The sequence below is a fragment of the Pelodiscus sinensis genome, chromosome 2, assembly GCF_052426305.1.
Source record: "Pelodiscus sinensis isolate ZL-2025 chromosome 2, ASM5242630v1, whole genome shotgun sequence".
NCBI classification, from domain to species: Eukaryota; Metazoa; Chordata; order Testudines; family Trionychidae; genus Pelodiscus; species Pelodiscus sinensis.
In genome coordinates, this window is record NC_143053.1 from 63653845 (window position 1) to 63798023 (window position 144179).

Sequence of the window (144179 nt, forward strand, 5' to 3'; positions counted from 1 at the left end):
CCACCATGCAGGCAGTATGCCATCTGGATCTGGTGATTTGTTGTTTTTCAGGGACCTGACTGCAACTTCAATTTCTAATATGTGCGCTGCTGTTCTTTGCAGCAGCCTTAACAGTTGGACTCAAGGACATACAAATTAAATAGCATCAAAAGGGAACAAAATGACACACATGGGCACGGAATAGGGTATTTCTTATAACTGATCTGAAATGGATTGAAGTGTTATGCATAAGATTCTAAGTAGGACTTACTTCACAAAAAATGCCGTCTCCTAATTACATCAATGTATCCTTAACACAAAGTTCAGAGACAAAGGAACCATTCTGTTGTAGAGAGATGGGGATTGGAATTTCGGTGTTGGGAGTGTGAAGTTTTTAAAAATATATCTGCTCTTAAAGTGAGTCAAGAGCCGGTCCTGTTAGTTTGTCTCAGGTAAAAGCGAGTTAGCAAGCACAAATTAGAACAACTCAAGACAGAAACACAGGAGCTGCTCTGAGTGCAGTGAGTTCTGATTGCCAGTGATCCAAAGAAACCAGAGCTAGTGACCATGCTGCACTTGTATTCCATGAGGCACAGTGGGACATGTGCTCCAGATTTGGGGCCAAAAGGGTCCCTTTTTCTCCTGTAGGGCTTTACCTCAAAGATGAAGCAGATGTAATAGTGATAGCAAGAGGTGCAAAATAATAGAAGCTGGAGTAGAAGGGGCTGCTTGAAGAGAAAAGATGGATAGAGCTAGGAGCCAGATATCACAACGAGCAGAGCTTGGTTAACAAAAGTTAACCAAGAAAAATAGGATGCTCAAACCATCAAGTCATGCCCAGGGTACCCAGACAATAAGGGTGTGCTTGATCAGGGGCTAGCAGGCAAATAGATATGGGTATAATACCTACAGCCTTAGCCAACATGGACACCAGAGAAGGAATCTGGGGAAGCTGTTTTTCTTGATGTGTAATTTTCTATAATTATGTAATGGTGAAATCCTAAGGGCTTGATTACAAACCTGGCATAGCCAGACTTGGTGGCTGAGGAGTCAAGCTTGATGTCTGCACTCGACAGGGAAATGGAGTCAGTGCTGAATGTTTGTGGCCAAGAATTCTGATGGAGCGGAGAGGCAGTGATTCTGCTAAGAAATGTTCTGGACCATGTCACAGTTCAGGTCAACTGCACTTGAATCCCATTTCTGTGGTCCACCAAGGACACCCATTCAAGGCTCTCCATTTCTCACTGATCACTTTTAGTGGGCAGGGATCCATATCTGTCTCCCTCCTACCTGGGTTTTTTCCAGTTGCACAGTTTGTTTGTTGGTCTCTGCAGAATCCATTTTAAACTGGTATATGCAAACCTCTCCAGGTGGTGCTACTTCTCTGGAAGTGTCACAACCTGAGACATGCCTCGAGTGGCACGTGACCAGCATTCATCACCCAATTTGGTCCACTGGTTGAAAATCATTAGCTTCTCTATCTTGGGCTGGGTCCAGATGAGGAGTGTGACATAACTGCTGATTCATGCCCCCCCACTATCTGAGTCAGCATGTGTAATCAGCTGCAGTGTTCTGAGTTCTTGAAAGAGCTGTGGTGATCCTCCCCCATGGAATACAATCTTTCATCCACAATTATCAATTAACACAATACAGTAAAATCTCTCAAAGATAATGCAGGAAATTGCCATATTATTGACAGGCCAGAACCCTGCTAAGGTAGGGTCGACTGTAGCACAACCAGAAGGTATGGTGGCCAACCATCCTGCTGGAAATCAAGAGCCACTGATAGAGTTAGAGGGTGGCAGAACTTCCCTGGGACCTGAGAAAGCAGGCACAGCTAAAAGGTGTGGGAATTCAAAATTTCCCCAGGAAAAGGTACCATGGGGCCAGGTTGAAAGGTGATATATACCAGTGCTCAAGGTCCCCGGGAATGATAGAGACTTTCAGTATAAAAGATGATAAATTCATGCCACCACCAAAGTGCAGAGAAACTCCAGAAGGATATGAGGCAACTGCTAGAGTGGGATATAGATAAGAAAGAGAGAAAGATGCCTTATATTTTGTAGTTTCAGTGTAGTCATTTTACATGTCATTAAACCTGAGGGGATAGGAGTAGGCACTTACCTCTCCCCACAGGGGTGTGAACACAGAAACTGACCTATATTGACATGAAACTACATATTGGCATGAGCATGGGAATTGTTTAATGATTGAATTTATGAATTAATAAGTATAACAGGAGGTGCTCTGTCTAAAAGGAGGTGCCTGTTAATCAGCGGGGCATGTGTCTCATCCCTTCTATTCTTGTTTGAAAGGGGGGGGGAGGACAAGTTAGGGGTTCTCTTGGCCATTTCTGGAATACCAAATGATTTTATGAAAGTATACCATGAAATTACTGTCATGAAAGCAGAGGGGTCAGGGGCCCGTCATTCCTTTTTAAAATGGTAGAGCCATGCCTACACACTTTTGAATAAAACCATAATTTGAGAGAATGGGCTGACACTGCATCCCCAAACTACAAACTTCAGGCAGGTACAGCTTCCCTGGCAGCCCTTGCTTACAGGGCCAACCCCTTTTGGAGTGTGTGCGCCTAGATGGGCCTCAGCCATTCTTCATGCCCCTGCTCCTCCTCTTCTACCCAAGGCCATAGTTCTTGGCCAGGCCAGAAGCTGGAGCTGGGCAGTGGTAAGAGCTGTCCAGGGAGCCCAGAGGATGGGGGGGGCGGGGGGGGGGGGGGGGGGAGGGGAGCCTGCGGGTGCACCTCAGAGGGCAGGGATATGACCCATGCTCTTGCTCCCCCCTCCCATTCTACCTAGGGCAGGTGGCAGATCCAGGGCTCCCCATTGGCAGCTCTGGCTTGGCCAGGGCCTGGGGAAGGGACAGGGGCAGAAGGAAGCAGAGCCTCACCTCTCCCACATCAAGGCTCCAGCACTCCTGCTAGAAAGCCTGTATGTACATAGATCAATTTTGAGTTAGCAGGATTGTGTCACAGCTTGGCCAGGCCAGAGCCAGTGCTGAATGGTCAGCATTCAACAATGATCAATTCAAAGTAACCCAATTTGGCACAGTGGGGTTGCTGCAGTTGAGAGGGGACACTACGTCCTCCTAGCTGAAAGAAGGGTTAGAATGTAATGAAAAGTTAACAGGTGACCATAACGGGAGTCTACAAAAGGTCTCTTAGATTTGAATAAGGGCAAGGAGGAAGAGCCATTATGTACCAGATTAATATGCAAGAGGCTGCTGCAGGGGCAGCATAGGTAAGGGTGCTGACAACTAATGTTCCCTCTAATTTTGTCCACCCATGTGCAGAATACATTTTTTATGCACAGAATCATGTGAATGTGCACCACCAATAGAAACACAAAACCTAGCTGTAGACACTCTCCTAATCAACTGGGCAGTATTTGAATTTCTCCTGAGGAGCTACACAAGAGCACAGCTTACAGGGAGCACTACTGACCACCCTGCCACCCATAAGACAGATGAATGCCCCAAGTAGAGGGTTGCTCTGAAGGGGCATTGCTGTTCAGAAAGTTTGTTTTCTACGAGCTGCACTTTCTAGAATTAAATACAACAGAGCATGACGACGGGGTGATGACCACACCAGTGTTTGTTTCACAACTATTGCTAATTTCTACTGTAAAGTAGAAGCTTTGCACCACTGAATGGAGTTCTGGGAGGTACGTGTGAATAATCAAGGGCTACGTCTAGACTGGCATGATTTTCTGCAAATGCTTTTAACGGAAAAGTTTTCCGTTAAAAGCATTTGCGGAAAAGAGCGTCTAGATTGTCACGGACGCTTTTCCGCAAAAGCACTTTTTGCAGAAAAGTGTCCGCGCCGAACCTAGAGGTGCTTTTGCGCAAAAAAGTCCCGATCGCCATTTTAGCCATCAGGGCTTTTTTGCACAAAGCAGTACTGTGCTGTCTACACTGGCCTTCTTGCACAAACGATTTGCGCAAGAGGGCTTTTGCCCAAATGGGAGCAGCATAGTATTTCTGCAAGAAGCATGGATTTCTTACAGTAAGAAGTCAGTGTTTTTGCAGAAATTCAAGCGGCCAGTGTAGACAGCTGGCAAGTTTTTCCGCAAAAGCAGCTGATTTTGCGGAAAAACTTGCCAGTCTAGACACAGTCAGGGAGTCTGAAGGGTCAACGCTGTTACCTGAAGGGTGTATGGAGCTGGACAGTGGGTTCCAACAATTTGAAGAGGATGCCATTTAGTTCCTTGCCCTGAGACTGCACCTTGGGACCTAGAGATTAGGGCAGTGGCTGGACTCTTACCAGGTTTGAGAATCTTGACACATCCCTGGGACTCCAGAGCACACCAGCTTGATTCCCCTAAAAGCAGACCCAGTGGGTGGCTAAGAAGCAATTGTGACAGAATGGTGATGAGGAACATTTAGAAAATGTAAGCCTGCCCTTAAAAAACAAAACAAACCAAGCCTGTCATGGGCAAGGTATGGCCAGCCACAGGGTGTCATCAAAAACAAGTGAGCACGATTATAAAGTAAGATAGTATGGTCTAGTGACCTGAGTCCCTTGGACTGCCCCTCACTCCGATGGTCCAAGTCAACAGCCATCCCTTCCTTACAGGGCTGAGCAGCTCAATGGTCAGAATAAATACTGCGGACCTTTTTTTACAGGGTCACATTGGCCCATTGACCAGTGATTAAAGTCCCCCCTCATGGGGTGTGGCCCATCAAGAAAGCGAGATGCTACCTGTGGGTGTGTGGCATCTGGGAAAGGGGAGCTGGGCCCTCCCTGCTTCTCCAAGGTCCAGTACAGGAGTCTGGTAGTAGTGAGAGTGCTCACTATTAAACTACACTGAGTTGTTCCTTAGTTCTATAACCAGAGCAATCTCTTAGGACCCCTAGGCTGCTTCCTACCCTGTCTTCTGCTGCAGTGGTCTATGGTTCTCCTAGTCTCTGGGGTCCTGAGCCAGTGATGGAGAGATGGAAGGGCATGACCTCCTAAGCCTGTAATGCACAGTTAATCCTTTCTGGACCCAGGGTGTAGATACCCCCCCATCACAACAAACAATCAAGAGAACAGATTTTTTTTTCTTAAAATAAGTATGTATTTTAAAATATCACCTAATACATTCCCAACATCAACCAAAAAGTGGGGATTGTGGTCATATTGCTTAGTGGCTATATTGCTGAGGAGGAAAGCAGAAGAGAGGAGCTTTTCCAGCCCAGGACCTCTGAGCCACTCCCTATCTAAGTCCTTAAGTTTGAGGGGTGACCCCAAGAGTCCAGATTTACCGTAGTTGGGGTTTCTCAATAGTTTCTCCTCTTCTGCCCAGAGAAGAGAGGCGAAGGCTGACATTTCCATGGCTTTTGGGCGGGCCCTCAGACTGCCGAACCAAGCTCCTGCCTTCTCACTAGTCAGCCTCAAACTGAGCCAGGCTCTTTCCTTTTCTCACACCACTCCCCTCCAGACCTGACATTGAGTGCAGATAAAGCAGTGCAAGCCTAGATAGGCCCAGAGGCTCTCTAAGCCCTGGGATGCCCTCCTGTCTCCATTTCTTCACAGGATTGAAGATAACGAAAGGAACAACACAGAATGCTCCTCTAACCAAAGTGATGTTACTAAACTGTATGAAGGAAAAAAAGACTAATTTTGTGAATGAAATTTTACAAAAGCTCACCTGTGTTTAAATAAACTGTTGCAATATTTAGTTATTTCTATGCAACTCTTTGGGAAAATTTGGCAGTTTACAGGTTTCTGTATCTATTAAATGCTACTTAAGCCTTTCTTGCACAACAGCACTGTTTAAAAGATAGTCTTCAAGGGGTGCCTATCTAAAACATTTTGGACTAATTAGAAGCACAGTCATTAGAAATGGTATCGATTACTAAATGCCACAGTGATATATATTGAAACTCCATGGCACCAATGTATGAAAACAGTATACCTATGTGGAACAAAAATGTAATGTAAGACTAACAATTTAGTGTATTTTACAATGTTGAGGGAATACTACACCTGTAACAACCAAAAGGCCTGAGTCTGGATCTCACTGTGGTTTAAAATCAAGGCCGACTGCTGAATTTGTTGGAATTACCCTGGCATAAAACCATTGTGGATAAGATCAGAATCTTTTAAGTGAATGTTCCTACATTCCAAGAGATGTTACTTTTTGCATTAGGAATGACACAGAAAGGCCTTAAAGTTGCTTGAGAGAATATGCCATCCTGAATTTACCATTTCTACAATCAGCAGTTTTTTAATCTATACTGTAAATCAAGGAAAAGTCAGAAATATTTAGCAAGTTGCATAATAGTGTCCTTTGATATGACTTTCCCATTGGTTCACAAGATTACAGCAGCTGTTCAAGTCTCTGGTGTACACTGAAATATTTAAGTTATTTTGTCATCCAAGCAATTTCTTGCCCATAAAAATACAATGGGTTTCTTGAATGCAACTAGGAAAGTAGACAAATTATCACATCCAGTAAGGTGTGAATAAAGTTGTAAAATTTGCAAAAGAATGGTCATAACTTGTAGAGATGTGCTGTGGAATTACAACCCTAGTCCATCTTACAGGTGGCTCACTCCAGTAGCTACATGTGGGGATGAGCAGAATATCCATAGAAATAAAACTGGTAACTTCTCAAAACACAAGTCCAACAAAAGAGTATGTTATAGCTCCTACTTGCAAGAACCAGATTATGGACAGTAACAGGGCCTACATACCTCTATTACAGTAGGATTATCATCATGATAAAAGTCAAGATGTTATTTCTATTTGCAGACTTTTGAACAATATTATAGCCTGAAAACTAAGGCTGGCTTTCCATTAGGGGCTCAGCTCTCCACTTACGTAAAATGTAGAGTTAGCTATTTCACCTGCTGAAGACAGTGATCAGATGTTTTAGTTCGACCCCAAAACCTGTCATTCATATAGGATATGATTCACCCTGCCCTTTTCCTGGGAGTCAGGCTATATAGAATGGGAATCTCCGGTCATTAAGGCTAGCACACATTTTCAAGATGACCTGTAGTTACTATGGAGCAATGTATTCCTTTTCTTACATCCCCAAGATCCACTTTACATCCACTTTATCTTTGCAGCACTTCTAGCCCCCAAGCATCCTGGGAGCAAAAGATCCTTGGCTCATATAAGGTAGCAAGTTGTATTGCTAGACTACCAATCAGACACAAGGTAGATTTTTATTCTTAGAATTCTTGTGGGGGTACCTAGTCATCTAACTGTTAACCACTGTTACCCACGTAACTCATAAGAATAGATTCATTCAGTGCTGTACTGTACTCTTCAAACCTCTGAGTCAGTACAAGGTAAACCCTTTCTTTTTGTGCTTTATAAATGCTTCAAGTTGTACAGTTTGTGCTTCAAATATTATGTTATGAATAATTAATATTAATAGCTATGACAGGTATCGATGTACATTATAATCTCAAAATGTTCACTAGAGGAAAATATGGTGAAGAACATAATTAGACAGTTTCCAATACTTCTACAACCATAAAATGACAGAAAAAAGGTCTAAAATTAGAATCCGTTATGATTATTTGCTCCTTTACAAAAATTGTAAGAGACCCCTACACACTTTTAAGCTTTATTTAATATTGAAACCATTGCTATTTTACACTTTGAGCGTTATCACTTCTGATGTTAATGTTTTCTCTTTGTAGCTTGACAGCAGGTGTGGATGAATTGAGGGGGGACTCCATGCCCCCAGCTTTATGCCTCAGTCTCTGCTGGTCCATTAAACAAAATGTGTGGCTGAAATTTTTTATTTTAGGGACATATCTGAAACATGAACTAGCATCTGTGTCACCCCTTTATTTTTGATTTTATATATAAATATGAAAAATATTTGTTAAGTTTTGTTTCCTCATTTGCAGTCAGATTGACATTAATATCCTGCACCTTAACAAGTTTAAATATGTAAACAATTTTATTTTGCACTGTTAGCTATTTCATGATGAGAAAAAAATAAATTTAACCATCGCACTGAGTAAAGTACCAAAGCATTTCCAGTTTTGGCTTTTATCAAGATTTTCAATCTGGCAGATTTATTGTCACACCCCTTTCACAATAGACAAGATGCTTACCATATATTTAGGATTACAAGTTGCCACTGAAAGAAAACTTTACACAGTCACTGTACAACTAGGTTGAAAAACTGTCCTGCATGAAAAATTTACTAAGAAATCAAGTGGTAAACAAGAAAAAAGTAAGAAAAGATCAAAGTCTTCATAATGTGCCATTTTTAAAGGGCATCAATTCCCCCTGTATTTTTCATTCATTATACTGGGTTTTTACCAACAGTATTCATTAAGGCAAACAGCTAATCCATTTCTGAAGCGGTGCTGTGGAAATTGTGGACAAACAGCAAACATTTGGCATTAAAATAGTTAACACATATGTAGCCTCCAGTAATATACATTAAGCATTTTTCTTGGACTTGAGGATAATGGCAGGAGAGGATGAACATGCTAACAATGTCAAAAAGGTTTAAAATTCAGCATCCAAGCGATTTCCAATAATGTTTTTGTAGTTTTCAAGCTCTAAATAGTATAGAATTTATGCAAATGCATTAAAGAATTCTAGCTTGGCAAATACACCCAAGCAGGTTATTAAACTATATATACAGAAAGTAAATGATAAATACAGAATTAAAAGAGTCCTTCTGCTTTTCTTTATAGCCTTGAAAATTGACAAAAACTTGGACAGCTCTACAATATTAAACATTAGGTAACCACAGTAGCTGGGAAACCTAACTACACAAACTGATTAAAATACTCAGATGACTTTGTAGTGTTTAATACAATTCAGTTTTGTAGTCAAGGGCACAAGACAACATTTAAACAAAAATAATCACATCTATTGAACTAGAAATCAAATGTAAATAGATATGAATACAATCTCCAAAAATCTGTCTTTTAGTGAACATTAACTATTTATTCAAAGTTATACAAGAATTTGAAGGATAAAGTCTTCTTCTGCTGCATGAAACCAACTTACAATAGTTTCATGTCTCAGTTGAGCTGCAGTGGGGGGAGGGTGAAAGAACAAGTTAGTGGGCCCCATTTGGGCAGCTAGAAAGTAAAAATAGGTTCAACAGCAGCCTCCACCAGCTTGTTGTCCTCCCTGATTGCCTGCAAGTGTTGCATTAGTAGCAGCATGTTGAGGGCCAATTTTAATACCATTTGCCTGAAATAAAGAGTTGAATACACAGCAATTATTATTTTAAAACATTTTAATATGCTAACAATACTAAAATTAATTTACCAATTTTTGTTTTATGCACATGTCTGAAAGAAGTTCTCTTTTTACTTTCATATGTAACAAGCCACAGAAAAAAAATCTTATTTAGAACTGTGCTTGGTTACAAATAAGGAAGTAAAATTAAAGTGAAAGATGCTTTCCTTGTTTCATTTTTTTCTCCATTTCATTACTATAAAACAGAACCCTGCTTGTTATCGAACTGTTCACATAAACAGAGGAAAAATAGTATTTAAATGCTATTCCACATAAAGTAGCAAAATTTAAAAAATGCATAAATACATTTCTAGTGTGCACTTAAAGAGATTCAAAACCTCCATTGGTTAAATATAATGTAAAACTTTTCCTCTCTAGACAGCATTTATTTCCATGTTGAATCAGCTGTACAGGCTAAGGGCATACGAGTGTTCTGTGTCATCAATAATTTCTATGATCCCCAAAGACATGGCAACTTGCCAAGAACCCACACATAGTGTAGCTCTTTCATTCATCAAACTCACACTTATATCTTAACCCTCACTCCCTCAAGTGGATTTTACCTAAAAATACAGCACTTTGAGAAAAGTAATACAGTAGCTTCAGAAATTAAGCTCTTAAGGAAACTTTGCGTCACAGTAAATCTCAGATTTATAGTGCTTGGCAGTTGTTCTGCAACAGTAGTAGCCTTGGGGTTTCTGGCACTAGCTCAGTATTGACAGCAGCTGATGTGGTTTCTTTTCACTCTTTGACTCCTCTTTAATAAAAAGCATGCCCTATGGCTCATTGGTTTTGCCCCCTCTGGGCTGGTAGCAACTTCTTGAGGAATCAAGGAGTCAGACCTGGCACTAAGCCAAATAAATAGCACGGACTGTTGGCTCTTGACAGCATATTGCAATCAAAGCTCCATAAGGCACAGTAAAGCAGTCAGCTACTATATGAAACTCGACAGATACAATGAACATGCCTCTTCTGAGGCCCTGATTACTGTCCAATTTATAAAGCATCAGTCTCTAACTGAATGGCATCGCCTTAAAACCAACTCAAGATTCTCTGTTACATTAATCAAAGAATTCTGAAAAACTATGAAACAAGCTGGATGAAAAAAAGGATATTAATGTAATAGAATATTAATAAACATTTACAAACAACTTATTTGAGAAGTTTTGTTTAAAGAACCTATGCCTAAGAGAGGAGTCCTATTTAGCCACAGGTCACATAGTTAAAGCAGCTGGAGTGGTAGTGAAGCTTCTCTTTAATTCCTTACTAATAATGTCTACCACCATAACTAGAAGTAAATTTTTACTTTTTAAGCTTCCACGTGGTGAGACATAAGCAAACGGGAGGTGAGACAACTTAATGCAATTCTGTTAACTTCTTTGCCCCATCTTCCCCCAAAATGTAGTGACTTTCACCACTATTAAAAAACAGTCAGATTGACATTACTAGTAAACAAGTACATATTGATTGGTGGCAGTGCACAATTCACCATGTGATTCCAAACAATTGTCCTTAGTGCTGATTTCAAGGCACATCTCTATGGGTGAAAGAAAAGGCTGTGCGCCAAGGACTAAAAGGACATCTCAGACCGCCAGCAAGGGTGCCAATTAGTGCTGAATGTGCTGTTAATTTTTATATTAGTCCACTGAGAAGGTGACCAATCCCACCAATTTACTTCAAAAGGACAATGAATAACTGTATTAGATAGTCTTTCACATCTGATCACTGGTTCAAACTCAGTACAGGTCAGCAATGAAAGTTACCTCATCGACCAACCCAAACCCCTCTTACATTGAAAATTACTATGTAAGGGCCTATGATGCACTTGAGAATTTAAAGTACATACTGCATAGAGATCTACTGACACAGTACACACTGACCCAGAACAGAATTTTTCAGTTGTTCCAAGACAAGCTTTTTTTTTAGCTTTAAGAATTTCTTCACTACAGAACAAGCCATGATCATCTTTATTTTGTTACACAAATTCTTTACAGTGAACAGATACCTAAATCTGAATTATTTAGTCATTTCTTCAAGTTCTCAAAGTAAATTCTTTCCCCTGCTCAGTCTGGGAGTACAAGTAACTACTGGGCAAACTACAGGAAGACGTCATTTGATTTGTAAAAAATATACTGAACTGTAATTTCAATGGTAACCTCTCTGCAGTATAAAGGTGTTTTTGCTGCTCCCTGGTTAGTGGAAATTCTGATAATATTTCATCAGAAATGGGTCAAGCTCTGTATCATTCAAAGTCCTTTTCTCCTATGACAGTACCAAACATTCTATAAACACACAATTGAGAAAATATTTAAAAATCAATGCTTTTAAAATTATACATTAACACGCAGCCCTGTCAAAGTTAAAACCATTTTCTAAAATATTATAGATTATAATGTAACATTAAATAAATTAGTACACGGAATAAGTATCTCAAGTTTATTTGCTAGTGTTGTATAAAAAAGCAGTCCAGTGGTATTGATTATCATCTTGGTTTATTATGGCAAAGGAATTGTAATGAGCAGGGCTCGACAAATAGTGTAATCTACTCGCTCGTGGCGAGTAGATTACACCCCGGAAGAGCTGGCGCAGAGCGATCTGCGCATGCGCAGAACCGCACGGGTGATGAGCCCTGGTAATGAGGCATTGGATAAGAGGTCAGCATCCAGCCAGAAATTATTGGAATCCATCCGCAAATGGTATACTGTACACATAATTATAGACTATCATTAATTTCAATCCTAAATAATTAATTACAAAATTCTTGTTTTAACTTTGGGTTTTGATCATTTTTAGATATTAATGAGGAGAGAGAGAGTACTGACTAGTAGCTGATTCTACAGAGATTACCACTGTGGAGGATGCAGTTAAACATAATGCCTGGTGGCATCTTACATGCTTTAGGAAATGCACCCATAAACTGAATCTGACAATGTCGGAGAGGAAGTATGTTGAGCATCTGGAAAAAGTTGAAGATGCTGTGACAAATGCTAGCTGTGGACTCACCTAATGCTAGGTTCCCAACACCTACATTTTGAGAAGCACAAATAATTCTTCTACAGTAAGCAGAAAGTTCAAAGGCATCCATTAAGCATGGTTTCAACACGCAAGAAATTGTATGAAGCACTCAAGCATGAACACAGCAGGGAAAATAAAGTGGGTACATTGACCCAAGACACCCACACGTAACACTACCACATCTTATGCAAGAAACATATGTAATGTGTTACGTCAAGCCCTGTGCCAGGAATATATACATGTTACGTCAGAAGGACAAAGCAACAGAAACCTACACCAATTTTACTACTGTAAACTGTGACTCAGCTGGAGTTCATACATTGCCTCTATGGGCTCTAATAGCTACAAAGGGCTCTAATAGATATGAAAGTGGTGGTGATGGTCAACACAGAGTTAAGTACAGAGTATGCTTTGAATAGCACTGAAGAACAAGTGCTTAGCAGAAAAGCTCTCAAGAAACTTATTGAAGATGAACTGTGGGATATGGATGTAGTTTTTGCAATTCTATCCACAGAAATGAATCGCAGCATATAGTGCCGCAGCTTTTAAGGACATCAAGAGGAAGAAAGCACTAATGTCAATACCAATATGAAGACTGTTAGCAGCTGTTAAGTTTATATGGAAAAGTATTCTATCACAGAATATATGGAAGTTTCAGGGATCCACAGTGGATAGCAAACCTAAAAAAATACTTTGTGACCTGTTCTACTCCTTTTAAGTGCTTCAGTATTTGCAATGACTTTGGTACCAGTAAGTATGATAAACAGAAAGCACAGAACAAAGCCTAATGTACATGTATTTGAGTGAAAGGCAAGTCTCCAATACATGCATGACAACTGAGACACACAAGTGTAATCTACCACTATAAGTAGCTGTGAGTTTATTAATTCTTTCCAAAACAGAGTATCTCCCTCAAGACTGCAACTGAAAAGTTAGATTCTTTACCAGACAGAAATGAATCAAGAGTTGTGCCTTCTCCCAGACACTGTCAAGGAGAGTTTTATATTTTGTGTGGTTGATAACTTGGAATTCCTTGAAGAAACAGCAGTTGGCAAGGGTACCCTTCATGCTACTATTATGGTCTGCTAATAGGAGTGAACTGATGGGGACCAGTCCTCTCCTCAAGTGCTATCTGGACCAGCAAAGAACTGTCCTTGAAGGTGCTTACTAGTATTCCCTCTAAGATGTGCAGCACAGTTTCACAGGTGATTAATCAGGCCCGCCTAGTCACGCAGCTGTGCAGCTTACAAGGCATGATCTTCCTAAGCCAGCATCTAGTGACAAAGTGACCATCATATTATGCTAGCAGAAACTTTTCAGCATAACAATCATAGATGATATGGAAGAGGTACAAGATCTAGATAAACGAGAAATTGCTAGTGCCTGCTGAGATCTGGCTGAACATTTATCAGGCAAGAGGGAAAATACTGGATTTATGACAAACTGCTTGACACGTTTGCAAGGGAGTCAACTGAATACATTAATAGAGGGAAGATACTTCAAGCTATTGCACTGCCTTGTAAGCTACTGTCTCACACTCACACGAAGGATGAGTTAACTGCATACCTTGCAGAAAAATGCTCTAGCACACAAAGAATTATTCAGCACATTTTGTAATCAGATGGTGCAATGAAGCTGCTACCCTGTGCTGGTCAATGGAGCTTCTTCATAGTTCCCACGAAGAGGGTGTCTCTAAAATTGCCTTGCATGCCATCAATGCCACAGAAAGATATTATTACTAAGAGCCAGATTTCTGCCTAAGGCAGACATTCTACTGATATCTGACTTTGCCTAAGAATCTGCAAGATTTTGTTTTTGTGCATGCTGCTGGGAAACAGAATTGCTGTATCTCCTTCAGAGATATGATCCTATTATCATTAATAGCTGCCACACTACCAGATTTCCATGCTCTTTCAGTATGTGGCCCTACTGGAAGGTTGTCTGGAAAGAAGCAATTAACATACTGAAAGTCATTTAAATTCAGCCTCTGAAGTCTTTTTCCTCACTGTGAAAGTGATCAGAATGGCAGAGACAGTCACTAGTGAGGTAATGAACGGGCTGGAGGCATTTATGTACTTAGTTTACCAGTTGAACACCAACACTATGACACTTGTAGAACTACGGCGGTGAATGTTTTGCAAGAAGCAAAGTGACAATGGATGTAGTCATATCTGCCAGGAAGAAACGTGTAAGTGCAATGTGGATGATTATCAGCATGACCTGAATTTAGCAGTGATGTCTTAGACAGAAACAACACCAATGATAACTTTGATGAATAAATGTTTTCAATCCTACATATCAAGGCTAACCTCCCTAGAATTACCAAAGATAATGTCTTATGTGAGATCCCTCTCACTTAAAAAAAAAAAAAAAAAAAAAAAACCACCTCATATTTATAGCTATAATCAACATAATTATTGTTGGTTCATCCTAAGTGAGGTAGTGAGGTACCATTGTTTTCATGGGAGAAATAGCTTTCAAATGACACACAACTTGACCCTGTAATCTGGTAACTGATAACTCTGTAAGCTTTCAAACTTTCTGCAAATTGGAGGACCTGGAGCTAGGAGGGGCACAGAGAACATGTCACAGAGGACAACAGCACTCAAATTATGATTCTGTAAGATTTTTACACATCAACTGACGCCTCTCCCTTATTTGTCAATCACTAACCTGCCCACAGAATGAGATTTTACTATATTATGCTTTTTCACCACCTTTTCCACACTAGACAGCTTATGTAGTACATCTGGCACATTAACATGGTTTTCCCATTTACACAGTGGAAAATTATCTTTGAAAGCAGATGACACCATATGGGGATGTGGATGAAAGTGGATTTTCTTCTCTCTTTTGGGGATTTATGATTTTGTGATGCTTCACGAATGGATAGGGTCACTTAATGCTAATCTGTTTTCATCACAATAGTAAGTCAAGCTATATAAAAATAAAGTACAAATGCTTTACTGCAGTATGACCAAATATTGTAATACATATGTTACAAAGAGTGATCCAAAGTCTTACAAATTGTGTTTTTTAAAAATAAAATAACTCACTAGACCATGCTATCAGAATAGTATAAATGTTACCTCATTATTAATATCAAAGACTCCTTCTTGGATTTTCTCATAGATTTCTTTTGCTGTATTAATAAATGCCTGAAACAGAAACAAACAATCTAAAATTAGATCAAATTAATGACACAAAGCAAACGAGGGCATAAGAAAATACTCTTCAAAGTCCACTACGCACATGAAAGGTCAAATTCTGCTCTCAGGAAAGTCAATGTCAGTTTTACCATAGACCTCAATAAGTACCAAGATCATGTCCATTAACTTACCCAAAATAGCATGACACACAGCTTACAAAAAACTGTTTTTTGTATAGTATATGTAGCCCAAAATCTGTTGTCCAACAAAAACTGAGAAAAGTGGTTTTATAAATATATATAAATTACTCTTAAATAATTTATTTCTGACCCTTATGGACAGATATTGTGGTAGATGGTTCTCCCATCCTTAATATCTTTGTAATATTCTACTCTAGGTGAGAGTGTTTAGCTTTATAAAACTACAGGGTGAGTACAATATGATATAGGAATACTTTGCCTGTTGCATAAAACGTTCTAATATATTACTTAAAATTCACCTAATTTTATTTTTTTTCTCTTAATTCAATCTTAAACTTGGGAGGTTATAGGTAGTCATTTGAATAGTAAAATGTCAAAAATGTGGCTTTTTATTATGTCTTCAGAAAACATCTTTGAATTCAAAGTAATGACTTACCTATACAACAGTTAAGGTCAGAACTAACACATTAGTCAAATGTAAGGAAGTCACTAGAGAAAGATTAGCATCAATATTTATATACAAAATGTAATCTTGCCCTATTTAGCTTTATAGGGCACGTAACTTCTGAAAGACAATGTATAATTTAAGGTTTGATTGACAATGGATAAGATCTACAATCAATATTGAAAATCCAATTCTCTTCAGATTGAAACACCATCTCTGCTCTCATACAAAGGGATTCTATCTTCTGCCATAGCTGATGTGGATCTAATTCAAATATAAAAAAGTAAACAGGGTTCATGGAGAGGAACAAATCATACCTTTCCTCATTTCTACACTGGAAGCATTTGACTGCTGAACTTGCCACCAGAGCTTTGTTTCCTAATTAACAGGACTGATATGTTTTCACCTTTAAAGGCCTTACAGCTCCCCAGAGTAATCAATCTACTGCAGCTCAATTACTGCACCAAGCACACACCACAGCCAGTGAAGGAGACTTGAACGACTGCAGCAGGAATGGAAAGATATGAATATGCATAAACTCTAAGTGGGTGATCGAATCATCACAGAGGGTCATGAGAATTTGCAGCAAAATAATGAGGAGAATTAATCATTGCAGATTCACAAGGCACTTAGAAAGCGAGTACGTTTTTCAAATGTGTGTTAGAGTTGAGGAGGAGAAGAAACTGGCTTTCAGCCAACTATGAATTGATTCACATTCCTCAGAAATTCAAGTTTTCAATATAAAGAAGAAACTTATCTTTGTTTCTGATAACAGACCAATTATTGCAATGGCCTTATACACTGGACTAATTGAAATCTATGGTCAAAGCTTGAGAAATTCACACAGCTGGAAGCTCTTATGTGGATATTCACTTGTTCCCATTAAACTACAACATTAAACAGAACCATGAAGTCCTGAAAATGTGTTATGATAGCTTAATGTAAACAAGCACTTAACAATTGGCGTATAGAAGACAACTAGTCCTAGAAGTCATTATCTGAGCATGCCTATCTCTTTCTGTTAATTTTATTGAAATAAAAGGTAATTTATCAAAGTTAAGTTCCAAAAGCTTTGTTTATTTTAGATATAGAAAACTACATTGTAACTTATGAGCATAAAGTTACAAAATACAGTGGTATGACTCTCTAAAGAAATACAGGTATTTCAAAAGTAGCATCAACAGATAACTATTTTAGGAGTGCTTCTGTCACTCATATGAAATAATTGAATATAAAACATTTTTGTTCAGTGACCTTGCAACCCTGATTACAACCATAGCCTATATTCCACAAGGTACTTAAGCATGTGCCTAACATTAAGAATGTAACTCTTGACTTCAATGTGACTATACACGTGCTTCATGTTAGGCACACACTTAATGTTGTAGGCCTCAGTTCAGCAAAGTACTTGTGTGACTAACAGTGGTAGAAAAAGTAATAACATTCTCATTAACTGGTTCTCTTTAGACAAACTTAAGTAATAGATTAACCATTTGGCACTGGTGGTTTTGCAGCACCAACTATTAGCAGTAATGCATTAGCCTGCTGCACTGGGAAATAACTTTAAAACTGATTTTAAACTACTTCATGTTTTTCACATACTATAAGAGTATTTGGTAAATTTACTTTAACATTTCCTTCACTGGCACGGACTTTGAAAGAACTAATCAGCTACTGAAGTGAACCTTTTCAATCTACCACTAAAATATAAATAAAGAAACCTACAGGTAATGTCATAGGAATTAATGCTTTAGAGTCAACCAGTGGTTCTAACCATAGGTAGATTTAAAATATGAATCTTAAGAAAATTAGCCAAAAATTGCAGTTGCCTCACATTAAGAACTCTATACAACTATTCTATAGAATCCCAAATAGCAAGGGAAAGTGGATGAACTCAGCATAACTGACTTTCTACCAGAAGTCATTTATATGCTGATTATACCATGCAGAACATTCAATATATATTTTGAAAGTTTACGTATTTATGTTCCACAACTATTAAAAATAATCACATGCAGGAATCACTGTGTGCAAATTTAAGCTTCAGTTTTTCCATCGTCATACATTAAGTATAAAAGTCACAGTGAGATTGTTTGAACGGTGTTAGGTCAGTCTGCATTGGAAAGTTAGCTGAGGGTGAAAATAAAAAGATGTCAAGAATTTATGGACCTTCTGATTCCCTTAAACCAAACAAATACAAATACTTACTGGATAAGCAATGTGAGATCAGTATTCTCAACAACCCAACTCACCTTAACCATCCAGGATGGGGCGGGGATACTTTTTTTTGAGGGGGGGGGAGGAGAGGGAGATAGGAAGAGGGGAACTGACCCATAGAAAGATCAGTCTGAGGCCACACACAAGTGAGAAGCCAAACAAAAAACAGGTTCTGTACCCCTCATCTAGGATATCAGGTGCAATAAGTATTGTATCTACACTCTACCACATAAGTGAGACAGGTAGCCTTTCCTCACTGGCCTTCACCACTAACAAGCAAGAAGAACTCTGTCTCTAATAAGGAGTCCAGATCAGGAGCAAGTGAACAGCTTGTCTACGGCTGTTTTAATACTTCACCAAATCCACAAATAAAGAAGGATCCATTCACAGAAATCTTGAGATTAAGGCACTGGACTGGGACTCAGGAAATGTAGATTCTATTTCTGACTTTGCTGCAGGCTGAGAAAGAGACACGGAGCAAGTCACTTAAAATACTGACTTGCTTTTCACGTTTGTAAAGTGGGGATATCACATCACCTTTCTACCCTAGAAGTTGGGGGAAAGGCTAAATCCTGCATAGTTTGTGTGAGGGTCTCACATGAGAGCTACAGAAAAGTCTAATAACTGCTGATTTTTTAAGCATCGTGAACAAAAAAGTGTAAAAATTAAACAAACACAGCAAAAGGAATCAAATTCTTCCTTTGCTTAAAACTGAAATACATCTACCTATTTTCTGTCGTATAACATGCTGCCATCTGGTGGCCACATTAAAGTTACCAATTGTTAATTTGTTCAGCTGAATCAACAATCTGAAATACTATTAAAAATTTATACGTAATGCACATTAACAATTTGAAAATAATCAAGAAAATATAAAAAAAAGTTAGAATTTTAGTCAACCAGAAATAAATGTCATCCCCATACAGACAACTCCTGTAGTTAATTTTCATTCTTATCTTCCAGTAGTAAATAAAATGCAACAGAGCACACATTGTTCTAGAATTAATGTATGACAAACCAAATGCGTGCTTGGAAGCAGAAGTGAAGCACAATATATTTTCGTATTAGAAACTGAGATAATATCAGTGAATATGCCTATGAATTGTCACATCAAACCTGAAGTGTCCTCTGGTCTTTAAAAAGTGAATTTAGTATGTCTAGCTGTGAGGTTTCAGATCCCTTATGTTAGCATAGGGATTCTGCAAGTTATATTAATTAATCTCGGTTAGCCAAATCAATATGTTTAACAGCTTTTTATCACTCTGATTAAAGCTTAAAAACCTAACTGTATCTATCACCCACCCAAGAAAGCTTAACTGGCAGAAGTGAAATAGTGTGTGCTTTTTAAAAAATAAGTTTACTTTGGACAAAGGCTCATCTGTAAGATCACTTGTTGAGGGGGTTAATTTTTCTTTTTTTAAAAATATATATCACTTCTTAGTGTACAGTTTCTAGGGCCATCTTACATCCCATCTGTCATCAAATATTATCACTGTGGAAGTGAATTACTTATATGGATAATTAATAATAGAAAAGAGTAAGGTGTTTGTTTTGTTTTTTAGTTTCTCTCAGTGCAATTCAAGAGCTGGAAACTAGGAGAACCAGCATCATGTGACCAGTAAGTTTTCCATGACCAATCTGATAATTTCCCAGGTGACTGGTGCCAAGATCTGAATACCTGGGTTAGCCTAGTCTTAGTTATGAGAATTCCCACAGCAAAGCCCTCTTCATGTTTTTCTCTTGTTTCTAACACTTGGTTGTGCATCTAGGGGCATATACAATGGTTCTTGGTGTTGAGATAGGAGAACTTGCCTGACCCTTGGGGATGGGAAAGGGCACCGGAAGACTGGTACCTGCCTACATTCTCATTTCAAAGCAGGCATGTCCTAACCAAATCTAAAGAGCAACTTAAGTTTTAAACCAGACCCTCAACCATGAAAACAAGCATGGGTTCAAAACACAAATGAGCACATACTTGAAAATTGTGTGTTCACAGACAGAAGGAAGGTTTGCGCAAATATTTAGAGGAGCATAGGCTAAGACTACTGTGTAGACCAGGGGTGGGCAGAAGGGCCTCTGTGGGCCGGATTCAGCCTGCAGAGGCCCTGCTACTCCACTGCCCCCAGGCCAATTAAGGCAACTCGCAGAGCAGGGACAATTAGGTTCCTCTGCCCCCAGGGCCAATTAGTTTTCTCACAGGGCAGAGGCAGAGCAGAAGCTGCTTCCTGCACTCCCCTGCCCCCCAGGCCTTAATTGGCCTGGTGGCAGGAGAGCACATGAAGCCTTCTCCCACCCTGCCAGGAGCATGGCACTTTGAAGCACCACGTGCTGCTCGGGGGGGGGGGGGGGGGGGGGGAGAGGGGGGAGGGGCAGGGAGAAAGAGAGTGGAAGAGGCTTGGCACGCTTCCCCACCCCCAGGCCAATCAGGGCCTGGGAGCCACATGAAGCTTCCTTCGCCCTGCCCCAGCCCTGCGAGGAGCCCCCAGCACTTCAAAGTGCCATGTGCTCCTCGCAGGGCAGGAGGAGGCTTCCCATGCTCCCCCACCCCTGATTGGCCTGGGAGTGGGGGAGCATTACAAGCCTCTTCCAGAGCATGGGCATCTAGTGCGAAGGAGGGGCAAAAGGGCTCCCCTACCCCCAGATCTATCATGGTTTGGGGGTGAGGTACCCCCCCTTCCCATTTAGGCCCTGCCCCTTCCTGTTTAGGCTCCGCCCCTTCTGGGGTGGCCCAAGGCTACTTCAAAAATTTTTTGAAGTGGCCCTGGGCAAAAATTATTGTCCACCCTGGTGTAGACATACCAGGACACTTGATCCTAGTAACATCTTATTAGTGGAATACAAACCACCTCTGAAAAGTTGAGTTATATTTGACTGACACTGCTTGGAACTCAAGGTCCACCCCTATCCCTTAAGCCAATTTTAAATATTAACTTCTTAACACCCCCAAAAGAGTAACAATCCTTTACTTTGGGAGATGTCAACATCCATACTGAAAATCATTTTGCCTTTAAATTCTATTCCCATTGGACACTGGGTTCCTCATAGTTTATCATCAACACTCCTATATACTCTAGGAGGAATCAATTACATCTATACAGTATCAAATGTTACTCTCATCTAACGCATCAGCAGTAACTAACTCATGTTTAACTTCAGGACGGTACTAATATCGGATGAATAGTTCATTTATTGTCCTACAGTATAATGGAAACTAGAACCGGACATCTCCAGAGTTAGATGCTAGGAGTTTGTTGCTTTACCTTTTAAAAGAGAGGATATTTAACTCTGATAAAACACTTTCCACCTATAGCTTTCTAAGAAGTTCAAAGCAGGGTAAAGCAATATCTTTTTTTACATATGGGGAAACTGAAGCACACAAGAGATTAAGCAACTTTCCCAAGATCACACAGCAGGTCAGTAGCAGACCAGGAAATGTAATCAGATTTCCCTTATTCCTAGAGCAATGGATTATGCTGCTTGCCATTCAAATGAGACTACTGCTATGTACAGCCAACACTAACTACTCAACCTGGTGTTCCTTTTATCCAAAATTTTATTGCCACCTATTGTTTAAATGCATAATGCCACACTAACTCAAGATTACAGCTCTACAGTGCTCACTCAAAAATATATAGGTTGAAGTTAAATGTTACTCTTTTGTACATTGCAATATATCTCTAAGGTAATTCAATCAAGAATTTAAAGATCCAGTTTAATGCATGTGCAAGGAAGGAAAAGTTAAAGATCCACATTTTAACACCCAACTATACAATGTGGCATTAGAGTACATTTATTTTTCTTTCCCTAAAAAAAGGGAAAACAAATATATCCTTAGCTTTATAACTAGACAAACAACTAGTGCATTAGTACAATAGACAAACTGTGCATTTCCATACCTGCCATTATAAAATAGCAATCCCTCTTGCCAGCTTCCTAGGATACTTTTTGTGCCTTCCTCCCTCAATTTAAAACAATTTTTTTTGCATGTTACATTGAGCTAAGGTCTGTAAAAAATACAATGCAAGTTTAAAAAGCAAAAAGCTTCCATGAACTGGGATACAAAAAAAGGGTCTAATGGGTTGGAAAGAGCTCATGCTGCTTTAAATATTTCTTAAATGTATGATTTATATAAATATCAACTACATAAATGCATAGCTTGTGGACTTTATTTTGAATGCTTACTGCACTAAGACTTGGGTTCCTACAGGTTGCAACTACCCATTTCTTTCCATATTCAAAAAAATGGGATGGGATAGAAGGCAGGAGGCCACCTACATGGAAAAGATTGTGAACCATTTCTGTAGGGCAGGGGTAGGGAACCTTTTTTGGATCGGGGGCCACTGACGCACAGAAAAATAATTTGGGGCTGCACACAAGTGAGAAGCAAAAACCAAACAAAAAAAAAAACCTAACCCTCACTAACATGGCACCCTGACTGAGAAAGATACTCCCCACATTCCCCTAGCACACCAAAGCCTAGGAGGGGTCCAGCCTAGTAGATTTTGTGTGCTCCAGCTCCATGGTGGGTTAGCAGGCGGGCTGGAGTTCCAGCATGGATTCCCCAATGCAGGGGGACTCTGAGCCTCGGGAGGCCGGATCCAGACAATCCAGGGGGCACATCTGACCCCGGGACTTGAGGTTCCCCTGCTGCAAAGGCTGTAAAAGTTCTTGGCTTATTCATGATTAATAAGGTAAAAACACACCTTGGTTCAATACTCATTTGGACAAGGTTTCTGATGTACAAAAAAGTGGAAAGGGAAGTGTATAAATCTGTTTTGAAACTTATTTGATGTGAGTTAATTTGGAAATATTAAACATTACTGTAACAATCCAGGAACTCAAATTGTTAAATATGGCAAATCTATTAGGTCAATCCATCCGTCTCCCTAACAATTGAGAATTGTTCCAGGAAATACATATACTAACGCATTAGCATGTACCATTAAGATAATCATTCCTGATATTTGGTCCACATTACTTTTGCTTTGTTTCATCTTATTAATTCTAACTGGATCATCTTCAAATACTGTAAACGATTTTATTTAGTTGTGAAGTCAACTGAAGTCAATGAGAGCTTTGAGTCTTACAGGACCTTGTCCCTCTAGTTCTTTATAATTCCTTCATCATAAATTAATCCCTCCAGGCCAGAAATACCCTCTTTTTGGACACCCTCCAATTTCTTGACATCTTTTTGTTAGTGACTGGATACTATGTTGGTAAGTGTAACCTCAGTGTTTTATGGAAAGCCATTATTCACGTCACTTCACAACGTGATACCTTCTCCTATGCAGCTCAAAACAGCACTGCCTACCCATCCTTCAATGTAAAAATAAAATTTGACTTGTGTTCACATCTCACCTAGCCTTCTTTCAGAATCATGCTTGAAGCATTTCCCTCTTTTTTTTCCCCATATCCATCATCTTGTGTTTCATAAGCCCAAGCTCATAGTTATTTCCTGCTTATAGTTTTACCTTCTCTAGGTCCTTTGATAATTTTCTGTTCAAGATACCTCAAGTTAGTACAGTTATTAAAGAGTATTCTTTACCTACCTCTTAGGAAATACAGCAAAGCTTTCCTATTTCATAATGCTTTGCTTTTTTTACCCCGTTACTCAAAAAAAGAGGAGTAACATTAGTTCAAACCAAGGGGGTTTGTTCCAACTAACACGTCCCGGCGCCCACTTCCTGGTTCAAATCTGCTGTGATTTGAACTAGCTGGTGAGATCATGCTAATGAAGCATGGGATATTTAAATCCCCGCTTCATTAGCGATTTCGAATGCCTGCATTTGCATCCCTAGTTTAAACTAAGGTGCAAGTGTAGACATACAGAGAGATAATCACTTCTCTAGAGAATCTAGAAGTAGAAGGAACCAGATATGGTTGGGATAAAGCAGGAGTGGGGAACTTCAGGCCAGGGGGCCAGATGTGGCCCCCAGCTTGCCCGGATCCAGCCCCCCAGGCTCAGCCTCCCCTCCCACCCCAGCACTGGGGAGCCTGTAGTGGCACTCCAGCCCCTCCTCCCCCGCTATACCACCGCACGGCTGGAGCACACAAAAATCTACTAGGCTGGCCTCCCTAGGCCCTGATGTACAAGGGGAAGGTCTTTCTTCTTCTCAATCAGGGGCCATGTCAGTGAGGGGTTGTTTGTTTGTTTCTCACTTGTGTGCAGCCTCCAACTCAGAGGTATAGGAATGGAATGAGGGAACGGTGGGCTCACTCCCTGGCATTTTTCCTTCTCTATTTCAGATGCACAAAAGGATAACTAGGAGATGACTGAGTTTCTTGTGCAGTGTTATCTCCCGCCCCCCGCCACCTACAGGTTGACTGAGTCCATTAATAAAGATTGGACCCAACCCTGATGCTCCACTAGATTCCTCCTCTCAATTTGACGTATTACAACTTACAACTATAATTATTTGTCCTTCAGACACTTTTTGTTCTAGATAGAAAAGATATTCTTACTCGCATCCAAGTCACAAAGACGACATTTCAGGTACTATTTCTGAGATAATTTACTGAATTCACTATGGACCATTAATAGTCTGATTCTGTTTAAAAAAGTGAGACGTGTATATTTTATGAATACATGTTGTTTATTGTTCATAGTGCTGTTATCCTCCAGAGCAGCGTTTCTTAAACTTTTTAAGACCGAGGAACACCAAACAATTTTTTTAAATTGAGAACAACAAGGATTTTTTTGGTGAGCAAAAAAACAAACAAAGGAGTCTTGCCACTTTAAAGACGGCCATTCCCAAGGGAAAGTTGTTGACCAAAAAAAAAAAAAAAAAAAAAAAAAAAAAGCAGCAGCAGCCCCCAGGGAAAAGTTGTTAAGCAAAACAAACAAACAAAAAAGGATGGGGAAAAGAAGTTAAGCAAAACAGACCAAACAGTTTGCCCTTTTACCAGGAGAGAAGGCACTGCCCTTTTAAGGGCAGCCATTTTGAACTCTGTTCTCTGTGGCATACCTCCAACTGCCTCGCAGCACACCGGTGTGCCACGGAACGCACTTTCAGAAACGCTGCTCCAAAGGCTTATTGAACTCTTAATATTTCATCCATTATATTACTAGCAACTGAGTCTGGATTTCCTGGATAATTATTAACATGCTCACTACCCCAAAATTTTTTGAAAAATTAACTATGTGGGGGGTGGAGAAAAATCTCTGTCACGCTGCTTCCTCTATATTCTTCTAGTCAGTGCTTCCCCATTTTTTCTTGGCTTTTCAGAAAGTCTTTTCACTAATGAGGTAAATACATTACAAAATTTCCTTATCTTGGGATACAAATCCTCTATACCTGCATACTATGAAGAGATGCTGTCTTAGTTAAGGCTGATGCAAGTCTTCGGTTATAAACCTGATTTAACACTCACCCTCCCATTTCCTCCTCAACTATGCCACTGTGAAAACAAATTCACCTAAAGTTTCACAGGCAAAGTTGTGCCAGTGTGAAAGTTTCAGTAAATTTAAAATTTATCTTGGTGAATACATGTGCCTTAGCCCTCAGGAAACATTTACCAGTCTGGGATCCTGTTTAGTGACACTAGATGTGAACTTGGCTTATAGAATGCATGGATCCCTCCCAGGAGGCAGAGAGAATTAATCTCTTATGGTAGCTAAAAAAGCTAGTATTCAATTTCCCTAGACAGAACTGTACTACTTCTGACTACATGAAAGCCCTACGCCTCAACTATGAGTTCTCCTTCCAGCTTCTTTCTAGTTTTACCTTGTTTTTCCTTTCAATAATAGATAAGTTAATGGGGGAAAAAAACCTATTATCAAAAGTGAACACTATATGAAAAGTGCCCCTCCTTCCCCCCCAAAAAGAATCAGACTAAACTGTCAGAAACACATACTAGAATAGAAGACTCTGAGCATAGCTCATCTTGCCCAGTATCTTGTCTCCAAAAGTGGCCTGTATCACAGATGCAGGGGGAAAATACTGATTATGCGAAGTATAGAGTAATCCACCCCTATCTTCCATTACCAGATTCTGGTCATCTGAGGTTTAGGGCTTCCCCAGCATGAAGTTGTATCCTTGATTATCTTGGCTATTAGCCACTGTTGGATCTTTTCCTAAGCCAGTTATACTTTTGACCACCATTACTACATCCCATGGCAATGAGTTCCACAGATTAGCTTTGAGTTGCAAAAAAAAGCCCCAAAACAACAACAACAACAAAAACCAAAGGTCTTACTACTCTTGTTTGTATTAAACATTCTGCCTATTAATTTCATCTGGTGACCCAAGGTTTTGCTAACAAAAACTTGAGTAAGAGGCACATGGCAAACTACATTCATAACACTCTGTAGAAAGGTAATATAGAAGGAAATTTAACACTGTAATATCAGCAGTTTACTCAGTCTGATGTGTCCACTACATTTTACTATACTAGGTTTCAGATTTAAAAAAAAGAAAAATAAAGAGTAAGGTTCAAGACATTTCTAAAAGGGTGAATAAAATCAGATTCAAAAACTTTTTGTATAAAGGAGCAGGGAGGTGTGCTAAAGCTTAAAGCCAACACTTGAATTAAAAGGTTTAATAAAGAAAAACTAAGTGTAGTTACCTCCTCGACATTAGAAGCAGTTTTGGCAGATGTCTCCATAAAAATAAGTCCATGTTCCCGTGCAAATGCTTCACCTTCTTCTTTTCTCACTTCTCTTCTAGATTCTAAGTCACTGTGATGACCAAACAAGAGACACAATTACCTACCTGGCCAAGTAAAATGACTCTAACTGCAGTTCTCTTTAGAGACATAGCTCACATGGCTTTCATCCGGGGTGCTATTTATATCTATTCATCAGAATTTTTACCTGAAGTCAGATATGCAGCAGTGATATGATAAGAGATAGTCATACCATACTTGTTTGCAGTAATAAAGTGATTTTTGACCCTGCCTTTAACTATAGTATGAACCCTAACGAACCAGCTTCCAGAAGGAAACTATGGGGAAAAATGCATGCACAGACACTAACTTTGGAGAACTAATACTGGAAGCAAGAATCTCTCCTCTCAAATATAGCATCAATCGATGCTCCAGAAATTTAAACTGATTAAAAAATGCATTTATACAAAAGGAGAGACTTTTTGTGAAATTAAAAAAAGGGATAACTCAGTCCCATTTTCTGGCTAGCAAGCACTGATGGCTCAAGTGATGAACATAACACTGCCATGTGGGAATTGTAAATGCAGCAAAAGAGGTTCTAGTCAGACAAAAAAATTACAAATAATAGAGAGAAACATTTCCAAATATTTCTAGGTTGCATTAAACTTTGATTTTTATAACACCCAAGTCTCATTAACAACAGACAAATGAATCGGAATGTTTACAAAACCACTTCTAAGAAGTCTAGATGAAAAATTATTGTAGATAAGGAAATAAGAGTATTTACATAAGGTAATTGCAATGACTGTGGCCATTTCATTCCTAAGAACTTGGATTTTGTTCTGTGCACAGAGTGATGTCTTTATTTCCAGTCCATTCTTATTTCTTTCATTTTGGATAGGACAGGTTACACTTTTAAAAAACTGTACCTAAATTATGCACCCAAAATACATATTTGCAAAGTGTTTCAAGTAAAATAGTTAACTGTATACAGAACACCAATTTAAAAAGGTAAGATCTTGTAGTGGTCTTCCGTTGGGTAATGTTACTGATGTACTGACTTTACCATGACAATTTTGATGAACACAATGCATACCAGATTTTATTTACAGGCTTACTTTGAAATCACACCCACTGCACGTCCATTATGCATCACAAGACAGGTATCTGGTATTCTGATTGTCTTAAGTGAACATAATAATTTTGACTGTGCAATTTGGCAAAGTATATTTACTAAGCCTGTAGCTGAATGTATAAAATACTAAAGATATTATATAATGACTATAACGTAAGAAAATAAACTTAATTTCATTATATTAAACATTTGACCCTGAAAGCTTGGGGCAAGTTGGCAGGGTACTTGATTTGGAAGATTTGAAATAGCAGCCCTGACAATCTTGAGGTGTGGACTAATTTGCATATGTAGAGTCTGAGATCTGCAGACTCCTATCCAAAAGTGTAGGATATTTTAAGGTATTTTTACAATGTATGTGCTAAAACACTAACGGAGAACAAAGCTCTAAATTTATGTAACCATTTCAAATATTCATGCAAATATCTGATAGAACAGGTTGCTGCCTTGATATTACATACCTACCTGTGTGTCAGAGTGTGTGTGATATAAAATCATAAAAACAGAAAATTCTCTTTAACTCAATGAGTTGGCTTGTTTTCAACTTCCTAATGAGATGTCAGGGTTACTCCCCAAAAATTCTACTTATTCCCTTTACTAAAAGGAATATTTCCTAAAATCTGTGGACTAGGGAGGAGAACGGGGTAAAGAGAAGAAATGCTGGATAGTAAGTCTGAGCCACTATAATTTCCTTTTCATAATCTTAAAAAGGACTGACCCAGGATGGTGGTATGCCAGTTTTAAACTAGTACAACTCCATTAATTGTAATGCATTTGCACCAGTTTAAAACTAGGGTAAGCAGAAGGATGAATCCACTCCAAACCCACTATTTCTGAACTTTATTTTTTTGAAGTAAAGTCTTGTCTGTATCTTCTGGTACCCAAGGTTGCACTTTTCTTTCTACCTATCCATCCCAGTGATTTAAAGTATTTGGTTTTCTCAGAACAGTATACTAGAATGATCTTCCATATTTTTTCTTTTGAAAGAATTAAGTGATAGGACTTGTATTGTTCTGGTGCTTTATTACTGTGCAGTTATAACAATGTAGTTTTCACTGCACAATCTTATTTTGGCTATAGTATTTGTATATATTTGATCAAACATTTATAATGAAACAGCAATTTAAGCAATATATTGAATTATGGTATTAGGAACACTTGCATATCTTAAGTAATCTTTCCCAATGCCAGAATTCAAGAAATAAAACCACTGCTGGTGTATAGTACATACATTTCAGCTTGCTGTATATTTTCCTTTAAAGCATTGGGAAATATTAAGAAAAATTAGAAACATTGTCTCTTGAAGATAACTGCTCCTTTTATTTTAGGATTGTAGCTTTCTAAATTAATTTTAAAAATCTCATCACGCTGTAAAGCAACAAGGTTATGAGATTTCTGTACCAGGGATATAAAACCCCAGTTAACTTACTAAAGCGGGATCCCTGGCGGGGGACTGCACCAACCTGCTTGAAGAAGCCCCTAGCCCGCTGCCAGGACTTCCCAGATTGTGTGCTGTGACTAGGGCTGTTGATTCCCAGACCCCATGGAGGGGTTGTCAAGACTGGCTAGGATAGGATGGTTTTCTTCACCTTCCCATCAACAGGTCAGTAATCCAATGATGTACATCAGGGGATTTATAATATTGCAACCCAGTACATAAAACACAAGGCAGATGTCTAGTGCAGTTCCTTGGTATGGAAATATATGGTTATTAGATAAAATAGACTGGAAAAGGGATTTGAAGAGGCCCAAGTAGGTAGTTTTGGAGGTCCTATAACTAGAACAGCAGGGAGCTGAACTTTTATATAGCTTCCATTTCATTTATATAAGGTGACAGAAGCAGGGTCCCAGCTATGGAATGGCTGGGAAAAGATTGGGGATTATGTGGAAATTATTAAGAAAAGTATGATAACCTGCACCGTATAATTTTTTTGCCAGATACTCCCAGATATTTTATGTGAATGAAATTGCAGCCTACCACATACATCATCTGTCTTTCTACTAACATGGCTGGACAAAGAGAAATTCTATGTTGCAAATTGGTGTGGTGTGTATATCTCCAGTATACACAATGCAGATCTAATTTGCCAAGAGAAACTGTTTTCGTCACTGCCACATTTTAGTTCATATGACCAGAGATCATGAGATCACTCATTTAAGTAAAACACGTATAGTTTGAACATTTCATTCAGAAGGAGTATTAACTTTTGCCAGTTTGACTATTCAATCCATTTCACTGGCCAATGGAGAATTGTCATTTAACCATACAGGTTTTTTTTCCAGATGATATGCAATTTAGCTAGATTTCACAACTACTTAACTTCAGAGCATGTTAAAAGTTCTTTATCGTGAAATAAGATTTTATGGAAAAATATTAGATGAATGAGCCAGATTGTGAGTAGACAGGTTTCCATGTTACAAAATCACTATTACATCTGGTACCTTCATAGAATTGCTCAGGCATAGAAACAAGTTGAAGCTCAGAACAGTAAAAGGCAGCAGTAACATAGCTGACAGATCACTTAACATCTGAACTACTACTTTCTCCTTTATTAGTTGAAATTGAAGTTCCAGATTATTAGCAAAAAATGTGTTTGCTAACTCTCAGTTCACTGTATCAAAATGGTAGAAAACTCAAGATGAGTTAATTTATTTAATAATTGCCATTTTTTAAGACTTACACATCTGTTTAACCATATCAAAATCAAGAAAGCATTGTTAGTATATTTGGATTATTTTGGCTGAAAATTAATAGGATAGGTGTTGAAAATGCAAGTAGGCATGATAAAAAGTATCAGTATCTGAGGACAGACTCAAGAAGCCATTGGTCTAAATAAGCAGTGTGTCAGTCTGTTGCAAACATTTTTCTATATTTCAACTAGTTTATAGATGCAAAAGATTTTAAAAACAAGATCTACTTTTGTTTCACTTACTGAACACACTTCCTTTTGTACAGTGTGCTTATCTTTAATTTTTTTTTTTTTAAAAACACAATAAATGTTCTTATGAAAGCGGCGAGGAGTCCTGTGGCACCTTATAGACTAACTGAAGTGTCGGAGCATAAGCTTTCATGGGCAAAGACCCACTTCGTCATGACACGCATCTGACGAAGTGGATCTTTGCCCACGAAAGCTTATGCTCCAACACTTCAGTTAGTCTATAAGGTGCCACAGGACTCCTCACCGCTTTTGCAGATTCAGACTAACACGGCTACCCCTCTGATACTTGTTCTTATGAAGTCAATCATATAGTCTGAATTTTGAATTTTATACAAAAATGCTTTTTCACCCCACCCAAACTTTCATAAAAAGCCATTAAATCAAAATTTCTTCTGAATGATCTAGCCAGAGTAGGAGTTTAATATTGCTCAGCCATGTATGAGGCTGATTAAATCCAGCCTATTTAAAAGAGGACATTTTTTGTGCACTGAAAAATCTTTATGTTCATTAAAGATTAGAAATTATTTAAATTATCAACAGTGATTACAAAAGAATAAAAAATCTCAGCAAACTATTACCAAGCCAGCAGATCATAAGGCTTTATCTGCAAACTCATTAGCTTCTATTTCATAAAGATTTGTTTTTACCTTTTATTTCCAATAAGCATAATAACCATGTTGGAATTGGAATGCTGGCGAGCATCTTCTAACCAGGTTGTCAAGTGATTGAAAGTGTCTCTCCTGAGTTTGAACAAAAACGAAAATTAAGAGCAGTTCTTCAAGACAGAAAAGTATTTGCCCAAATACTATCCACCCAGAGATTTTTCTTTAGTTATTGTTTCACACATTAAATTCACAGACAAGCCAATATACTGTAAGTAAAATCAAAGTTAATATATTCTGGGACACTTAAGATATGAAGGGCAAAATTCTGTCCCCAATGAAGTCAATAGTAAAGCTTCCACTGACTTTATGGAACCAAGATTTCACCCATATCCTGAGACATGTACCCCTGCATTAGAAAAAAAATAATACATGTTTTGTAAGAGTTTGAAATTCCTTAAAAAAAGGAATGAAGAAAATGTTTATTGAATTAATATATATGTATTGATTGTGTTATTCATTTATGTACTTTTAAAGATGATTTCTGGTTCGAGTTATACCACAGGCTGCGCTACTTGCTTTTGCTGCAAGATCCACTATTTGCCACGCCCCCCTCTTCCTTGTCTTTGCCACGAGGGCTATGTTTACACTGCAGAGCTCTGCTGCATCCAAGGAACGTGTCCACTTTTTTGGAACAGTTTCTGAAAAAGACGCATTCTTTCGGCATCCCTGTATTCCTCATTGTATGAGGAATACGGGATGTTCCGACAGAGAAGGTTTTTACTGACATTTGGCCCCATGTAGACGGGCCAAATTTCGAAAAAGCCTCTTTCAAAAAACAAAAACAAAACAAAAAAAAGAAACCCCCCACGCAAATTGTGAACCGCAATTTGCATATCTTTTTCTGACTTTTCTTTGCAGTCTAGACATAGTCTAGCAGTATGGGAGGTTTTAACCACATCTTTACTTCTGTCTGCTTGCTAGGATGTTATCTTACGGGAGTAAGGTGAAGGAGGTGGGTGATAGAAAGGTTCAAAGACAGTTCAAGTTCAGCATTCAAGAGTTTTTGATGCTTTTTTATTGGCAGAGAGAGTCAGCATGCAAGGTTCAGAATGCCAGTTACAAGACCAGCTGTCTGCGAAGCTCCACCTCATGACTCAAGCAGTGAACTCATTGAGCTCTGGAACTTGCCTGCTGACAGTTAGAATTCCCCCGGAGGAAAGGGTAGTAGTAGTAGTAGTAGTAAACAGAGAAGCAAGGACAAAATTGTAGTTGTCTTCATCTAAAAACAGCAAATTTGCTAAGTAACCAAACAGAATTCTTTGAGAAATGTAACTGTGGATTCCATGACTAACTTTCTTTAAGAGTAAATCAATAAAAGGAACCACACATTGTAAAGAATTTTTCTAAATGAACTAAATAGTAATTCAGACTTTAAAAACACAAAACACACATTAATGCAGTAGATACAATAGCAATTACTGGAAATTTTCTCTTTCTGACCCTCCCACTTTCAGGTGCTCAATTTTCCAGGTTTATTCATTGCCTAAAAGAAGATATATTTTAGGAAGTTGAAGTAAAAAAGGTTTACTTTAAGAAAAAAATAAAAATTGTACATAGTCTTCATTCTCCTTATACTAAAAAACCCCACGGAAACAGTTTTTCCTAAAGAGGCTTGGTCCATTATAAAATAAACAAAACAAAAAACAACAAAAAACCCTCTTACAACTCTTTTTGCACAGATGTACAACTGATGTTCCAAAAGATTAAATTTAGTATGGAAATAGAATAAAAGCTCTGTTATCTGTGTCTCAATTAACCCATAAGCTCAATTGCCATTTCTGATATATCCCAATACAAATATTCAGGGATGAAAGTAAATTTCTTACAGGGCAGGGGATTGCAATAGGACAGTATTTGTAAGGAAATTTAAGTGTGGGATGGATTGCAGGGAGCTCAGTGCAGGGATTGGGGGGAGGGGAATGTAGGAGCTTGGGGCTCGAGTGCTGTCACTGCATTACCCAGATGCCAAATCCCTGGGGATGGTTGGGGACCGCATTGCCTAGCCACCTGAGCAGCAGAGCCGGACAGGATGGCTGAAGCAGGCTAGTCTCTTACCACTGTGCTGCACAGGAGCACACTGGTAGAGAACTGCGTGGATACAAAATTGGTATCTGCATCTGTAGCCACAAAAATGAGCTACAGATACCTGCAAATAGAAAGCAGATATCTGCGGATTTACAGAGATCTACGCACTGGCTTACTTTCACCTTTGCAAATATTCAATCTAGTAACTAGAATTAGTATACTGCCCAGCACATTATGCAATTGCATAATCTGCACTCTACTTTTATGCAAAAGAGGCAGAAGACAAATAAAGCACACTGAAACCAGAGATTTATTCAAACAAACAGCTTCTAGGTGCGTCATTACAGATTCAGCCAAATCTCCTACAGCGTCTGCATCTACCATGATAATTGATGTTGATAAGGATGACCTTGAAGTATGTCAAGATCCTGTATCAAATCAAAGAATCAAAGAAACATTGTATTATGTTCAGTATAGTTTTAATGCTAGGTATATTTTTAGTGATGCCACATGTTGCTCAAAGTGATATGTAGTGCCATAAGATACTGTATAGAAAACTTTACTTGTATAGACCTAAATTCTTCAAGAAATCAACCAATGTGCAGTGCTCGATTGGTGAGTACCCATATACTATTTTATACTTTATTCAGTTTATTGTATTCTAATTCTTTCCAATGGTAAACTCTCAGTAAACCAGAATATTTGATTAACCTGCAGCCTCTATACCTGCAACATTCTGGGTAATAAGAGCTTTCACGGTTGACCTTGTTGAGAAAGCTGCTACCTGTTCTGATTAAATTTGTTTTAAGTCAGCAGTTTTGAACCTTTGAAAAAAAAAAAAAATCACATTGTACTTTTTACATGTTAGTTTGTAAGTGAGTGAAAGCTGGACAAGTAGTGAAGAAGTATAATGAGATCATGCATGAACCACGACAAGGACTCTAGGCTGAAGGTGCAAAGGGAAGTCTTCTGTACACTTTGCAATATTTGTGCACTATTGCTTTAATCCTGAACTCAAGCCCACCTACACATTTTTTGAGCCAGGAGCAGCGGTGAATGTTAGCACTTCAGAAGCATCAGATGCAAGGCGGTATACAGGCTGACTTTATAATGGATACACACAGACACTATACTGTACAGAGGCAAGGTTCAACTTGGCTTTCTTGACATTTCTTGACTTTTGAACAGTTCAACCATGAGACATCAATACACTGTTTACCATAGTTTTCACATGGTGTTTATTTTACTCAGACATCTAAATGACTAACATTTCTACAAAAAAGTTTAATTGTACATTCTAAAATAGTTCTGATGTCCTTCTCTAAGTTACTTACCTTGTAATGTCATATACTAGTAAAGCACCTGCTGCCCCTCTGTAGTATGACCTTGTGATGGAACGGAAGGACTCCTGCCCTGCCTGTAGGAAAATAAAGTTCAGTTATTTACTAAATTACTATCTGTGACAAAAGCTACCAATTTATTACTTACATTGAAGGGGTGGGGGCTTTTTTTTGGGGGGGGGGGCAGAGAAAGAGGTTGGGAACAAAACCTCACTAGTTCTGGAAAGAAAAGTCACATATAAGAAGATGACTACAGCAAAATGCCATTAATTAAAAAAAAGAGAGAGAGAGAAAGATCAGGAACAAGACCTCTAAACCTTTTTTGGCAATCCCTGACAACCCAATTTACTGAATGGCTTCACAATACATGAATCATTATTAGAGCACAGAATGGACTCCTAGCAACTAAGCTCTGAAGACAAATTTGAAAGGAAGCAAATAACCCAGAGCTTCACATTTGAATTCAATAACCCACTCCCTGGGGCAGCTGTTGACACTAGAATAAATAAAGCCCATTGTAAATAAATGATGAATGACATCTTTACGCCCACCATCTGCTGGTGTAAAGGTTGTTGGAAGGCCAAGGATGCAGATTTTATCCGTTATATCATAAACTACTGCCAGCTTTCAACAGTCTTCAGATGGAATTCTTTCAGTAATCATTTTATTATGAAAAACAGAAAATGGTTTGAAATTTAATTTCATATCATTCTGCTCTACACTTAATCAGTTTCCTTTGTATTTGATATATAATGCTTGTCAAAAGGCAACAGGATGTAAAAGTCATCTTCATACCCACTGGTGAATAAAACACCAGAGATTCTGCATAAATTAGGCAGTTTCTCTTTTATTGTAGATAAGAATTTCTGTTACAAAGGTCTTCCAGCACAAGAGATGTGGACCAATAATTCATATTTATGGCAACCCCTCTCTTTTGCAGTCCAAAGTGTTGCTCACCCCTTGGAAATGTTGCCATACAGCTTTCAGAGAAGCATCATCTATACTATTTCTATTTGGAAAGATCCATTTTTGCATATGTAACAGTAACAGTATTAAATTCTTCAGGACAAGAGAACTAATAAAATGTATTTACTCACTTGTACAGTAAGAAAACAATTTACAGAAAGTTAAACAAGTTCAATAGACAGAAGAGTAGGCCTAATGAAGATTCAGCTCCTGGAAGATGTAGAAATGCACTGCAACAGACCCTGACTTCCCGTCCCCCATTTCCCAGAAGAAATGCTCACCAGCATCTGACAACCATGTTATAAGTACTGAGATGTGAAACATTCATCTCCAATTATGAGCCACACAATACAATGTGTTTTCTAGTGATGTCAGAAATGACTACTGAGAATGATTAGTACATACGATCATTTAAGTAGAAAAGGCCCTACAGGTAGTTAAATATTGTCACAACTTAAGATGATGATTTTTGAAAAATACAAACAAAAATTAAGCATACATGATATTTTATCAAAAGAGAGTCTTCTGCCAGATAGTTCCCTGAGATCAAGTGAGCATAACTCCCATTCAATAGACTTTTCTTCTTCCTGGAAATGCCCTTTTCAAATCATGTAAAAAGATTTCTCTAGAAAGAATGACATATCTACTCTACAAAAGAGTTTATAATATTAAATCTTTAAAGGAAAAACAATATCAACTCCCACATTGTTAAGAATACATTGTTAGCACAGTTTTGCTGTGACATACATGGGTTTCTCAAGTAACATTATGACCTTCCAGGCTAACCAGTAACTTAAGAAACTGGTTTATTCAAAGCCTGTGCGTAACCATAAGGGTTTTTTTTTTTTGGGGGGGGGGGGGAGGGAGGAGGGAGAAGGAATCAACATACAAACAAACATCTCCCTCCACAATATGAAAAGTATTAATTATTTTTTAAAATCCTTTCTTGCAATAACTGTAACAAACAGAACTTTAGCTCCTCTTCAGGTGGAGTGCATCTTTACATACATCTTTACAAAGTTTAAAACTGCTACTTGAAGTATGGTGTTAAACGTTTATCTTCATCACAGACAAGATACAAAGTTTTACAATTCTGTCCTTCGTTCTAAGCTCAGAAGTTCCATGACACAATTTTGTTTATCCCGGTGAGTGAATAGTTCTCAAACTCTCAAAGTAAAATGCTAGTAAGAAATGTTTCAGAGGGGTAGCCAAATCAGTCTGTAATTGAAAAAAACTGCATCACCACACCTTTCTATGGTGGACTCCCAATTCCAAACTGATTTGTGACTGACAGTCTGGAGCAGTATTTCCCAATTTTATTTGGCCATGGAACCCTTTTCAGAATTTCAAGGAACCCCTAGATTTGTCAAGGGAAGGGCCAGGGTGCTGCGGCCAGGGCCAGGGTGCTGGGGACAGTGCTGGTGAGGACAAGGGACAGGGTACTCGTGGGGGGGAGGGGTCTGGGCAGGGGCAGCTGGGACCAGTACCTGGCAATCCTTCAACACCTCTGGTGCCCAGAGAAGGCGGAGTAGGGGAGAATGACATTTTCGCAGAGGAGCACCTATGAGGACTAGAGTCTTCAAGCATAGGAGTACGTGGCAGCATATTATCTATTGACACTGGTGGTTGTGGTGTTCAGCACTGAGACTGTCGTCTTCTGCACACTCGGCTTTGGTGCTTGTGGTATCAGTGCATGCCTCCGTGCTGGGAGTCTGAAGATTGTGGTGGTGCCGGCGTGTCTTATCGGCACTGGTAGGAGCTGCATATCAGCATTTGTCAGTGCTAGTGCTGACGATGCAGAGGGGGTAGCCTTCCTCTTACATTTGACATGGCTCCTTCCAATGCCATTTTCCACTTTTGTGCTGCAGGTAAGTGGCACTGGGGAGCACGCAGCAGGGAATGCTGATGGCACGGCTGGTAGGGACCGTACCAGAAAGACTCAGGACCTACGTGAACCCCGCATATAGGATGAGTTGGCCCTTTTCCTCAAATGTAGAGAATCTGAAGGTGCCATAGTCTTTTGCATCTGGCGGTTGGAGAGATTTCTCCCATAAAAAATTTTTAAGCCTCATCTCGGTCTTTTCTGGCTCTGGCAGTCATACTCTGACAGTGTGGACATTTCTGCACCACATGGCCTTCACCGAGGCAGTTTTTACATGAGGCATGCTCCTCTGAGGCAAGCATTGAGTCTCTGCAGGAGTCACATTTTTAAAAAAGCGAAGTTACTCACCTTGGTGCAGTAACTGTCGTTCTTCGAGCTGGTGTCCCTGTGGGTGCTCCACTCTTGGTGCTGGGCTCCATTCTCTGGCGCAAGGGCAAGCCCAGCACCAACAGTGGAGCACCCACGGGGACATCCTCGAAGAAGAACCAGGGGATCCTGGTACGTTGAAGAAACTGGGGTATGAAGAACTTGAAGAAAAAAAAATTAGGAGAAACTTTTTTTAAAAAAGAAAAGTGAACTAGAACTAACAGCTAAGAATACTAAAAGCTACCAAATAACTAATTAATTTTTCTATCTTTTTCTAGTGAAGAGAGCATTGCTTGAAATTCCGTCTTCTGCTGAGGATGGTAGAAAAGGAACTAAAGGGACCTGTGCTGTGCACACAGCTAACAGACGTAAACAATGCGAAACAGCGACTGAGCTTGTGTGACTTGGGAAGGCACCGCCAGACTAAAAATCTCCAATCATTGGTGTGAGGCTGCACCAACACGAGTGGAGCACCCACAGGGACACCACTTGAAGGAGAAATGTAGGTTACTTACTAAAAGTTTCAAAAGCTATTAACAATAAAAATAAATTATTTCTGACAAATGTATTGTGTGTCAAAAGTACAGCCAGTCTTTTAGGGTCAAATTCACCACTGTGCATGGAGTCTAAGCTCAGAGAGGACCACTAGTCCCAGCTTCTGTACAGCACAGCCACTGAATTTTCCCAATATAATTCCAAGAGCATATTAAAGAAACATCCCATCTTTATTTTAAAATAGTTAGTGATGGAGAATCCACCAAGAACCCTGATAATTGTTCCAATGACTACTTAAAATGTTGTCTAACTTCAGCTCCAAGACACTGGATCACAGTATACCTTTACCTACTACACTGAAGAAACCATTATTAAATATTTTTTCGCACGTACAAAAGTTTCAGAGAGGTAGCTGTGTTAGTCTCCAATATAAAAAACTTAAATAATAGTCCTGTAGCACCTTAGAGACTAACAAAAAATTTAGATGATATCATGGCACAACCCACTTCTTCAGATGAATGGAATTTATGAGGTTGATGTTCCAAATAGCAGAGAAAGAGAGGGGTAGGGAGGGAATGGAAAGGAGGGGAAAACATAGGAAAAGAATAGTCAATTAGTGTTTCCATGCTAAATGATACAGAGAGAAGGTTCTAAGTACCATTGTACTTTGTGTTTGGCTTTTTATATCATTAGGATGTGGAATGTAATAGACAATCCAGCTAAGGTCTTTGTTTACCCCTCTATTGTAAGTATTAAACTTGCAAGTGAAATTAAGCTCTGCAGCTTCCCTTTCATGCTGGCTTTTGAAATTGTTTTGTAACAATATGGAAACTTTGAGATCATTAATAAGTGCCAGGGCAAGTTAAAATGTTCCCCAACAGTTTTCTGTGTGTTACCTTTTCAAACATCTGATTTGTGTTCATTAATCGTTTGTCATACAGACTGTCCAGTTTGGCCAATATACATGGCAGAGGGGCATTGCTGGCACTTGATAGCATAGATATCATTTGTAGATGTGCAGTTATATGAGCCTTTGATGTGGTGGTAAGGATGTTAAGGACTAGTTGACTATCTGATAAGCAAAAGCAAAGGGGGGGGGGGGGAAGAGCACAGTGCTGCGTGGAGCCAAGGGTCAGCTGGGGACTCCCTAGCTGACTCTGGGCTCCCCAGGCTCTTCGTGGCATTTCAAAATGACAGCACAGCTTGGAGCCCGGGGTCAGCGGGCTACTGAGTCCCCCGCAGACCCCCAGGCTCCTTAAGGGTGCTTCCGCTTTGAAATACACAAGAGCCCCCAGGAGCTCTTGTGCATTTCAAAGAGTAAGTGCCCTAGTGGAGCCTGGAGTCAGCAGGACTTCCCTCTAGCCCCGGGCTGCACGCGGAGTTCCGCATTCCTCCTTTCAAAGATACAAGAGCCCCAGCGGAAGAATTCAAAGGAGAATTGTGGAAGCACCTACCAACTAGTCAATGGAAATTCCATCCACTACCTAACTAGTAAATTATTTGCTAGTTAACATCCTTAAGTGGTGGTGTATGTGGTTAGGTCCTGTGATTATGTGGCTTGCATAGATGTGTGAACAGAGTTGACACTGGAGCGGGTACATATCTACAGATTATAATAAAGTAATCCCATAACATTCTCTTTATTAAATTGATTCAACTCCTTGAATATATTGTTATAAGGCCTGTTTTCAATTCTGTCATCATTTTCATGGCTCTTCTCTGAATCCTCTCCAATTTATCAACATCTTTCTTGAACTGCTGACATCACAACTGGAATCAGTATTCCAATTGCAGTTCTTCTGGTGCCAAATAGAGGAATAATTTCTCTACTAGTAAAAATTCCCATTTATTCATCCAAGGACCAGATTCGATAATATTCAACTGATTATCCACCTTCTCCCAAATCCTTCTCAGAACCACTGCTTCTGAGGACAGAGTCCTCCATCTTGTAAACAGGGCCTACATTCTTTATTCCTAGATGTATACATTTACGTTTGTCCTTGTTAAAACATTGTTTGTTTGTAGCAGTTTTCTAGATCATTCAATCAGTATTATTTCCTCTTCAATTCTTCTTCTTCTTCTTCTTCTATTTTCATATCTTCACACTTCAGTGATGATTTTGTGTAATCTTCTAGTTCGTTAATAAGATTGTTAAATAGCACAGGATCAATAACTGATCCCTAGTGTTGCCTACCAGTTCTGTGTCCTAGAAAACCAGGGCATAGTACTCAGGAAAGACATCTCCTCCCTCTCCCCAGGTCTCTGCTTGAGCCAAAGCTAAAGAAATGAAAAGGCAGAGGAAAACACACCTCAACCCTTCTGGACAAATGTGATAGGATTAAGCAAATACCCCTTGCCTCCTTTGCATTGAGACAGGACAGAAAGATATTTCCATCAGCATAAGGAATGGAGAACTTCACTTCCAAAGCAAGAACTGCACTGAACTGTAGAATTCAAAAAGCAGGTGGGAAATCTCTGCTTTATATGCAAATGAATCCACACTTGCCCATGCCCAGATCAGTAATTATCAGACCAATTTTAGTAATAAATCCTCTATCGGTATCCAAAATACTGAAACTGCCTAATTGCACTAAGAGCTTCCTCAAAGGAACACCACCCATAAGAACAGCCATACTGTGTCAGACCAAATATCTATCTAGCCCAAAGATCCATCTAGTCTTCCAACAATGGCCAATGGTAGGTGCCCCACAGGGAATGAACAGAACAAGTAATCATCAAGTGATCTCACCCCTATCATCCATTCCAGGCTCTGACAAATAGAGGCTAGAACTCAAATGTGAAATTGTGGAACTAGTCACTGTGGTTTAAACCTATCCTTTAAATCAGCTTCCATACCTAATGACTGGAAGATAGCAAACGTGACGCCAATATTTAAAAAGGGCTTTAGTGGTGATCCTGGGAATTACAGACTGGTAAGTCAAACATAAGTACCAGGCAATGTAGTTGAAACTATAGTAAAGAATAAAATTGTCAGACGCATAGATGAACATTATTTGTAGAGGGAAAGTCAATCTGCTAGGGTTCTTTGAGGGGGACAACAACATGTGGACAAGGGGGATCCAGTGGATATAGCATATTAGATTTCCAGAAAGCCTTTGACGAGGTCCCTCATCAAAGGCTCTTAAGTCAAGTAAGTTGTCATGGGATAAGAGGGAAGCTCCTTTCGAGGACTGTTAACTGGTTAAAAAAAAAAACAGGAAACAAAGAGTAGCAATAAATGATAAATTTTCCGAGTGGAGAGAGGTAACTAGTGGGGTCCCCCAAGAGTCTGTCCTGGGATCAATCCCCTATTCAACTTATTTATAAATGATCTAGAGCAGGGGTCTCCAAACTTTTCAGCCCGAGGGCCGCATTAACTATCAAACAGCAGTTCGGGGGCCGACTACACACTTGAGGTCCAAATAAAAAACAATCAAAACATGGATGTTGTTTTTAATTATGTATTTAATATTATTTTATTCAGTTATTATTTAATAACACATTCATACACTACACATGAACACCTGTATTAGTGTGAATGGTGAAATTGTTTCCTGGATGCCAAAATAGCAGACATTTCTGGCTTTAGATTTGTTGTCCCTAACATCAACAGTGACCTGAGATTATCATCGGACAAGTTTGTTCTCAAATTGTTCTTCACGTATTTCATTCTTGAAAATGTTTGTTCACACAGGTATGTTGTTGCAAAGATTGAAAGGTACCTTGATGCAAAACTTTTGACATTAGGAAAGTCTTCCTTGGGCAAAAACTGGTAAAAACCCACCAGTCCTATTTTGAACTTGTCCCTAAGGAGGTCATTTGCTTGCAACTCAATGACTTCCAGCTGCAGTTCATCTGGGCAACTGGCCACATCTGCTTCAAATGGGTTTTGAAACAATCTCACTTCTTCTGCCTTTGAATCCAAAAAGGTCTCCACGGGCCGGATGAGAGGGCCTCGCGGGCCGCATCCGGCCCCCGGGCCGTAGTTTGGAGACCCCTGATCTAGAGAAAGGGGTAAACAGTGAGGTGGCAAAATTTGCAGATGATTCTGCTCAAGATAGTTAAGACCAAAGCAGACTGTGAAGAGCTTGAAAAAGATCCCACCAAACTAAATGATGGGCAAAAAAAAACGGCAACTGAAATTTAATGTTGATAAATGTAAAGTAATGCACATTGGAAAAAATAATCCCAAGTATACATACAATATGATGGGGACTAATGTAGCTACAACTATTCAAAAGAAAGATCTTGGGAGTCACAGTGGAAACACCTTCACTGAAAACATCCACAATATGCAGCGGCAGTCAAAAAGCAAATAGAATGTTAGGAATCATTAAAAAAGGGACAGAGAATATCTTATTGCCTCTATATAAAACCATGGTATGCCCACATCCTGAACACTGCGTACAGATGTGGTCACCTCATCTCAAAAAAGATATATTGGTATTGGAAAAGGTTTAGAAAAAGGGCAACAAAAATAATTAGGGGTTTGGAACAGGCCCCATATGAAGAGAGATTAAAAAGATTTGACATTTCAGCTTAGAAAAGAGGAGACTAAGGGGGGATATGATAGAGGTCTATAAAATTATGACTGGTAAGGAAAAAGTGAATAAAGAACAGTTATTTACTTATTCCCACAATATAAGAACTAGGAGTCACCAAATGAAATTAAAAGGCAGCAGCTTTAAAACAAATAAAAAGATGTTTTTCATCACTCAGCGCACAGTCAATCACTGGAACTCCTTGCCAGAGGATGTTGTGAAGACTAGAACTTTATCTAGTTCTTTTTTGAACCCTGTTAGATTCATGGAGGATGGGTGTCCCTAGCCTTTGTTTGTCTGGAAATGGATGACAAGAGAGGAATCATGCGATTATTACCTGTTGCGTCCCTCCCTCTGGAGAATCTGTATTGGCCACTGTCAGCCGACAGGATACTGGGTTAGATGGACCTTTGGTCTGACCCAGTATAGTCATTCTTATGTAAATCTAGGTACACAATATCCACGGGATCCTCCTTGTTCACGTGGTTATTGATGCCCCTCAAAGAAGTCTTAGTAAATTAGTAAGACGTGGTTTCCCTTTTAGCCAAGATCACCTCTGGAGCCCATTTAAAAGACCGGCGTCACATTAGCTATCTTCCAGTCATTTGATACAAAAGATGTTTTAAAGGATAGGCTACAAACCACAGTTAGTAGTTTCACATTTGAGTTTTTTCAGAACTCTAGGGTGAATGCCATTTGGTCCTGGTGAGTTGATACTATTTAGTTTACCAATTTGTTCCTAAACCTCCACATATGAAACCTCAATCTGGGACAATTCCTCCATCACCCAGGGCTAGGAATAATCAGTTTGTATTGTCTAGCACAGAACTTTAGAGTACTCCCTTGAACAATTTTTTTTTTCTGTGCAGAAAATACATTCTGCGTAAGAAATGCCGAAGTTCCAATTTTCTCCCAAAAAAGTCTGCTGTGGCACCAGACCAGCCAACAGTCAGCTGTGGTTATCACAGCTCCTTGTCCAAGGAACCAGGTTAGAGGCATGGGATATGGAAGTGATATAGCGGGGTGCACAGAAATCTTGAGGGATGGTGTCACGGATTGGGGTTCAGAAGGACTGTAGAGGATACATGGCAGCATTGTCTCATGGCAATCCTGTCTAGTGGGGGACAGGATTGAGCCAGGCGCTGCACAGAAGGCTGACTGTAAGGCCACATAGGGACACATGCAGATATACTTGACTGAGTCCAAAGCAACAGAGCTATGGCCTATGGTCTGCAGAACACTTTCTGGTAGTCTGTATTACCAGAGAAAGAGGAAGAAAATACCACAAAATAAGTGAAGAATTGTAAGCAGATATTTACAGGACAATCAATCACAAACTTGATCCAAAAGGAAGACTCTCATATGTGTGTTAACTTAGTCTCCTGAAAGGAGAACTTCATCTCACATTACTAAAAAAAAAAAAAAAAAAGTTTGCTAAATGATTTTAAGAGACTAGTAATCGAGTAACTGACCTGCCAATGCAAGCACTGCCATTATCATATAAACACAAAACATACAGAAAGTACATTAAGAAAAAAATCCTACTATGGATACCTCGAATGAAGACATTTGTGATAGTTAGGCTAGGTAATAAAAAGGTAAAAAATGTGTACAACACTATTCAGTTGGAAAGCTTTTATTTGAAAATACAGGATACTCACAAGCTCCAAGAACAAGAGGGGATTTATTAAAACAGACGAATCAACTTAATACAACAAAGATTCTAAAATCAATTCTTTCTTACAAAAAAAAAAAAAAAAAAAAAAAAAGGAAAAATATGGGACCTTGAAGTGAGTATAATTTTTAAGTCACTGAGACCACAAAATAAACCTCTGACCAGTACACATTCATTATACGCAATTATGTATTTTGACAAACTTCAAAGAGAATATAAAAAACAAACATTAAAGATGGAAATATTTACATGCAACAAAGTTTAAACCAAATAAGGAAACATGAACTTCTTAACGGCCACATCTTCCCATATGTAACAGGAACAAATATTGCTCAGGTTGCTCCTTCCAAAATCGGAATTCTCTGATCCAGCAACATCCGTGGTCTGATAGGACCACGGATGTTCCTCGACCAAAGAACCCTAGTAGCCTAGTGGCAGGAGGGCAATCCAGGAGGAGCCAGGCTGAAGCAGTGGGACAGGGCAGGGGCTAAGAGCAGCCTCCAGCAGGGGATCTGAAGTCGGCAGCAGCCACCAGCAGCTCCCTACAGCCTGCGGAACTGGGACCAAGTCCAGCCAGCACCAGCAGCCCAGAATTGGGCCGGCGACAGCCTATAGCAGTGCAGGGCTGGAGACAGAGCCTCAGGCAGCCTGCAGAACTGAGGCCAGAGCCTGCATGCTGCCGTGGGGTAGGAGCCTGCATTTTCAGCAGCCCATGGCAGCGGGACTGGGGCTGGTGGCAGCAGGGTGGGCCAGAGCCCTGGGCTGCCCACGGAAGTGGGGCAGAGCCTGCAGGCTGCTGTGGAGCTGGGACCGGAGCCTGAACATTTGGCTGCCCCCAGCAACCTGACCAGGGCCAGAGCCAGCCCACAGCAGTGTGGGCTGCTGGAGCCTTGCTGGCAGTCTGGCCGGGGCAGCAGCAGGACCAGCAACCCAGCAGGCAGCCTCGCAGGGGATGGAGGTATTCTCTCCCCCTCCCACAGCTGGCAGAGTCAGCAGCTGAGGGCTGTGGAAGGGAACTTTCTCTGGTACAGCAAATTCCCTGGTTTGGGACTGGTCGGGTCCTGAGGATGCTGGATAAGAGATGTCCAAACTGTATAGTAAAACCAGTGCCCTGTAGTGTTTGCATTCCATTGTATCTGATAGCCTCAGAGGCCTTTCAAAATGCATTCTGTAAATTGCCCAGAAGACACTGCTCTAAGGAACAGTGCTGGGGGCCACAGGGCAAAAATCATGGGCATCCTTCAGGTGCTACAGTATAGCCATTATGAACATACTTGGTCAGTGACTGAATGAATGTTAAACAACAGAAAGACATGCCAACTGATTTCTCTAAAGTAAATATGCCCTTAAATTATCAGTATCACTTAAAAATGCATCCCAACTCCAGAAAAGCCAGGCTACCAAATTTTTGTTGTTTGATAGATTTTGTGAAATCGTTTTAGTCATCCACTTCTTGAGACTTTGTGTACCATCCGTCATCCTTTTGATGACAGAATACTGAAGGAGCTCTTCAATATACGATTATGAAAAGAGTGAGGCAAGTGAATCCTTTCCTCTTACTATACATTGGATGAGCATGTTACCTTTGGAGAATTCCTTAACTCAAAGAGAGATTGGGATCTGGAAACAAACCTCCCCCCATAGAAAGTGCACTTGTCATATCTTTAAAGGTAGAGTAAGTAAGTAACCTGTTCAATGTGTACAGAAAATAAAAGCAAAACTCCTTCAAGTATTACTAAAATTAATACATTTTTCTACAAAATAAAAATGGTACAGGCTATCACAGTGTGTCTCTTCTGTAAAGGCCTTCAAAAATAAAATGCTTGTGCAGGAAATCTTAAGGTACAGTGCTAAATTCATTTAAGAAAAGAAACTGCACAAACTTTTAAAAAGTGCTTTGAAAATAAAAATTTAAAGAAACTGTGTAGTGAATATTTAATCTTTACAGAAAATAAATGCATTTAAATGTATATGCAAAAAACATTTTCATTTTTCTTACCGTATCCCATATCTGAAGTTTTATCTGTTTTCCGTCAATTGTTATCATTCGAGCACCAAATTCTACTCCTGAAGAGATTTTAAGAGTTACAGTGTTACTACACAAGCGGGCGGGGGGGAAATCTATCCAATGTGAAATTAAAAGAGATACGAGTAGACTAAACTGAACTTTGTAACAATAGGAAGCAACCTTGTGGTGCACTTTATATCACACTCTAGTTCAGTGGTTCTCAACACGCACAGCAATTAGCACACAACTGCAACTTATCTGACCTTTTTAGGGGCATACAGGTCGATGTGGCCCACATAAAGAGTTACATATGCAGCCCATAATGGTATATCGGTTGAGAACCACTACTTTTTTTCCAAATCTTCCAAAAGACTTAATAAAAAGGATTTTGTTTCCTTAGTTCAAGCAGGGGGAACGGGGTGAGGGTGGGGACATTTTCATTATTTTCTCAAAATATAGGTTCATATATGTCTTACAGAAGCGAGGCTAAACCACAGAAATTCAAACAGTAAAAACAAAGATCGGAGGTAAAAATTCTGACCATTTGTAGTTAGTACAGCAATGAAACCATGAAGTAAATATTGCTATGGTTGTGATATTAGTAAAGAATTTAATAGTTTTTTTTAACCTGTAAATAGTATTTTTCCTTGAAGGATAGGATCCATTTCTAACTAAGGAATTTTTGCTTGTATTACAACTGCACAGCTTGACAAATTGAAGTGAAATTGTAGAATTTTTGAGCTCTAATCAAAGTAGCTCAAGGATCCTGTTAGCTTCCCCAACTGCAAGTGCTAAGTACCCAAAATAAAAACAAAAACAACCTGGGTGATGTGATAAAAATGAAATTAATCTGAAAAAGAAAGGAATTCTCTAGGCAAGGTTGGATTAAGCTGGGAAATATTTATTGGTGTGTAAACAGTGAAAGTGACTGTAATGAAGGATCTGTGTTTCACTAACAGGACAGTTTAACAAAAACTATAAATTGTATCAACAGTATTAACGCATCATAACAAACAGATACAAAAAAATGGACATTACCCATCAGAGAAGCACCATTTACATGTGAAAGAGCCAATCTTCAACAAGATGGAATCCGTAGCATTTCTTCAGTGCAGAAACACAGGACTATTTCTTAAAAAATGATGCTTCAACAGTTCTGATAAATACTGTGGGCAAAATTTTCCAACCTGGGTTTTAGATTATGCTCCTTAACTCAGGATTAGGCACTTAAACAGAAGTGACCTTACTTTGTTATGACAGTGAGAGTTCAGCAAGTACAAAGTTAATAGATGCTGAAGGAACTCCCTACTTCTGGAAAATAAAGTTTTTGTAGTTTAATTTTTTTTTAATTCTGGCAAGTGTTTGTAGCTACACAAATGTGGGATTTTCAAAGGAGCTTAACAAAATCAGACCCTCAAATCCTATTTAAAATTAGACCTTTAATACCCATAAGGGTGTCTGTAAATCTCAGCCTAAGTATATTTCTATAGCAGTGATACTCAGATCTCAGTGGTTCCGGAGCTAGTTTAGCAATCAACATTACCCAAAGAGCCAAGTAGCATGAATTCATTGTTTCATTTGCTACAGTACTATATATTCATATTTCAAAAGCATGACAAAGGAAATGTATATTTTTTATAAATGTATTATTCTCAGCAAAATAATAAAATAATAATACTTGATCAGTTAACTACAATTGGCTAACATAGTAAAATCATGCTGCTTGATTAAATTGCCTTCAGACCCATCCCCTTAACTCAAGTTTTGACAGTATGTCTACACAGCAGTGTCATTTCAGAATAATGGCATTACTTTATGTTAATAATGGCAAGCTGGAGGACTTCTTACTCTGACTCCTGTAACTCTCATTTCACAAGGAGTAAGGTAAGTTGAAGGAAGAGTGTTCTTCCTTCGACTTCCTGCTGTGTGTACAGCGGCAAAATCCTAATTAAGCTATTTCTACTTCAGTTACACAACTGACACAGCTGAAGCTGCGTAGCTTAATGAGACTTTTTCCTTGCTGTGTAGATGTGCCTCGAGACCCAAACTACAGGCAGTCTCCGGGTTACGTACAAGATAGGGACTGTAGGTTTGTTCTTAAGTTGAATCTGTATGTAAGTCGGAACTGGCGTCCAGATTCAGCCACTGCTGAAACTGATCAGTTTCAACAGCGGCTGAATCTGGACGCCAGTTCTGACTTACATACAGATTCAACTTAAGAACCCCAGGCATCCCCAAGTCAGCTGCTGCTGAAATTGATCAGCGGCTGATTCCAGTAAGCCTGGGGCAGGGGCTTCCTGTAGTCAGCCACTGGTCAGTTTCAGCAGCGGCTGAATCAGGACGCCTGGGGCAGAGCAGCTGGGGTGCTGCCGGGGTGGTCCAGTAGCGCCAAGGAGCGGTGCTGCAGGACCAACCGGCAACGTCCCACCTGCTCTACCACAGGCCCGGGGCTTTGCTCCACATCTCCCTGGTCTGCTGGGGGGGGCCCACTAGCTGCGCCCCCCCCCCCCCAGCAGACCAGGGACACGGGGAGCAAAGCCGCAGTGATGGCGGGGTGCCGCGTCTCTGAGGCTTTGCTTTGGCAAAGCCTCAGAGGCGCGGGACCCCTCCGCCTCCCGGCTTTGCTCCAGGTGTCCCTGGTCTGCTGGAGACGGTCCCCAGCAGACCAGAGGCACCGGGAGCAAAGCGGCAGCGGCGGTGGGGTGCCGCGCCTCCCCGGCTTTGCTCTGGCAAAGCCTCAGAGGCGCGGGACCCCTCCGCCTCCCCGGCTTTGCTCCAGGTGTCCCTGGTCTGCTGGAGACGGTCCCCAGCAGACCGGGGCACCCGGAGCAGCTTTTATCGCCCCGGAGGTCGAGGTGGCGGGACCGCTGCGCTCTGGGCGGTCCCGCTGCCTGCGAGCTCTGGGGCGAGAAAGCCCCGTTCGTAAGTGCGGATCCGACATAAGTCGGATCTGCGTAACTCGGGGACTGCCTGTACTTCATTCCCAGATGAAAACTATATCAGAATGCAGCTAAAGTACAGAGTATGCAATTCTATACTATACAATTATGATTAATGTGTAAAAGGGTTCATTAGGAATGTTAAAATGTGTTTATTTAGGTAAACGTGTAACCACTGAAAATTTAGCGGTTATATGCAGAGGCTGCAGTGCCGGGAGGGTGAGTATAAAGGAGGGGAGGCGTCTCTCTAAGAGCCAGTGCTTGTACTTAGCTGGCTTAAAAGCCGGCTCCCTGCGCACACCAGCTCCTGCCTGCCCTCCCGCTCCACGCTGCTGTGTCTGATACAGGGGCCCAGGCTCATTGGTTAACTGTATACGTGTTTACCCTTGCACGTCCCTAGAGTTCATAAATCCAAACTATACAGATATGACATTTTAAAAAGGGGGTTCTGATTGTATCGGAGCAAAAAAGTTATGTGGGTACCTAGTTGTATGTTTCTATATTTTAACATGTCCAGATTTATTTTAACTTCTTTAAGTCTAATTTCCTGGGTTTGCAATATGTGATTTTAAGATTTTCTTATACACCTGTAATACATTTTACTCCATGGTCTCAGCTAAGATGCCCTTTTTCTAAATGCTCCCTCCCACAACTTCTTTATTCATAACATTGTTCACACAAACTTCCTTGTTATTTCACTGGTCTCTTAGGTTATTAAGGGATGAGAGGAGTGTTGTGAGTAACAGAGAAATGGAGACAGTATTCTGTTACACAGTAGTTATCATTGTATCATGTTGATCCAATTGAGGTAAAAAGGACACAGCAGCCAAAGAGCAAAGTTGGGGGCTTGCAAATCCCGGTGCTCCACTCCCCAGAAGGAAACACCTGGCAGGTGGAGCAGGGCAAGCCCTTGCCTCAATCTTGCTCTGCAGCTGGAGCCCTGGACAACAATCCCATTCCCCAGATAAAGCACTGGGCAGAGCAGGGCAAGCCACCGATCCCATTCCCCTGCAGGAGCACTCCACAGGAAGAGCAGGGCAAGCTCCAAGCACCTGATGGGAGTGGGAGAACAGCTCTTTCCCTCCCTGAAGGTCAGCGAGATGAGGGGAAAGAGGCGGTTCCATCACTACTACTCTCACTGCCCATCCACTCAAAGTGGGGGCTCACCTGACCCATGCTGGCTATGCTGCTGCTATGAGATGTCTGAAGAATCTGTTCTTGTATGGTATTAGAGATTTTTGATGGGGAGGGGAAGTGTGGCAGTCTGACACCAAATGCTTAGTTTCCTAAAGGATTAAAATTAATTAAAAAATAAACACAGTTAGAAGTACTATAATTTTAGAAATGATACAGCTCACACATAACAGACACAGAATGTTATGGAGCTCCTAAAACAAGGGGTCCTTCTGGCTGCACAAGCAGGTCTCAAATGTAGCCTTTCCTGGTGATAATCATATTCACAATTCAAACATTTCCCATCTAGTAAACACAAATGTTATTTTTTGAAGTCGGCTTTGTTTTTAATCTTAATTTTAAGATCACGGCAAACGGCAGAGCCCTAGAGACTGAAGTCCTAACCACTAAGCAAAGGCAACCTCTCCATACATTCTACTAATATGCTTCAAGCTTGATGAGTTTCTATGCCCACTTAGTCAAATGGCCTTCTTGCAGAGGCAGTCAAGGAGATTGCAAATTATGATTTTGGAGAACTTTTGTGATGCGAATATTTACCCACTATGAACATCCTATTTCATATTGGTTATGATATAGCCAGCAGACTGCAAAGATATACGACTTGTGTCACAATGAAACAAATGGCAATAAAATGAAAGGATATATAATCTATAACCAATATGCTAAGCCACCTAGCAATCCATCATGCTTAAACTATATCCTTATTTTTAAATACCTTTTGAATAGCATATTTAAAAAGGAAGAACTTACCAATGGTAAGGTCATGCACTGGTTGAAACCTCTTGTCTGTAAACTGTAACAATAAACATGATTTCCCAACACCTGAAAGTAAATTCAAAAGCCTTACTTAAGCAGCAGTAATTAAAACTTAATTTATAACATTTAAACCAATATATACAATTTATTATTTTGATATACAGGTCCTGATATTTGTTTCATTATCATACTACAATCAATATTATATCATCCTTGTCATATATATTTAAATTATATCCTTGTCATATATATTTAAAAAAAACAGAAGTAAGTGCCTAGAAAATGACAACCATAATTCTAAAAACAACAGGTCAATAATACTTAAATAAAAAAAACCCACACACATTAGTACTACACTAATTTCAGATTTCACTAAGACCAGCATGACTATAAAATGGCTCGTTACCCTTATTTTTTCATACTTCTACTGTAGTGCGGTACAGCACTTTTCCCTCTCGGTACCCCATAAATAGTTTCCCTATCATTTCCTCTTGTACTTTTCTTCCATATTCCTTGCTTCATACTGCTCACACACTCCCAGATACATGACTGCTACCTTCAAAACGTGGCTAGAATAATCTAATTATAATCCTACAAAACAGAGGAAAAGCAGAGTACAGCAGGAATCCCAATCCTACAGTAATTTTCTGTGCATGTACGAGACAGTGGTCGTGGATTTGTCTACACTGTCATTTTACTGCACTGTAAATTTCTAGTTCAGGGGTACGCACACACACACACACACACACACACACACACACACACACACACACACACACACACACACACACCCCCAGTTCTGTAAGGCATCAGTGCAAATAGGTAATACTTAGTCACTCCCCTTGGAAAGGTGGTTACCTACTGCACTGGGAGAGCTTTCAGTGGTGACCATACTGCCAGGGCTGCACTTTAAACTTAGCAGTGTAGACAAAGCCTTTGGTAGTGGTGAACAGAACACAGAGAATGTATACAGCCAATATGATTGTGATAGAAAAAATCACTAGCAATCAAGATTATCTGAGAACAAAGCCATAAGAATGACACCACAAAATAGAAGGCACAGAAAAAAAATACACTTCAGTTATATAAACACATAGGCAGCAGCTGTTTGCTGATGAAGCTGTCAACAATGTAGAACACTGACCTTCCAGCTTCCTTTTATTTAAGTTTCATGCATTTCTAGAAAAATGTGGCATTTTACTTTAGTTACATAATTCAAGGTCATCATAATAAAAAATATCAGGAAGATGTGAACATGTGTGTGTAAAACCAAGGTGAATTTAAAATGTAAGAGGAGTGAAGTCTCTCAGAAAGGGACAGAGGGGGACAATTAAGACACAAAATTCCCTATTTAACATGTGATCGCATTTTTAATTAAATTAATCTTTCCAGCTGGCTAGAGATATTTTTATTAATAGATTTATATAGTAATCTGAAATCATCTTAGCATTTTACATGGAAGAATCACTTCTTGTTTCCTACTGTTGAAATAAAATATTCTGTGCCAGAGGTGATTGTATCTCATTGATAAAACAACTATACACATTAGGGAAGAGAAAAGTATTTTGTCTAATTAAAGCCACAGGCAGGCTTTTGACAGAGTATCCATGTTGGAAATGTAAACCCTCTGTGATGTTAATACTATCCTAAGACGCAATAGTCAAAAGGTCTGAGTCTCTGACTACACCAGTGCCCAAGCTTTCACACAAGACTTGTTCTTGTCCTTTTTTATCAAAGTATTCAGATTCAAAATTAATTCAGACTCAGCTAAACAAAGTGACATTATTAAGTAGTTTAAACCACAACTTGAAAAATTCATTAACAGTAAGTGGGAAGTTTTTCCTGGAGAACATAGGCAGCTCAAGCCATCAATTTCTGCTGAATTCGGGATTTCATTTCAAATTAATTACATTTTTAAAGTTTATGGTTAAGATATTCTTCCAGATTTAATCTAATATACAACAATATATTTTTGTCCTTCTAAATCTTCAGTCAGCTCTTATTAGTCTGCTACTGCTCAGACTTACTAAGCAAGCAAAGGACTGAAACAAACAGAACTCTGGTTAGTTCCACTCGCTATTCAAAACCCTGTGGATTACAGTGAAACAGTCACAAATCACATTGATGAACAGTCACAAGGATGAAATGCCTCCAACCAGCATAGAAACTATTTAAAAATACCAGAACAGAGACTCAAACTAAATGTCAATCCTAAGCGTAAAAAAAAGAGTGGCAAGTGCCCTAATCATACAGAAGAGTAAAAGAGATAGTTAAAAGCAAAAAAGGTATCCTTTACATTTGGAAGTCAAACACTATTGAGGAAAATAGAAAGGAACAAACTTTGGCAAGTTGTGTATAAAAGTGTAATTAGGCAGGCCAAAAAAGAATTTAAAGAGCAACTAGCAAAAGACACAAAAAACTAACAGTACTTGAGCCATACTTTTTAAATGACAATCCTGAGGAGTTGTCCAAAATTGAAGTGTCAATACAGGAAGTTTTGGAACAAAATGATAGATAAAAAAATAATGCATCACCAGGAAAAGATGAGATTCACCCAAGAGTTCTGAAGGAACTCAAATATGAATTCACAGAACTACTAACTGGTATTTAACCTGTTGCTTAAAATCAATCCCTGAAGCATGCAGAAAATAACTAATGAAACTTGTTTTTTAAGAAAAGCTCCAGAAGAAATTCTGGCACAATTGCAGGCTGCTACATTACAGAATTATCAGATATACAGAGATGAACATAAGTTGAGGAACAATCAACATGGCTCTTGCAAAGGGAAGTCACACCTCACCAAGCTATTAGAATTCTTTGAGGGTGTTGAATGGCATATGGACAAGCGTGATTGGTTGATATGGCATACCTGGACTTTTCTGAAAAGCTTTTCAGAAGATTCCAAACCAAAAGCTCGTAAGCAAATTAAGCAGTCATTGGATAAGACAAAATGTCCTCTCAAGTCAATAATTGATTAAAAGATAGCAAACAGAGGGTAGGAACAAATCAAAGAATCATAGAATACTAGAACTGGAAGGGACCTCAAAAGATAAAGTCCAGTCCCCTGTCCTCACTGCAAGACCAAGCACTTTCTAAATCATCCCTGACAGGTGTCTGTCTAACCTGCTCTTAAATATTTCCAGTGATGTAGATTCCACAACCCCCTTAGGCAGTTTATTCCAGTGTTTAACCACCCTGACAGGCAGGAAGTTTTTGTCCAGTCTAAGCCTCCCTTGTTGCAATTTAAGCCTATTGCTTCTTGTCCTATCCTGAGAGGCTGAGAACAATTTTTCTCCTCCTCGTTACACCCCTTTTAGATATTTGAAAACCACTATCATGTCCCCGCAGTCTTCTCTTTTTTAAACTAAATAAGCCTAATTCATTCAGTCTTCCCTCATAGGTCATGTTTTCTAGACCTTTAATCATTTGCGTTGCTCTTCTCTGGATCTTCTACAATTTCGCCACATCTTTCTTGAAATGTGGTGCCCAGAACTGGACACAATACTCCAACTAAGGCTTAATCAGTGCAGAGTAGTGCAGAAGAATGACTTCTTGTGTCTTGCTCACAACACTCTTTTGATGCATCTGTTTTAAATGCTCGGTTTTAAAACTAGAATGTGATATATAGGATCTGTACAGGACCAGGGCTATTCAAAATATTCATAAGTGACCTAGGAAAGGTAAACGGTGATGTGGTAGTTTGCAGACGATACCAATTTAATCAAGTTAGTTAAGTCCAAAGCTGACTGCAAAGAATTACAAAGGGATCTCACAAAACTGGGTGACAGGGCAAATAATTGGCAGATGAAATGCAGTGTTGATAAGTGCAAAGTAGTGAATATCAGAAAATTATTCCAACTATACATACAAAAATATGTGCTCTAAATTAAATGCTACCACTCAAGAAAGATCTTAGAATCATCAGGGATAGTACTCTGAGAACATCAGCTCAATGTCCAGCAACAGTCAAAAAAGCTAACAATGTTAGAAATTAGTTTTTACCTCTTTCCTAATAAGACAGAAAATATCAGAATGCTATGCCTTGAAAGCAAATCTAGCATTAATCTAGCCCATAAAGACAAGAAAGTGAAACCGGTTGAAAGGCAAAACACCAACAGCGAAAAATAAATAAGTTTTCAGCAGAGTAATTTCATTTTAATAACAGGAAATTTTAGAGGTGACATATCCATCCCCCACACCATGTGTTTCTTTGAAGTATAAGGACAACATGAAAGGCTGGTGGGAGGAGGAGTCTCTGCTAGTTTTGATGGAAGACTTGGAGATACTGTTTGTTCTGCCACCTCAACTAAAAGGGCAAGTGTGCTGAATCTCCAGCCAAGACTTCCCTTTTTACTGTATTAGTCAACGAATCAAGTAGATGTTAAAAAATTAAATACAAAATCTTAAAGTCTGATACAAAATCTTCTCTTTCCTTCCACTGCTCAGTTTCCATTCTTGGCTCCAGTGGAGAGCTAGTAAAATGCCTCTAGTCAGATTATTCTAGACAACATAATACCTAAATGTATAATGTAAAACAAACAGAAAACTCTTAAACCCAGCATTTCAAGTGTCTACCCTTTTAAAAAATGATGTATATGGTCCAAATTATTATTTTCACTTTGCTTATTTCAATAGCAAAAAAGGTAAGGACATTTGATTTTAAGAGAGATGGCTTTTATTCTGATGCTATGTCAGTGACTCACGTAGATCTGAACAAACAAAAAGCAGAACACACGGAATTAAACATCAGGTAAAGCCCAGGAATAAATCCAAAGTCAGATATGTTTACAGCTGTATGTATTATCTGATTTTCCAATTAGGGTTGCAATCTCTGTGGGACACACTGGTGTATAACTGTATATAAACCAGTTTTTAAACTTTTTTTCTTGTAACCCAATTGAAGAAAATTGCTGATGCCTGTGACCCAGCATAATTAAATCTTTTTACTAGAGTGCAGGCTCCAGGGTGGAGCCACAGGGATGAGAGGTTGAGGGTGTAGGAGGTGAAGGCTTTGCCTGAGGGCCAGACATGAGGGATTTGTGATGCAGGTTGGTGGGGTGGGGCAAAGTGGGCAGGGACTCTGGGCTTGGGACTACAGTACAGGCTCTGTCTGGGGATGCACATTATGGGTTGGGGTGTTTGGGGTGCAGGAAGGATTTCTGGGTTGGGGGCTCAGGGCTGGGACAGGGGGATTGTTGGGGCACAGGCTTACCTCTGGCAGCTCCAGTGATGCAGTGGGATGGTAAGGCAGGCTTCCTGCAGGTCCTAGCGGAATGTACTGCACCCTGGAAGTGGTCAGGAGTAGGTCCAGTTCCACAGGCTGCCCCCACCCCAAGCTCTGGCTCCACATACCCACAGGCCAGTTCCTGGTTTGTCACCAAGCATTGCTGAGCAAAAATGGAAGGAAGTCATTTTGGTCTTGGTTTGAAATAGGATTGGCTTAATTTTTTGGCTTGTTTTGCTTTTCTCTCTCTTATGAGAATTTGCTATTCACTTCCAACTAGGAGCCGGACTTGCTGCTGACAGCTTTGAGGGCCGAGCACATTCTGCAGTGCTAGGACAGGCAGGAAGCTGGCCTTAGCACCCCATCTGATCACCGTGTCACCCTACAGCAAGGCAACCTAGTGCCTAACTGGGTCATGACCCATACTTTGAAAACCACTGATATAAACAATACAATAAATGCATAGTGGGTTCCTTTAAATTAGTATTTGTCAACAGTTTTCACATACAACAATGTCAGTTTCTCACAGTTTGAATATGAAACGTGTTGTAACAACCAGCAAACATTGAGTTTTTAATAGCTGTTTTATATTTAACTCTTGTTCTTTGAAAATATACCTCCTACACTATGTATTCACTTCTAAGAAATACAATTTCACATTAAGATTGCTACCTTAATTTAAAAGCCTACTGGTGGCAAGACAACACTGGTTTTAAGCTTGAAGTACTAGTCAAAATAAACCTATTTGTGTGTTGGGTATGGATGCAAAATCTTGTTTAACCGATTAAACAGGATTTTAGATCCATTAATGGAGGGGCAGGTCCCCCTCCACCCTCTGCAGCTGAGCTTACTGTGGTCTGGGGCTGCTCCAGCTCTTTGGAACACCCCCTACCTGGAATATGCCCCTTCCACCTGGAGCAGCCGCTGCCTCTGATGTCCCCAGACCCGCTGCTGACAGTGCTCTGGATGTCACTCTGCCCCCCTGCTCTCAGCAAGCATGGAGCTGCTCCAGTCCCCACTGATTAACCAGTTAGATTTAGATTCACTAGCTAATCAAATAATCGATGCTATATGCATCAACTATTCAATTAGTCGATAAGGGTGCCTCCGCCTTTGAAGATGAAAACGCTGCAGGGAGTACAGGGCCAGCAGGGGGCTCAAGCAGTCCCCCTGCTGGCCCTGTGCTCCCTGTGGCATTTCAAAGCAGCAGCACCGCATAGAGCCTAGGGTTAGCTGGAGACTCTAAGTGACCCCAGCTGACTCCAAGCGGTGCTGCTGCTTTGAAATGCTGCTGCGAGCCCAGCATCAGGCTTCACGCGGCATTTCAAAGCAGCAGTGCTGCATGAAGCTAGGGATTAGTGGAGCAGGACCCAGCTGACCCCAGGCTCCACGCGACGCTGCCACTTTGAAATGCCGCATGCAGCCGAGGCTGCATGCAGTGTTTCAAAGCAGCAGACCCCAAGCAGCACTACCACTTTGAAGCATGCCCTCCCTTTCCCTTCCCTTTGCTGCCTCTTTCTGAGACAGGCAGCAAAGAGGGGGGAAGGAAGGGAGAAGAAATTAGTGTGTTAACTACCCGATAAGCATTTACTTATCTAATAGCTGACTAGTCATTCACATCCCTAATCCCTAGTTTCAAGCCTTCACTATAGACATTCAAGTTTAGCCAGCCACATAGTGCTCTGGGGCAGTTCTGTATGAGGCAGGAAGACAAAGTACTACCAATAAATACCAGTTATAAAACATATAGAAATGTAACAGAAGTTTAACAGAAATTAAACAAATTACATTATACTCCTGAGGAAATTCTGAACTAAATAAATTAAAAATTCTGCAAAATTCTTCACGTGTGAGGTGTCAAAACAACACAATATAAATAAGTTACATAGTTAATGTAATTGTGATTTTTGACAAAATTATGAAGAATTTAAACTTTTTTTGGCACAGAATTTTTAATATTTGATATAGGATTTTCCAAAAATCCTGTCAGAATTCTGTATGGCATAATCTGGGTGCAAGTTGCTCAGTGAGGAGGCTGGGGTATCTGGATGCACAAAGGATTCTTTGGGGTTCTGGGTGCAGGGAGAATGGAACTCTGCAGGAGAGTCCAGCTGAAAGTGGTTAGGGCTCAGTAAAGGTTGAGGAGTCAAGAGTGGGGAGCACAGCAGGAGGGAGCTGGGGAATGGTGCATGGTGTGGTGGTGGAGTCAGGATGCAGATGGTTGTGACTAAGTGGGATGGAGGAGGCGAGGTATGATGGGGTGGACAGGAAAAGCAGCTCCCCAAACAGTTACCCCTCCCGCTGTGGCTGAGGAACAACGGGGCCAGGAGATGTGATAAGAGTCATTACTTGGGGAGCTGCTCCCCATCTGCCCAGCCCCTCCATACATCTAGATCTTATATAACATTATTTTAATGTTGTTATATACACTTGGTTAAGTCTCATCCAGAAGGAGACAACATTTGAGATATCCCGAATGCATACTTAATTCAAGACAGAAACCAAGAGGTTGGACACATTGAGCCAAGAACAAAAACACACTTGAATTCTTGTTTAGAAGCCAAATCTAAAAGTGCTTGGTTACATACTAAGAGACAACCACATGGCATCATTGAAACCTACTGAATAACATACTGGAGGCTAGCACCAGAAGTATATTTGATCATATTCTTGGGTAGTCTCCCAGTAGTCCCTCTATAATGAGGGTTGAAGGAAATTCCAACTAACTTTATGGCTTGCAGTTCTAGTGTTAGGCACTGTATTCAAGGCAACAGTCTTTGTTCCTCAGACTCTCTTTCCTGCCTACAACTACATTCTCCTCACTCTCAGCTTCTCTTAGTCTCTGTCTAATAGCATGTGTAACTTCAAATGTATTGAAACAACAAATCTTTTCCTCTTTGGAATAAATATATAGGGTTGTTTCATAAAAAATCTAAACTGATTTGTTTTATCTTCATGAAAAGTAGATTTCCAGTCCAGTTGCTAAGGGCTGACCTGCACTTAAGTTATGGCAGCAGAATTACTCTGTCAAGAGGTGTGAAAAAAACATTCTCTGGACCAATATAGCTATGCTGACAAAACCTTTAGAGTAGACAGTCATGTTGATGGAAAAGGACTTCTGTCAACATAGCAAACACCATTCAGGGAGGCTGATGACATTTCTATAGCAATAGAAAACTCCTGGTGACACAGGCCACATCTTTACTAAGGAGCTACACATGCACAGCTATACCAATATGGGTTCTGTATCACAGACAAAGCCTGAGCTACCAGCCACTCCCAAGCTTCTTATTAGCCAATAGCTTGCACTTCCTCTCTTGTGCTCCAGGCTGGGCTTCTGTGAGGCTAATAGGCTCTTGGTGTTGCATGATCATGCTAGCCAACGCTTGCTTGCTTGCATAGAAACCAGGATACCCCAAGGCTTTCTAACCTAGTCACCTGACTGGATAGGAGACAAGTACCGGCAGTCCCCGAGTTACGCGGATCTGACTTAGGTTACGAACGGGGCCCTCTCCCTGGTCTCCAGCAGGGAGAGGAAGCAAAGCGGCGGAGCACGCGGGCAGCGGACAGCGTCTGAGCTGCCCGCTGTCCGCGTGTCCCGCCACTTTGCTCCCCATCCCCCTGGTCTGCAGACCAGGGAGACAGGGAGCAAAGCAGAGCAAAGCCGCGGAGCCCGAGGGCAGCAGGACAGCCACGGCGCATCTGGGCTGTCCCGCTGCCCCCGTGCTCCGCGGCTTTGCTCCGGACGCCTGTGGTACAGCAGCTGGAGCGCTGCCGGTTGGTCCCGTAGCGCCGCTCTGGGCGCTACTTGACCAACCCGGCAGCACCCCAGCTGCTCTGCCCCAGGCATCCTGATTCAGCCACTGCTGGTCAGTTTCGGCAGCGGCTGAATCAGGACGCCTGGGGCAGAGCAGCTGGGGTGCTGCTGGGTTGGTCCAGTAGCGCTGAGGAGCGGCGGCGCTACTGGACCAACCCAGCAGCACCCCAGCTGCTCTGCCCCAGGCGTCCCCAAGTCAGCCGCTGCTGAAACTGACCAGTGGCTGATTCCAGGAAGCCCCTGCCCCGGGCTTCCTGGAATCAGCCGCTGATCAGTTTCAGCAGCAGCTGACTTGGGGATACCTGGGGTTCTTAAGTTGAATCTGTATGTAAGTCAGAACTGGCATCCAGATTCAGCCGCTGTTGAAACTGATCAGTTTCAGCAGCGGCTGAATCTGGACGCCAATTCCGACTTACATACAGATTCAACTTAAGAACAAACCTACAGTCCCTATCTTGTACGTAACCCGGGGATTGCCTGTAGTATCAATCCCAAATGGAATGAGACTTGACATGATCTTCAAACTACAAGACTGTCAGGCTGCAAGAAAAAGATACAACCAGCAGCTGTTTACAGTTGGTTCTCTTGGTAACAAGAAATACTATTTTTTGTATTTGATGTTAAAAATCTGAGTGGATGCTATGATTCCAGTCAACCTACTCATACAAGCTAAGGGACCTTCAAGATTATGGCGGGAAAGGGGAAAGTACCTCTCCAGAATGAACTATTCTAGAAGGTGGTACTCCACCACCTTTGGAAGGAATTCACAATAGGGGTGTAATAGTGTAGTTGATTAACTGATAAGCAAAAGCTTACAGGTTAATGCTATAAACTACACACATTTCCCAGCCAGTAAATTTTTTAGCAAGCTGGCCAGCAGCCCAGCTCAGTCCTGGATCACACCAAGACCTACCCCCACTGCAACTCTGCATTTAAAGTGTATTAGGAGCTGGACAGGCAGGCAGTTTAGCCTCACCTCTGTCTTCCTGGACAGGGGATGCTGCTTCTGTATCAGAGGTAGCAGCGCAGAGTGACAGGCTGACAGCCTGCAAGGGGAGCTGTTTTTTAAACTGTCTCCCCTTGCGAGCCACCTCCTACCTTGTGCTGCTGCCTCTGATCCAAAGGCAGCAGTGCAGAGTGGCAGGGGGCTCCTTGGGAGTGAGACTGGAGTGCACTGGCTGCCAGCCCTACCCTCAGAGACTATAGAATAGTGAAGTAACCAATAAGAATTCATGAGGTTAATCGACTATTCAGTTAACTGACATTTAACATCCGTAACTCACAATGTATCCACAGAACCTTTAAAAGGTTAGTGTGAAATGATCAATCACTACTACACTATGTTTAGGCATTATAAGATGACACCGTCACCAGGAAAATAACCTTTACACATGAAGTAAATGCCTTCATTACACAAACTTGAAAGGAGTTTCCTTCATCTTAATCAGGTCTGATCTATTAAAAAGTAAGGATGTAAAATCCCTGATTAAACTGACTAAAGAACACACACTGCCCCTCTCTCCCCCACCACAGGCAGGAGCTGCTCCAGGTACACCATGGAAGGATGCTCCATCTGAGGCACTGAACCAGAGCCTCCCTTCAGGATGCCCTGGCCCGCTGCAGACAGAGGCTGTTTCTCCTGGGACACCAAAACAGCCCCTTCCTGCACGATGCCCTAGCCCACTGTGGCAGGCTGGGAGCTGCTCCAGCCCCAGCCGCACCGGTTAACCTTAAACTTACCGGTTAAACCTTCACATCCCTATTAAAAAGAGCTGTTCAATAGGTTTTTTTTTTTTTTTTTTTTTTTTTTTTAGATGCATCAAGTCCCATATCCATTGACATGGAGCTGGAGAGAGAAGTTTGATGTGTCTTTTTCAGGGCTGAACTGCAGTAGTCCCCCACATATAGCAGAACCTGAGCACCAGTTTGCTTTCATTCTTGACAAGGTGTGTCCAAACTCTTGGGTGTCTGTCTTGAATTAAGTAAAAACCTCCATTCATCTGAAGAAATGGATTGTGCCCATGAAAGCTCATGATACCATCTACATTTTTGTTAGTCTGTAACTGGAAAAACTTAAACAACAGTCTTCATCACCTTAAAGACTAACACAGCTACCCCTCTGTAACTTTTGAATTAAGTAGGCACTCACGATATCTTAAATATTGCTCCCTTCCAATTAGTTTTAACCAAATGCATATAACATTATTTTAATGTAAGGTCCAGAACACACTATTTAATAACCACCTGCCTGTTTAAAAGTCTCATTGAAATGATCTTTTTCAGAGCACTTAAGTTATCCATTAATATAGAAGAACAATGTTTTTATTTTACCTTAAACATTTACTACTTGTTTTGTAATTCATGGTCTACTGCTGGCTAATTCAATATATTTGAACCTGTACTCAGGACTACTGTAAAATAGAGGGCCTATGTCCTCTACTGATTGTGTTCAGAAGTATTTCCTTTAAAAAATGATTAAGAATTACACCACAGGGTTCCAAACTTTTTGTCTCACTTATTTCAGCTAAAATTTGTTCAGTTTTATAAATACATTTCTTCCTAGCTTCCAGCCCTTCAAACACAACCTGGATCCGAAAGTCGAGACATATTATTTGTGGCTCATATATTAGCCACAACAGAAATCTCTGCAACTGGACCTTAATTAACAATTCTGTCTTAGGTAGGATCTACCAAAGCTGCAGATCTGTTATCATCTGAAGGTAACAGAAGTAAGTCACTAGAGTAAGCAGAACACAAATGGATGAGATTGGTTGAGTAGGAAGTGCCAGGCTGATGATCAATTTTCTGTAGCTGCAATTAAAGAATAAGCATTTACGATACTTGCACTTAGGCTGCAGTGGTCTCCAACCTTTTTACACCCAAGATCACTTTTTAAGTCTCAGAACAAGCGAAGATCTACTGTCCCGCCCCTTCCTTGAAGCCCCACCCCTTCCTTGAAGCCCCACCCTCTCTATTCTCCTGTCCATCACTTGCTATCCCCAGCCCTTACACACTCTGTTAAAGTTTATTTTTAAATTATGCAATATATAAAATTAAAATCACGTTTATAGTTATGAAATAAATGGTCTGTTTTTAATTCATGCTATTTAAATGTCAAATGAAGCATTTACAATTACACATTTTGTTCTCTGCTATTTTTTAAATCTAAAATCAAGTATTGATAATTATATATTTTTTTCTTCCAATAACAAAGTCTCAGTGTGACACCTGTGACTGAACAGTATCTGCTAGTGTCTTGAAGTCTGGGTTGTAGTCTGAGATTGCTAGTCGTATATGGGCATCTGTGATCCTACACTCAGCCTGGAAGCTTGCTCCAGCACAGCTGCAGCTAGACACAGCCTCCCTGGGCTGAGCGTAGGGCAGCCAGGCTGGAAGGAAGAGAAGTGGCTGCCCGGCCAGCTGGCCACGGCGCTCAGCCAGGGTGCACCAAGCTCCACGTGGGCAGGTGCAGAGGAGAAGCCGCCGATCAGCTGGAGCAGTCAGCTGGCTGGGGTGTTTCAGCCCTCCCGACCTCCCAGCTCCCATCATTCCTCGCAGCTACTCACTTGTGTTGTTGCTCAGTGAGTAGCTGCTCCTCAAATGAGGAAATCTAATCTAAATGGACTGCACAGGTGCGCAGTTCAGAGAGGGCTCAAGAGCTACTCTTAGAGCCCCTGAGATCTACCAGTAGATGGATCTACTGGTTGGTGACCACGGACTTAGGGTATGTCTACACTACAGAGAACGATTGAAACTGCCACTGTTGCTCTTCTATGGTTCAAATTAGCACGTCTAGTTAAGACAGCTAACTAACTGAGAAGGGCACTCCAGTCGACGCCAGTAGTTCTGCTTCCACAAAGAGTGTTCTCCCTTCGACTTCCTGCAGTGCGGAAAGCGCCAAAAGTTGAGTTAAGGTACTTCAACTTCCGTGATGCAATTAATGTAGTTGAAGTTGAGTATCTTAATTTGACCTTGTCCCATAGTGTAGACATAACCTTAGTGAATAAAATCACTCAGAGCCATGATTCATATCAGAGACATGCAGTTTTGGTATACATGCATCCTATTTGTGTTACTACTTGCATAACCAGCTCTCTCTCATGAATGAGCAATGGAGATCAACTTAATTTTAATCTTTTGATTGAGTCCAATAATGTCTCCCTTTTTCTTTTTACAACACATTTAAAAGTAACTGTCAAATCACCACATAACCAATGTGACTCTGAAGACATGAAAAATCATTGAAATAATCTCTGGGTCAGTATGCAAACACTAATGCAGGTAAGCTGGTTTCTAGATGCAACACTAGAATTTTTCAAGTGTTCACAAGAGATCTAAACACCACAAACTCACAAAAGATTTTCCACCTTCCTATTTTAGCCATTTATAGAAATACGGCTCTCATACCTTTTCAAGGGGAACTCTTTATGTTAAAATCAAATTAATTTTAGCCATGATTTTGTCTCCTTTATAAGTTTTCATCACAAATTATGAATTTGAAAAGTTATAATAGTTTGTTTTAAATTAATAAATTGCTTCCTTCACAGGTATTTTCCTCCATCTTAGACTTCTGTCAGATTGTGATACTATCAGCCTTAAAAATTAAAACAGACTTAGGGCATGTGGAACCAATACAAATGCGGTAATAATAGCCACAGTTTCTGATCTCTAAAGACACAGAATAGCACCATCAACTGCCTTGAAGAAAAAACAAGGAGTCTGGTGACACTTAAAAGACTAACAATTTTATTATGGTCTATGTTTTTGTGAGTTAGAACTCACTTCATCAGATGCATGAAGTGAAACAAAGTGAGTTCTAACTCACGAAAGCATAGGCCATAATAAAATTGGTAGTCTAAGGAGCCACCAGACTCCTTGTTTTGCTGAAACAGACTAACGCAGCTACCTCTGAAACACATCTTGCAGAGTATATTTCAAGATCTTAGGTCAAGCTTTACACAGAATAGGAGCCATATACCCAAGAAACCACTTATTTCAGAGAAATTAACATATTTACACCATGAACAGCAACTCCAGCAGTAGATCAGGTTCATTTATACAAACAATAACTGAACTGAATATAGAGTGATGCAGCTATGACGCCACATTAGTGTAAAAAGCCTTTTTATATTTAGTAAAGTACTTAGATGTTAGCTAGATGTCAGATAAATACATGATATATCTGTTCTTAAAAGTTAGCCATGATTATGTTACAATTGGTTTCACAGTAATCAAATATGATACCTCACCAAGACAAATGATTGTGTGGCATTTTGATTAGCTACACGCCCTGCCCACACTGGGGAGGAAAGCAAGCCAGCCACCATATCCCCAGAGCACATCATTTGGGAAGCTTAATTTTAACATCTGTGGCTAGCTATTTGCATAGACAGTGGCTTCGCCAAGCTAGAGATTTCCCACAGCACTGCCAGCGACTATGGGACCAAGAGAAAGGGCCCAAGTGAGACCAGGCAGAAGGCAACATCTGAAGTCTCTAAATCAGGAGACTGGGTGACAGAAGCAGAGCTGGACTAGGCACTACTGGTGCCTGGCAAATCCCAGGTCTGGCTGAATGGCGGGTTTTCATGGCGGTCTGGTGCTGAGGTTACACTGCGTGTGGGGGGCAATTGCAGTTTCAGCCCCGAAGCGCCAGGGAGGCTCCTTGGGCGAGGAGGCCTCGGCAAGGCCTGGGCAGCGGAACAGCATCGCTGACCCCGTGGATGGCAGCTTCTCTGTCGCACTTTGCGGCATGACTCGCTGCCCGCCCCCAGGGCTGTCCCCAGGCAGCGGCCGCTTCCCCACCTCGAAGGGCCGGGCCCGGAGCAAGCCCCAGCGCCTGGCACCGCGGGCTCTTGCGGGACTGAGGAGCACAGGCCAAAGCCACGGGCGGGGCCCGCTGCCGAGCGCAGGGGCGGGGGAAGCCTCCTCCCACCCGGAGTCACCACGTCGGCGACGCCACCACTGCGGAAATGGGGCAGCCGGGGTCGGGCTTCGCTCTCCCGCCTCCCCATTTCCGCAGTAAGGGTCTCCGCGCCCCTGCCCCGCGTACCTGTGTCCCCAATGATGATATATTTGAAGAGATACGCGTAGGCCATGGCCGCCCAATCCCCGCCCTCGCCGCCGCCTCTCGCTCGGTCTCTCGCTCGCTCGCTCCTCAGTGACGCGCGCTCTCCCCCCGCCCTTGCTGTCAGGGCTCGCGCTGCGGACAGTTCGAAACCGTTAACGGCCACCTAATTGAGCCCTTTTCCTCCGGGCTCCCTGCCCTTTCCCTCCTCTCGGGCGGCTCAGCGTGCGGAGGCAGCAGCCCGTGAGAGCAGGAACAATAACAGGCAGCGGAGGCAGCAGCCCGAACCCTTCAGCAACGTCACGCAAGGCAACCTCCCTCTCCGCCCCGCCCCCCGCTGACCCGGAAGTGCAGCCGGTGCTCGAGCAGGTCCCGTATGACGGGCGGCTCCGAGCCTTACCCCGCCCTCGAGGAGTCCTGCGCCCACTGGCCGGGGCCAGGAGGGGAACGCTCGTGGGGCGGCAGAGGGACGCGACAGCCCCGTGACCGAGGCAGGTGCCTTGCCTGACTGCCCCTGCAGCCCCCTCACCTGCCCGGCGCTGCCGCTCGCTGCGCGTGGGACAACCCTGGCAGCCCCCTGCCGCGAGGGGGCCGCGGATCCCAGAGCCCCGCCCTCCCCGGAGTGTCACTGGTCGGCCTGGCGGCGAAGGTCCGACTGCGGTGCCGCCCAGGGGCTGGAGGCCGCCGTGCTAGGCGGTGGCCAGACGCAGATGGCTCTTGACCCAGAGAGGCCTAGTCTGCACCTGAGACTGAAGCCACCCAAGCTCCAGCGCTCCGGGCGGGGCAGATTCCGTGCCTAGTGCCATGATGTTGGGCGCTCGAACCGCAGACGCCGCTGCGTTACTGGACGAATTCTCCCCCTCAAGGGGATGGATTTTCTTGCAGTGATGGAAACGCTGAAGCAATCCCCTACAGCCACATAGTTGCAGCTATGCTACTATAGCACACATGGGTTATGTCTGCACTGGCGGGTTCTTGCACAAGAACCTGTAGAGCACCCACCCTCTCTTGTGCAAGAAGATTTACAGTACGGTGTGGTAAGAGAGGGCTTCTTGCACAAGAGCTACACTCTTTTTTTACAAGTGTAAGCCTTCTTGCGTAAGAAGGCAGTGTGGATGCGCGGCAAGTGTTTCTTATGCAAGAAAGCCCTATGGCTAAAATGGCCATCAGAGCTTTCTTGTGCAAGAGAGCGTCCACCCTGCTATGGATGCTCTTGTGCAAAAGCACATCTTGCACATGGCAATGTGGACATGTGCTTGCACAAGAGTTCTTGCACAAGAACCTGCCAGTGTAGACATAGCCATGTAGTGTGGGGCATATGCTAAATCTGTGATCTGCTGCCCATCAGAGTTCTGTGGGTGGCCTGCTGCCCATGGGGTTACCAGTTTTTGTGTTTCCCCATCTACATAAGGTTTTATTTCCTACCAGTATCACTAAAGTGACGTGAACATAAAGTAAGGACATATGAAGTGAGGTGCATGCTGATTGCACGCAACATTGAATGTGAGAGCCTGTGCTCCCTCTGCTCCCATCCAATCAAAGCGCTGCTACAGTCCAATTGGAACACCCTGCAACTTCTAAGTAAGAGCAATTATAAAAGTGACCCTATCCCAGAAGACTGTTTTGGTTACAACAATTTTGCAGCCCACTAGGATAAAACAGCCATTCACGTAGACCACTCACTAGCTTAGGTTGCCCATCACTGCACTAAGTGGCCATCTTTTTAAATTTTGTTACCAGGAAGTAAAGAGCAGGATCCCTTCCCCTAATCTTGTAGCTGTATTTTTCTCCTGTGGCTCTTATGTAGAGGAGGGTGTCACACTTTAAGTTGCTCACAACCAGGAACACCTTGTCAGCTGACGGTCAGGGCAGTGAGTCCCTTATGACCGGCTGAAGTTCTTTTAAATTGTGCTTGGTTCTGTTACAGCAACTGAAGGAGTTAGGTTAAAGCTTAAACAGTTACTATTTTATTGTTACAGGGTAAACTTAGTTGTTAAATGCTACTACTGTGTTACAGATAACACACGCCACTACAAAGGACAGGACAGAAATTACACTAATAAGTCACTTACAGGTACCATGAAACCCTTTTGGTTCTCTGAGCTCTTATTAAATGCATGCAAAATAGACACATAGCAGGTATATATTCTCACCCCTGCGTTTCAGACTTGGCGTGGCCAGCGTCTTTCTCTCAATCCCTCGGGAAGAAGTAGGGCGAGGTTGGGCGTCCCACAGACCTCGGGAGACAATACCTGCCAGCAGGTATAGATGATTGGAGCTCAAATGGGGTGGGCAGCGGAACCTCTTTTTATACCCCTTGGGTCATGTAGGCTTCTTCCTGGTCTCAAGTGGCCAATTAGGAAAAATGGCTTTGAACACCAAGTTTCCCACGAAGGGTGCAAAGCATAATTTACACCTGGGAAAATGCAGACAATGGGCACCTCTGGTATGTGATGGGTGAAGACTCCTCTCCTGGGACAGTGCAGGCGTGTCAATTACTGGTACTAGCCATCAGGGCGACAGGAGGCCCTGGGTCGTCAGCTAGCCCATTTACTGTCTGGTTTCTGTTTATGGTAGAGTCAGGGACAGGCAGCACACCTGCGTTCCCAGGGCATCAAAGGCTGACTGTCTTTCTCTTGCTCTCTGGGGGGGGGGGGGGGGGGACAAGATGGGGTTCGTGGAAAAACAAGATGGGATTTGTGTCTGGCTACACACCTACATCAGGGCAGTATGACAAAAACATGGCAGACACCTCAAACTGGTAGGCTATGTCTACACTGGTGGCTTCGTGCGCAAGAACATCTTGCACAAGGGTTCTTTTGCACAAGAGCTCCCATGGCAGTGTGGACGCTCTCTTGCGCAAGAAAGCTCTGATGGCCATTTTAGCCATAGGGCTTTCTTGTGCAAGAAATCCCTGCTGAGGGTACACACTGCCCTCTTGTGCAAGAGCACCTGCTCAAGAGGGCTTACATCTGATAAAAAAGAGTGTAACTCTTGTGCAAGGAGCCCTCTCTCACCATGCCGAACTGTAAATTTCCTTGTGCAAGAGCGGGCGGGCAGTGTGGACGCTCTGCAGATTCTTGCGCAAGAATGGTCATACTTGCGCAAGAACCCGTGAGTGTAGGCATAGCCATAGTGTTTTATAATTGGATTTTACCAAGCCAGTAATGAATGTGTACTCCTGTATCACTATAACAAACTTACCAGTCACAGACAATCACTTCACTCTCCCATCTAGCTTGCCACCCAGAAAAACAGGAATTAGTAAAAAAATTAGTAAAAAAAAATTATGCCAACAATCACACCACCTTTAGGTTACTTCCAGTCCCAAGAGACCAGCTACTTTCCCCAGATCATTTGGTACTCTTATTTTCTACACCAAAGACAATGCTTGTAGATATCCTGTAATAAACGATCTAAAGATTTATTGAGGAGAGAGGAAGAAGAGACATATTTATAATCTAAAACAAGTAAACATATATAGGTGACCCCCGCACTTACGACCTAATTGGTTCCTGGAGAACCATTGTAAGTTGAACACTTAATGTCCATAGGGGCAATGTTATGAATGGAGGTTCCATTCTTGGCCTGCTTTGCCTCCTGGGAGTTGTAGTCTCCTGGAGCCAGCAGCACAAATGGCACCCTGACCTGGCTGGGGACTGTGCCGGGTGGTAGGTGGCCCCGCGACGTGGTGCAAATGGCACCCAGAGCTGGCCAGGGGCTGTGCCAAGCAGTAGGCGGCCCCATGGCTCCTGAAGCAGGGTGGCTGTAAATGCGGGGGGTTGCAGGACGTGGGGTCATAAGTCGGGGATTGCCTGCATACAAATGAGTTACCATTTAAATCAATGGTCGTGTCGCCTATCAGGGTAATCTGATTGTCAGGGTTGAGTCATTTTCCTGACATTGACTGTCAGCAGGCACTGCCTCTCACAACTCTCGCTGGCCGTGGTTCTATGTTCCCAGTCAATGGGAGCTATGGGAAGTGGTGACCAGCATGTCCCTGCAGACCCTTCACCTGCAGGTATTGTTTCCCACAGTTCCCATTGTTCAGGAACAGAGAACCCGGGTCATTATGAGCTGTAGTGCTTGCAGATGATCAATGTCAGCAAAATGTCTCACGGCCAGCAGATTACCCTCAGGGGCCGCCTGCGGCCTTCAGACTGCAGATTGCCCACCACTGATCTAAATCCTAAAAATGACAAGAGTTGTAGTGGTCTGTCTATTCAAAGTGTCTTTCAGAACAAATCAAGGAGGCAGCTTCTGGGAATCTCTGGCTTCATTTTACAGTCTCTGGTCCATCAGAGTTCAGACAATCAAAAAGATGCAGTTTCTTCTCAGGAATTGTTATTCCCTTCACCCAGAGTTCAAGATGTTGGATCAAATTTATGGGCATGTCTCTTTTTCATGGAGTGGAATCAACAAAATCTTTCATCCTCTGATGTTTCACAGTGGTTTGTCTGATGTTTATGGGCATTCTTTAGTTAAGCAAGAGATAACACCTCTTGTGGCAAACTAGTATCTCACATTTTGTAAGTTTTCTCTTCTGGCTATGGAGGTTTACAGTTTCAAAACAAACACTTAACTTACCTTATAACACGGAATATAGATATTACAAGTGTATTGTACAAGCTTTTCATAGAGTCTAAACACTAAGTACAGTTTTATAAGACCAATACCTATTTTGAGCAAAACTAATATAACAGGTCACCTGGTCTAGTTTGCAGCTGAGAGTCAATTCTTAATACATGCAGCCTGGGCAGGAGCTGGCTTCTGGCCTGTCAGCATCATAGAAGGATAAAATATCCCCTACAATTATCTCATAAGATGGATCCCTGTAAAGTGGCAGCAATGGATAACATAGTGTGGATAGCAACATCCATTCCTTCAAGGATTATGGATCCATTGTACAGGTTGAATCTCTCTAGTCCAGAACCTTCAGGACCTGACTGGTTCTGAACCAGAGAATTTTCTGGACCATGGGAGGTCAATATTGTCTAGCAGCACTACCAATGCTTCCACTGTTCACTGGGCTGTTAGAGGACATTAAGGCTTTGTCTACACTGTGAGTCGTTGTGGCAGAAAATATGCTAATGAGGGACTCATTAGCATAAATCACAATATCATTAGCATATTTTCTTCCATTTCTTTTTGCAGAAGGGGTTTTTGCACAAAAAGAAGCAGTTTAGCTGCTTCCATTTTGCGCAAAACCCCTATTTTGTACAAGATCCGGGAGAGGCATTAGAGTCTTGCGCAAAACAGGGTTTTTTCACAAAACAGAAGTGGCGGCACTGTTTCTTTTTGCCCCAAAAGAAATGGCAGAAAATATGCTAATGATATTGTGATTTATGCTAACAAGTCCCTCATTAGCATATTTTCTGCTGCAAAATCTTGCAGTGTAGACAGCCGCAGGGGTAAATTAGAGCTAATTAACAGTACGGAACACTGAAAGTTAGGACTGGTGGCTGTAAACAAACTTTATGGGATGACGGGAAACTGGCCACACCCATAAAAAGTGGACATTAAGCTAACTAAAATCATTCCAGACTATGGATGTTTCTAGATCAGTATGTTTCGCCTCCCAGCCAGAACCTACCTCTGGCACCCACCTTCTCCCCCTCAACTACCTGCCTCAGGCAACTACCCAAACTACCCTTTCCCCCAGGTCACAACTCCCTCCCAGACCCGGCACTCCCTTCTACACTCCTCCTCAAGGCCAGATTCCTCTCTAGCACCCACACCCCCCTCCCTGACCCTGAACTCCATTCCCCTGCTCCAGGTCACCACCCAGGTCCTCTGCACTCCTTTTACTTGGGTCACAGCTCCCTCCCAGACCCTGCACCCCCTCCTAGAGGCTCTTTCCCAAGCCAGAATCCACTCCTCCATGCATACCCCCTTCTGGACTCTGCACTCCAAGCCTCTGCCACAGATCACAACCTCCACCTCCGAACTCCCTCTCAGACTCCACACTCCGTCCTGCATCCCAGTCCTCTCCCCCAAGCTCCCTTCTGCACTCAACCTCTTTCCCAGACCTCACACCCCCTCGGTAGAAATGCGGCCCTTGACCATTTGCCAGAATCTTGGAGTGGCCCCCCATTAAAAATTATTGCTCACCTCTGGTGTTAGGGTTCTCCTGAGAACTCTTCCACTTGGCTTGCCAAGTAATCAGTTCAAATTCCAGTCTCATCACTCAGGTTCTTTTACTGGCATACAGTTATACTATTCTTGAGTTGATAAGACTCAAGTGTAGATAAGGTGTAGAGAACAGCTACAGGTTATACTTCCCACCCAAAGTTATACAGCAAACCTCTTCCTTTGTCCAAATGTACACATTGCATTGTATTTACCATACATTGCATCACGTGATTGGGGATTCACTTGGTTGCTTTGTAGAAATTAATTCCTATACATCATGCTCTGTGAACTCATTGTAGAAGCATGATTTACTCTTGACCTCACCTTTGCATTCCTGACATATGTTGTCCATTGTTATCTTATATATTATAAATGGTTCCTCCTTATCCTAGCAAGTACAGACATTATGTTTTGAGACTGCTGATTCATTTATCTATTAATCCTGTCTCCTAACAAATGGGGCCTCACTCATGGTCAATTATGTCAATCCAGGCCTACATTCTACTGCTTTTCTTTTTCTTTTTTTATATTAGTATTGGTTTCATTTGCATAACATTCCTGTCTTTCTATAATTTTTTTTAAGCTCATTACCAAGCAACATATTCTCCAGACCATAGTAACTGTAATACAGGCAGTCCCCAGGTTACATGGATCCGACTTACATCGGATCCCTACTTACAAACGGGGTGAGGCAACCCCGCACTAGCTGCTTCCCCCCAGCAGACCAGGGAGACGTGAAGCTAGCGCCCCTCCCCCCCCCCCCAGCAGACCAGGGAGATGCAGAGCGGCTTTTCTCAGCAGACACCTCAGCTTGAGAATAAAGGACTGAGGGAAGTGAGGTGTGGGAGAATAAAACTGAGCTCTGGAGAAATGTTTGGCTAGAGTTTCCCCTACAATATGTACCAGTTCCGACTTACATACAGATTCAACTTAAGAACAAACCTACAGTCCCTATCTTGTACGTAACCCGGGGACTGCCTTTAATTTGATCAACCATTAATAATATATTACAGTGGGAAAAGCTGGGAAAACTAGTGGTCCCACGCCACTTTGTTTACCTAAAGGGTCCATAGCTATGGAGCCTCGCAACTCCCATTAGCTCTGGTTCGCTGTTTCCAGCCCAGGGGAACTGTGGACACCTTATTTTAAAGAAGCCTTATTGAAGGCACAGAAAGAAACCATCCCAATGTGCAGAAAGAGAGTCAGACATGGTAGGAGACTGGATTGGCTTACAGGGGAAATCCTTGGTGAACTTAAGCACAAAAAGGAAGCTTCCAAAAAGTGGAAACTTGGACAAATGACCAGGGAGGGGTTTAAATGTATAGCTCGAGAATGCTGGGGGGTTATCAGGAAGGTGAAAGCGCAATTGCAGTTGCAACTGGCAAAGGATGTGAAGGATAACAAGAAAGGTTTCTATAGGCATGTCAACAAGAAGGTGATCAGAGACAGTGTGGGGCCCCTGTTGGATGAAGGAGGTAACCTAGTGACAGATGATGTGGGGAAAGCTGAAGTACTCAATGCTTTCTTTGCCTATGTATTCATGGACAAGGTCGGCTCCCGGACTAATGCGCTAAGTGATGCAAGAGGGGATGAAGATGGACAGCCCTTGGTGGGTAAAGAAAAGGTTAGGAACCATTTAGAAAAGCTAAATGTACACAAATCCATGGGTCCAGACTTAATGCATCCGAGGGTACTGAGGGAGTTGGCAAATGTCATTGAGGAGCCTTTGGCCATTATCTTTGAAAAGTCGTGGAGATCGGGAGAAATCCTGGATGATTGGAAAAAGGCAAATGTAGTGCCCATCTTCAAAAAAGGGAAGAAGGATGATCCAGGGAACTACAGGCTGGTCAGTTTTACCTCAGTTCCTGGAAAAATCATGGAAGGGATCCTTAAGGAATCCATTTTGAGGCACTTGGAAGAGAGGAAAGTGATCAGGAATAGTTAGCATGGATTCACAAAGGGCAAGTCGTGCCTGACCAATCTGATTAGCTTCTATGATGAGGTAACTGGCTCTGTGGACATGGGAAAGTCAGTGGATGTGATATACCTTGACTTTAGCAAGGCTTTTGATACAGTCTCCCACAATATTTTTGCCAGCAAGTTAAGGGAATGTGGATTGGATAAATGGACAGTAAGATGGATAGAAAGCTGGCTAGAAGGCCGGGCCCAGCGCGTAGTGATCAACAGCTCAATGTCAGGATGGCAGTCGATTTCTAGCGGAGTGACCCAAGGTTCAGTTCTAGGACCGGTTTTGTTCAATGTCTTTATTAATGACCTGGATGAGGGGATGGATTGCACCGTCAGCAAGTTTGCAGATGACACTAAGCTAGAGGGAGAGGTAGATACGCTTGAGGGCAGAGATATGGTCCAGAGTGACTTGGACAAATTGGAGGATCGGACCCCAAGGAATCTGATGACGTTCAACAAGGACAAGTGCAGAGTCCTTTTGCGCAAAAGGGCTAGTGTAGACAGCTCAGATTTGTTTTGCGCAAAAAAGCCCCAATTGCGAAAATGGCGATCAGGGATTTTTTGCGCAAAAGCGCGTCTAGATTGGCACGGACGCTTTTCCGCAAAAAGTGTTTTTGCGGAAAAGAATCTGTGCCAATCTAGATGCTCTTTTCCGCAAATGCTTTTAATGGAAAACTTTTCCGTTAAAAGCAGTTGTGGAAAATCATGCCAATCTAGACGTAGCCTAGGAGAGTGGTGAAGCACTGGAATGGGTTACCTAGGGAAGTAGTGGAGTCTCCATCCCTAGAGGTGTTTAAGTCTCAGCTTGACAAAACCCTGACTGGGTTGATTTAGTTGGGATTGGTCCTGCCTAGAACAGGGGGCTGGACTTGATGACCTTCTGAGGTCTCTTCCAGTTCTATGATTCTATGACTAGTGGCTTTCCCAAAGTGGGCCAATGTCCCACTTTGAGGAACACTGCTATATTAGATTGAACTACATCCATGTTACTCCTTCACTGTTTTACATCACAGTTAATTTTTATACCACTGTCAAACAGAACTTTTCAATAGTTGGAAGTTTTGTCACATTTTTGAATGGCCATTGCACCACTCAAAGTAGTTTCATCATTCATAATTAAAAACCCTTTAACAGAAAATAGAATTTAAAAGGCACTTTTAAAATAGGATTTTAGGATTGATTTTTCCTTGGTGCTGGGTTGATTTCTGCTCTTAAAGTACATTGCCAGCAGAAAAAAGAAAACACAAAGTGTCATGGTTCCTCTTTGGAAGCCTTATATGATTTTAATTAAGTAACATGTCTTGTTTACCTTTCTTTTCTCCCTTTTACTGTATATACTTCATAGTCTATAGAATACACACTTCTTTCTTGATTTAGCTTCCACTTTTTATTTTCTCTAACATTACATTAGCCATATAATTTTATGTCAGGAATCTCAAACTCCCAGGCCACGGGCCAACCCTTGCCTAAGCAGTTGGACAATCTGATGCAGGAGTCCCAGTGGGATGGGAGGGGCCCAGTCCCAGGGGATGGAATACCATGGGAGGAAGAGGGCAGGGTGGTGGTGGGAAGGGGGTGAGGCTTGGGCGATGGGAATGAACAGTGCCTCTCCTCCCAGTGCAACTTTTCTAGCTGGGAATGGCCAGCTGCTGGGCCGGGATGGTGGGGTCTGGCTTCTGTCTTCTGCCATCTCTTCCTCCTCGTCTGTGGACTGGTCTCCATCCTCCTCCTCCTCCAATTCCCTGGGTCGGACCACTGGGGTGGCCACCACTGTATCCACATGGATGAGTTGCAGGTGGTGGTAATAGGCACAGGCAGTGGCTCCGCCGCCCCCACGCTCGCTGGCCCGCACGTATGTGAGGCGCAGGTCCTTCACCTTGGCCCGGACCTGTTCCAGGGTCCGGGCTGGGTGTCCTTGTGTGGCCAGTGCCTGGGCCATCCGGGAGAATATCTGGGCATTTCTCCTCCTGGACTTGGGGTCCCGGAGGGCCTCCTCCTTTCCCCAGGGTCCAGGAGGGCATTCACCTCAGTGGTGCTCCAGCATGGAGCCTGCTGTTTGGTGCTATGGGCCCGCTGGGTGCTCTGGGGTGGCTCCTCAGTGGGGTCTGAGGGACCTGGCTGAGGCTGGGCAGCTGCCATTGCTCCCCCTGGCTGCTACCCGGGTTGCACGTGGAAAATGGCTGTGCTGCGTGCCTGTTCCTTTAAGGGGGGGCAACTAGGGAGACCCACAAGTGGCGATTGCCCGTACGGAGTGTCGGAGAGGCCACCTGTGTTTTTGACTGGAGGCCAATTTTTGCGCAAGTACGCACTTGCTGAACATCCACACTGACCTCTTGCACAAGAATGCCTATGGAAGAGAGCTTACACCTGATAGAAAACAGCGTAGCTCTTGTGCACGGAGCTGTCTCTTATCACGCCGTACTGTAAATTTCCTTGCGCAAGTGCGGGTGGGCAGTGTAGACGCTCTGCGGATTCTTGTGCAAGAATGGCTGTACTTGCACAATAACCCGCCAGTGTAGACATAGCCCAAGGGGAGTCTTTTCTGCTAGTCCAGTGGAAGCTGGAATATTTTGCCAGTCCAGATGGTGAAATCACTAAGAGCTGAAATCACTGGTTTGGCTTGGAGCCAGACCCGTTGCAGCCAGCAAAGCAGCTGGCAGGAATGACCAGCAAGCAGCCGGTAGGAGCGGCGCTGGCCAGCTGAGTGGCTGGTAGGAATGATTGGCAGGCGGCCGGTAGGAGTGGTGGCAGGTGACCAGTGGCAAAGCGTGGCCGGTAGGAGCGGCGGCAGGTGACCCGCGGAGCAGCTGGTGGAAATGAGTGGCCGGTAGGAGTGGTGGCAGGCGACCAGTTGAGCGTCCGGTGGAGTGGAATGACACAGCTGGTAGAGTGTGGTGGAGTGGTTCGTGTTAAAGTTTGCAGCAGAACCCTGCGAAGAGGTGGGGCCATCGGCCTCGGACCACGTAAGGTGCCCCTATCAATCCCCCTGCCCTTCTTTCCGCCCAGGTTGGGAAGTAAAACCCGGCAGGTGAACTTTTGGACTCTGAGCGGCACTGACCAGGGACAGAGACTTTTGGGGTGTTGGACTTTGGGACTTCAGGTGACTCTTGGCTGGGGGGGCCTCAGCTCGTGGTTTGGGCCATGAACTCTGTTTGTGGTATTTGCCCAAGTTAATGCCATATGACTTTTCTCTTTGTTTCATTAAATGTTTCTTTCCTACACTCAGACTCTGTGCTTGTGAGTGGGGAAGCATTGCCTCTCAGAGGCGCCTAGGGGTGTGTGAATTTCCCGGGTTACTGGGTGGGGGCTCGAGCCAGTTCTGTGTGAGATGGACCCCTAGATATTGAACCTGGCCCTGGTTGCTGTCGGGCCTACCTGGCAGAAGGGTTACGTAAGTTTCATGTGTTGCTGTTTCAAAATGTACAATATATGGTTTGGCCCTAAATTGGAGTCCGAGTGTTATTTATTTAAGGGAAAAATCACTGATGATAGAAATACAGTAGGTCGTAAGTGGGCCTAGCTTCTGGTTTAAGGGACGCTTAACATCTTTATTGAAAACAGAACCTAAAATATTCCAAATCATTTAAAATTGATCCGTTTCAGAGATCCCTGTGTAACAAGCCTTAATATCAGAGGGATAGCTGTGTTAGTCTGAATCTGCAAAAGCGGCGAGGAGTCCCATGGCACCTTATAGACTAACCGAAGTGTTGGAGCATAAGCTTTCGTGGGCAAAGACCCACTTCGTCAGATGCATGTAGAGATACAGTATGTCGTCAGCGTAGGACTACATGCATCTAATGAAATGGGTCTTTGCCCACGAAAGCTTATGCTCCAACACTTCGGTTAGTCTATAAGGTGCCACAGGACTCCAAGCCTTAATATGTTTTATGTTGTATACTCTGCCAAACCATTTTGAAGCACAAATAGATTTAGATACTTATGGTTATTATTTTATTTTTAGTTCTGAAATAGACATTGTAAATATAGAGAACAAATGTAATTATCTGCTTTTTTTTGGATATTCTGTTTGTAACCCTTTTTGTGTGTATGAGAGTCAGGAATGCATAGGAGATAAGTGTGAAGGCCACCATCAGAACAGATGCTAGAGGGAGGACCCAACAACTGAGACATGCCAGAGATAACTGCATATCAAAAGAAGGCAGATTGACAGCCCAAGACCATGAGGTCCAACAGCATCTGAGCAGGATTGTTTTTGGATTGCATTGGTGCCTAAAATTGGGTTTTATGTGCCTAACTGTGAAGTTTAGGCAACCGAGTCTTGCAGATCAAGGCACACATAACAAACTTCTTATAAATATTTCTGAAAGTTTGTTTGTTTGTCCCAAAAGATCCTCAAAACAGGAAGAGCTAGAACCACAAAATTTTGCACGGATACTACTGATTTCCTAACTTCAATTACTGGATTGGTTATATCTCAAAATCGGTTCCCCTGGAGCCCCAATTGGGCCACTAATTAGCTTTTAGTAGTGCCTGATCATAGGCATTTGCTGGACTCTTCTGTTAAGCGTGTCACATAAACCGCAACTATGAGATCCTTTCCCTATGATAATAGAAAAAGTACTAGCTATGTTAATTTCTTACAGTAACATATAAGATAAAAGTATTTCCAATAAAATATGTTATATTAGTGTCATTGACGTAGTTTATTCATCACACCTTTTACTATATTTTCCCCGGGCGACGCCGGGTATTTCTGCTAGTATTTAATATAAGGACTAAAATAGTAGCTCTTCCCACATGTGTCATGGTTTCATGTGCAAGCTAAAATCAGTGGTGGGCAGTTAAAGCTCTCTAAAATGTGATTATGGAAAAAAAAAAGCCTGCTACCTTCTTATTCAAGTGCTCTGTTTCAACGTGTGCACGTATAAAGCAGAGGTAGTCAAACTTACTGACCTGCCAACCACATATGATAATCTACAGAAGCTTGAGAGCTGGGCATACCTGCTGGGGCTCAGGGCTTCAGCCCCATTCCTGAAGCCCCAAGCCACAGCAAGTGTGCCCCTTGGGGATGAACCCTAAGACCCTGCTTCCTGATGGGCAGAAGCTAGGGAGTTCTATTTCTGGAGAGAAGTTCCCTTTTTAAGTGAAAAAATAAGAGTCTACTGGTTAATGTTGCAGAATCAACACTTCTGAGAAAACTCAATTCTGCTCTTCCATGTGTATCAACAGAATTCTCTTCTAAATTTCTGTGTGCAAAACCTATTGAGAGGATGAGGCTGGAGTGGTTTGGGTAAGGATCTAGTTTGGCTTGCAGAACATTTGCTACTGGTGCTCAACAGAGAACCTAATGCAACTTTCAAAGGTCAAGCTGATTTTACACTGCCAGACTTTAGAAAAAAATATTTGTACACTTAGCTCATTTGTTATGGAAATTTCAAACACAAGTGTAACCTGATTACGACACTAGAAAATCTAACTACACTAAGTGCAATTTCTGTGGCACTAGAGGTCAATCTTTACCTGCTTTACAAATAAGCTTAAACATTTTAAAATAATTCCCTTTATGCTATTAATCTATTTTATCATGTATGGAGTACAAAGTGATATTATGCAGTGATTAATGTTATGCCTAAGCAATAAGGCAACAGCTTCAGTATACTCATTATTAATAATTACATTTCAAGAAGAATACCATGCCCCTGGTGGAAATGTGTACATTAGCCAGTGTGGGAGCAGAGACAACTGTGAAAAAAGGTGGGCATGTAACCACCTACTTGAGGAAGCACTGCCTCCTGACATATGGCATTTCCAAAGGTCATCATTTGAATAAACTAGCCCCCAACCCTGCCTCTTTCTGCCAAAGGCCCCACACTGCCCCTTCTATCTGAGGCCCTGCCTCACTCCTTGCTCCCCTGCCCTCAGCAACTAGCTTGCTGGTACAGTCCCAAACCTCAACTGGTGATGGAGCATCCCTGCACCCAGGCCTGCCCACTAGCACCCAGCGCAGCCCTGAGCCCAAACCAGCAGCCCCTGAGGGGTGTGCCAGTGCTCACAGAAGTCCTGAACTCTGGATAGCCCAGCGGCACACAGAACATCTCCAAATCCCAGCTGGCCCATCGGAACAGGTGACTGCTCCAGGTAAAGGAGAAGCAGATACAGGACTCTTGAGGGAAGTGTGTGGTGCTATTGGAGCTTTCTTACTGTGTGCTGAGCTTGTGTTTGTGAGTGAGGGTTGGTGTGTGGTGGTGTGGGTTTTTTTCCCCCTCTGTATTTGTGAGTAGTGAGGCTTTAGAGAGGGAGTTATCCAGGTAGAGGAGAAGCAGATACAGGACTCTGGAGGGAAGTGTGTGTTGTGTTTGGGGCTTCTTGCTGTGTGCTGAGCTTGTGTTTGTGAGTGAGGGTTGGTGTGTGTTCTTTTTTTTGTTTTTTTGTTTTTTTCCCCCTCTCTTTCCCCTCCCCCTCTCCTTCATGGAGCGTGTGCTGTGATTGGCAGGTGGAAACTGTTGGCTTCTAATTAAAGTTTGCATTCTAGAAGCCTCTGCTGATTGGCTGAGCCTTGGTAGGGGGAGGGACTTTCAGGCACTTCAGGGCTTTATAAGGCAGTGGGCAAGCGATCAAGGAGCTTGCTAACAGGTGAGTGCTAACAGGGAGTTTAGAGAGGGAGTTGGGAAGGGGGCGAGGTTCTCTTGCCTTTCTTTTTAAATCTCTTCTCCAGGACAGCAGCGATGGATGGTGTTAGGCCTGCTGTTGTTACCTGCACGGAGTGTGCCATGTTTGTCTTTGCCCCAGAAAAAAGAACAGATTTCATCTGTACTAAGTGCAAGCTGGTCTCCATTTTGGAAGAAAAAATTAGAGGACTAGAGGCCCAAGTGTCGACTGTACGCTCAATCAGAGAGGATGAAGACTTCCTCGATAGAAGGCAGCGTTTGATCCTTCAAGCACAGCAGGCGGAAGAGCCAGAGAGGGCAGTACGGGACCAGGCAGAGAACTGGAAGTATGTAACTTCTAGAAGGGGAAAAAGGCCAGGATGGGAATCCCCCAATGCTATAGAGGTAAGTAATCGCTTTCAGGCTCTCTCCACAGGCGCTGCAGTGCTGAATGCTTTGGAAGGGACTTCACAAGGAAGAAACCGGAAGGGAACACCATCTACTGGAAGGCATGGGGTATATAGTCCTAGGGATGGGAGTTCCACGGCCACCACCCCCAAAAGAAAACGACGGGTGGTGGTGGTCGGGGACTTCCTCCTAAGAGGGACCTGGAATCTCGAGATGTGTGCTGCTTACCGGGAGCTCGCATTCAGGATGTTACTGAGAGGCTTACCAAATTGATCAAACTTTCGGCTCGCTACCCCTTCCTGCTTCTCCACGTGGGAACTAACGATACGGCCAAGAATGACCATGAACAGGTTACTGCGGATTATGTAGCACTGGGAAGAAGGATCCAAGAATTCGGAGCACAAATGGTGTTCTCGTCCATCCTCCCTGTTGAAGGGAAAGGACTGGCAAGGGATCGTCGAATTGAGGAAGTAAATGCGTGGTTGCGCAGATGGTGTCACAGAGAGGGCTTTGGTTTCTTCGACCATGAGACTCTGTACCGGGCACAAGGATTGTTAGGAAGAGATGGGATCCACCTAACCAAGAGAGGAAGGAGCATCTTCGCGGGCAGGCTTGCAAACCTAGTGAGGAGGGATTTAAACTAGGTTTGTCGGGGAACGGTGACCAAAACCCTGAGGGGAGTGGGAAAGTCAGATACTGGGAAGAAATGCAAAGAGGAACAAGCAACAAAGGAGGACCGCTGATTCGAATGGAGAAGATGGGGGGGTATGTCTACACTACCCTCCTAATTCGAAATAGGAGGGTAATGTAGGCATACCGCAATTACAAATGAAGCCCGGGATTTGAATTTCCCGGGCTTCATTTGCATAAGCGGGGCTCCGCCATTTTTAAATCCCCGCTCGTTCGAACCCCGTGCCGCGCGGCTACACGGGGCACGAACTAGGTAGTTCGAACTAGGCTTCCTAGTTCGAACTCCGTTACTCCTTTATGAGCCTAGTTCGAACTACCTAGTTCGTGCCCCGTGTAGCCGCGCGGCACGGGGTTCGAACGAGCGGGGATTTAAAAATGGCGGAGCCCCGCTTATGCAAATGAAGCCCGGGAAATTCAAATCCCGGGCTTCATTTGTAATTGCGGTATGCCTACATTACCCTCCTATTTCGAATTAGGAGGGTAGTGTAGACATACCCAGGGCGATCAACTGGTTATCTGAGGTGTTTGTACATTAATGCGAGAAGCTTGTGCAACAAACAGGAAGAACTGGAGGCCCTGGTCCAGTCCAAGAAATATGATTTAATTGGGATAACAGAGACCTGGTGGGATGACTCGCATGACTGGAGCACTGTCGTGGAAGGGTATAGACTGTTCAGGAAGAACAGGCAGAGGAGAAAAGGAGGAGGAATTGCACTATATGTAAGAGAGCACTATGATTGCTCTGAACTCCAGTATAAGGAGGGAGAAAAACCTGTTGAGAGTCTGTGGGATAAGTTTAAAGGAGCAAACAACAGCAGTGATGTTGTGGTTGGTGTCTGCTACAGGTCACTGAATCAGGTGGATGAGGTAGATGAGGCTTTCTTCGGACAACTGAGAGAAGCTTCCAGATCACAGGCCCTGGTTCTCGTAGGAGACTTTAATCACCCTGACATCTGTTGGGAAACCAATACGGCAATACACAGGCAATCCAGGAAGTTTTTGGAGAATGTTGGGGATAACTTCTTGGCACAAGTGCTGAAGGATCCGACCAGGGGCCGTGATCAGCTTGACCTTCTGCTCACAAACAGGGAGGAACTAATAGGGGAAGTAGAGGAGGGTGACAGCCTGGGAAGCCATGATCATGAGATGGTAGATTTCAGGATCCTGACCAAAGGAAGAAAAGAGAGTAGTAAAATATACACCTTGGACTTCAAAAAATCAGATTTTGACTGCCTCAGAGATCTGATGGGCAGAATCCCCTGGGATGCTAACATGAACGGGAGAGGAGTCCTGGACAGCTGGCAGGATTTTAAGGAAGCCTTATTGAAGGCACAGAAAGAAACCATCCCGATGCGTAGCAAGAGAGTCAGACATGGTAGGAGACTGGATTGGCTTACAAGAGAAATCCTTGGTAAACTTAAGCACAAAAAGGAAGCTTCCAAAAAGTGGAAATTAGACAAATGACCAGGGAGGGGTTTAAATGTATAGCTCGAGAATGCTGGGGGGTTATCAGGAAGGCGAAAGCGCAAATGGAATTGCGACTGCCTACGGATGTGAAGGATAACAAGAAAGGTTTCTACAGGCATGTCAACAAGAAGGTGATCAGCGAGGGTGTACAGCCCCTTCTGGATGAAGGAGGTAACCTAGTGACAGATGATGTAGGGCAGTTGTCCCCAACCTTTTGAGGTTGTCTGGCGCCTGGGGGCGTGGCCGTTTGCCCACCGAGCTCCAGGGGGCGGGGATACTTGCGCGCCCGGGGGCGGCCCCCCCCCAGCCGCATGCCTGGGGGCGGCCCTCCCAGCCGCATGCCCGGGGCCAGGCCCCCCCCATAGCCACGCGCCCGGGGTTGGGGCCCCCCATAGCCACGCGCCTGGGGCCGCCGCTCCCCCTCCCCCCCACAAGCGCCGCGCGCCGGGGGGCCGGCGCTACCCCCCACAAGCGCCGCGCGCACGGGGCTGGCGCTCCCTGCAAGCGCCGCGCCATGTGCCCGGGGCCAGGCCAGCCCCGAGCACCTGGCGGGCGCATGCAAATGCCCCTGCGGGCACCATGGCGCCCGCGGGCACCATGTTGGGGACCACGGATGTAGGGAAAGCTGAAGTACTCAATGCTTTCTTTGCCTCTGTATTCATGGACAAGGTGAGCTCCCGGACTAATGCACTAAGTGATGCAAGAGGAGATGAAGATGGACAGCCCTTGGTGGATAAAGAACAGGTTAGGAACTATTTAGAAAAGCTAAATGTACACAAATCCATGGGTCCGAACTTAATGCATCCAAGGATACTGAGGGAGTTGGCAAATGTCATTGAGGAGCCTTTGGCCATTATCTTTGAAAAGTCGAGGCGGTCGGGAGAAATCCCGAATGATTGGAAAAAGGTAAATGTAGTGCCCATCTTCAAAAAAGGGAAGAAGGACGATCCAGGGAATTATAGGCCGGTCAGTCTTACCTCGGTTCCTGGAAAAATCATGGAAGGGATCCTTAAGGAATCTATTTTGAGGCACTTGGAAGAGACGAAAGTGATTAGGAATAGTCAGCATGGATACACAAAGGCAAAGTCATGCCTGACCAATCTGATTAGCTTCTATGATGAGGTTACTGGCTCTGTGGACGTGGGAAAGTCAGTGGATGTGATATACCTTGACTTTAGCAAGGCTTTTGATACGGTCTCCCACAATATTCTTGCCAACAAGTTAAGGGAATGTGGATTGGATAAATGGACTGTAAGATGGATAGAAAGCTGGCTAGTAGGCCGGGCCCAGTGGGTAGTGATCAACGGTTCAATGTCAGGATGGCGGTCGGTTTCTAGTGGAGCGACCCAAGATTCGGTTTTAGGACCGGTTTTGTTCAATATCTTCATTAATGACCTGGAAGAGGGGCTGGACTTGATGACCTTCTGAGGTTTCTTCCAGCTCTATGGTTCTATGATTGTATGATTCTATGAACGTGGAATGGTCCAGAGGAGCTCTGGCTGGCCAGCCAGCAAGGCTGAGCCCTGAGACCAGGGTGCCTAGAGGAGCTCTGAGCCCCGCTGTGGTCTGGCCCCTGGGCTGTGGTGAGGAACATTAAGGGAAGTTAAGCCTTATGGATGCTGGATGAAGCTTCCTCTCAGGTAAGCTAGCTCCCCATCCTGCCTTTTCCACCTGTGGCCCTGCCAATATTTCAACCTCACTCTGCCCAGACCCTGCTCCTCTTCTACTGCACTCCCCTGCACAGTCCCTGCTTTGCCCCCTTTCGGCTGACCACATGCATCCCTCCTCTTCTGCCATGCCTACCCACTCTAATGGAAATGCAGGAGATAAGCAGGGAGAGGAGAGGAGAGGAGGGATGTGGCAGGCAGTGGAAGAGGGGTCAAATAGGGAAAAGGAGGAACCAGTGAGTGGTAGCAGGGACCCTTGGAGGGTGGGGGTAGGGTTCTGGGAAGGAGCAGCCACACAGTGGTCGATGGAGAATGCTGAACTTTAATATATGACACACAAGTTCCTGGGTGACTGAGGAAGCAGCATGTGCTACTCAGCTTCCTGGATTCATCAATAATCTCCCTGGGGAGTCCAAGGGACCTGGGAAGCTGAGTTAATAGAACCCTGCATGGCCCATAGTAAGCAAAAACTTCTGGTGGGAGCTCACTCCCAGCAGGGAGAGGAAGGGTTGGAGCCACTCAGGTGTCCAGCTGCAGGATTGGAGGTCGCTGCACCAGGGGATGTATCCACCACCTATGCCCAGCCTCTGTAAATTGCTGTTGATGATTAAAATGTTGGCTTCCTAGAGTCAGAAAGTTGCTAAACAACAAAACAGGGAGGTAGGGGGGCGGGAGTCCAGTTTGTGTCTGAAACTTTTTACTGCTGACTCCAGGAGTAATTGTAATGTTAAATTATTTTTAAAAGGGTATCTATGTCAGTAGTTTATTCTTAAAGATTATTTGCTGCAAATAATCATTGACTTTACACCAGTGAAATCTGAAGGAAGTTTTTTATATAGTTTACACGTAATCTAATTCCACTTTACAAGAGATCTAAAGTCTTCAGTGAGGTCACGTGTACTTTTATTAGTACTGGTTCATTCTAGTTCTTTGTGGAGTTGAGAAATCACTGCTTAAATTCCTGGTATCATTTATTGACCTGCTTTTGGTCCTATTGAAGTCTATAATAAAACTCCCACTGACTGCAATGAAAGCAGTACAGTGGCCTGCATGGTCAGTGTGTTAGCAACTCAATACACATGCACATTTACCTGGCATTGCTCAGGTCCTTAAGGAGGTGCTCAGGGAAGGAGGTGGGAAGTGTGAGGTGGTGCAGAGGTCAGCATGAGGGGCTCAGGGACGCTGGAAGTGTAGAGAGTGCAGGCATCAGGGTGGGATGGGGGGTGAGGAGAGGCTCTGGGCAGGGGGTGAAGGTGCAGGATTCAGGGCAGGGTTTTGGAAGATGTGGGGGAACACAGGCCAGGAGGTGGTTGGGTTCAAGAATCAAGGCAGAAATGTTGGGGGTTCAGGAGACCCCAACAGGAGTCAGGGCAGGAGGCTAGGTATAAGGGGAGCTCAGGGCAGGAGACTGCGGTGTGGAGGAACTTGGGGCTCGGAGTATGGCCACCAAGCTGACCAGCTGCTGGAGCCCCGGGGCTGGGCAGTGGCTTCCTGGAGCTGGCCAAGGCAGCAGGGGCTGCGATGCCTGGGCAGAGGATTCTGGGGCTGACTGGGGCAGCAGGAGCTGTGCTACTAGATTGGTAGCTCGCTGAGGCTGGGGCAGTGACTGTGCTGCCTGGCTACCCAAGCTTTGGAGCTGGAGCCCCCAGCAGGGGCTCTTGTGCATTTCAAAGTTGGAATGGAGTGTGGAGACTGGGCCAGTGCGTAGTCAGAAACCCAGTGGAAAGCAGGAAGGGAGAGACAACAATGGTAGCAATAGAGACACACAGTTTCATATTATGGAGGTGACAGTTGTGGCTCTGTAGTTAAGGGTGAATTGAGAGCTGTATTAACAGCTGGAATTCAACCACTTTGTTACATAGTAAAAATAATGTTTCTTTGCCTTACTAACAGCCATTATCAAATGTCTTCAAATTTACAAATAAACCCATTAAGTAATGTTAGAGGACCATTTTCCGTGAATTTTTAAGAAATGTTGCCACATATTATCTTAAAGGAATAACAGACTCTTCAAATGTCCCACACTTACAGTTTGCTGATATAAGCTTCATTTACACATTTGGTTTTGTTTAGTATTCATAGTAATATTTTGCCATAATTCTTGGGGCTTCACTAATATAGCATGCGGCTGTGCCACTATAGCACTTTGATGAAAACACAGTATGTCAATGGGAGTGTGTTCCACTCCTGAATGAATCAGGAAACTCAAGTTCATTTGCACCCACAAATTCAAAGTGGTTACACTGATGTCAATCCCAGCACTGGAGGAAGGGGACTGTTTTTCAGCCCTTGTCCTACACGACTTATACTTTTCTATAACTGTACATTCAGCACACAGACACTTCCTACCCTTAAAATTGGGAAAGTACACTTCCAATACAGAATGCTTCCACTCCGACTCTCCACAACCCCTAAATTTTTCACCAAAACCACCAGCAGGCTGACAGTAGAGGCAGTATATCCATGGAGACAGGGAATCATGGTATTTCCATACTTCGACTGTCTACTCAAAGGTCACTCTCAAACAGGAGCAATAAACTGTACATAGATAACAATAGTGCTGTTCCACTCCCTCAACCTACAGATAAATGAGAAGAAATGTACAATAGTTCCAACACAACTAGAATTAATTGGTGCTCATATAGATTCAGTCGAAGCAAAAGCCTATGAAGATCCAGATTCCATACACTGCACATCCTTATATGAGTAATGTGGGATTGGGACTATACTCCCTAGGAAATGCCTTCCACACACAATGGAACACTCCTCTTATGTTCACATTCCCACCAATCCCACTATTATCTAAGACAATACTCGAGATACTTACCGACAGAGCCCAGATAATACTGATTGCTGCAACTTGGCCCAGACAGACATGGTTCCCATTCCTGAACCACATGGCACGATACCTGCTGTGTATTCTCCTAATGCGGTGAGATTTCCTGTCCCAGGATGAAGGTGAAAGTCTCCACCCGAACCTAGCAATCGTCCACCTGAAGACCTGGTTCCTCAATGGATCCATTGTGAAGAATTAACCTGTTCAAAGGAAATTAAAAAACTAGTACTGAACAGCAGAAAAATAACCACTCGCACTACTTACCTGCACAAATGGAAGACATGACGGACACATTCATGAAACCATGGCACCAATTCAAGAGATTCTGGAGTTCATGCTACATCTGAAACTATCAGGGCTGTCCATCAACTTTGAGTGCACCTAGCTGCATTTCACTGCAAGATAGATGCATTCATAGCCTTCACAGATCCAATCACCATACAATTCCTTACAGTAATTCAGAACATATATCCAGAGGACATGCAAATTAACACTGACATGGCACCTAAATTTAGTCCTGAAGGGCTTCTGTAGTACCCCATTTGAACCCCTTGCTACCTGCTTACTACTGCACCTATCAATTGAAGTAGCATACCTTGTAATGATCACATCAGCACCCAGAGTGGATGAGATTGGAGCACTGATGACACACCCACTTACACTCTATTCTTGAAAAACATGATGATTTTGAGACCACACCCAAAATTGTCTCAACATTCTACATCAACCAACCCATACATCTCCCTGCATTCTACCCTAAAATGCATGAATCTGCCCAGGAATCCTTATTCCACATGTTAGATGTGTGACAGACTGCTGGATAAATCAGAGCTTTGCCACTACAGCCTGGCTGACAAGACCAATTACAGCCAGCTGAGTGAGCCCATGCCTGAAGGGCTAATGGAGGCAGCTGTGGGCCTCATTAGCCAGAGGGTTATATAAGGCAGCTAGAGGGGAAGTGGAGGGAGAGGAGCCAGCAAGTGTGCAACCCAACCAGAAGGAGACGGTAGCTGAGTTAGCTGCTGGGGAAAACGAAGCTCTGTAAATAGAAGGTGGTGGGAAGTTGTCACAAGCAATAAAAAGACATGGATGATTACACAAGAGAGGGTCTCCTGGTAATTTGTGGCTGAGGAAGGGGTCCCAGGCCCAGGCCCAGGGCCCTGGGCAAGGAGCTTGCCAAGGATATTAGACAAGAACTAGCATTCTACCTTGACAAAACAAAATCATTCTGTAAATTCCCAAGACTTTTCAAATCCACTACATAAGGATCAAAAAGGATGGCCATCTCAAAACAGCTTGTAGAAATGGATTACAAATTCCAGCAGAAAGTGTTACCAACAGCAAACTACAGAGCCCCCACAAGGGTATTAGAGCCCATTCAACTAGAGCCATTTCCATCTTGACAGCATTTTTTTAGATAATCACAGAAATATGCAAGGCTGCAACCTGGGCATCAATACATACATTCACAAACCATTGTGCAATCACAAAAGATTAGAAAGGAGATACAATAGTAGACTTCAATGTACTATCCTCCACTATTCAACCCATTCCAGAACCCAACCAATCCTAATGCGGTACTGCTCGACAATCACCTAAAGTAGAGGGACACCACTTGAAAAAGAAAAGGTTACTCACTTTGTGCAGTAACTGAGGTTCTTTGAAATGTGTTGTCCCTGTGGGTGCTCCATCCCCCACCCAACCTTCCCTCTACTCTGGAGTTCTATATAAGAGCTTTCTGGTAGAGAAGGAACAGTGCACTGGGGAGGTGACAGATATGAGAGTACTAACGGCACATGAGACGCCTACAGCACATACACATACTGACCAGGCTCTGTTACCAAAAGTCTCTAATCAATGGCACCATGATACGCCAATACCTAAAGAGGAGCACCCACAGGGATGCGCATTTCGAAGAACCTTAGTTGCCACAGAAGGTAAATAACTTTTTTGGTTAAAAATAGTAAACATTTTTGGTTAAAAATAGGGTTTGGGTAGGTTTGTCTTTCAGCAAGAGTTTTTGTAAGAAAGAGATGTTTAGACCAGCATTTTTCAAACTTGGGTTGCAGGCCTGCCAGTGTAAGCCACTCGTGGGCCTACACCACTTCGTGTACTTAACATGTCCATAGCCACAGAGCTTCGCAGCTTCCATTGCTGTAGTTCACCATTTCCAGCCAATGGGAGCTGCAAGGCTCCATGGCTACAGACACATTAAGTAAACAAAATAATTTGGGCCCACCAGTGGCTTACCCTGGCAGCCTCATGACCCAAGTCTGAAAAACGCTGGTTTAGACCATCTCTGCTCATTTATTATTTCTGCCCATATTTTTCACTAGTGACCAGAAGATAAAAGTCAGTCTCTGATAAAAAACAGAACTCCTTTGAATCACATGAAAATAGATATTTGGCAAAAAAACAACCAACAACAACAACAACAACAACAACAAACCCAAAGGAAATTAACTGATTCCCTTGGTCTGGAAGGACACCTGAGTAATCTGGGAACTGGAGGAAGTGGTTGCAGTTCTAAGCTTTCCTGGCTCGAAGAGAAATCCCCCAAACTGATATATGCAGCATGTCCAGAAGCCTTTGTTCTATAGTCCATTCCAGTGGAGCTCACTGGATAAAGTTATTTATTAGATAAAGTTATTTAGGAGTTTCAAAAATATTTTTTTGTTCCTAAGATTGTTATTTTGGAAGGGCACCATCATTATATAGGAAATCAGCTGTCAAATGAGATCAATGACCATTTTAGTGGAAACCAGTGTTCCCTCTAATGTTTTCTATCCCTGAGTGGAATCAATTTTCTTACGTGCACCAATGTGGAGGTGATACGCAATACATCAATTTCATGTTGATGTACGTAACAAAATTCAGGTGGCAGGGTTGGGACCGAGGCATTCTGAGTGTGGGAGAGGACTGGGACAAAGGATTGGGGTGCAGGAATGTAAAGGCTCTGGATGGGGATGCAGACTTTAGGCTGGGATTGGGGTTGAGGGGCTCAGGGCTGGGAAAGAGGGTTGGGATGCAAGGACTCTGGCTGGGGGTGCAGGCTCTAGTGTGGGGCTGGGCATGAGGGACTTGAGGTGCAGGAGGGGGCATAGGTTCTGAGCTGAAGGTTTTGGCTTTGGGGTGTACCATAAATGAGAGGTTTGGGGTGCAGTAGGGTGCTCAGGGCTAGAGGGGGCTCAAGGTGAGGCAGGAGGTAGGAGCTCCAGCTTACTTGGGTGGCTCTGTTCTGTGTCTATCAAGGAGGTGCTCCTCTCCAGTGGCCTCAGCTGCTCAGCAGCTTCATCTGCCCACAGTGCAGCCCTGAGCCCCTGTGTAGCACTTAATAGCTTCTGTACAGGACTTAATGAGAAGCTGCGCTGCTTCATACAAGGCCGACTTTAGGCATATGCAGTATGTGCAGCTGCATAGGGCATCACTACATTTAGGGCACCAGTGGTGCTCTAAATTTAATAGTGCCCTATGCTGTGTATGTCTAGGGTCACTACCTGCCGTGGGCAGCATCAGCTCCTGCAGCGTGAATCTCCTGGTCCCCCACCCTCTGCTCTGCCTCCCAGACCTGTCAGCCTTAGTCCCCCAGCCTTCCTGCTTCACCTCCTAGCCCCATTGGCTCCAATTCCCCAGGCCCCTGCTCTGCCTCCCCTCTCCCTCCGTTGGACACAATCTCCTGGCACCTGGTCTCCCCAATCCTCCACCTCCTCTACTCCAGCCCACAGCATCATCTAGTTGTTCCACTCTTCCTTCTGCCTGCTCTACCTCCTGACCCGCAGTGCCAGATGGCTGTGTCATTCAGTCTGCCTGCTCCCTCACCAGCATCCCTACCCTCTTCCTTCCTCTCCCCACAGCTCTTGCCACCACAGCCCTGCCCCTTGGAGTGGCTCTCCCCCCACCTCAGTAGGGAATAGAGGTTGTAGGTGCTCCGACTGCGTAAGGCACCAAAAATCTTAAGGATGGCTCTGGCCACCTAGTCACATAGCTTAGGGGGAACTATGAGACATACATAAAATAACTAAATCATGTGAAACCAGACAATTAAAAATTGGACTAATCAGAGAACAAGTAATTTGTGGCATTATGAATCAAAGCAAGATTTTAAACTATTCCTTCAAATGAAAGCAGTGAAAGAAGTGCATCTGATAAAATGCATACAGACAGAAGATAAGTACAAGAATAGGCATATGGCAAATACACTATTAGAATGTAACACAATATCCAGCACAAGGAGTACAGTGTTAGACATAACATAAAAATAACCATTTTGCAGAACTATGTGACTCTCTGGACAAAATGGAAAAAATAGCAGAAAGCAAGAGCAAAATACATTCATTGTGACCGGTCAATTGTATTAGTGGAATGACCCCAAAACAGAATTATACAGATTTGTTAACATATCCAAGTGAATTCATCCTTAATTTGTTACAATTAAGCATGCCTCTCTCCTGCTCTTTAATGGAGGGGAAAAATGTGAGATCTTTTGGAGCACAGAGCTAATGGGATTAATGAATACTCTTCCCCATTCTTCTAGGTTTCACTTTAATATGTTTACTTGTTTTGTCAATTAGTAGCATTTATTTTTGCTATAAATGTAAGAAATGTCATATACTTTAAATATTCCTTAAAAAAGCTTTCATGGCAATTCCAAAGAGTTTATACAGTCTTACAGAAGTCACTTTGTAGATGGACTGCCATGTTCTTCAGAGCATCTTACCAGTTCCTCAATTTTATGAGCACTAAACTTACCAAATAGCTTTCAAAGGAAAACATAAGGATTCCATCCAACAGTTTATCCTCTCTATCAGATAAGGATCAAATAGGTTTAGTGCCATATTTTGTAGTAAACAGATGCTTGACCTTATGTCCTTGGATGAGTAAATTCCTCACATATTTGTATACATAAGTTGGTCTCTGGCTTTTACATAAAAAAGAATCAAAGAATGTCTAATTTATGCTGATAAGTATCTGATCTAGCTGGGGTTTGGTAAACACAAACTTCTAGTCAGGAGCCAACTACAGATTATGGAGAATAGAATACATATTCCTGTTCAAGACTGATTAAAACTTGATCACTAGAAAACTTGCTAATTATTTCTTAATGTGAAACGATTGCCCCATAGCACACAAAAATAAATCCTATGAGTTCAGTGGACTGCTGGGGAAAACATCATATAGGATGTGTCTACACTGCACCATTATTTTGAGATAACTAGCGTTATTGCAAAATAATGATGCGAGTGTCTACACAGCTGTTCTGTTATTTCGAAATAATTTCAAAAGAATGGATGGCTTATTCCAAAATCTGTAAACCTCATTCAATAACACCTATTCTGAAATAGCTATTTTGAAATAAGGCGTGTGTAGATGTGCCACTGCTGCTGTTTTGAAATAGTCCCTCACCAGGGCCATTCTAAGTTATTCCTTCCCAGTGACTCCTGGGGCTCTTAATTGAGATAGCACATATATATCAGGGAAGCCTGCCTCAGATTAATGTTGAGGCTTCCCTGCAGTGTACACATGCTATTTCAAAGAAGCTATTTTGGAAGAACTATTCCAGAATAACTTATTCTAAATAAGCGTGCAGTGTAGACGTACCCTAAAAGAGATTTGATCTGAGGAAGTGGGTCTGGCCCACGAAAGCTCATCATCTAATAAACCATCTTGTTAGTCTTTAAAGTGCTACATTGTCCTGCATTTTGCTTCAGCTACCCCAGACTAACACGGCTACATCTCTATCCCTAAAAGAGAATGAGACCGTGATTTAATATATAATAAACAAGAGTTGTAACAAAGGGAAACAAAGTTTTGACACTTGTATCTAAATACTTTAAATGCTGGTAAGTGCAAACATACTGTAATGTTCTAAAGGATAAGGAGTCAGGTTTGCAGACATGTTCTTAGTGCTCAGAAGCCTAGAGCCTGCATCCCTTCCCCAATTCTCCCCTCCCCCAATCTGCCCAAGGCTCTAAGAGAAAGCTTGGGTAGGGGAAATGTTCCTTCTAATCTTTTCCAAACTTGGTCTTGGCCTTACCCCCACACTTGGTCCCTAGCTGTGGCTCCATTCCCGACGCCAGACATGCCCCTAGCTGCAGCCCTAGCCTTGGCTTCCTTACCCTTTTCTGTAACCTGCACCCCCCTCCACCAAGAACTGCAATTCTGGCCCTTACTCCATGAAGAAGGGGGATGGACAGGGCTGAAGGGGGACATAATGCCATAAAGTTTGGGTAACACTGTTCTAGGTGATAAAATGGACACAGATTTAACACAGGGGAGAATACAAGGAACAACACAACTTGTGAATTCTGGAATGGATTTGGAAAAGATATCCCAGAAGCATCTGGATCAGGAATACATACTTTTCTAATTATATTGGTTGAACTGGCCCTGAAATGGATGCAGCCTTCCTTGAATTTCGTCACTATTTTGACTATAAACTGAAACTGCAAGAATAAGTGACGCTTCCCATAGCGTCATTCCTTCATAGGACCATACTGTCAGGTTCACGTTGACATAAGTTTGAACTCCATGTTGCATAACAAATGTTCTTCAGAACCATTCTGACCAAACTAACGATGATCAGGAATAGAGCAGCAGTAGAACGGGAAAAGGAGAACCCCAAATGGAAGAGTCTGCACCTGAGGAGGTGCTTCGAAAGAGTGAGAAAAGGAGCACAGCAGTGGAGACAGTTTCCATCAAGAACTTCTGAGTTTCCTGACGGAGGTAGAATAGGGAGGAGGAGAAGGAGTTCAAGAATAACTTTTGCCTTCTCCCAGGTCAGAGAGTGAAAGAGAGCTCTGGAGACTTTTAATCCCACCAGAGACAGCAAATGGGAAGACAAACTCTTTTCTACTTTGTCAGGATTAGCAGAATCCCTAGGAGGAGCCACTTGATCTGGGGAAATAGGATGTTTCTGGAAAATAAGGACATGGGGTTTGCCAAGATCTGAGGTATGGCCAGGCATCTAATTATCATTGAAATGCTAAAGAGTTTCTGATTTAATAACCCTTTGTGAACTTATTCCAGGAGGGCTCATATTAACCTGAAGAATATTTGCAGGATCCAGGAAGGATCTGAGATTAAAGGGACCAACCACATGGGATGAAGTAGCAGAAATCCCTTTTTGAATTGGTTTGGTTTGCCCTTACAATGTTACAGTTACAGGAGCTCCTCCCTAGCTAGAATAAAAAGACAATCCTCACAGACCCTTCCTATCTATATACTGTGTAAACTCCCATTCATAACAGATTTATGGGATAGTATTGACAATTTATTTTGCCCTATATGCTTTTCCCAATACATTAGACCAGCGGTGCACAACCCGTGGGTCGTGACCCCCTTGGGGGTCGCAGCTGTGTTCCTGGGCAGTCGCAGAGCCAGTCCGGCTGCCATTTTGTTTTCCCAGCTCAGTGCCCGATGTATGTGTGGCAGGGGTGGAGGGAGTGGTAGGGGAATGGACCAGTGTTTTAAATTAAAGGGGCGGCAACAAAATGTTTCCAGCATGGTTTTTTTGCTCAACAAAAATTTTCTCAGCTTTTTTTTTTGCTCAACAAAATTAAATGAAAAAAGGTTGAGCACCACTGCATTAGACAGACAACACTGAAGCGATTAGTTAAAATATCATCAAGTTTTTATTTAACAAGAAGCATGTCTGCCTGCCATAGTTAGGTGAATTTAGCATACCTCTAGCTGTATTTTCTTGTACTGGGGTCCAAAATAAGAAGCAACTCAAAACCCAATTTCTGAATCATGAAGTCAATCTGGTGTAAGAATTTTTGATTAATGAAAGTTCAGCTAATCCCTGCCCCTGCCAGTAGAAATGATCGTGAGAATTTTGGGAAATATAATAGAACAAGTCATAAAAGTACGCAAGAACAATATTAATGGATACTAACGATGGTTCAAGCAAATCTATCCTGGAAATCCACAAATCATTTTCCCAATGTGAAAGAACAGTAATCTATTTTAGCTACTCAACTTTTCATTAGCAAGTGTACCCTGTCACTGGTGGAGCACCCACTGCCACAGCGCCTCCTGCTGGTCACTCAGGGAATCAGCACTCCTGCCTCAGAGTGCCCTCTGCTGTTCTGTGTCCCAACCTCTGTTGCAGATCTTCTGCTGGTTCATCCCCGTGTCCTTTCCTGCCCATGGTGCCCTTTCTTCCTAGTACTGCCCTATGTCAGTGCCCCTGCACTCTGGGAGCCTCCCAGGGAGCCCCCAATCTTCCTATACTCACCTTGCCCCAGTGACTCACTGCCAGTCATCATCTAGCCCAGCGTTTCCCAAAGTGCAGCCCAGTACTGGTCCTTAGAAAAATTATTGTGCATGGTCCTATTAATTTGTGTGATGGGTTAGCAGCACCCCGCACTGCTGAGTGTGGCGATGTAGCCCTCTTGTGAGAGAGTCCACTGCTGTGGCATCTCTGCCAGGCATGCTTCCGGGCGGTGGGGCTAGATCTGGTAGGTGGTAGGACCCAGGGAGAAGGCCGTGCACTGTGCGCACTGACGCATAACGCCCAGCGCTGGATGCAGCCGGGGGAACCGGCACTGGCCGATGAAGTGGCCGGGATTGGGGTTGTGGGGCGGGGCGGACTAACCCGCTGGGCGCCGTGCTCACTGACGCTGAATGCCTGGTGCCGGACGCAGCCGTGACAGCCAGCGCAGGCTGATAAAGTGGCCGGGATTGGGACCGGGAGGGTGGGGGAGTGGAACAATCCGCCGGACAGGTAGGGCCAGCGACAAATTTATTTGCATATTCATCATTTGCTTAATGAATATGCAAATAAATGTTACCAGTCCTCCAAAAAGCTTGTGAATGGGTTTATTGGTCCCCAGTATCAAAAAGATTGGGAACCACTGATCTAGCCCCTTCTTTCAGGAGCAAACTGCAGTTTGAACTGGCCACTCATCATTGGCAAGTGGATGTGGACCTTCTGCCTTCTCCTGTCCTGGCTCTCTCCCTGCAGCCTGGGAATGGCAGCCAGGTCCCTCCTATTCTCCAGCTAGAGCAAGAGTTTTTTGTTTTTTGCCTCCCTTCCAGGAACCCTCATTTATACAGCCCCAGCTGGGTCCTAATTGTCTGCATCTGACTTAGCTGTGGGGTCCACCATCTCAGCCCTCTCCCAGGTCTTTTAACCCTTATAGGGGCAATGCTGGGCAGACACCCCATCACAATCTGCGTATTTACACATGAACTATCTAAATTAATGATATATAGTTATTAAAAACATACAAGATGCACAAGTGCAGTCTGACAAGAATAAAAGTGGTTACATTAAACTAGATGAGATGTTGTGATTCAAGATTTAGGAAACTAAGCCAGGGCTGGATCCTGAAACTCTTTTTTCACTTCAGTGAGATTACTTGTGGAAGTCGGGGCTCACTAGCATAAATAAAGACAGCCTAGTATGGTCCCAATTTAGCAAAGGTCAGATGAGAGATTATCTTCAGAGAATCATAGAACATGGCGCTGCTCCTGTGCCACGTGCCCTCAGCTGGGGCCGCCCCTGTGCCACACGCCCAGGGCCAGTACAGCCCTTGCACCTCACACCTGGTGGCAAGGCCGCCCAAACGCTGCGCACCCAGGGGCGGGGCCACCCATGTGCTGTGCACCCAGGGCCGACGCTGCCCATACGCTGTGTGCCCAGGGGGCCGGCACCGCCCATACGCCGTGCGCCCGGGGGTGGGGCCGGCCCCGTTCACTCAGCGGGCTCACAGAAATGGCTGGTGGATGCCATGGTGCCCACGGGCACCACGTTAGGGACCACTGCTCTAGTTTGTCCAGATCTTTTTGAATTATAACCCTATCCTCCAATGCAGTTGAGAACCCTCCCAGCTTGGGGTTGCAGACTTAAAAAGCGTACTCTCTAGGCCATCATCTGAATCATTGATGAAAATATTGAACAGAACTGGTCCCCAAACAGACCCCTGTGAAACTCCACTTGTTATGACCTTCCAGAATGACTGTGAACCATTAATAACTACTCTGAGAATGATTATTCAGCCAGTTATACACCTATACAGCCCCATCTAAGTTGTATTTACCTAGTTTATTGATAAGAAGACCATGTGAGACAGTATGAAATGCCTTACTAAAGTCTAGGTATACCATGTTCACCACTTCTCCCTCATCCACAAAACTTGTTATCCTGTCAAAGAAAGCTCTCACATTGGTTTGACATGATTTGTTCTTTACAAATCCATGCTGTCTGTTACCTATCACCTTATTTTCTTCCAGATATTTGCAGATGAATTCCTTAATTATTTGCTCCATTATCTTTCCTGGCACAGAAGTTAAATGGACTGGTCTGTAGTTTCCCGGGTTGTTCTTACTTCACTTTCTTGATATATTAGGGCCAGGTTCTGATAGCCATATTGACAATGTAGCATGTATGATTACCTGCCCTATGGACAGATGGTTTTGCGAATGTGTGCATTTGGTACAAGGAGATCTTGGACCTTAGAAACAGGACTGTGTAGCACTTTAAAGACTAACAGGATGGTTTAATAGGTGATGAGCTTTCATGAGCCAGACCCACTTCCTCAGATCAAATAGTGGAAGAAAATTGTCACAAACAGCTGCACCAGACTAACACAGCTACATTTCTACCACTATTGGACCTTAGAGACTGTGCATGGGCTTTGGAAGCCAGAGTGGCTGAATTGGAGGAGCTGAGGGAGGCTGAGAGGTATGTAGATGAGGCTTTCCAGGACACTGTAGAACTGTCCCATCTCCAGTCAGACAGCCCTTGTGCTGTTAAGGAGGATGAAAGGATCAGAGGGGGAGACCATTCAACTGGAGCAGAGGGAAATGATCTCATAGTTGGGACCCTCCTTCCAGAAGAAGTTATAGTATCCTCTCGCACTGAGGATACATTTCCGAGGGAGGGAACTCCACTCGTTAGGAAAAGGCAGGTGTTAGTAGTGGGGGATTCAAACATTAGAAACATAGATAGCAGGGTTTGTGATGACCAGGAGAACCGTATGGTGACTTGCCTGCCTAGTGTGAATGTTGTGGATCTCTCAAGACATCTAGATAGACTTATGTGTAGTGCTAGGGAGGAGCCGGTGGTCGTGGTACATGTAGGTACCAATGACATAGGAAAAGATAGGAGAGGTTCTGAAGGCCAAATTTAGGCTTCTAGGTAAGAGATTGAAATCCAGGACCTCTATGGTAGTGTTCTCTGAAATGCTTACACACGCAGGGCCAGGAAGGCAGGCAGAGCTTCAGAGTCTCAATGCGTGGATGAGACAATGGTGGAGAGAGGAAGGGTTTAGATTAGGAACTGGGGAAACTTTTGTACAGGAAGGGTGGGCTCCACCTAAACCAAAATGGAACCAAACTGCTGGCACTTAACATTAAAAAGGTTGTAGAGCAGTTTTTAAAGTAGGGGCTGGGGGAAAGCCGATAGGTACGGAGGAGCACATGGATTGGAAAGAAACATCTCTTGGGGTAGGGTCTGAGATGCCCTATGTTGTAGTCAGGAGGAAAGGATAGAAATATGGGCCAGTATGTGGTAATGGGGGACTGTGTTGGCTCTTTAAAAAGAAATTGGGCAACAAAATGGCAAAAGAAATTTAATGTTGATAAATGTAACGTAATGCATGTTGCAAAAAAATAATCCCAACTATACATACAATATGATGGGGACTAATCTGGCTACAACTACTCAAGACAGAGATCTTGGAGTCATTGTGGATAGTTTGCTGGAAACATCCACTCAGTGTGCAGCAACAGTGAAAAAAGCAAATAGAATGTTAGGAAAAATTAAAAAAGAATGTTAGAGAAAATATTATTGCCTCTATATAAAACCATGGTACATCCACATCTTGAATAATGCATACAGATGTGGTTCTCTCATCTCAAAAAAGATATATTGGCATTGGAAAAGGTTCAGAAAAGGGCAACAAAAATGATTAGGGGTTTGGATCAGGTCCCATATGAAGAGAGATTAAAAAGACTTGGCCTTTTCAGCTTAGAAAAGAAGAGACTAAGGGGCGATGGGGATATGATAGAGTCTGGTGTGGAAAAAGTGTATAAAGAACACTTATTTCCAAAGGATGTGGTGAAGGCTATGACTTTAACAGGGTTCAAAAAAGAGCTAGATAGATTCATCAAGGTTAGGTCCATCAATGGCTATTAGCTAGGATGGCTAGGAATGGTGTCCCTAGCTTCTGTCTGGAAATGAGTGGCAGGGGAGGGATCACATGCGGATTACTTATTGTGTTCCCTCCCTCTGGGGCATCTGGTACTGGCCACTGTCGGAAGACAGGATACTGGATTAGATGGACCTTTGGTCTAACCCAGTATGGCCGTTTTTATGTTCTTATGTTCTTAGACAAACTGGAGAAATGGTCTGAGATAAATGGGGTGAAATTCAATAAGGACAAATGCAAAGTACTCCACTTATAAAGGAACAGTATGTTGTACACATACAAAATAGGAAATGACTTCCCAGGTAGAAGTACTGCAGAAAGGTATCTTAGGGGTCATAGTGGACCACAAGCTCAATATGAGTCAACAGTCTGACACTGTTGCAAAAAAAGGCATCATTCTGGGATGTATTAACAGGATTGTTTTAAGAAAGACATAAGAAGTCGTTCTTCTGCTCTACTCTGTGTATTTGGGCCTCAACTGGAGTGTTGTGTCAAGTCCTGGGTGCCATGTTTCAGAGGAAAGAGGTGGGCAAAATGTTGAAGGTCCAGAGAAGAGCAACAATAATTATTAAAGGTCTAGAAAACATGACCTATGAGGGAAGATTGAAAGAGTTGGATTTGTTTAGTCTGGAGAATAGTAGCCTGAGGCATAGGGCATGGTAACAGCTTTCAAGTACCTAAAAGGTTGTTAAGAGGAGGAGGGAGAAATATTATTCTTCTTAACCTCTGAAGATAGTGAAATCATCAAGGTTAATTCTAGGCATAGTTCCCGTAATGAGTATAAAGTTTGGTTTTCATTTCAAAATAATAGCAGCATATCGTCTTCAGTTTAGATTGATTTAATTTAATCTTATTTCTTGATAGTCATTCAAAAGAAAGATGGTTTGACATTGCATTTGTTCCAAATATTTGGGAAGTTATCTTTCACTCATTTGAAAGAAGCCTTGAGAAAGGCCACTAGTCATGGCTGAAATATTAGTCTATTGAATTGCTATCAAAATAAAAGTATTTAAATTGAACTCACATGGATTACTAAAGCTAGTGCTTGTGACACAGAACTCATTAGCCGTGGGTCCTCTGTTCTTTGAAAACAACTCGTACCTCAGATATGATAAACTCACTACACCATATATATCTTGCAGGATACTTATGGAAGGTATCTACAGAAAATTTGTAACTTTTCAAGATTCATAATTATCATACTGTGTAAGTATGGTTAATATTTAAGGAGAATATATTCATATTGAAAATGTTTTATGGATTTGCAGTAAGAGTTAGTCACCAGGAGATAACTATTCCTTGGGAGGGGGGAGGAGGGAATTCCGTGCCATTGTGTGCTTGCAAAATTGGTGTCCCTCACAGATTTCTTTGCTTTCTTGCAAAAATGACAGAGAAGCAAAGGGAAGCCACAACACTTTGGGCATTCAGAGGAGATGATGGCAAGGTGGAGGGTCCATGACTCCTTGCCGGCTCTGGTTTCTGGCTTGGCCAGAGACAAGGCCTTTGGTGGAGGGGGTAGAGTTGGGTGGGGCAATGGAGGGAGCAGGGACCATAGCCCTCCCACTTTTGGGAAGGTTCTCCCTGGTCTAGTCTCAGTCCCAGTGAGAAAAATGGGAAATAGTGGACAAAGCTTTTGAGAGTTTTTCTGCTTTGTTGGTTATCTCTGTAATATTATTAAGTGATCCATGCCTTTCTTCCCCTCCCCCCCCCACCATCTACATTCTTCTAAATTGTCACATCAAGTGTGAAATAAAATTATAAGCTCTTTAGGGCAAGGGATATGTGAACTTTTTCTGTGATGTAAGGCACTGAAAATATTTTGGGCATTGTAAAATAATTCCTAAATTCATATGCAAAAATACCCAGACTTCTCATATGACTACTTGGGCCAAAAGTTATAGCTGTTGTGGGAAATGTAACTAAATATTTCCTTATTTTGTGCAAAGTCTTGGGCATAATTTTGTATTAATGTACCTTTTTTCATTGAAGAGCATTATTGGCAATTGGTAAATATAAGGCCTTTGCACCACTAAAACCTCAGAGTCCAAGCAAGTAGAACAAAACTGTGGCATACGCCTTGTGCTATCACTCTGCTCAGGTCTGAGGTTCACTCGTTGAGCCTAAAAGGTTAAAAAAAATTCAGCTCTTCCAAATGATCTAGAAGGACCCATTCACAAGGGACCAAATCTCTGACATCTTGACCCAACTCTAGTTCAGACTAAGCATTCTAATGAATTCGATATTGCAGTCTAAGTCCTCCTTGTTGTTGTAACTCCATGTACTATACAGGCCAAGTGTGTTTCAATAAATGCAAAGGACTGAATCAGTCTTTGTCTAAGTTTCTGGAAAAATATCCCAGATTGCCTGCATTATGTGGGGCAAAAGGACAGCAACAGTGACATCTGGAGAGCTAGCACTGTCACTGTCAGCAGCACAAATCTGTTTGTGCCATCATTTATGAGCTTAGTTCAGTTAAGGATAGAATGGAGCTTTTGACAAATGCTGTAATACAATTGCAGGTCTGTTGGTCAAAGAGAAGACTGTTTATTGAACTGAAAACTCAGAGACCAGCTTTGGTTATCTGTAGACTAGGCAGCTTCAGTAATTTATCAGAAAAGCAAGGAACACTATCAGATTATAGTAAGAAAAACCTACAGCATAGCAATTCCTTTTCTAAATACTGTGTTTTGGAATCCTTTAGGACAAGAGGAGCTATAAGTAAAACATAATAAATAAAATACAGACGTGATCTGATCACTGCTTGGGATATAAGGGAACATAGTACTTTCATTTACATTGCTTGGCAATCTGGTAATGCCGATCAAGAACGTGATGTCATGATATCCAGCATAGACATAACAACAACAAAAGAAGTAAAATGAAAGAGAATGATTACCCTTATGTAACTGATTATTTTTCCAATCTGCTAACTTAGTGCAGGAGTGGTAGGGAAAGGTCTCTTGTCAAAAGAGAGAAAAGGATGAGGGTGGGGAGTAATAACAAGGTGGCGATTCACTAGGATTATCTCCTGGTGGGCTGCTACCACTATATTTACCTGCATGGCTACAGCTACCAGTGATCTCAGTTCCCAGCGGCAGCAGATTGCCATTCCTGGCCAATGGGAGTGGCAGGAAACAGCTTAGAATGGGACACCGTTTTTTGCAGCCCCATTGGCCATTAATGGCAATCCAGTGGCCAACGGGAACTGTGATCACCAGTACTTGCAGCCAAGCAGGTAAATATAGTGGTGGGGGTTTCCAATATTTTAAGGCTAAATTATGAAACCATGGCACCTGAAGAGCCTAAAGGTCTATAAAAATGGAAAGATTGGAGTTCAAAGACATTTTTAGTTAAGAATTTAGTGCAGCAAGGCCAAAACCTCAACTCTTGTAAATCAGAAGAGCACAACTGAGTTAAGTAGAGCTGTGCAGCCAATTTACACCAGATGGAGATTCTGGCCCACTGTGATTAATGCAACATTTAGTAAGACTTCTCAGATAGATGATGTGGTGAAATCCAGAAGAGTTCTGGGAATTCCAAGACCTTGTCTACACAGAGAGTTGCTCTCATTTAACATCAAGGGTTAATTTAAACACATAGAGCTAAACCCAGTGTAGATTGAAACATTTTTTCCTCAGAGCCTTGTCCCTAACTATATTCCCAAACTAGGGATCTCCTAGTCTCAAATTCAAGGCCAGTAATTTGTGCCAGTATTAAGAATACAGAGTTCCCCTCTAAACGAATCCCCTTTCTTTGTGTGAACAGAATGGTCATTTTCTTCACAGACTTGCCGTCCTGGTCCAGCCTATTGGAGTCTCTTCCACAGAGTTGGAAAGTCTATGGCTAGTCAAGGACAGGACAGAGTAGCAAGTGTGAATGACTGCCTTCTTCCAAATGCTGAAGAAGAGCAGGAAAAAGTAATGTAGCTTGTTACTGTCTTCTCTCTTCCACAGCCACCACCAAGGTAGTGTCCTTTCCAGCACCTCACATTTATGGGGACATTGGAGCGGCATAGAAGGGATTATCTGAAGAGCAGGTTCTGTGCACAAGTACAAGCTATTTCATTGGGGAGCCACCATGACAGAACAGCCCCCCAAAATTGCCACTAGACGATTCCTGTGCCCATGCTCCTTCCCCTTGGGTGATGTACATGTTCCCAGACATATTTCCATGGAAGAGGTGATCTGGTCTTTGTAAAAGTGAAAATGCTTTCCCTTTGTAGCCTAATAGTCAAAATTCAGAGTTTTATCCATTATTCAGTTCCTGGGACAATTAAGTCTGCTCTAACTATCTTTCCTCAAGAAAGCTTCTAGAATCTGCTTCCTATGAGTTTAATTGTCAGCTGACACTCTGATAGCATTACATTGAGTAGCACTTTATAATTAATCTTTGTGTCCTCTTTATGTCAAAGGTTCTATATTGAGTTGCCTGCCTTCCACTTTACATACAACATGAAATTTAGTGCTAATGGCATTGTTCTGAACAGACAAGGATGCACCCTTGGGCTATGTCCACACTCGCGGCTTCTTGTGCAAGTATGGTTGTTCTTGCGCAAGAATCTGCAGAGTGTCCACGCTGCCTGCTCACTCTTGTGCAAGTAAATTTACAGTACGGTGTGGTAAGAGAGGGCTCCTTGTGCAAGAACGACGCTTTTTTTAACAGGTGTGAGACCTCTTGCGCAGGAGCTCTTGTGCAATAGGGCAGTGTGGACGCTTGGCAGGGATTTCTTGCGCAAGAAAGCCCTATGGCTAAAATGGCCATCAGAGCTTTCTTGCGCAAGAGAGTGTCCACACTGCCATGGACGCTCTTGCACAAAAGCACAGCTCACACATGGCAGTGTGGACATTTTCTTGCGCAAGACTTCTTGCACAAGAACACTTGTGCAAGATGTTCTTGCGCAAGAAGCCGCCAGTGTAGACATAGCCTTGGTGTTGTAAAATGAAACCTGAAAGTGCCACTTTCTAAAATTTAAGGTGGAGTACAGATCAGATGAACACATCAAGTCAGACTCAAAAATAATCATTCTATATGCCTCCCACAGTTTATGACATTTAAGCAGAGTATAATCCTTGCCAGCAAACAAGTTCAGATATAGAAAGACCTTTCAGAATTTTTGTAATTACTCAGTGGTCAGCTCATAAAGGAAAAATGTGGTATTTGTCTTATATCCTGTTCATTCAAAAAGGGATAGCAGTTATTTGAAGTGCTGTGTGTGTGTCCATCATCTCTCATCTTTAAAAACTCCCCTGAATTTGGAATCAAAATCCAATCCCAAGGGAAGCTTTTTATGTCCAATATGATCCTAATTATAATAATATATGAAGCAATGTTCCCTCCCTTCCTGTAATTGCACAGTAGCAATCTGCTGAAAATTGCTTTCAGCTGTAAATGTAGGAATACGTATTCTGGAGTCATAAGATCTATTTCTGCTACAGCAAGAGGTGGGTGGTTTAAAGAACAGTGGCAAAAGGAAATCCCCTATTATCAAAAGGATAGCAAAGTAGTTTGAGATCAAAGACAAATGCCAGTTCAGCTTTAAGTGACTGCATTAGCATTAATAATAGTTTACCCACAGCTTTACTCCAATGAGATTATTTAAAACAAATTTAGCATATTCTAGCTGGAACATTAGCAATAGCCAGTTTGTCTAAGCATTTCCATTCTAACCCACTATTTCCAGTGGCTTGTTGCTTTCTGAAACGTTCACTTACCACACTGAAATTTTCCAGGCTAAGTCTCTACTGAAGGGTCATGGCTTTTTGTACTGATTGAGAAAGACACTTCAGTCTTCTTTGACAACAAAGAAAGTGGAAAAACATTTTCCTCCCATAATAAAAAATATTTATAACAGTCAAAAGCCAAAGTAGTTAGGGGTAAGCAAGCTGAAATTTGGAAGGGAAACAGATCTTTCATGTGCTGCCAATTTGAGTTGCTGAGAGTGTTGAAAATTTGGTATTATTTCCTAAGAGAATTTGAAAACTAGAGAAGGCATCTTTATTCTAAAACATTAATTTTTTACTACCTCCCTATAATAAATCAAGCTGCCCACCACCAGTTTTGTCAGTGTCAAGGGAGGCCCCAGCCATCTGTACCTGGGAGCTCAGTCTTGGGTCCTGAACAAAGCCAGGTAGTAATTAGGGTAGGATATGCTTCACAAAATCCTCTTCCATCTTCCAGGCCACATTCCACCTTTGACTAACTGTGGTTTCAGACCCTTAAGAATGGGGCTTCAGGTTACTTCCATTTGTAAACTGACTTGAATATGGACAAAACATAGTCTCTGAGACAGAGCAAAGTAAGCTTCAGTTTTTAAGTGTCACCACCACAGAACACTTTCCTCCTTTTGAAAGAACAGAACAACCTTCTAGCAAGCTGCAAAAAATGTTGTGGACCCTATTTCAGATATAATATTATGAGACAGAAAAGTATCATAATGCATCTGCTGGATCTATTAGGCCTGGTCTACACTAGGACCTTAGTCCGAAATTAGTCCCCCAAGGTCAAATCTGTAAGGGTATGTCTACACTACCCTCCTATTTCGAAATAGGAGGGTAATGTAGGCATACCGCAATTGCAAATGAAGCCCGGGATTTGAATTTCCCGGGCTTCATTTGCATAAGCCGGGCGCCGCCATTTTTAAATCCCGGCTGGTTCAAACCCCGTGCCGCGCGGCTACACGCGGCACTAACTAGGTAGTTCGAACTAGGCTTCCTAGTTCCAACTACCGTTACTCCTCATTCCATATTATTTTGAAATAAGGCTTGCTGTGTAAATGATCACTTCGTTATTTCGAAATAACATCAGTTATTCTGAAATAACACTGCTGTGTAGACGTACCCCTAGAGTCTCAGTTTTCATTTTTAAGCAATAGGGACGATGATACTGACTTACATGCAGTACATGGAAGATTAGTTAATATTTGTATAATGTTTTAATATGAAGCTGTACAGAAGTGCTAAGAATTTATGAATTCCCCTCCCTCACACACACCTAAAGTAATTTTATAGCTAATATAAGAGGCATTTTTGTTCACAAAATTGTGAACTTGAAAACATGGCAAATACACTCAAAGTGAGATGATTACAGATAATCCTTGGCCATTTTTCTGTTATTTTTGAATGATTTTAGCCTGCTTTACTTTGCTACAAATGCTCCTCTGCCCCAAGGACAGAGTACTGAGGGATCTATATTCTGATATTTCCTGAATCTTCAGGGGGTAGCTGAGTTAGTCTGTACAGGATAAACTTAAGAAAACAACAAATAATCTGGTAGCACTTTAAAGACTAATTGTTGTTTTTTAAAATTTATCCTAATATTTCCTGTTGAATATGTATATGAAGCCATCCAGGAGGGTTTGTGAAGGAACATGGGGTGTCATACTTTATGTATAAGATGGTGACAACTTCACTCCACAACTCCATCACAACCAATATGTCTGAGGCTAGGGAACAAATATCCTAGTGTCTGCATGAGACTGCATGCTGGACAGGAACAAACTGAGTGTGGATAAATCTGTGATAAGACTTGGTGGGTTGGTGGAAACTGCTGATAAAAATTATACTGAAATCTCTTTCAATTGCACACGTTCTCTGTTTAGTATTATTAGATTCTGTGTGAAGAGGTTGAGCTAATCTGTTAGCCCAAGCATGCAGTTTTATCAGAACTTGTTCTGACTATTTAGAACTTTTCTCTCTGTCACAGTAATCCTCACATTTGGGCCCTCAATATTTGATGACTAATGAACTACCTCATGGGAGGTACTGCACTTAGAGAACACTCTGAAACCAAGGGTAGTTCAACATGCAACCACACTACTATTCAATAGTGTGTCATGCAGGGAGGAGAACGCATTTCACTAGCTCTCTGGGATCTGCATTGGATGTCAATAAATATCTAGGTGCAATTCTTTAAGTTACTGGTTTTGACTAGCTTCTCAGACATTTAGGGGGTGTTATGTCTTAAGTTATGTTTCTCTTCTTATACGATACTGCCACAATTGTGATCAACAGAGGCACTTGAGTGAGAATCCCACCCATTTTAATGAAGGGAGACTGCTTGCAGGGTGATTTCCATGAAGGCTACTTATATTTATTACTAGAAGACTTACCCTGCATTGTCCGGCTTCTTCAGGGCAGGAGGCTGGTGATGTGTGTGTGTGTGGGGGGGGGGGGGGAGGGGGGTGTAGGAGTCAGGGTGGGAGGTTGAGAAGGGACTCAGAGCAGGGGACTAGGAATGTAGATGTGTGTGAGACTAAGGTTTGGGGGGGGTGAGGAGAGGCTCAGGGTGGGGGTCTCATCCAGTGGTGCATTCTCTGCCCTACTCCTCAGTTGTCAGGGCCTTCTCTCCCCTCAAACCCACCCAGCTGGCAGGGCCTTCTCTCTCCCCCCAGTCCTCCCAGTCAATAGGGACCTTCTCTATGTCCCTCCACCAATCCCTGCCCCCCAGCAGCAGGGGCCTTTTATTTCCTCTCAGCTGTCTGGGGCCTTTTCTCTTCCCCTAGCCTCTGTCCCCCATCTGGTAGGGCTTTCTCCCTCTCCCTATTCCAGCGCTGTGGCCAAGGGCTTGGGAAGGGGGAAGAGTTTGGGGTAGAGGGCTAATTACCTGGTCTGGGGGCAGTTAAGATGGTGAGACCCTGTTGGCCACTCACTTGGTGGTGCAGCTACTCCCAGTGGTCGCTCTGCACTAAGTATAGCTCTCTCTTGCGTTCACTGCTCCCAGTCGCCACTCTAAGTATTATGTGCCTTCCCATTCAAGGGACTTCTCATTTTCCTGGCTCAAATAAAACCTGACCTTGCATTAATTTAGGATAAGAGGAAGCTACATACCAAATTTGGTAGCCCTACCTCTCTTACCATTTAAAAGGAATTCTTGAACAAACGGATTTGCAGACAAATAGATAGACTCACAGAGAGATGCACTCTACAGTATATAAATATAGATTTCTTCCTCTCTTCCCAGACATTTAATAAGACTTCAAGTGATGCAAGATCTAGCATATGCTTTGATAAAGTGCTCCATTTGTTATCCCTTACTGTAATGGATTGGTGGGCTTGCTTTATTATTTAGATATGCGTAAGTATATTTACAGTCTAAATTGTATACAATATTTGATTTTAGTATTTGTGAAACACATAGGAATTTCAAATAGATGCTAGAAAAAAAAGCATAACTACCAGTAATTAAAGACCTGCAAGACAGTCAACTTCTGGGTGAATAAAGTGTCTTGGAGCAGTGATTTTTTAAGACTTTAGTTTTTAGTAAGTGTGTTGTTAAAAGCTGTCTTAGCTTTTATGTTTTTGAAATAAAATATAATGCTGCTTTCATAAATATTATATACAGACATTTTATGTTGGTAAAAATTTTAATTTGCATAAATACTTAAAATATTATATGAACGAAAACCATAACTCGTATGGGACATGCATTGCTCAAAAATACAAGTTGTTCCATATAATGAATTATGTATGAATCAATTACACGGAATTAAAAATTAGTCCACTAGGTGGAGAACTTGCATCAAGTATGTACCTATACTGTTAATACTAGAGAAAAATCATAGTTACCATTACACAAATTAATTTTTAGTAAATGACTCATTTTTATGTCAGTGTCTCTTTTCAGTTCTGAGTCTAAGGGCAACTTTTAATTTCTTCTATGCAATTTCTGTGAACTCTTAGAAGTATACACTCATTCATAAATAGTTTATAAATACTTGCAGATTAATAAAAGTCAACTTCTATTCTGAGACAAAACCACAATAGTTAAAGGAGATGATTTTTATTATTTTCAAACTTTCTGTGAAATTGTTCACTCAAGACATTTTTATTGTCTGTTCAGTTAATTCTAATAAGCTTGTTTAAAGTGCAAAGCCTCCAAAGGCAGAGTAAGTGAAAAATGTGGGCCAAGGGCAAGGGAGGATCATGCCATTTTGCTGAAATAAACATAACTGAATCCCGTTAACAGAAAATCTAAGTATAGTGATATTTAGTTATTGTCCCTGGCTCTTCACATCTGGTCATTTTATACACAAGTTCTGCACCAGACGCTACAGTAAAGATAAAGTCATCTGTGCAGGCAACAACTTTTTTGAGGGCTGACGACTGTGGAATGAACTTCCCTAGGAATAAAGAACCATTACAAACTTCACCACTTTCCAAGTGCAAGATGGAATAGGCCTCTGATATTTCTTTTTCATACATAAACACATAACATATATTAAAACAAAACAAACAAACTAGAAAACAAACAAACCTCTCCAAAAATAAATGAAACCAGAAAACCTGACACTTTTCTGCACACAGCTCTTCCCTGGGGAGAGAATGAGTGAACAAACAACATTTGACAAACATTAGTCATGTTGTTTAATGCACTATTGGAAGGTGCTCAGACAAATATGGAATACAATAAATTCTGGGCTTGGGACACACACCATGATCTTTTCAAAATGGGCCAGCCAAAAACCTGGTGATTAGAAGTTTCATTTCCCCCTTTGTAGTGGAGGATATGGAAAGCAAAAACAGGCTTGTATTTATTTTCATGCCTTTTATTTTGGCCCATTAAATACCCATAACAGTTTCTGATGTAAAAAAATAGAGAGAGAGAGAGACTACATTTGAGTAATATTGCAATATTCTTATCTCTGTTTAAAATTCTGCTTCCATGTTCTTTATATTTCTAGATTATATAGGAAGGCATCCCACAAATGGAGGGGAAGTCTAACACGTGAGCAGGGTATAGATGGAGCAGTCTAACTACCAATCTAGCTCTCTGTGTGTTCGTGCGTAGAGTGTAAGAAAGGAGCAGCATTTCCTTGGATATGTTAAAGATCTGTGACTATATTACTGTTACAAAATTACACTGTTGATTCTATACAGACAAAAGTGGATAAGAAAATTAGGACAAGGTAGTAAATTAATTAAGTGATTCAGATTAATTTGTCTGTCAGTTTTCACGTGAACTAATTTTTTGATCTCTAAAGTTTACAAGGTTGGCTCAGTTTGTCTCATTATAGCTTTCTTGACCTGCAGTCAGGCTTGCCAACTGCTGAAAACTATTTTTATGGACAGTATAGAATAAATTACAGACAACTAACATTTTTACAGACACGTTCTTATGTAATATAAAGATAGTTCAAGAGGACAGAATTGAACAGTATTCAGTGTTTTTATTCATACAGCACAATGATCCTGCCTCTCAGCTGAGCTGACAGTGAGGGCAGCTGTGAAACCCCAGCCCAGTTGGCAAACCTTGGACTAAGATCCTGTCAGAACATACACAGACTAGGTCAGTATTTGAGTGTGAGACCTCTGAGGAAAGACCAAGTGTGGCAGAAAGTGGTGGGATGCACCAGGTACTACGTTTTATTTAAATGAGTACAGAATTAGTGCACTCTCATGATGGTAAAGAACACAGTGCTTGTGAAGGCAGCCCCCCCAACAGGGGGGAGGGGCAAAGCAGACAATTGCCCTGGCGCCCAGCGATTCAAAAGTTCCACCATCAGAATGGTGTGTGGCCAGTTACCAGACATAATGGCTGCCTCCTAGAGTAATACAACTAACAGGGCCAGTTGACATGGCTGGGGGAATAACTTTCTACTAGAAAGTGGATGAAATGCTCTTCTCCTCTGAATTCTTGAGACAGCATCACTCTGAGCACGATATTGGCCTGTACAATAAATGGCTTTGCAAAGTCAAAGCATCCCTGTGGAGACTGGAGGATTTGGTCCTGAATTGATACAAACCAAATAGGGGTGGAGAACGTAGTCTTTTCTTTAGACTCAGATGCCAATATGTCTCTGTTAGGTCATAAGAACATAAGAACTGCTGTACTGGGTCAGACCAAAGGACAATCTAGCCCAGTAGCTAGTCTGCCGACAGTGGCCAGCACCAGGTGCCCCAGAGAGGGTGGACTGAAGATAATGATCAGCGATTTGTCTCCTGCCATCCTTCTCTAGCCTCTGACAAACAGAGGCCAGGGACACCACTTCTATCCCCTGGCTAATAGCCTTTTATGGACCTAACCTCCATGAAATTATCTAGCTTCTCTTTAAACTCTGTTATAGTCCTAGCCTTCACAGCCTCCTCTGGCAAGGAGTTCCACAGATTAACTACATGCTGTGTGAAGAAGAACTTTCTATTAATAGTTCTAAACCTGCTACCCATTAATTTCATTTGGTGTCCTCTAGTTCTTCTATTATGGGAACTAATAAATAACTTTTCTTTATCCGCCCTCTCCACACTACTCATGATTTTATAGACCTCTATCATATCCCCCCTCAGTCTCCTCTTTTCTAAACTGAAAAGACCCAGTCACTTTAACCTCTCTTCAAATGGGACCCATTCCAAACCCTTAATCATTTTAGTTGCCCTTTTCTGAACCCTTTCCAAGGCCAAAATATCCTTTTTGAGATAAGGAGACCACATCTGTACACAGTATTCAAGATGTGGGTGTACCATAGTTTTATACAGGAGCAGTAAGATATTCTGTGTCTTATTTTCTATCCTTTCTTAATAATTCCTAGCATCCTATTTGTCTTTTTGACCGCCGCTGCACACTGTGTAGAAGTTTTCAGAGAACTATCCACGATAACTCCAAGATCTCTTTCCTGATTTGTCATAGCCAAATTAGCCCCCATCATACTGTACGTATAGTTGGGGTTATTTTTCCCGATGTGCATTACTTTACATTTATCCACATTCTATTTCATTTGCCATTTTGTTGCCCAATCACTCAGTTTGGTGAGATCTTTTTGGAGTCCCTCATAGTCTGCTTCTGTCTTGACTATCCTAAACAGTTTGGTATCATCTGCAAACTTTACCACCTCTCTGCTTACCCCTTTCTCCAGATCATTTATGAATAAGTTGAAAAGGATTGGTTCCAGAACTGACCCTTGGGGGACACCACTAGTTACCCCTCTCCATTCTGAAAATGTACCATTTATTCCTACCCTTTGTTTCCTGTCTTTTAACCAGTTCTCAATTCAAGAAAGGACCTTCCCTCTTATCCCATGGCAATGTAATTTACACAAGAGCCTTTGGTGAGGAATCTTGACAAAGGCTTTCTGAAAATCTAAGTATACTATATCTACTGGATTCCCCCTTGTCTGCATGTTCGTTAACCCATTCAAAGAACTCTAACAGATTAGTAAGACAGGATTTCCCTTTACAGAAACCATGTTGACTTTTGCCCAACAAATTATGTTCTTCTACATGCCTCACAATTTTATTCTTTACTATTGTTTCAACTAATTTGCCCGGTACTGAAGTTAGACTTTCTGGTCTGTAATTGCCAGGATCGCCTCTAGAGCCCTTTTTAAATATTGGTGTCATGTTAGCTACCTTCCTGTCATTAGGTACGGAAGCCCATTTAAAGGATAGGTTACAAACCACAGATAATAGTTCAACAATTTCCCATTTTAGTTCTTTTAGAACCCTTAGATGAATGCCATCCAGTCCCGGAGATTTGTTAACATTAAGTTTTTCTATTTGTTCCAAAACCTCCTCTAATGACACTTCAATCTGGGACAGTTCCTCAGATTCATCACCCACAGAGGACGGTGCAGATTTGGGAATTCCCTAACGTCCTCAGCCGTGAAGACTGAAGCAAAGAAATCATTTAGTTTCTCTGCAATTACTTTATCGTCCTTGATTGCTCCTTTTATATCTCGATCATCTAGGGGACCCACAGGTTTTTTAGCAGACTTCCTGCTTCTAATGTACTTAAAAACATTTTGTTATTTCTTTTTGAGTTTTTGGCTAGCTGTTCCTCAAAATATTTTTTTGCTTTTCTTATTACATTTTTACACTTGATTTGACAGTGTTTATGTTCCTTTCTATTTATCTCACTAGGATTGGATTTCCACTTCTGGGTACGTCCCCAGTTTTTCTAGTAGTTCATCAACCCTTGTCACAGAGTGTGCATTGAATTTTGATATTGCATTCACTTTGCAGAAGTCAATGCAGAACTGTGTTAACTCATCTTGTTTGGGTATAAACACAATCAAGCTTTTCCATTTTCTGTGCAACTTTTTCCATGACTCTTCGATCTACTATGGCTCAGAGCTCCCAGTGCACTGTTTCCCACAGCTTCTTTGGAAGGGGACAACTTTCTTCTGTGCTCAGTATTACTATGGTGATACACCATGGCTACGTCTAGACTGGCATGATTTTCCGCAAATGCTTTTAACAAAAAAGTTTTCCGTTAAAAGCATTTGCGGAAAAGAGCATCTAGATTGGCACGGACGCTTTTCCACAAAAGCCCTTTTGGCGGAAAAGCGTCCGTGCCAATCTAGATGCGCTTTTGCGCAAAAAAGCCCCGATCGCCATTTTCGCAAAAAAATGACCTGCCTTTATATTATCACACCTCCATATTCAGCAGGCCATTTGAGAGCAGGTAGTTACATGATACCTGAAAACTACAAGGGCCACAATTCTCTTGATAGGGGAAGAAACAGGGTGCATATCAGAGCAGTGACTTACAACTCTCCTAAATGCCCAGATCACCCTGTGACACAGGAGAATAGGCTCTTCATATCACTCATGCTCCCTGTTAACCCCTTTCCTACCTCCCATACATCTCAGATACTAGAGATCCTGGTCCTATGACACTATAAAGTACTTATTCCTCTGAATCCAATTAATAATTGCTTATTGGAAGCTTTCTTATAAAATATGCTGCAATATTATTATTAGTTCATGAAAAAATAAATTTCTTGATACCTGAAGTGGTTTAGTAAGTGTCAAAGCTAAAGATATTGCATGACTACAGTTTAAGCATTCCCATTTCCCTCACATGCACCACAACAAATATGATGAAATAATTCAGCATTATACATAATCAGAAAGTAGGCATCTAAAAGTCTAGGCATACTAAATACATAGTATAATTTGTAGCTCATAGCAGCACCACTGACCATTTGATTTTAGTTAATGGTTTTCTTCCCTTTTGCTGATGCAAGTTAAAAAGTATTGTTAGAGGGCCTACTATATCATATTAGCTTTCCTGAGACTTGCACAGTGCTGGACTCTTGCATTTTAGGGGCTTTGGGATAGCAAAATACAGTAGCTCTTTCAGCCTTTCTATTCCTCTCCCTGCGAAAAAAAATGGAGTTGCTTTCATAAATGTGTAAAACAGGGCACAATGGAAGTAGATCGAGGAGGCTATTGTGTCATTTATTCAATGCACTTTAGAAGCCTTCTCTACTTTGCAATCAACCTTCCAAAGAAATGTTCAATCAGTATTCAGTGCCCAATAAGGCAGCAATGGAAGCAATGCTTTTCTTTGTTGGTGTAATCAGGGTGAGGGTTAATTAGTCCAGAATATAAAGGAGCTTCAAGAATCCTCAGGTGAAGAGACCCTGCAATCTGTTGGGACTAGTTCTATACTGGTCCTGTTATTCCATGTATAATATGGAGTTCTTGAAAATTCATGCATCATGAACTTTACTAGCTTGTGTGATTATCAAGGAACTAGCATCTACGATCCAATACAGATTGCATCTCAAAGAGCAGACACAATAAGTTCTGTCAATTGGTCCTTCAAAACTAAATAAGTGAAACCCAAAGTATGAAAAAACCTGGAAAACTAAGGCTGAAGAATAGAAACTGTCTAGGTAACTGGCTGCTCTGAGTAACTGCTTTTCATGCAGTGTAGTGATAACCATGTTGATCCCAGGATATTAGAAAGAGAAGGTGGATGAGGTAATACCTTTTTGGGACCAACTTCTGTTGGTGAGAGACACAAATTTTTGCTCCTCAGAAGAGCGCTTGATGGCTCAAAAGCTTGTCTTTCTTACCAACAGTATTTGGTCCAGTTAAAGAAATTACCTCACCCTTCTTGTCTCTGTAATTGCTCACCATTCAGGTAAGCTAGAAACACAAGATGAAGAGCCAAAATGGCCCAAATCAGAGATAGAGTTTTGCTATAATGGAAGAGAAGATTTTGTTTTGTTTTGTTTTTTTTGTTTCAAGGTTTGTTATCTGTAGGGATAATGAAGAAACTCACTATGGGACTCTTTACTATCACTGGGCAGTATCTTAAAAAGACATCAGCATATTAAGGCAGAAAAAACCTCCCACATGTATGAAATGTGTGACATTTGGATGTACTACTCTGTTGATATAAGGGAATCACTGTTAAGATTTATCTTAAAGTGCAAGTTTGATTAAATTAGAGTGCATATTGCTTATCTGCTGGAAGTGGAAGTGAAAGTCATTATGGAGTGTTTAGAGCAGGGGTGGGGAAGCTAAGGCCTGGCCCCTGACTTGCCTGGATCTGGCCTCGAGTCTCAGGGCTCCCCCTGCTGCATTGGAGAGCCATACTGGAGCTCCAGCCCCACTACCATCCCACCGGGGCAAGGGGGGGGGGAGCATGCAAAATCTACTAGCCTGGGCCCCCATAGGCTCTGGTGTGCAAAGGGAATGTGGGGAGTGTCTTTCTAATCCGCTTCTCAGTTGGGGGCCATGTCAGTGAGGATTTGGTTTTTCTTTTTTGTTTCTTACTTGTGTGCAGTCCCTGATTGTTTTTTCTGTGGGTCAGTGGCCCCTGACCCCTGGTTTAGAGTGTGTTGTTAACAATACTGATGGCAATGTATGCAGGAAACTTTTCCCTTAATTTGTTAGCTCAACCATGGTTTCAACCCTCATATATTGCATAATGGACTTTTATCAAGTGATCCCCGATCAGCTGTTCAGCTGTTTGCACATAAGATACATTGTAGTACCGGAAATACTGATTTACAGTTAAAAGAGATTATACCAGCATCTTGTTCCAGTGACTGAAGGAACTTTTCTAGAGGTCATACATATTATTTCCATGGAAAATATTTTAAATGCTCACAGCTTTTGAAGGCTACCATAAATAGGGCCCCTACTGCAAAATAAATCTGGTATTCTTACATTAGAATTATTTTGGACTATTTCATCAGCAAGGCTAATGGTTTAGGGCTAAAACAAGTCCACTGATGTTGAAGGTGAGGGAAAAGAGGCAACTGCCCCCCAGCAAGTCAAAAGGGCCTGGGGCTCCTAGCCACCTCCATCGCTACCGTGGCAGAGACGGCACCTGAAGTCCTGGGCTCTTTAAATCAGCACTGGAGCACTGCACAAGTAGTGGTGCCATGCAGCATGTTCCAGGCAGCACTGAGGGCTGGTGGGGCACCTTGTCTAGGGGCCCAGAGAGGCTGTTAACTCCCCTGGGCTAAAGTAGTAGCAAATGGCACCCTTTTATCCTCTATGCACCTAACTCCATCAGCTAAGTCTATCACCAGTGCTCTGTAGCAAAAGGCTTAGGGAGGGAGAATATACTTTTTGAAGATTTTCTATGTCTGGAGTGAAATCCTAGGTCCATTGCCATTCATGGCAACATTCTCATTGACCGATAGATCTTAAGACTAGAAGAGACCATTGTAACAGTCTAGTCTGACCCCCTATAGTATGCAAGGAACAGATTTTCACCTTGTTATTTTCAAGCCTGTAACTTCCAGTTGAGCTATAGCTTATTATTTATACAGACATTTAATGGCACCAGTATTTCATTTGTGGTTAAAGAATTACTGTTATTGTGCTTCTCTCTCTTTTGCTTTTAAATGTTGTTCCGTTCTATATATACTGGGGCTTTCTTCGACAATGGCAAAAATCAGGCTGTCTAATTTATGTAACAACAGTTAACTGGTAGCAAACTGCTAGGAAATAGGCAAAGCATTAGTCAACTTGCACAGTTAACCTGTGAAACGTCTTGCTAGGGGATGTTGTGAAGACCAGGACTTTAATAGGGTTCAAAGAAGAATAGATCAATTCATGAAGATTAGGTCCATCAATGGCTATTAGCCAGGATGGGTAGGAATGGTGTCCCTAGCCTCTGTTTGTCAGAGGCTGGAAATGGATGACTGGAGAGAGATCACTTGATGATTACCTGTTCTGGTCACTCCCTCTAAGGCATCTGGCATTGGTCATTGTTGGAAGACAGATAGTGGGCTAAATGGACTTTTGGTTGACCCAATATGGCTGTTCTTATGTTACTTGCATATAGTAGAAGATGTTCATGTGAGCAAGTATAAAGGAAGTGAAGCAGTAAAAGTTTTTTCATGATAACCATTTAGAAATATTTAACTTCAATTCCAAATGAATATAAGGAATACAGTTGGCTACTGTTATTGATGAATTAATAGATCACTTATGTTACCCCAGATTGTTAAGTGTCAAGATCAATATTTATATGGGGATAACATTTTCCAAATAAAAGCTTATATCAGACTCTTCTTTACAGGCTTCGAATATTATTTTTTTACATAAAATCAGGCTAGGCAACGTCTACCCTCCTTTTGTTCACAAACCATGAAGGCTTCCGAGTTGGTTGCCTGACATGAAATAAGTTGTGCCAATATTTGGCGTTTTGTCTCATTCCTCGGAGTAAATTAAAATAAAGCATTGTTGTTATTGTGACTGTCTAACAGTACATTATCTGCACACTGCTTATTCTTTGCGTGGACCTTTGTTTAAGAATTTGTCACCTTTATATTGTTTTCTTCATGTTTATTTTATGTTTATTTTTGTGCCATCACCAGACAATCTCCAAATCAGAATGGAGTGTATGTAATTATTTAATTCAAATTCAAATACGAATTATACAACCTAAATATAATGAAGGTTTTTTTGTAAGATTGGGCTAAACACTGCCTAAATGTTTGTTCCTAGTTACAAACATTTGTGTTTGTGTCACCCTAGGGATCAGCGTAGGATAAGCTGCAGATGTGTGTGTAGCCTAGAGCAAATGTTTGGGCATTGTTCAAACTGGCCTTCATAAAATTGTATCAGCAGTTAAGTAACTAAAATAAATTGTAATGAGTTGAAATCAATATTTGTTCAGCCAGAATAGCACTAATCTAGTCCTTTATTAGTTGCCTATAGTTGCTCGTGAGTGTCATGTCATGAATCTTTTGTTCCCACTTCCCTTTCAGCTGAAGAGAATAGCTTTGAAGTAGAAGTTTACGAAAAAATGCATTTACACTTGGGCCATTCATTTGTATCTGCATAAGTACAGCACCGAAATCCAAATCTACTACATATTTTAGAATGTTTGCCGTTTAATCAAGAACTCTTCCTAAATTGTAAGAATATAAGAACCCAAGAGTTTTGAATGTGACATCAACCTTATAAACAGGCTCCCGAGGTGATCCTGGCAAAAAAGGGAAATCTTACTAATCTACTAAGACTTCTTTGAGGGCATCAACAACCATGTGGACAAGGAGGATCCAATGGATATCGTGTACTTAGATTTATATAAGAACATAAGAACTATCATACTGGGTCAAACCAAAGGTCCATCTAACCCAGTATCCTGTCTGCTGACAGTGGCCAATACCAGATGCCCCAGAGGGAGGGAATACAACAGGGAATCATTATGTGATCACTCTCCTGTCATCCATTTCCAGACAGAGGATAGGGACACCATTCCTACCATGGTGGTAGGAGCTAGGACCATCAAATTTGGAATGAAACTTCCTCTTATCATAACTTGAAGCAGCACAGGGGTTTGGTTGTGCCAGGAAAATGGGATGTGTGTGGAAAGGGATTGCTTCTCATAAAACCAAACAGAAAACAGACAGAATCATCAAATCAAGTATAGTCCTGAAAACTGACATGAATGAGTGAATGTTGAAAAAAAAGGATGAACCTGGAATAGGATTGCTGCTCAATAAACCTTACAGAAAAGAGATAAAATGGATTAATTTGGAATAGCGCTTTGTTTTGGCACAGCTAAAGCAATGCTCAAGATTTGAAAACTAGAAGAAAACGTTATTGGAAATCAAACTGAATATAACCCCTTTTTGTTAAAACATAGCAAACAATAAGCTCTGTTCTACACTAGGACCTTATTTTGAAATAACGTCAAATTTATAAGGGGTGCGTCCACACTACCAAGCCTGTGCACCCCCAACATCAAATTTATAAGCAGTGCATTCACACTATCAAGCCTGTTATTTCAAAATAACGGGCGAGGAATTTGGGCCACTTTTCATCAGGAGTAACGCTAATATGAAAATATTAATTTTGAAATAGCAGTAGTGTGGAAGTTTCAGGACTGCTAATATAAACTAATTGGCCTCCAGAGGCCTCCTGCTGCTGTCACACCTGGTGTCTCCATTGCTTTCCTCATTCTTAGAGATGTAAAAGTCCCGGGCAGAGTCCCACATGGCCAGCTGTGCAAGCCATGTTTGAGAGACCAGGATCTGAGGCAGAGATGAGTGACCCCAATGCTCCCTTGGACCCTCCGATGGCTGCTAGCACTTCTGCTACTCCCACAGTCTCCATTGCAGAAGAGCTCTGGCCTGGGCTGGTGTCGAGATCCTGGACCTTATCAAGATATAGGGTACGTCTACACTACAGCGCTAGTTCGAACTAACTTAGTTCGATTTAGTTAATTCGAACTAAGCTAGTTCGAACTAACGCATCTAGAACTAAAAACTAGTTCGAACTAGCGTTTTGCTAGTTCGAACTAGCAAGTCCACATTGAGTGGACTCTGAACAGGGCTTAAGGATGGCCGGAAGCAGTGCCGGCAGGGCATAAAAGGAGGACTTAGAGCATGGAGATGCTGTCTCAGGCTAGCCGAGGGCTGTGCTTAAAGGGTCCCGACCCCCAGCCCGGACACACAGTTCTAAGGGGTGCCCCGCTTGCAAAGAAGTTCTGGCTTGGAGTGCCCTGAGTGCCCACACTGGGCACATCACACCACTCGGCCATCAGCCCGGCTGCACTTGCCGCAGGCTGCCATCTGGGGAGAGGGAGTAATTGGGGGGCTGCAGGAGAGCTTCCACCCCCAGAAGCCCGCAGAGCCAGCCCAGTCCTCCCCATCGGGGGCTCGTACCCCATTCCTCCCTCACCTCCTTCCACTTACCCTTCCTTAGCCCCCCTTCTTATTGATGTACAAAATAAAGATAACGTTTCTTCCAACATTGACTCTGTCTTTATTGAAAAAAAACTGGGGGAGACTGGGAAAAGGAGGTGGGAGAGGGGAAGAGAAAGGCTGGGAGAGGGGAGGGCAACTAACATGATCAGGGGTTGGGAACAGGTCCCAGATGAAGAAAGGCTACAGAGACTGGGACTGTTCAGCTTAGAAAAGAGGAGACGGAGGGGGGACAGGATAGAGGTCTCTAAAAGCAGGGGTTGGGTGGAGAGGGTGCATTCAGAAAAGTTCTTCCTGAGTTCCCATCAAGAAGGACTAGAGGACACCAAAGGAAAGGAATGGGTAGCAGGCTTGAAACTAGTAAGAGAAAGTTGTTCTTGACAAAGCAAATAGTTAACCTGTGGAACTCCTTGCTGCAGGAGGCTGTGAAGGCTAGAACTAGAACAGAGTTTAAAGGGAAGTGAGATAAAGTGATGGAGGTTGGGTCCATGGAGTCCTATTAGCCAGAGGGTAGGAGTGGTGTCCCTGCCCAAAGTTTGTGGAAGGCTGGAGAGGGATGGCACGAGACAAATGGCTTGGTCATTGTCTTCGGTCCATCCCCTCCAGGGTCCCTAGGGTTGGCCGCTGTCGGCAGACAGGCTACTGGGCTAGATGGACCTTTGGTCTGACCCAGTACGGCCATTGTAAGCTCAGGGCTCAGTGTCGGGGGTCTCAGTGGACCCCCTTGATTTTCATGCACACCTGGTCCTGGGTGGCCAGGCTGGCAGCTCTCCTGCCCTAGACGGCCACTTTCCTGTGCCTAGTGCGGAGATCGTGGACGAGGTCCACGATGTCTGCACTAGCCCAGGAAGGTGCCCGCCTCTTGCGGTCCAGGGCAAGCTCCCGGGAGCCGCCAGCCTGGTCCCGGCAAGAGGGGGAGGGCTGGGGGGCATCGGGTGGGTGGCTCTGTGCCGTGCCAGGTGCAGGGTCTGCTAGCTGGGTGCTGGCAGGCTTGCACCTGGCACGGGCACCGTAGCCAGCCCGTGCCCCTTTAAGGGGTCCGGGGCCGGGAGGGGGGCATAGAGTTTCCCTGGTGTTGGCCAGAGTGGCCACCAGGGAAACCTGGGGAGGGCTAGCCTCCCACTAGTTCGAACTAAAAGGCTACACAGCCCTTAGTTCGAACTAGCTAGTTCGAACTAGGCGTTAGTCCTCGTAAAATGAGGTTTACCTAGTTCGAACTAAGCGCTCCGCTAGTTCGATTCAAATTCGAACTAGCGGAGCGCTAGTGTAGCACCTATTAAAGTTAGTTCGAACTAACGTCCGTTAGTTCGAACTAACTTTGTAGTGTAGACATACCCATAGGGAGAGATGTACAACCTCCAGGATCTCTGCACAAGAAGTTCAGTGCCAACATCTATGGCAGGATTGCCACCAGGCCGGCAGAAAAAGGGCACAGCAGGAACCCTGAACAGTGTCGTCTGAAGATAAAAGAGCTGCGTCATGCCTACCACAAGGCCAAGGAGCAAAGTGGATGCTCTGGGGCAGCACCTCAGTCCTGCTAATACTACAAGAAGCTGGATGCCATCCTGGGAGAGGAGCTGGTCACCTTCCCTACTGTTGTCATAGAGTCCAGCCAAGACATGCCTGGTGTCAGCCTGCAGGAGGGTGGGGTGGTAAAGGAGAATGACAACAAAGTGGAGGAGGAAAAGAAGGCCAATCAGGTGACCATGCTGGAGAGCCATGAGTTGCTCTTCACCTTGAAGCCTGTCCCTTCCTCTGAGGACATCTCCCAGGCTTCTGACGAACCCAGGAAGGGCACTTCTAGGAAGTCTCTAACTTTCTCTATCTCCACGCAGGGGTGGGCGATGGGCTGTGCTGTCCTTTCTATGCCTACTTGCCCTGGGGGTCTCACAATAGTTTGTTCACATGTGTGCACATGGAGTGCCAGTCCAGAGCACTCAGCTCCATGATGCTCATACATAGAAATCCCCAGTCTTTCTCACAAGGTTCCTGGAGAGGCCTGCCTTACTCTGGCCTTCATGGTAGGACACCTTCCCACGACAAGCCACCACTAACTAGTCTGAGGTCATGAAACCTCACAGCTGTGCTACACATGGCCCAGGGTCATGCCTACACTCAGTCAGCATTCGCTCTCTGTCAAGCGCGATGATGCAGAAGAGACTGATATCGTGCATGGGAACCTGCTGGGAGGAGTAAGAGGAGAGGAACCCATTAGTACTCTCTCTGGCAAGCAGCATCTGTCGCTCACACACACTTCCTCCAACCCCCCACCCTCCATCAGGCAGGGACAGAAGTTCTCTCTCTGTGGGACACAGGGCCTGTGTCTAGACTGTAAAAGGCTTTTCCGTAAAAGGGATGCAAATTAGACACATCGCAATTGCAAATGAAGTGGGGATTTAAATCCCCCCCGCTTCATTTGCATAAACATGGCTGCCTCTTTTTTCCGTCTCGGAGCTTTGCCGGAAAAAAAGCGCCAGTCTAGACGTGGATCTTTCAGAAAATAAAGCCTTTTCTGAAAGATCCCTTATTCCTTATTTTAAGAGGAATAAGGGATCTTTCGGAAAAGGCTTTATTTTCAGAAAGAGCCGCGTCTAGACTGGCACTTTTATCCGGCAAAGCTGGAAAAAAGCGGCAGCCATGTTTATGCAAATGAAGTGGGGGGGGATTTAAATCCCCACTTCATTTGCAATTGTGATGTGTCTAATTTGCATCCCTTTTACGGAAAAGGGATGCAGTCTAGACACAGCCTGGCAGTGCCAGACCAGGCATGTGTGGGACAATGGAGGAAGCCAAGCTGCTCCATCCCCCCTATAGCCCACAGGCTCCTGGCCTGGCCGGGACCTTCCCATGCCTGCTTGTCCCCAGGCAATGAGTGTTGTGATGCTGCCTTGGAATATCTGTGCCCTTGCTGGAAAGTGCTTGCTGTCTAGGCAACTCATGGCCTTGCTCAAAGCATATCTCCATTGTCTGAACAGTGATCTCTGGTGTCGGTTCTGAGTTTAGGGCTAGGCTTCATACACAGTGTCTCCTGTGATGACTGCCCTTGTAACTTTTCTTCACAGCTGGGACAGCTGTGAGCTCGGAGCATCTCCCACCTCCCACCCCGTCTACCTGACTGAGTGGGATCTGCAGGCAGAAATGCACCCAGGAGCTCATGAGGGAGCAGAAGGTCTACCTGCAGTCCCTCTCCCAGGGACTTTAGGCAGAGTGCTAGGAGCAGGCCAGCAATCAGGAGGAGCACCAGGCAGTCTGGGAGGAGAGGAAGCCTTCCTGGGAAGAGCTGGCATGGCAGCACAACATGTTTTCCATCCTCCCCTGGCATCATGTATGGAGTGGGCCACCAGCCACCTCCCCACCAACCCAACGGCTTCCTCTCCAAGGGTCCCCAAGGGCTGCTGGGATCCCAGAACATGGGGTGGTGGGCCCTCTAGGGCAGCTGGAGCCCCCAGGCTACCCAGAGGCAAGTGCCAGTCCCAGCCCCAGCCCTGAGTCCCTCTCTCCCATTCCAGGTTCTTTATTGTGTCCCTCCCCTGTTGCATGTCCCCTGAAAAAATATTCCTGTTTTTTCAACAATGATGTTTTATTTCATTGTTTTATTGTTTGCTCTGCAGGGGAGTAGAGAAGGTGGGAAGGGAGGGCAGCGGAAGGAAGGGGTGGGGGATGAAAGGCACACACAGGGAATCCTGGGGCCCCTTGTGGAGAGCCACGGGGAAAAGTCTCAGAACAGGCCTTGCACAAAACTGTCTTTCAAGACCTCTCTGATGAGCACAGCCCTTTGCTGTGCTCTCCTGATGGCACTGATGTCTGACTGCTCAAACTCCCTGACTAGATGTTCAGTCTCAGCCCCCACACCCTGAGAAGTCTCCCCCTTGCGTGCCCCACAACCTGTGCAAGAACAACAGGATGCCACCATGAAGGGGATATTGTGCTTGCTGAGGTCCAGGCAGGTGCGGAAACTCCTGAACCTTCCCTTTAAATGCCCGAACGCACCTGCCCAGCCTGGTGTTGAATTGCTCCTTGCTGAGGCTCATTCTGAGGATATGAGCTAGAGGAGCAAGGGGTAGGCTGCATTGCCCAGGATCACGATGGGCATGTCCATCTCTCTGACTCTGGTGGTGCGTTCTGGGAAAAAAGTACCAGTGTTCATATTTTGGAAGAGGCAGAAGTTCCAAAATATGCGGGCATCATGTGCCTTTCCTGACCATCCAAGGTTGATGTTGCTCTCCATGTTGCCCAGCGTGATGACCCTCCATAGCAGCATGTGGTTGATGGCCTTGGCTACTTGCACAAGCACGGTCCCAACTGTGAATTTCCCCATGCTGAACTGGTTTCTGACTAAGCAGTAGCTGTCTGGTCCAGCAGGTTTCACAGGGTGATGGATACATGCTTCTGCATGGGAGATGGTGGGTCTCATGAGGGTGTCCTGTTGCCCGAGGGCAGGGGCGAGCCACAAAAGTGCCCTTCTACATGCAGAAGTTCTGCAGCCACTGCTGATCATCCCATCCCTGTAGGATGTTGCGGTTCCACCAGCCTGAGCTTGTCTCCCTCCTCCAGAAGTGGTGTTTGACTGTGTCCAGCGGACTGAGGGGCATGCGCAGAAGCAGGAGCATAAGGACCTGGGTGAGCAGGGCCCGCAGGCCATGCTGGGGTTCATTCTCCTCATCCTCAACCTAGTCCTGCTGGAGCAACATGTGAGCAGTCTGGAAGTACTGGAGCTCTGGCTCCATGGTGTCAGCGCTGTGGCATCTGCATGGGCAACCAGAGCATGAGAAGGAGAGTGCCTACTGTGTCCCTTTTCTGTCTGCAAGGGGGGAAGCAGTGGAGGAGTGGCTTGTGTGTCAGGGCTGTAGAGAAGAGCCCCTGTAAGCATGCATCACAGTTGGCCAGACCAAACAGCCACAGGAAGTATCTACTCTCCTGGTGCCTTCTCCAATGAGCTTCCAGGGGCTCTAAGTCTGAGGCAGACTCCATTCAGTGTGGACACACTGTTTTGGACTAATTTCGAGGCCTCCCCGAAATGAGGACATGCTAATTCAAATTTGTCAAATTGGGAGTTCATAAATTTAATTTAGTTATTTTGAAATAATTTCCAAGTGTAGACATGACCTAAGAGTTTATAGGAATGAAGAAAAATACACTGGATGGAATTCCAATTTTTAAAACATACTAAAATTAACTTCATAAAAATATCATTGAAATACAATAATTTCAATACAGTATGTACATTTTCCTTTTATTTAAAAAACTAAGTTAAGGACCCAAGCAATGCGGTGTAAATCTGCTAGTATGTTGATATTCATAGTGGAAAACCTGCATTATGTTTCAAAATTTTGACACACCGCTCCGATAAAACATATTTTTGACTTAACAACAAAATTAAGATTTGTTGATGATCAAAATATTGTCATCAAAATTTTGAAATATCACCATTTTTGAAATATTCACACAAAATATTTACTCAGTTTTCAGTCTGCTCCAATTTTATTATAGTCTATTTCCCCAACCATTGCATAACCATCCATTAGTGCATACTCACTAATATCTTATTAGCATTTCTTATAATATGGTTAAATACTAAATTCCTCTTGCACTAGAAAATATCTGCTCTTACCTCTGATCCAAGCTCCCTTACTCCAAGGAACTCATCTGAGATTCCCCCCTCCAATGATCATTTCATTCTCTCTATAGCATTGAACAGGGCTCTCCTGAAATCAGAGATGAGAAAAGGGTGTGTCATCAGAGCATGTCTCTACCTTTCTGTAAAGGTCAGACGCTATTCCTGGGAGGTGGTTTGGAAGTACATGCACACTTCCCTCGCACTCTCTTTTCCTTCCAAGTGGTTGTTATATAGTTCAGATCTGAGACCAAACATAAAGGTCTAAGCTAGCTATTTGGTACACTAAGTTTTCTTCTCTTTATCTGCAAGGGTTTAAGTGCCAAATTCTACTCAGATATGCACAGATTGGAGTTTTGTGTGTCTGCCAAAGGGCAGAATTTGGCCCTACATTTGTATGTACATGTGTACTCCTGATTTTCAGAAATAGGCTCCAGAAACTGTTGTTAAAGTCTTGTTCACTGAAATGTTAATTTTGTAATTAAGAACGCTACACAGAATTTCTGGCATCCTGCTTATGTAGCTAAATGTTTTCATTCAGGAAATCTCAAGGCTTAAGTTGTATCATCTTTGGACTCGTTCAAGGATATTCCATCCAACTATGTTGAATTATTTCTTGTCAGTCATCTGCTAATGTCTGCTTGACAGATAAATGGCCAAGTCCTGGCAGCGAAGCTATGATTATTTGCTAGTTTACTGCTGTCACTTTCATATCCAATATATGTTCTATAATGGCCCTTAGACATTTTTCATACATGTTTGGAACAACATGTTTGGGCAATGATGCTTTTTTTGTATAATGCCTTAGAATGCCCAATAGGAAAAAAATACGTAGAAAAAGAATGATTTTCATACAAACAAACTCCTAAATTTAGCACAGAATATTAGGACAGAATTTAAAATTGCATCTGATGTGCAATTTTATCCATACATATATATTTATAATCAATCATACTCAGATTGAAACAACATTACAGACTCCATGCATAATATATAGCCATAGTGATTTACAGCTTGTTTTGGCTCAGGCGTGCTTGAAAGATATGAATGCAGATTTTGTTTTTCTGTTTTAATAGCCTATTTTGTTTCTAATCTAAAATGTTGCTGTTAATTAATACATAACTTCCTCCTTGTTCTCCAAGTTTATTTTTACAAAGAAAATAAGATTAGTCCAGGAAGTGGGCCCATATGTTATTAATTAATTAATACTTTAAACCATTCCACATTTCATTCAAATTAAAAGAAGCTTGGGGAGCTAGGAGCATACTTATTTAAGGTCTTTAAATGTCATTCCAAAATGCATTAAGTTTGATAGGTCAGTAAGACTACAAAATTTCCAAAAGGATCTGCTATAGCTCAGGGATACTGAACCATTGCCACAGCTGTTCTGTTTGTTTGGAAAAATACCTTTTCTCTTTTGTGAATATCAAACTACTTTTCTGTTTCTATAATGGCTGGTTCCATAGGGTGTGTCTACACAGCAAAGTTATATCAGAATAACGACCGTTATTCCGAAATAACTAAGCAAGCATCTACACAACAATTCCATTATTTTGAAAATTTTGAAATAATGGACGACTTATTCCGAAATCTGTAAATCTCATTCTACGATAAATAATACCTATTCCAAAATAGCTATTTCGATAAGGCGTGTGTAGATGCTCCACTGCTGCTATTTCGAAACAGCCCCTCACCAGGGCCATTCTAAGTTATTCCTCTTCAGTGTCTCTTGGGACTCTAAATCGAGATAGCATGTCTACATTAGGGAAGCCTGCCTCGGACTAACTTTGAGGCTTCTCTGCAGGATACACGTGCTATTTCAGAATAACTATTCTGGAATACCTTATTCTGAAATAAGTGTGCAGTATAGATATAGACATTACATATACATTGCTATTTGCACATGTTGGCTGTTTGTTCACATAACTTAGGTGCACACAGATGTACATGCACCCACCCTTGACAGTACGGCCAAGATATTCAGGTATAGTCATAAATATACACATAAATAATCATTTAGATTGTAATACTTGATGTGATGAAAGGGAATGGAAACACTTCAGTTTTCTCAAATCTGCAGTGAGGCCTAGGAATCAGCATGGAAGCCCAGAAGAAAATGAGCGGAACAGACTCATTCTCTTCTGAATATCCTCTTGTGTAAGTCTTATTTTGAGAGCCTTGTTTTAGGTTATGTCTACACTGCATGCTTTTTTTCAGTACAGACAGAGCATGTATGTGAGCAGCCCCTCAGTCTGGGTTTAAGTAGCAGTATAGACACAGTGTTGATGAGTAGAGCACAGGCATTCCTGAATGGTGCAGGTGTGTACCTAAGTATGGACACTGTGTGGCTCTCTCCTTTCCAAGCCATGTCCTCTCCCATCCCCATTTACACCACGATTTTTCTCCATATAGTGTCCCCTTCACCATTACCACAGGAAAAGAGTCTGGCTCCCAGCAAAGGGTCCAGCAGGGAGCAACAGCTCTACCAGTTCCCCAGTGCTAGAATCTTTCTCCACTGGAGGGAAAGACCCTAGCCGTGGGGAATGGCTCCACCAACTCCCTGCTGCTGAAGTCTTTCTCTACCACATGTGAAGGCTCTGGCAGCTGGCGAAGGCTCCCACTGCCAGCCCCCGTCAGAGCTTTCCCTCACTACAGTGAAAGGCTATAGCAGTGAGGAGCTGTTAGAGCCTTTCCCCATCAGAGAGTTTCAATCGTGTGTAGCTGCACTTCGCAGTGTGGGCGCAGCCTGCTTTACAGTGAAAAGTGTAGTTACACATACCCTACATGCTGCTGAAAGTGGTGAGTAGCACAGAAATAGCCTTAGTAAACAATGCTTAGTGCAAAGCTAACCAAGGACAAATTTCTTGCCAAGGTTATAGGGTTATCACACTTTATTTTTAAAGGAGTCAGAAGAATCTTGAACAACTTTCATTTCAGAATCATAGGACAACCACTGTACTCTCTTTAAAGCTAACTGGCATTTCTTCATGGTACTCTGTGGGTGAGGAACCAGGACTATAGCCTCTTCCAATAATTCAGCTGAGGTGATAGAAACATGACTTTAGATTTTAAGCCCTCTCACCCCCCAAAAGCAAACAGCCTAAACACAGTGCTTTATGTCCCAACCTAGTGATTGCAGTCAAGTAATTGTTCTTCTCTTTCTTGTTCTCTTTTGGCATTCAAGGGCCCATGGAGCAGTGGGAAAGAGGGAGCAGTTCAGATTTAGGGTGTTGCGACTTGCAGCTGCATTTTTCCTCAAGCAAAACGATAACTGGAATAAAAAGAAAACTTGCCTTGTATAGGATCCAGCAGGAACAGGCCTTTTGTGTTAAGCTAAGGTTATGAAAACAACAAGATAAGAAATATAACTGTGTTATGTACAACAACAACAATAAGGCTATAAAAATCCACCCCATCCCTCCTTTTCACATGCTGCAGTTCCTGGTTTGGTGAGACATGGAAACAGAAATGAAAACAAATGAAATGCCAAACAAAAGTGGATGATCTGGTGTTTCTGATTTGCTGCAATCATTTGTTGGATTAGTCAATAAGAATTATTTATTTTCAACCTGCATTTTTATCACCTAAATTATATAGCATGCTTCTTCTGGATGACCTGACCTTTACAAACAGAAGGTGCTCTTGTAGAAATCATGGAGCTTTGATTCTCTCAGTATGTCTACATTGCATTCTTCCTTTGAGAGAGAAATGCAAATGCAGACAAACGAAATTGCAAATTTCAGGGAGAAGATGAATTGAGAAGGAATACAGTAAAGGGAGGGAGGGGTAAATGAAATAAGCAGGCCTTGGAATTTAAAGATATTTTAATGTTTCTCCTATCCTCTTCATCACAAGAAAAAACACTATGGTTGACTGTGTATTAGAAATCCAGATTTAAAAATCCTTCAATGTTTTCCTGAAAGTGAGAGAGACACACACAGAAGTCACTCATTGGCTAGCAACAGGACTTTCCATTCACATTTTTCTTTTTGCATTTTATGTATATGCACTTGAATGACGCATCTACCTTGTCCATTTCAGTTGCCTGAATGTTAGGGCTCTTGCCAGGAGAGTTAGAAGCCGGTATGTATTTCCCCATTAGCCTTTCTCTATATGCTGTTGGGCCACAGAGTTGGTCTGTGGAGGCACTTGAACTTGAGTGCCTCTGATTTAAAAGAGAGAACTGCTGGCATGATTTTTTTCCATGAGGTGTTCTAAGTTTTGGAACTTTTGGGTCCAAAAGAGCAGAAATCCTTTTGATTTTCAGTGTATGTTGCAAAGCTTTTAAGGAGTTATGGAGAGGGGAATGGGAGAGTTGTAAGTGAGGTAGGTGAGGTGGGGGTTAATGGTCATTTGTTTTTTGCTCAGTCGTTTGTGGTTAGCTGGGTGATGAAGGAGAAGAAGCATGCATTTGTTTAGTTGAAAGGTGACAAGGTCGTCTAGCATGATGGAATAGGCGCTTATTGATAAATAAGCCTTCAGCTAATTTCCGTGGAGCTAATTTACACTCTCAGAGAAGCTCCCCCAAAAATATCAAAAAGGAAGTCCTTGCACCAGGGAGGCTGACAGACTTGCCAGGCCCCTGGGCAAAGTGCGGGGGGGTGGGTAGGGTGGGGGTGGGACAGCTGTGCACACTCCGGTGGCAATTTAAAAGACGTTGTCTGCTGCTGCAGCAGCGACAGCTAAATTGGACCCTTTTGAATTTTCAGGGCCCGAGGCAGTTGCCTCCTTTGCCCTCCTTGCTGTCAGGCCTGCCTTGCATACATCTTTACAACTCCAGAAAATGGCCCTACATCTTTCCCCACTGCTATACACTAAATTTTGCTTCTGTGTTGTGGTGGCCATTAATACAAGCTAGCTAAAGAAACTATGGCAATGGGAAATGAGTCATTGTGGCTTCTGGGAATATGATTGCGTTATCCCTTGATAATACAGGAGACAACTGGTGTCACCACCATGCTGAATTTTCAGTTTGTTATTCAGTGCACCCTGACTGGCATGCAAACCCAGCAATGGTAAAGAAAGCTGGCAAATGCTCTTTCATCCGCCCCCAGTGTATTCTAAAAAAATCCTGGTGGTGGTTGCGGCCGCCAAGAAGTAATCATATTCCCATATTTGGACAATTGCCTGATCAAAGGCTGGACTCGTACCGAGGTGATCAGAATGGTCGATGTGGTCAGATGCACCTTCCACACTCTGGGGCTTCTCATTAATGATCAAAAGTCCATTTTTCTTCCAGCTCAGGACTTGGAATTCATCGTTGCCAGTCTGAACATGATTTCAGCAAGGACATTCTTACTCCTCCAAAGGTTCCATACCATTCAGGACCTTATAGGAATTGTCCAGGAAAGCCCAACTGTTCAGATTATCACTGCCTATGGCTTATGGGCCATATGGCCGTCACCACTTACATGGTACGCCACACCAGACTACATTCCCGCAGCCTTCAACACTGGCTGGCACAAGTATACAACTATTCCAAGCATGATTTACACAGGTCAGTAACTCCTCCACAATCCGTCCTCAGATCGCTCACATGGTGGAGACTCCAAAAAATCTCTTCACCAGCGTGCCCTTTCACCAACAGCAACACATCACTGCCGACGCCTCCCTCCTTGGATGGGGTGCATACATGGGGGCTATATCAATACAAAGCCGGTGGACTCCAGCAGAATCATGTCTCCATATAAATCTGCTCGAGCTTCGAGCAATATACAATGCCTGCAAACATTTTCATGAGCATATCTGTGGCACTAGTGAGGATTCTCACAGACAATGTTGCCACCATGTACTATGTGAACCGCCAGGGGGGAACTCGATCTCGCTCCCTTTGCTCGGAGGCAATTCAGTTTTGGAATTGGTGCATTCGCCATGCAGTAACACCTGTGGCATCCTACTTACCTGGAACTACAAAGGCCACGGCGGATTTTCCCAGCAGACATTTCGCCCAGGATCACAAGTGAGACCTGCACAACGGAGTCCTCCATCTTCTGTTCTGTCGATGGGGCACTCCCATAATAGATCTTTTTGCCACTCACCACAACAAGAAATGCAGAAAATATTGCTCCAGGGCAGGACTCGGTCCGGGCTCTCTAGGCGATGCATTCCTCATCAGCTGGAACGGGCCTCTCCTATACACCTTTCCACCAACCTCCTAATCCCCAGAGTTCTACAGAAGGTGAAATAGGACAGGGTCAAGGTCATCTTCATAGCCTCAGCGTGGGCACGTCAACATTGGTTTCCTTTCCTCTGACGTATGTCACCAATGCCACCGTTCCCGCTTCCAACCTTTCCAAACCTTCTCACCCAGAACAAAGGGTCTCTACAACACCCCCAGATACACATGTTGAACCTGACCGCATGGCTCCTACTTAGCTGAATCCCTCGGAAGCCCTTTGGTTCCTCGCAAGTCAAAGAGATTCTCATTCATAATAGACGACAAATGACCAGAAACCCTTACCTGTCGAAGTGGCATCGGTTCATCTCCCGGTGCACAGCACACAATAAACACCCAGAATCGACCCCTCTCCAAGTCATCCTCGATTACTCACTCCACCTAAAACAAACAGGGTTAGCACTGGCATCCCTTAAGGTCCACCTAGCGGCTATCTCCACTTTCAGACAACCTATTGAGGGCATCTCCCTATTCGCACACCCAATCATAAAGAGATTAATCAAAGGCCTTATTAATCTAAGCCCTCCTCGAAAACCCACTCCCCCACTCTGCAGCCTAAACATCATGCGCAAAGCTTTAATTACTCCATCATTTGAGCCACTGGTTATGGTGCTACTCTGAATATTAACCATGAAGATGGTCTTCTTCCCTTCAGTTACTTCAGCATGCAGAGTGGGAGAACTCTCGGCTTTCACGGCGACACCTCCCTATACAATATTTAGTAAGGACAATATAGTATTACCACTTCACCCAGCATTCATCCCTAAAGTATCATCGAGCTTCATGTGAACGAACCAATCGTCCTTCCTTCCTTTCATCCAAAACCACACACCTCCCCACGAGAGGTGGCCTTGCATACTCTCGATGTTAGGAGAGCCCTAGTGTTCTACATAGATTGGACTAAACCTTTCAGGAAAACACACAAGCTAATCGTATCCATGGCCGACAGATCGAAAGGGTTGCTGTTATCATCTCAGCGAATTTGCAAACTCATCATCACCTGTATAACTGAGGCCCACTTCGGAGACATATGCCACTTCTGATACAGCCTTGAGCCCATTCTACAAGGGTGGTTGCAACCTCAATGGCCTTTCTTAAGGGTGTCCCCTTGAAAGATATATGCAGAGCCATAACCTGGTCCTCCCATGACACTTTCATTAAACACTACCAGGGTAGGCTCTCAGATGCCGCGGTGGCATCAGCGGTGCTATCTTCAGCAGACAAATAGGGACTCTGTTAAATTTTTCCTTCCTTCCTGCTGATAGGGTACTGCTGCTCAGTCACCTTCAGTGTAGCACCCACAGGGACTCCTCGAAGAAGAAAGCGAAGTTACTCACCCTGTGCAGTAACTGTCGTTCTTCGAGATGGTCCCCGTGGGTGCTCCACTACCCAGCCTCCTCCCCACTTCAGAGTCCATTTTGTCTCATTATGTCTTCCAGAGTCCGAGGCGGCCTTGAGGAAGTGGCGGGAGCTGGACCACGCACGCACTCAGAGTGATGTGAATGCTGTGAGACGCCACCGTGCATGCGCGGCCCAGCTGGGTACTGCTACAGCAAGAAAAAAGTCTCCATTTCTGTAGCACCGGGGCAAGCCCAGCACCTTCAGTGGAGCACCCACGGGGAGCACCCACAGGAACCACCTCGAAGAACGACAGTTACTGCACAGGATGAGTAACTTTGCTTTACCAAGTACACTCAAGACAGCCCCGTTTGACTTTCAGATCCTGAGATGAGGAACAGATTCTGATCAACTTACTAATCATGAGCAGTAATTTAGCCAGTAGTTCAACGTTTATACTTGCTAACTAAGCACACTCAATACAGAAATGTTGAATAACAATAAACACGGAGCCCCACAATGTCATTTTACAGAATGACTTTTAGAACAAGAACAACATTTTAAAGTATAAAGGCCACAGTTGAAGCAAAAAACAGGATTATGTAGCATATGAGATTAGTGATGGGGGGAGGGAGAGGCATTATAGAACATACTTATATTTAACCCTTAAAACGATCTGTCATTTTTTTCAGGTAAGTTAAAAATAGCATGTGATTTTTAAACTAGCTGAAATATGGAATTACAGGCAGAGGCAATATTCTGAATCATAACAGCTTCTGTTTGAGGAATGAAAAGTAATTTTAAATGGCTTTAGAAGAATTAAGAAGGCCAAATCTTGGAGAAAAGGCATTCTAAAAGATGTGTTTCCTGTATCCTGTCACCAAAAATTTTAATATTCAGATTGAACAATGGCCTGACCTGGCATTTTACAATACAACATGCATGTACAAAATTGTTGGTATCTTTATCATGTCAGCATAGTAAAATTTATACAAAGTTGAAATGCAAAATTGAGATCAGATCCAAAGCATATAAGCAATGATGTATTTTGTTGCCTAATTTACACCTAGTGACTATCATCTGTTTACTTCAACATCTAATATCCACAAGAGTCAATTATTCTGTGAAAACATTCTGTTCCAGTCACATTATCTCTTATGTGTTTTGTGACCATTTTCTTTTCCAGTAAAGTAAAAACATCTATTCTCCAAGCAGGAGCATCATTCCCAGAATAAAATATTATCATAATGAATGTATTGTTGGTATACAGTGTAACTGTATATGTATGGAACTCTGAACTACCCTGCCATTCTTAGTGCTTCCTCTTTCATTAGTCTGTCCTTAATTTCTCACATTTCTCATCTTGTTCTTTGGAATATTTTATATAATGAATTTTGATCTAGCAGCATGAGATCATTGTGGCCCCAGTTCACCAAAGCACTTAAACAAATACTTTGTTAACATTGAACATATGCTTAAAACCTATTTCTGAACCAGGGAATAGATGATTTCAAAATGACCCAATAGGTAACAGTATTTGGTCATGTGTTCACATACCAACAGTTAATGTTGTCTGAAAATTCCTCATTTCCTTTTCAGAAGAAATGGTGTTTTACAAGACTAGTGAGGGACAGACTGAATTAATATGCTTAAATTGATGCCTTTTGAAGGGAACTTTTAAGATACTTTTTCAGTGATTTGTTCAGAAGATACCACTTTTTTCCAGAAAAATCATTAAGATTCTTTTGTGGTATGCTGGCCACTACTGAGACCCTTCCAAGGTCCTCTTATCTGTCTTGCATGACTTTCTGCCCATGTACATTTTTTGCAATTCCCTCTTCATGCATCTCTTTTGTTTTATTTTCAGAACACAGTTCTGGCTTTGTTCTTCAGTTGATCCCTTATTACCTCAGCATCAGTATCCTGGTCCTATACACTATGCCTGAGATTTGGTATATTTCTTGTCAATTTTGAGCATTTAAAAATCTCCCTATATGGCCTACCATTCTCAGTGCTTCCTTTTTTATTAGTCTGTTCTGAATGTCTTACATTTATCTTCTTGTTCTTTGGAATCTCTCTCTTAAATGTTGTCTCCAAACAGTCTTTTCTATCTCTGGACATATCTTGCTTTATATTCAAAAGCAGAAACATTCTATTTTTTTCTTGGCAAATAATTCACTTACACTGACACTGGCTAAGCAGGGATTGAATGAGGAAAAAATAACTTTATAAAAGCAGTTCTATGTACCGTATTAAGAAATATCACTAGGACAATCAGCTGATTTGGAGTCAGATTTACACATACAATCAGTCCTTGACTATACATAAAGTTTCCAGATACTCATTTCTGGAGCCTGTAACTAAATGTCTAGCACATATCAGGTTGGCCAGTTTGTTTACAGATCAAGTAGAACCTGTCAGTTTTGACTCAGATATGTGGCCATAAAGTACATGTACTTGTTGCTCAGGCTATTTGATCTTAAAATGTCACTGAGTGTATTTGTGTCAGGTCGCATTATCCCTCACAAAATGTTTAAAATGTTTTCCTACCTTTCTAGTTGGTTGGAGTGTCCCTTCTAGTTCTTATACAATAAAAACCTGCCATGTATATTTTACTGTAAATCACCACCTATTTAAACTGACATATTATTGATTGTCATTTTTACAATGCTTGAAAGTCACCAGTCCGCAGCTGGAGGAGCAGGTTGCCAGTTCTTTCTTTCTTGTGGAACAGTCCATGATATCATAACTATGAGAAGACAGAGAAATGAGCCTCCATTCAGGGCTTGGACCCATGACTGTAATGCCTGAAAGCTCCTGCTGTCTTAATGAAAATTACTTGTATGGAAGAGTAGACTTGGAACCAAACCTAGGATGAACAAAAAATTTTGATATACAAATCAAAGCCATGGATGAAAATCAGGGTTGTTTGTTCAGGTCTCTGGGGGATTATGATTATTACTACAAGTCTGAGAGCTCAGTGAATTCAAGATTAAGATTATAGTTTATATAGGGGAAGATGAGATGAATACAAACATGAATTTTATTAGAATGAGAAAGAGACTAATTTCCATAGTTAGGCCCACAACAGGTAGGTGTCAGAAATCTGGCTTCATTTACATTGAGTGCTATTACAATAGACGCTCACTGTGGCACTTGCTTTTACTTGCTATGTGAAACATTCTTTATACAGGTTGCACCTATATAAACTAGTACTCTCTAGTCTGGCTATATCTGTGGTCTGGAAGGACCATGGATGTTCCAGGATTACAATGTTTCGGTGTGCTGTAGGGAGGGGGGAGAGTGCCCAGTGCTATGTGGGGTAGTAACACACAGCTCATCTAGGCTGTGGTAGGAGGGGGGCGGAAGAGGGGGACGCAGCTCAGCTGGGCTGCAGGGGGAGCCAGTAAGCCTCTGTGGGGGCAAAGAGGGGCCCTCAGCAGAGGTCCTGAAATGTCCTCTTCTTGTCCCGAAAAATTCCTCATCCAAGACCAGTCAGGTTCAGAGGATGCTGGACCAGACGGTTCCAACCATATTTAGAATGGAAAATATTCCAAATACCTCAGTAAATTCAGAGAGTAAATGTAGAGTTTTTAAATGGTGCCCATTGTGTCTAAAGCTTTGACGACACTTTTATAGTTTAAAGCGGAGCCACAGCAGTGCTTTCAACTGAAAGTGTGGCCATGGCATGAGCACTGGGAGAAAGTTCTCCCAGGGCTCTAGGTATCCACCTAAAGAAGGGGAGTGCAGCTCCCATGGCTGTAGCCTGGTTCACACTGGCGCTTTACAGCGCTGTAACTTGCTGCACTCAGATGAGTCTGTGTGTGTGTTTTCACATGCCTGAGCCAGAAAGTTAGAGCATCATAAAGTACCAGTGTAGACTTAGCCTAAGGGGCCGTGGAGCTGATGACCTCTGCTTATGGGTAGGCAAAAATTTACCATGTGAGTTAAAATCACATTTCAAAGCCTAACCTGCCAATCACAAGGAGCCTGTTGAATGGTTGATAATAGCACCTACAGTTAACAGAGTTCTCCATGATTACATGTCTTTTGTATTCATTATTATTTGTATTACTGTGGCCCCTATTAGCCCCATCCATAGACCTGGATCCCACTGAGCTAGGTGTTGTACAAACTCAGAATAAAAAGATAGTTTCTGCCTCAAAGAAATTGTTGAAAATGCCTTAGAGGGAAATGGATTAAAACATCACTATTTCAACCCTGGCAGCTGGCTTGTACTCATGTATGCACTCAGATATAAGATATTACAGTAGTTGACTTCATTGGATATTTACACAGGAAATGCAGACACATATTTGCACATGTATTCTCCAATAGCCATGGTCTGCCTCCCAGTTTTGAAATTTTCCCCTAAAGTGGGTGAAAGCGGCAAACAGCAGAAAGAGATTGCTGGGGAGGGAAGGGGGGGGGATGAGTGATTTAGAACACAAATGAATGCCAGATTCAGCTGCAAATTTGCCTGCTTCAGCAGCTGCTGCTTAGTAGTCACTAGGGAATTCAGTAATGACATTCATGTGAAATCTGAGATCCAGATGCCAAAGCGAGCCTTCACTGTCTTTAGAGAGGTTGTATGGGATTGAATTTGATCCCAGGTTACTGCTTTAAGTCAATTCTTTTACAAAAATTACAATGTCTGATCCTGGTTATCTCTTTAGGAGGAGGACTGGTATGGCAGTTTGCAAGAAGCTTGCCTCAAGCTGAAACGATGCACCTATTGGGCAAGAAATGGAATATACCCAGAATCTTTTTGAAAGACAAATACAAACATTTAGTTTAGGCAATCCAGTAATGGAGCTCTCCCTCAAAACTCCTTAGGGCGTATTGCAACAGATTCCAGAAGGGGGATGCCTTTAAGATATAAGAAAAAAGTTTTCAGAACTTTGAATATACCGTATCTAGAAGACAAACACTACAGGTATTTCACATCCTTTTCAGATACATTACAGCCCTTCAGATCCCTCATTTAATGGAATCTAATTTTATCGCCCACCATTTGTACTGACTGTATCATTTCACAATCAAAAAGGGGATTTCCCCAGAATGATTTTTAACTGCATGTCACTTTATATGTCCTCACAATTAGAACATAGCCGCACTGCAGAAACATAACGTATACAAATGTCACCATAATCCTTAGGAAACAACATGATTTGGGATGAACCATGTCTGGCCATTGGCTAACTACACATGGTGGTCAGACGAGGATGTAAGGAGACTTCCTTGCTCCCCTGATGCAGAGAAGAGGCAAAATGCAATACGAAGACTATTATAAGATGCAAGGACTGCTGCCACCTGCAAGGGGATAGCAGTGAGTCTGCTCTCACTCTCTTCTACCAGCCAGACACAGAGTGGAGTGTAGGCAACACCCTCTTCAGGGATAGGTCAATTTGGGCAAGTGTCAGAAGGTACAACCTGGCCCTCTATTATTTGCACACAAAGGCACTTGTCAACAAATGAGGCAGGGCTGCAGTGAGGTTTTATATCACTAAAAGTTCATTCATTCTGAAAAATTATACCACAGTTCCTTTATCGTAGATTAGGAAAATCCATCAAGTCATTTGACACCTGTTATTTCTCAAAATAAAAAGAGCACATTTTGTGGTGCTACACTTGGTGTAGAGGAAAAAAATGCATCTGCCAAAATGCCTCCTGCTCCTTTTAGTATGGCTGATTAGCCTATGGGGGAACATAGGGTATTAAAACTCTGCCTTAATACATGACTGAAAGGAAATTGTATTATATTGGGAGGCACAGTTACTGATTCTAGCATGTTGAGTTAAAAAAAAATCACAATTTTATAAGGCTACAGATACTGTAAATTTGGAGAAACAGAGATCAGTTTTACAAGTACTGTATACTAAGGAGCCTAGTTTGGCAATTAGATGGTGAGCATACAGATGCCCAATTTTTAAGAAATCTCCTGTTGAGACATGGGAAATCCTTGATTCATTAATGTGCTTGCTAAGTTTCTGGACTAGATACTAACACAACTTCCTAAACAGAATGTGTTTATAGCACTGTCTTCTGCCAACCAGTCTCTTAATGAAACAAGTTACACCAGCCTTCAAGTATATCAAACCAAATCTCAATGAGAGAACGTGAACTGCTCCATTGTATTTTTCCAATGTAGATAGTAACATATAAGTTTATCTGAGCATGATCATGCCAGTATATTGTACTCATGAACCTTTCTGTAATTGGAGCAATAGATTAGAACACTGACACACCTAACCGAGAAACTGATGTTAACCTCATGCTAGCCCTAAACCATTCAAGCAGTCTGTTTTTTAATTTTTAATGTGATCTACTATTCTAATGAGTTAATTAATTTTATATCAATTTCCTTCTGTCAGCTGCTTTTGGAAAATAAATGGTATATTGTTGTCTAAGCCTTGTCCGTTCCTTCCAAATCTTGATTTAGACATTGTTATGGATGGCTTAGGAAATGCCACTGAAGATTATCTGAAGCATTTCTATAGTGGAGATTGACCTACTGCAGTAGGATGATTAACACTTACATCAGGAAGGAGCCACAAAATGTGAAAGGATTATTAATTTCAGTCTTGGTCTTAAACATGGTATTTTTAAACTTTTGTCTTCCCTTCATGAAAATATTTCAAAACACAACTATAGCCCCAGGAGATTTATTATCAAATCTATTTTAATGCCAAAATAGAATTAGCTAAACGAAAACAATGCTCACACAAAATAAATTTGACCTTTGTCAACAACATATTTAAGTTAGCTTTTTCAGCTGCTAGTCTTGTTTGTTTATAAAGCAGACCTGTTATAAATTTTCCCCAGTGAATAATTCAATGAGGATTTTTGAGTATTTTTTCCACACGTAAATTAATCACAAATTACATTTTTCGTTATTGACTGGCTGTTATAAATGATCAAATAGTATGCAGCAAGTAATATTGATGTCACATTTTTCCATCAGTCATCAAGTAATATAGCTGTGATTTTTTGTGTTATTTATTTTCTGGCCAGCTTTATCATTACTGCTCCCTCAACCTTTTCAGAACCTTGTGCGAGAGTGAAAATAGAATTTAATTGTTTCAAGTCTGAGACCAGCTCCTAGTGTAAAGCTATAATACACAAGCAACCACGACAATTAGCACCTACTTTTGGTAGTTTCAGAACTAGGAATGAGAATGGAGATAGTGCTTATATACTGGAATGATTTATTACAGTAAAGAATCATAAAGAGTTGCTTTCTTTTAACACTGAACAAGAAACTCTATTAGAATATAGAAAACAATATTATCCATACAACTATTCACTCCCTTTCTTGTTCTCAGCTTCACTGCAGAGCACCTGCTCAAAACCTTGTCCAGGCCCCTTCTGTCTAGCTTCTGAATACAATTTTAAAGAAACAATACCCATGCTTGCACTTACTGTGGTGAGAAGTGTTATATTTAATGATTCATTCCTTAGCTTTAGAAAACAACAATAACAAGAGGCACCTCTGACTCATACTTAGAGATATAAGAAATCATAGTGAGGAACAACAACCCCTCATATACAGAAATCAGAGTAATCTGTGACAGCCCTTCTCTCTCACCCCCTCCAAATTCCCTGTTTTTCTTTAAATGTCACTCCCAGCAGTAGGCATCCTCTCCCCGCTCCAAATCCCATCATTCCCATAGCTAATTCCTAGAGCTGTTTAACAAAAGACAGGACCATGCAGCACTTTAAAGACTAACAAGATGGTTTATTAGGTGATGAGCTTTCGTGGGCCAGACCCACTTCAGCAAGACCAGACTAACATGGCTACATCTCTATTACTAAAGCTGTCTAGACCTTTTTGATTCCTAGCCTACTGGTTGTGTCAATGAGACTTGTCCTCTGTGCTGGCTTCTCTTCACACAGAGCCCTGTTTTGCTCTCATACCAGCACAATCTCCTGTAACTCCTGCACCTTACCGGTGGCCATGTAATCCCTTATTTCCAGGCACAATTAGATCATCTCTAAATATCTCTGCTATTCAAATTCTCTAGGTCTCACCTGAGGATTTAATTTAGCTCTTCTAACCTACCTTGAGACTTACACTAACTACTAATTTAGTAGAACCCAAAATCTCTCTGACTGTCCCTGCGCTGCAGACTGCTGGGATCTGTGGGAATAAAATGCATATAAATAGAAAAAAGAAGCCTTAAATAGTTAGTCTTTCAACACTTCCATTTCCCTATGACTTTCAAACACATATCAGTTGCACAGTGGTGACATTAACAAGCACTGTTCCCCCATAAGAAGTGGATTTAATGTGCAGATTTTATTAGTTTCCTTCTCTGGAAGAAATTCCCCACTGTGCAGAGATCCCAAATAAGGCTAGTGTGCTACTTAAGTCCCACATAAACCTTCTTTTAAGGCTGTGGGCATCATTCTGATCTCTCCTGCGTCCAAGCTTTGCTTAGTATAGAAGATGGTGGTGGCATTGGGCCATCAAGGAGATGGTTATTGCTCCCTTATTTTCACTGGCTGGCTGCTGTGTGATTCCGAACAGCGTAGGGCAGAATGGGGTAAAGTCACTAGGCTTCTCCCAAAACTTTCCCTCCACTGGAGTGTCTGCTGAGGGTGGGAACACATCTGGAGCAGGAGCCATTTCTGTGCCAGAGAAATTCTCTGCTGGCCACTTATGGCTAGAATCTTAACACTTGGTACTGCCTGAGCACTGTCTTAAGCAGGACTTTTCTCTCAGGAGTGAATTTCTTGTGTAAGAGGGCTTTCATTTCCCTTTTTCCTAAACATGAGCAGATAAATGTCAATAACTCTCCTTGAGGTGCTGGCAAGTACTGAATGGCCTACATATTTGTCTTGTGGGTGCTAGATGGTCATGATATTTTTTTGGAGTTTGTGAGCAGTTGGTGTTTGTTGCTGTTAAGATGCAGCTGTGCATTTGCTAGATAGTTCAGTATCAAATGAGATTGTGTTCAATTTGTATTACTTATCTCTTAGGCTGTGTCTAGACTACATGCCTCTGTTGGCAGAAGAATGTAGATTAGACAAATCAGCAAAGGCAAATGAAGCCGCGATTTAAATGATCGCGGCCTCATTTACATTTACATGGCTGCCGCGCTGAGCCGACAAACAGCTAATCAGCTGTTTGTCGGCTCGCGCGCTAGTCTGGACGTTCCCCTTGTTGACATCAAAGCCCTTTGTCGGCAGCCCTGTTATTCCTCGTGGAATGAGATTTACCGGGGCTGCCGACAAAGGGCTTTGATGTCGACAGGGGGAATGTCCAGACTAGCGCGCGAGCCGACAAACAGCTGATCAGCTGTTTGTCAGCTCAGCGCGGCAGACATGTAAATGTAAATGAAGCCGCGATCATTTAA

General features: G+C 42.5%; 1 protein-coding gene across 3 annotated transcripts; it reads right to left on the reverse strand.

Annotated features, from left to right (window-relative positions):
• Window positions 1-7771: 7771 nt before the first annotated feature.
• Window positions 7772-67291, reverse strand: RAB2A (RAB2A, member RAS oncogene family). Of its 3 annotated transcripts, none has more exons than XM_075920649.2 (8): window positions 51756-51817; window positions 47911-48038; window positions 46864-46931; window positions 34934-35016; window positions 31557-31649; window positions 26800-26911; window positions 15313-15381; window positions 7772-9160 (listed from the first exon to the last, which is right to left on the reverse strand). In XM_075920649.2, the coding sequence occupies exons 2-8, from the start codon at window positions 47912-47914 to the stop codon at window positions 9065-9067; spliced, it is 525 nt and encodes a 174-aa protein (XP_075776764.1). In that variant the 5' UTR covers window positions 47915-48038; window positions 51756-51817; the 3' UTR covers window positions 7772-9064. The 3 variants fall into 3 exon arrangements, with proteins under 3 accessions (XP_075776764.1, XP_089632374.1, XP_006113695.1); XM_089776248.1 differs by lacking the exon at window positions 47911-48038 and adding an exon at window positions 67267-67291 and having other exon boundaries at window positions 7985-9160; window positions 51756-51827; XM_006113633.5 differs by lacking the exon at window positions 47911-48038 and adding an exon at window positions 66852-67201 and having other exon boundaries at window positions 7985-9160; window positions 51756-51827.
• Between the last annotated feature and the right edge of the window lie 76888 nt (window positions 67292-144179).

Coding starts and splice junctions, on each gene's coding strand:
- RAB2A (XM_006113633.5), bottom strand. CDS start 66,897: ATGGCCTACGCGTATCTCTTCAAATATATCATCATTGGGGACACAG. Junction 51,828..66,851: donor TATCATCATTGGGGACACAG/GTACGCGGGGCA, acceptor ATTTACTTTCAG/GTGTTGGGAAATCATGTTTA. Junction 46,932..51,755: donor AGTGCATGACCTTACCATTG/GTAAGTTCTTCC, acceptor AAATCTCTTCAG/GAGTAGAATTTGGTGCTCGA.